Genomic DNA, 126,243 nt, shown 5'->3' on the forward strand with positions numbered 1-126,243 from the left:
TCATAGCAAGGCTTCTTTTCCCTGGACTTTGAAGAGGGCTTCCCTGATATTCTTTCCACACAGGAAAAGGTAAAGAGAACCAAGCAGCAGCAGTGCCCTGTGCTGCAAGGACCACACCCAAGACCAGGGATGAAAATAGCGCTGAAAACTTACTCGCTGATAAAGGAAACTCATTTGACGTATCTCTGCCAGACAGCTCCACTAGGACAGGCACAACCATTGCCAGTAATGATTTGTTCACAGAGAGAACTTCCAGGGATGCCACTTTGGTGCGGATTAGAGACAGAAATAATTCAAAGTGCATCAAGGGGGAAGATGGCGTCAAGCGGGATTCAGGCTTCTGCTCATCTCGTCATAACAGTGGTGACTTCATAGCAGAGTGCACTGACAAGCAGTGCCACAGTACGAGGACAGAACGAGAGAAAATTGATGTGGCTCATTGTGCAGAAGATATAGATTTACAAGAAACTTTAACACCAAAATGCAAACCTGGCCCTACTGGGGAAAGTCAAAATGATATTTGGAGAGCACAATCCACTCTGCCCAATCCACTCTACGAAACTGAAGGGAGTCATGTCTTCAAAGGCAGCACTCGCTCTTCCAAATCGGAGAACTTCCTCTCCGCAGTATCTGACAATCCAAAGCTGTCCATCAACTCACCGGTCTTTAAAGTGAATGAATATGTCATTCTTGAATCACGAAAATCCAATCATGGAGACTCATCACATGATCTATTTGAAAGAGCTAAAACAGGGAGTGCATTTGTAGACTCAGATTCCATACCTACGGTGTCATCTTTTGATGAGAGAGGCAGTTTGGTGGACAGCTCAGAACTCTCCCAGAATTCACTTGCATTTGAAGTCAACAAATATGGTGTGCTGGAACTCAAGAATCAAGCACAGAAAGGCTCCTCAAAAGATCTGTGTAGGTTAGGAAGTACTTCATACTACTGCCAAGACATCTATGATGACCAAAGCTCAATGCCCAAGGCACTATCCTATGTCAGCCGGGAAGATGAGACAAAAGACAACTCACAGCTGTCCCCGAGCTCCCTTGCCTTTGAAGTAAATGAACAGGGTGCGCTGGGATTGAAGAAATCAGCATCTACGAACAGACTTGGTGGTGAGTCAGAGAGCTCGGAGCTCACCATAAACTCCCTTGCCTTTGAGGTAAATGAATATGGTGTTCTGAGACTTAAGAAGTCTGCAGGGACAGAATCCTCAAATGTTTTGTATAGACCAGACAGCATTACCCAACAAAGTGATGATTATGAAGACTCAAAATTCATGCCAAAAGAATGGTCTTCTGTGGATCAGGAGAGTGTTCCAGAAAATTCAGAGCTTAACATGAACTCACTTGCCTTTGAAGTAAATGAATATGGTGTGCTGGAACTCAAAAAGTCAGCAGAGAAAGAATCTCTAAAAGTCTTTCGCAACCCAAGCAGTGCAACGTACCATCAGGGCAAATGTGATCAAAAGCCCAAGGCATCTTTCAGTGCCAACAAGGAATTTGGGGTAACAGGCAACTCAGAGCTTACCATGAACTCGCTCGCCTTTGAAGTAAATGAGTATGGTGTTCTAAAGCTAAAAAAATCAGCAGGGGAATGCGCAGAAACTTTTCGTAAGCTCAACAGAGAATACAAGGACTCCAGTCCCATGCCAGAAGTGCCACCTTCCAGGGATTTTGAGGACACTCCTGATATTCCAGATCACTCTGTGAACTCACTTGCCTTTGAAGTGAATGAATACGGCATCCTAGCACTCAAGAAATCTGCAAAGAGAGAATCGTCCAAAGTTCTGCATAGTTCAGGAAGAACTGCCAACCAACAGAACAAAAATGATGACCAAAATTCATTGCCGACAGCATCATCTTCTTTACAACAAGGATTTGCGGTAACTGATAACTCACAGTTTTCCTTGGACTCAGTTTCCTTTGAGGTTAATGAATATGGCGTCCTGGAACTCAAGAAATCAACAGAGAAAGATCTACATGGGGCCAGAAGTGTTTCCATCCAGCAGAGCAAAATGAATGACTCCCTTGCCTATGAGATGAACAAGTTTGATGCTATGAAAGCGAAGGAAAGTTTGGCAAAAGTTTCGAGTATGCCCGGCGGTGAAACCTACGGGAGTAGTGAAAGTGAGGATACCACTTTCACGCTCAAAACACAGGCTTCTTTTGAACAGGCACACGATAAGCTATCCGACAACTCTGAGCATTCCGTGAACTCGCTGGCCTTTGAAGTAAATGAGTATGGCATTCTGGAACTCAGGAAACCAGCAGAGCAAGGCTTTCGGTCTGCTCTTCATAGGCAAGGCAGTCCTGTGCACCAAAGCAAACAATGTCATGACATGTATTCAACGTCAAAGATGCAACCCTCTGCAGGTCGCCCAGGCAGTACACCGGACGACTCCGAATTCACTTCGAACTCGCTTTCCTTTGAAGTGAACGAATATGGTGTTCTGTCACTGAAGAGATTGGGGAAAGAAGGCCCGTCTCTGCGGGAAAGGAAGGAGGATGGCTCTTGGCAGAGTTCAGTTGGTGCAATTCAGGATTATCCTGTGGATTCTGGCTCACGAAGGAGTGGCTCTTTAAGTGAAGGAGAAGAGGGTGATGATTTTTTAGAATCCCAGATATATTAATTCCACAGTATTGACTTATACAGTATACACATTTACGTCATATTGATGTGACATGCAGGAGGTTTTCACTTATTTTTCTTCAAGACATGATGTGAATGATTGTAAGAGATCCTGTACACCAGAAGACATTCATGGTTGCACCAATGCACAAAAATTTTATGACCTTAAAGGTTTGGGTAATCTTCATCTCACTATCTCTGAAAATCATGCCTTGGTTTTATTCAAACCAAGTGCATGCGTCTTAAACATTGACATTAGCATGTGTTCGTGTTAGTGCATAAGACACTTAAAAATAGTTTGGGGTGTGGTCAAATGCTGTTCACATTTGAAATGAGTGTTATACAAACTATTGGCATCTATTGGTTTGCAGAATTGTGAAAATAGAATGAACAGGTGAAACAGTGTTGGAGGGGAGATGAGTGTTGCAAGATGTCATCGGCACTGCATATCCCCCTCATTTTTACTCTCAACATTTATTTTGTAACCTTGTGGTCAGTAGGCAAGGTCCTTTAGATGTGAGAGTGTGAGGAACTTCTGTAATACGGACGTGGGGCACTGTGAATAGTTTGACATTGGAGGGAGATGCAAGCAGGCCTGGATGTGCATACGTGGCATGTAATTCTTGATGCCTGCGAGTCCTTTGTGATGCCGTGAGAACACAGGTGTTAGTGCTGTCCGGTTACTGTATGTGCTGCAGGCTGCTTCCATGGATGCAGCCCACACACACAAAGAAATATGTTGATGCATTTCAAACATACATTAGGTCAGTACAGCTCTACTTCGCGGTATAAGTCGTGGAGGTAAAGGGTAAAATATCCCAAAATTTATTCACTCGGAATGTATTTTCCAATTGTCAGGGGTTTAGCAGACCACATGGAAGAACTAAAGGCAATAATTGTCATTTTTCATGAGGAGGATAAAAGTCAAACTCATCAACACTTTGTTGCAGGGTCTTGAGCCTACCATAGGAGCACTTGATCGGAAATGTGTTATGCATCCCTGAATACGGTGATTGTGTGTCAAGAAGAAATGTACACTGTGACCAAGGAGTTTCTAGAGAATGGAGTCACAACCGTCTTATTTCCTTTGCTAGATGTTCGAAGCCGCCGCTCAAAAATATTTGAAGCATGTGGCGAACTGGATCTGCCGCTCAGATAGGAAGACAATTGACTTGTGTCTCATTGCATAATCACCAGCCACTTGCAAAGGAAGATATGTCTTTGTGATGGTAATTACTTTTCGCTATCCCTTCTTATAAAAGGTAGGTGGTACAGACACGAGGATGCGCGCATAGAAATTGAGCAAAAAATGCTGAAATAAAGATGAAAATTACTCGACTGGGCATACCCGGGCACTAATCTGATACATGCGTGTATATCTTTCAATAAAGAATTATACTTGAAGATTATTCCATATTAGTTTCATTTGTGGAAATTAAGCAGAAAAGTGAAAAAAGCAGCTTTCCAGGATGGTACAGTTTTAAACATTTTCACATGATACAGCTCTGATTTACACTTTTGCGCAAATTTCTGGACGGAATTGACTTTTGTTTTACATGCTTTATCATTACGTAAAATTTCATTTCATTTAATAAATAAATAAGCAAAATATGGCCAACATTATGATAACGTTCAAAATGAATCTTCAGATTGCTCAGCAAGACGGCGGCTTGGAACATCGATCATCAAAGGCACAAGTGCACCTGTGAAATTCTTTTGTACATCAATAGGAATCTGACAACTGTTTGAATAATTGCAGCCAGTTGGAACTCCAATGTATTAAACCTCCTTGCTGTGACAATGATACTTCCTTTATACTGTATAATCATCATACAACTGTATTTTCTCAAAACACTCATAGAAGAAGAAACTCAGATACCTTGTAGACTTGGTGGGATGAATTACTCTTTGTTGTATGAAGATCTTCATCAATAAAGATTTTGTCTTCCGGAATGTGATAAGTTTTTTCTTTTTTTATTCATGAACGAATGAATTTAAAGTGTGACATAAAAATGTCAGTACAAATAATAATATGTTTTTTATGGCTCTCTTAACTCTTTTTGTGCCATGGTGTAAACCCCCCGGTGTGCCGCTTTATCCCGAGACACCATCATAGTCCTGTTTTGGGAAAATATACTGTTTTTCAAATCCATATAACTTTAGCAGATTTTTTTTTTTTTTTTTTTTTTTTTTTTTTACCGTGGACATGTTATGAGCAAAGTTGTACAGAAAATGTCTGGCTTTACTTTGATGTAAATTGCATTGACAAATCTATGATTATTTTCTTTCAAAAGAACAGTAGCTGCATTGCTGTAAAGGCATGACTTTTGCACACAAAACATTGACATAAACTAGGAATTTACTTTCAATTCCAGTAAGGAACACCAGTTGATATTCAATTCCTACGTAAAATGCAAGCTATGTGGGACAGGAACTGACCCGCTAGAAACACTTTCATTGTACTGTGACATTTGGCGATTTATTGATCGGTTTTGGCGGGTTTGTGCATTTGAGCAGAATATGCGAAGTTGGCACGCCGACGACTGAGTCGGGCGTGCGAACATGGCACATGAAGAGTTAATAAAAGAAGAGAGGTCAAAGAGGCTCATTGCCAGAGCTGTCAAGTCTTCCTGATTCTTCTGGAGGATCTGAGAAAAGTTTAATGTCTCTTCACGTCCCGACAAGAGAGAATTTGAAGAGTCTCCCCACATGATTTTGTAACTTACATTTTCCTATTAAGATGCAAGTGACACACAGGTATCTTCCTGGTTACTTCTTGGAATTTCCTTGATTCTAGGTTTTGATGTGTGTATGTTGGCAGTCCTGCACTGGCATAGTCACTAATTTTCTATAGGCTGTTGTGTTTAAAAATGCAGGCACCACGTGGATTGCGCTTAAAGGAAGAAGTTGAATGATTTTTATATGTACACACAAATGTACCAGGTGATTTGGTGGAATTTAACATAATATTGTTGATTGCAGAGAGACATACATTTTGTATGTAGCTACATGTGTGAATTCTTTAATTAATACAAACTTCACAACAAAGTTTCAATGATTTTACGGAAGTTAATTGGTCACTCCCTTCTCTATACAGTCAAGCTCAAGGTAATGAGTATGTAACTACATGTATTAAGTACAAAAAGTGGTAATTGCTGCAAGTTTGCTCAGGTCGGAAATATGTGGACTTTATTTTGTACACACGGTTGTTGATTGCGCAATCTACATGTATGATACAACATAAACGCTTTGTCCGGTAGATAAACTCAGGAAATCACATTCATCTGCAGAGTGCAGTGAAAGTTGCTCTCATGAGTGTCTGTCGTGGAATGGAAATTCAGTTCTAAGTGCCAAGAATATCATTTCTATGTATTTGTATGCATACTTCTGCAAAAACCAAAGAAAGAATACAATGACTGAAGAAATGTAAAAACAAAGGACTTGTCAATGTCTCCTTTTGTATAATAGGATTTATTTGATGATCAATGAAGTGTATTGCTTAGGAGTGTAGCTTTGAGAAGATTTCATTTTTAAAGATAATTGCCAATATCAGGGTGGTCCACGAGGGGTTTTAGCATGTCGCTGCAACATGCTAAAATTCTTGTGCAACATCCTAAAAAGCCAGCAACATGCTATGCAACATCCTCAAGAATTTGCAACAAGCTCAAAGTAAAAGTATTCAAAAATGTACAAAACATGTGCATAACATAAGAAACATCAAACTACCAGGTACTTTAGATATTTGTGTGCAAAACATGAGAGAGAACATTGAATGTAAGCAGCACAAAGAGAGATAAGCAGCAAAATATTGCGTACTATGTACTCATCGTGTGCGCTCCGCGCATATTCAATTTCTGCAATATTTTTCAGATTCTGAGCTTGCAACATGCTAAAATTTAAAGTTGTGGACCACCCTGCAATATGTTGATGTAGATCCTTTTAACAAAGATTGGCAGATTAAAGGGACTGTACAGTATTGGTTGAGGTGGGAATTCATGTTTTGAACATTCCTAAGTGAGATAATGAGAAACTTCTTATGAAATATGAAATAGCATGTAAATTTAAGGATTCAACGTTTATTTGATGAAAATTGGTTTTCAAATGGCTGAGATACCCAAAAAAGTGATACAGTGCACTCCCGTTATAACGAAATGCTCGGGACCGGCGGTTTTCTTTCGTTATAACGAAATTTCGTTATAACCGAACAAATACAATATATAATGAAAACAAGGAAACCACGCATATATATCATAATGTTTGCTGAATACTCATCATACACTGGAAAGCTATGTGAAATGTGATGGGATAACTGTATTACAATAATAAACGCAAGTTCCACTCAGAAAGTGTGTGTGGCACAAGGAGCGAACACACAGTGGTGTGAAGCATTCACCCATGCAGAGACGCTATAAATGCCTGTTCCGCTACGTATTTTCGAAAGCAATTCGCATTTCGTTATAACGGAACACATTTCTTTTGTTTTTCTTTGTCTGTGGCGCTCGGAAAAGACTTCGTTATAACGGAAATTTCGCTATAACCGTGTTCGTTATAAGCGAATTTGTGCCATAGACTTTAATGGTGATAATTTTGGGACCAGAAGATTTACTCCGTTGTAACGAAATTTCGTTATAACAGTGTTCGTTGTAACGGGAGTGCACTGTAATAATAAAAGGCGACAGGCCACGCTTTTATTAGGATCTCTTTGTTTCACCTTGTTTTTGGATATCTCGGCCATTTCAAAACCAAATTTCATCAAATAAACTTTTGATACCCCTTAGAATTGCATGCTCTTTGACATCTCATAGAGTGGTTTCTGAATATCTCGCAAAACGTTAAGAGCTAAATCCTCACCTCAACCAAAACTGTACACACCCTTTAAAGCTGGCTTCAATAAACAGAGTAGAATCAAACACTTAGAATAATATGGTTTTCATCAAACTCACACCAAAGATAGGACAATTATGGAATTTTAAGGTTTCATACCTTGTCATGCATTTGTAATATCAGAATCATGCACGCGTGCAAAATAGATGAGGTACAGTAGGAGCGTGGTCGCACCGCACAAGTTTTCCTTTGACCTGTATACAAATTTTCCTTTTTGACATGCTATCATATGGGAAAAATGTGTATTGTTGCATTATTCATCAAGTTACACAAGCCTTTTAGGGGAATAGGGTCGTAGTTATTTAAATATTAACCAAAAATATGACATTCATATCAGTGTATGTGTGTGTGTGTGTGTTGGTGGGTGTAATGGAAATCAATGCTTTAATTCAAACCATATTATGCTACAGGATCCATGTGTTTAATTTCACAGATTAATTGATTCTCTTTCACAAATGAATCAAACACATGCCCAAAATGGACACAAGCAATACAGTGTACACCACCAATTCATGTCCCTGCATTCATAGTGTGTCACACACACAGAGGAATAAATACAGAGACCAAAAGGCCAGCTGGAACATACATAGCCTATAATCTAGGTGGAGAATGCAGCTATTGCCTCTGCTGTAATGCTATTTAAACGCCTGATGCAGTGAGATTATTGTCTTTGCTATAGCGATACGTCTGATACTGTAAGACTACGAACGGTGGAAGCATCCACTGCCTAATATCCACTTGTCTTGCTGTAGTCATTTCCTAATTATAGATTATGAATTGGCAGTTTTTTGTTTGAAAACTGCAACCTATTCAAAATAAATAAAAAAACGACTACAGCAAGAAGAGTGGATATAGGTGGTGGATGCTTTGTGCGCATCCGCTGTTCATATGTAGTCTCTCCGCATCAGACGTTTTGCGTAAGAGCAAAGACAATAGCTGCATCCTCCGCCTAGATTATAGGCTAGAACATACATTTTTAAAAATAAAATGCACAATTTCTAAATTACACATGTACATATATATCCTTGCCCTAATACCAGGTTGCAAATATGTACCTAATCTTTATTTTGCATGAATTTTTGGCCAAGCAGTCAGTACATGTATAAGAGAAAAAGAGCAATAATCTGATGAAACATTTCCAGAAATGAGATAGGGACCAAAGGCAATAGGAGATGTGAGTTTTTGTTTTCAAATTTTGTTTTAAACTACCCTGCATTAGTTCATCAAGTTTTCATCATGTTTATCAGAGTATTACAAAAGTTCTCTACAGTGATGCTTATATTACACAATGACAACAAACCAGAAAACAACAAAAACAAAAGTTAAACTTGTATTTCAGTTCAAAAGATCTATTGCTCCATTGCACAATGCACTTTTCACAAAAAGGAAAAAAAATATCCATCAAAATAAATGGCAAGTTCATATCCACCATTTTCACAGCACTGGAGCTCTCATCATCCACTCATACATGTACTATCATTTCCGACGTCATCACTTGCAATGTCCCTTCGTTTCCTTTTGTTTTTACAATGCCTCTGCAAGCGAATCTGGTCATTTTTGCCCTTGCTTGACACGATTTCAAGAAGAAATTTTGCCTGTCATATCCAGCTTTGTAAATTGAGAGGATAACAGTTGATTAAGAAAGGACAAAAGCCAAAATCTCATAATGTTTTTATGAAAAAAGCAATTGGAGAGTTGCGAGATAGCATCATCTTGCCCGATCTTTTAAGCATTTTTGTGATTGTGACCTAAATCAATGTTTCCCATAAACATGACAGACTTTTAATTACCACGATGAAACTTTACAGCTGTGTCTGTATGACTTTACTCCTGTTAAATATGGCTTAAACACAGAGTGAAATTTCCTTCAAATAGCAAACTATTGAATGGATACCGATTGCAGAATTTAGATGAACAAATGCATACAGCTGTATTTCATGAGTAAACACTTATAACTGTTATCAATGTGCAAGTGACTCCCGTCATAATGAAGTCCTCGGGACTGGCAGTTTTCTTTGTTTATATTGAAACTTTATTAACAGAGTAGTAAATATATATATATAGATAACAACTTTGAGGCCTATACTTTTTACAATGAAATTTTATTAGAACCGTGTTCATTGTAAAGAATGTAGGCCTGCTGGTAAACTTTAATTTTCCCTATGCTATTGTCATGATGCACAAATAGACAGTATACAGGGTACATACTGGACAGGCAATTACTACATACATCGTAGTACATGTAATCAATCTGTGATGCTTTCTCACAAGTCACAGTGCATGGACTATCATAACTTCAGTCTGCACGTTTTTCTCTTGCTTGGTCACCAAGTGATCATGTGGGCCTGTTCTGTACAGAGGCAAGCAAGAGATGATGTGGCTGTCGGATGCCAGTAAGGACACTCCACCTTGAGGTCCTTAGTTTCAAGTCCCCTGGCAGCAGCCGGTGATACAAGGTACCTTTAGGCAAAGCACTTTTTAATATCCACCTTGGTTGATCCTTGAGAGGTGACTCCAAACCACTGGTCCCATTGTTGTTGATCTGTTTAAACACTTGATTGCTTCATCACTGACTACAAAGAAGTATACATAGTGAAACCTTGCTATTATAACAAGGTTGGATATAGCAACAAGATAACTTTGAAAGCTTCATTCCTTTTATATTCTGATGTTTCTAGCCCTGATATAACAAAGAAATTTCATGCCTTGCGAGCAGCTTACTATAAAGGTTTCCTTATACCTAAATTCAACAAATCAATAACACTAGAAAACAACTGGAAATTCTCACAGCTGAAAGGTGGTGGTCTTGAAGTTGCCATGGCAACCAGTGCTATATGAAACAGGTCAGGATATCTCGGTTATTTCTTTCTTTCCAGCTGACTCAGATTCACCAACATACACTGATGTCATATGCTACTAAATACTGTACTCTATAAGGGAAGTGATACTGGCTTGGCTAATGAAACAGTTTATCATTGCATACATGTATTGCATTCCATACATTCCTACTGGCCTACACTTCCAGCAAAGTTCTACCAGGAACATACTGCTTTTTTGGGGGGGAGGGGGTCTTCTGATTAAGAAATAACACTACGCATCAACTTTTGTTTCCCCTTACTTCATCTTTTATCTGGAAAATGTTTCGAGTAAACCTGCAGAATATTTTGTTTAAAATACTGCCCCAATAACCTCGATTGGCAGTGGCACTGAAGGGAAAGAATGGTTTTACATGACTCATATCTGTTGGTTTCTTAAATGCCTTTGAAATCTTACAGATGCAAAACCAGTGCAAAACAAGGGCATTCCAACAATCCTACAAATTCATGTCCATTAACACACCGTTGGTTATTCCTTGAAAAAAGGTGAGCATGACATCCATCAAAAATGTATATTTGTCCTTGCATACTTGAGAAGTTCATATTCACCTTGATGGCATAGTGAGTCTTGCACACACTTCATCAGTGATGAGGCAATAGCTAAAAAGGCAGCAAAGTGCATCTTTCCATATTTTTTCATCCATCATGATGTCTAGTTTGATATTCGTTGGAAAAAAAAATGCAGCATGCCGCTATGAGGTGAAATATGTCCAGATGACAGTCTCTTTTTATTATGTCTGGTCCTGTTGTCATGGTAACGTCAGACATCTTGCGGTTTCCCCCTCCAGTTGTGCCACTTCTGCAGGTACCTCTCTCGCCCATCCCACATCATCTCGTGGCCGTGCTTCACGTAATAGCTGGGGAAAAAAAGAAAGAAATGAAATGCAGGGACAAAAGATGACATTAAATGCACAGGACATATCTGACACATTCTACTTGATTTATGTGCAGTTTTATTCAACTGTAACAGAAGGGCACATTATGCACATGCAGTGAATATAGTATACAGATATTGACTGCTCATGAGGATGATGGTGGAAATTATCATTCTCGAGGTGCTTTTCATACCGACCCTTCTATCACCCCGAGGCGTTAGCCGAGGGGTGATGGAAGGTTCGGTATGAAAAGCACCGAGGGAGTGATAATTTCCTCCACCATCCGAATACAGAGCAGTTAATATTTGTTTTATATACCTCATTGTTTAAGACTTAACCAAGATCTAGGGCTAGACAAATACGAAGTAAATTCTAACTGTTAGGCCTAAATGTTAGCCCTAAAATCAGGTCACAGCCTACGCTTGCTTGCATGGTTTTCGTGCATTTCGTAGACTACCCAGTACGCACGGTACATTGTACTCACTCACACGGCCTTCGGCGAGCTCCTGCATAAAATCATGGCAGTAGATTACAGTATACATCCAGTTTCCCTTCGCTCGTGTTTTAATTTGATATTTCCAACATGCTGAGATTTGTCTCTGCTTTGGGATCCTAAGAAATCCTAATTGCAAAGTGTACGATCTTTGATCCAGCTCACTTGAAATCACAGAGGAGCACTCGATCACCATGCCACGTTGAAACATGCCTGCTTTGCGCTAGCGCTAGTGCGATGATTTTGCATGTGTTTATACGATGCGCGTAGTGCACGTCTTTGGGTGGAGGGGTTGCGGACACCGCGCGCGAAGTCTAGTGTACTTATGTGTACAAAAGTCGCGGAGGGTTTACGAATTCCATCACGAGGGTTTTGCCTTTCTATCACGAGGGTTTTGCCTTTCTATCACGAGGGTTTTGCCTTTCTATCACGAGGGTTTTGCCTCTCTATCACTTACATGAAAACCCCAGGGCAAGATAGACGGGACTACACCTTGTCACGTGATACACTTTTGACCAATCAGTGATACGAATCTCACTTATGAGGTATATAACATAGAATAGTACATTGCAGACAACGCTCCAGTCATTATTGTACATAAAACATGTTTCTTTGAGCACTGATTCTCCCTACAAGAATTCACATTGCACTTGTACACTGTCAAACAGTGCTGTGAAATCCAGAAATACCTAGGCACTTACCAACCAAACAGCAGGCCTGCAAGATGCGCCGCATGGTCGAAAACTTGCCAACCGAGAATGACGCCCATGGATTCTAGGCCTATTAGCGCTGTCAGGGCCTGGAAAACAAATGAGGAAAAAAAAGATGATCACACTCCTCTGACACTTGGGTTTCTTTGATGATGCAGCTTTTGCTCACTATAGAATTTTACATTCCTCAAGGCAAAAGCAAGCCTACACACATCGTGACAGGTTGTGGAGTGCATTTCCTGCAATTTTTAACTGCCTTACATTTACAGTGAGGCTGTCATGCGTGTAGAATAGCAAAATGTTGGTACAGTCTGTATTCATGATTGCTAACCATTGCCTTGGTTAATGGAATACATGTATCAGTAAGTTGTGCCAAACTTATGTTCATCTTGTAACATGGTCAGTTGCGTTGATGTATGATTATACAAATATTAATTATAAATCAAATGTCATCTCACACCATATAAGATGCATAAAAACAGTAGACCCCTTTTTTCCGTAACAGAGACATAACAGCTTAACACATCACGACAACACTGTTTAAATTACCGAAAGGACTTTGTTCAGAAGCAGTGTAAATGTGAGATATTTTTCAACCAGCCCTGAAAAAGATTTTCTTTCTTTTGTGCTGGTTCTTAAAAGAATTGATCTAAGTTTCAAGGAGCATGCCAAGGGCTCAACCATTGACCACAAAAAAGGGTAGCCATCTCAAGAGTTGTCAAACATCAATGAGAAATCTCTAAAACTAGTGCTCAACCAGGGATATCACTCCCATGGGGCTAATGAAAATCTTGGCCTAAATTTACAATGGTAGGTTACTGTAAAAGTGGAAATGTTTGCGGCATTGAAATTTTTGCACAAAAGCTAGCGTGAAAATAAAAGCATGCGGATATTTTTGCATGCCATTTGTTTCTGTGGTCGATGTCTGATTCCGTGGAATTAAAAACAAGCATGTTTCTGCGGTCGAAGTCTTGATTCTACTGAATTAAAAACAAGCAAAACTCATCTTATCCAGCCGAGCGTGAAGAATTATTCACACAAAAATAACCACTTTTACAGTCCCTCAAATCCAGGGTTCAAATTTAGTCCATGGACTCAAAGCAAGCATTTAATAGGCACTCACTGCACATGGACTGGTCAACTTGTGTTCATAAAAGATGTGTCTTGACACACATGATATGTTTTGTGCATTTGATTTTGTATAATTTAGTGTAGATTCAAACTTCACTGTTTAATTCCTACTGGAGACTTACTGTGCTGGCAGAGAAAGTAACGAAAGGCAGGAAGATAATGGCAAGCCTGGCGTCTGGGAACTGGATACACACAGATCCAAGCACAGCCATGATTGCACCAGACTAGGCAGGGGAAGACATAGAGAAATATAAGAATCAACAAATTTGTAAATCAATGAATTAATTAATCAGTGGATTAGTAAACAAATACATTCATAAAGATATAAATTAATAAAAACAAATAAATGCACACAAACACACAAAGACATATATTACAGTAGACTCCCGTTATAACGAAGTCCTCGGGACTGGCAGTTTTGTTTCGCTTTGTCAACATTTTGTTACAACTGAACGAACAAACAATTATAAAATACATTGTGAATAATGTTGCTGCCTGAATTATCACTTCATTGTAACCAGAATTTCGTTATAATCGTGTTTGTTATAATGGGGTGCACTGTATATACCAGATGTATAAAGACAACCGCAACTGCTAAATTGGCACTAGGATGGATAAGAACCTCTCTTCAACAGAATGATTTTATATTTATCTGCTTAACATACCATGTGCCATGTTTGCACGGCCGACTCAGTCTTCAGACATTCATAGCAATTACAAAATCAGTATGAGATTTATTCTTTCTGAGAAGGAAGAAAATTCTAAAGATTTTTGACAAAAAGTGTCTCAAATAACCATTCAATGTAAAAGTTTTGGTATGGAATAATACTCACAGCACCCAGTGAAGGGTTAAATCTTGATGTGGCAATCTTGAGAGCGTAACTTGCAAACGATGCCCACACACCTGCATGTGCAGAAATGAACACATTTTTACAAGCAAACCCATAAAAGACATACCAGTACTCATGTCAACAAAAGAAAAGAGAATGTTTTTGTAATCGCTAATATATTTCTTGAATATGTTTAAATCTGAAACTCTGTCCTTGACATCTTTAGAATATCTCCTACTTTCTACTCAAGGAATACATGCTTGTTCAGAAGCCCCTTACTTCCTTTTTTTTTTAATTAATGTAAATGTGCAGCAAAAAAAAGCTGCTGAAAACTGCTTGTCCAATAGTGTCGAGCCAAAGGAGTAAAATGGAGTCAAAAGGAGCCTGAGATTTCGATCCTAGCAGAATCTTCGTCAGAGGCTAAATGACAAACAGGCAGGGAAAGCAATCACATATAAGGACTTCACACAACAAGAACAGTCAAGGACAGGCTAGGGACACAGAACAAAGAAAACAAAAGGAGAGGGTAGGAGGTCATGGGCAAGGAGCCCAAAAGGTAAAGGGAGGGGGGATTTAAGCAGGAGGGTGGACAGACAAAAGGCACAGAAGGGTCAGTAATGATCCCAAGGACCAAGGGGGCAAACCATTGAAGGAAAAGGACGAATAGGGAGGCAACATCGAACAAGATAAAGGAAGAACAGATAGCACATTTGACGCATATGTGTAGGTCTGCTGCATCACAAGACATCCTACCATATAAAATGTTCACAATAAAGCCTAAAATATATGGAGATATCAGTATTTTACACAGTAAACCATAACTGGAGACTGGAGTCTGGAAACATTCTTATTGTAACCATTGTTCACATTTTGTGTATTGAACAATACTTAACATCGACTATGCGTATTCAATTTTTACAGTACTTGTTTCTATCCCTAAGTCACATTTAAGAACTATTTAAAAGCACTAATACTGGGTTTTTGTTTAATCTGCAAATGGTAAATTATGCCTTAACACACCCCCCCCCCCCTCCATCAAGAGCAAAACACATATGATAATACATTATATATCTCTTTGCTTTGCTAATGAGTGATTTTGACTGAGATCAACTGATCAACTGAGGACACTTATGACTCACCAGCAGACAGGTACATGGCTAGGAACTGCTCTTTCCCAAGTATACTCCCTATACTTGAAGAGAAGCTCCATAGAACATACATGTTGATTCCTAAATGCCAGAGGGAGTAGTGGCTGAAGACGGAAAGGATCATTGGAAGACATGTTGCACCTGCAGTGTAGAACAACACATTTCAAAACATACATACAACTGTATACTGTTTAACCTGTTGAGGATGGGCTGATTTTGCTACAACACACATTTCCCATAGACACCTGCCCGAGTATACTCGGGACTCGTCTTCAACAGGTTAAACTAGTTATCTAACACATCTTCATTAAAACGGGCAATATGAAGCTTCTGAATGCATCAACATTCACTTAACAGTCTATCAAAATGGATATAATACAAAAACTTTTAGTAACTTTTAGTTTTACATACATATGTGACCATGCATCACAAAACAAACAAAAAGTCGCACCCCTTGATTTTACGTATGAACTCAAGAAAGGTTATAATGGGACAATCGAGTCAATTTTGAGTTTTCCACATTTTCTGAAATAGCTATTCTTCTTCTACATCATTCTCGAGTTTGGGATCATAAACTGAATGGGAAAGTGGGTTTTCAGCAGTTTTCCTACAACCCCTTTTTTGATAGAGTATTGTGATCAGGTTTTTCTTAGAGGCCCCTTTTATTTCTTGAAAATCCTTTGCACACTCTTCACTTTCAACTCTAATAACTTTTGAAAGGATGATGCTACTTCTCTGAATGTTAACATTTATCATGGTCAGAATGTGGTAATAGACCATGCTCACTTTCAGCTTACTCTGATAATCCCTTAATTGTTGGTGCTACAGTGTTTAACATCACGTTTTTGTCCCATTCATGGCACAGGTAGCACAGCTTAGTAAAGATTAAGCACTTGAATAGACCCTGTACTTCAGAGCCTCTTTTCTCAGTTCACACTTTCCAGAGTGTGTGGGAAAGTGCTTTCCTTCCAACATTTATATAGGTTAGGAGAATCCATTTTGAATTGAGTTATACATCATTTTAAAGCTTAGAGTCTGCTCTTTCAGAATCTGCCCTTAACTAAAAATCCAGGTCTGGTGACTTTTTGTTTGTTTTGTGGTGCAGGGTCACATATAATAATCATACATATCTATATTTTTTGGGCATATATTTAAAATTGCTTATCATGCAGGCTTTAGATAAACAAAGTAATAGCCGAGTCACCAAAGCCATGATCGCATGCATCAAATGACACTAAAAATGAGGGGATAGGTTAACCTTTGCAACTGAAGCTTAATGTACAAATTTGGTTGATGTAAACGAGTCTCTCATTCACACAAGACTGTCTAATTTCCCCAAAACATTTACACCATCACCAATGGGGACTCACTTGCGGCCGGGTTGGCGCTGAACCAGTGGATCATGAAGTGCTGCATGGCTGGTATCCTCCAGAATGCAAAGACAGCAATGTTCGTCACCACGATGCCAAGGACCACCTTTTGTGTTCCGGTCAGCTGGCTGTACCACTGGTTCAACTGATGGAGAATACAAATATCAAATGACAATATTATAGAAACAAAGCTGCCATCGACTGTGGGTGGCCCCAAAAGACCACACTTTTCTGCGGATGATACAGTCACGGCACATCAACCAGGAGTACCTAATCCAATAGTCTTGATTTGCACAGTCTTTACATCTTCACAACACACAACCACATAAGTCCACAAAAGGACACTCACTGGTCAAAGATCAGAAGGAAACTCAGGATCTATCAGAAAAAATAGGAGCACTAACATTTGGTTTAGGAAAGTACTTCACATCAGTCTGATTATAGTAGCTTGACAGGGGGTCGTCTAAATCCAAGACACCTTTACAAATGATAAACTAACGAGGGAACAAGTTCATCTCAACTCTGAAAAGTGCTGATATTCCAGTTTTTCTGTTTCATTTGGGAGTTAATGGCGACTTTATCTCTTTTTATATGCACAGAGGCATGGAATAACTTGAGATATATCTGAACTCAAATTACAAATACATGATAGATCACGAATGTTAAATATATCCATCTAATCAAAATACTTACTATTTCAAACAATCCTGTTGATGCATTTTTCTCATTGCTCTCCAAGAAAATATACTGTGAAAATGAAACATTTGTGACAAACACATTGTCATCACTTATCCTCACCACATCTCTGAGCTCCCCTCGCTTGTGCTCCCTTGCCTCGAAGAAACCCGAGTAGCGCTGCCTAAGCCTAGAGAGGGCCCTGGTCCTTGCCCCTTCGTACTGCCAGATCGCTGACCCCGCAAAGGCACAACCTGTGAACTGTACAAAAAGCTAATATGAAACCAGAACGTTTTTCCACCCCAGTAGTGGTGCTTGAGGTGGGGTTGGATCTTAATATTCAGTAATGTACATGTATGTATATTTTCAGTCTGGAGAAAGAGGTGAAAATATATCTCAATGGACAAAAAATTTTGCCAAAAACCTTCAGATATTGTAGTAGTCAACACATATGGGTATGCCCTTCAGTAAAAGGTTTTTGTGTGCAGTATATGAATTTTCATTCCTTGGTACATCCATGAGGTAAATCCTCTTCATGTTTGCACACCTTTGATGCTACAAATTTGATGGCATAATATTCAGCATATTGAGTATAATTACATATGATATTATAATACCATATTTTACTAACTCTTTTTTTTTTTCATTTTTAACAAAGGAAACTAGTACCAAATTCTGATGATTAGATATCCAACACATGACGTAATCAGTCTCCCATGAGATCTGTGCAAGTATCTTTTGAGTAAAAAACATATTCAGTTTCATCTTGTTTTAAGTTTACTTGACATCAGAAATATTGAATACATTTGATATCATGTTACCAACCATGGCACTCAGAACAAATTCAGCCAACTTGTATCAAATGAATATTTTGTCATCAAAGCTACAGTACTTGGGCTTTAAAATCTACAGATGTAAAAATAAGTCCGCTGACAGCATACCGCGCAGGCAAAGACAAATGGCCTTCCAAGTCTGCTGAAGGGTAACTTCTGAGGAGTGTCCTCGTAGACAACATTGAACTGTTCCACCTGCCCCTTGTCAAACTTGGCGTTGATGATGTTCTTTTTCCCTCGCTTGCCTGAGAGTGCAGTCCTTGTGTTACCTGAACCTGAGGGAGCTTTCTTGAATGACCTGAGCTGCATAAGTCTGACATCACTGATGAAGAAATTCTGTGACCTATATAGAAGATATGAATTAGGCAAACCTGAATGTATTGACTGTGGTAAATAAGAAAAGCCAACCCATTCAGTCCATTCTAGAGCTAAACGTCTTAAGCTGGCTGTAGTATAACATAAATGCATGTATTAAGAAATAAATGGTACCGGTAATAGAAACTAGGTCTAGTTGTCATTCTTACACTGTAATTCATCATAAAATCAATGTATTCTGTGTGCTTAAATGCCCATGCTGAAGCTGCAGGGCAATGTGTGGTGATTATGTGAGAAGCAGAACATGCAAAACATGTGATATTTTCCAGTCGGAGTCCATATTTGTACAAGAAATGGAAAAAGAAAAGGGGTAAAGCAGAATATGCTAAAGAAAGTGTGTAAAGTCAACTACAGAAGACAAGAAAAAAACCTGATAAAAAAAATGCCCATTTAACATTCTGAGTTAACTCCTACTGCACTGGCACTGCATCAATTTTTCAAAACTAGAATAGTAGGATTTGATTAGTAGGAAAATGAAATATTATTAATGTTTAGCTTTAGGATTACTCAGCTCAGCTCTGTTATCAATTCACACAAACACAGTGTCAAAAGTAAAGTTTACAAAGAGTTTGATTTTGATCAGAATACTTTCAGTTTCACCTTTGTTAAAAATGAAAGTACTGTATACCGTAGTTATGGGTAAAGTCGGCCACCAGCGCACGCAGTACAACTACTTGTACTGCGCGCGCTGGGGGCCGACTTTACCCACTAGGCCGAGTTTACCCATAACTACGGTACGCCATATATTTTGCGAGTCTAAATTTTCGCGAGTCGGGAATTCCTGACGATTTCGCGAGTGGTTAAATTCACAATCGTGGAGTCCTGTACCAAACGGAGAAGAGTACACGTGTACGTCACATTAAGATCGGGATCAGAGTCAATATTTTCGCGTGTCTTTAATTTCGCGAATAGCACCTGACTCGCGAAAATAAAAACCTCGCGAAATATTTGGCGTATACAGTATCTTATTTTAAACATCCTAAAGCCAAAAGGAAACTTTATTACTAAAATAATAGTACTTAACGTCACACAGCTCCAGCCAGTGCCTCCCGGATTCTAAGAACATAACTAATTTAACCAGTTAAGTTTTAACAAGCCTGAGGCGAGGGCGAGGCTGAAGTCAGTGAAGAAGCTGAAGCAGCTAGCAGTTCACGAGAAATCAAAATCAAAATAAAAATTAAATCTTTCGAGTGCTGCTACTAGTTTGAACACACGCTCAAGCACTTAATAGTTTCGGTTACGGCTAACTGCATTAAAATAATAGAAGTCTAGTGCATATCCCTGACAAGGCAATGCTGACGCAATCAATGACAATCTTCTCAGTAGTGGGTACAGCAAACTTTGCTATGGATGGGACTGTACGTAAAGATCTTTACGTACTAACAGGTAATCGTGTGTTTTTGAGCTTACCTCGATAGAGCATTCTGATTGAAAACACTGAAAATGCCTCTTGCAAACATTATGACAGTCATCACCTACTTTCATCGGGAAGACATAAGAACAATCAGAAAACTGATTAGGCGTAGAGTAAAGTGAAGTCCAGAGCAGGGGGTTCTTCGGATGCCCGTCGATTTTTGCTTTATTTTCGGATTGCTGGGTGGTATACTGTATGAATACACCGTATGTTTTGAGTGGAGGGTCAGGGGTGGGGGGGGGGGGGGGGGGAGGGGGGAGGGGGAGGGGAGGGGGAGGGGGAGGGGAGGGGGAGGGGGAGGGGGCAACGGAAGCCCCATAGACAGCAAGGACTGTTTTTATGGCATGATGAATGCGGTACTGAAATTTTCAGTGAAAATCAATGATGATGATGATAATGATGATACTAATAATAATAATGAAAATAATGATAATAATAATGATGATAATAATAATAATAATAACAATAACAACAACAATATAAAACAATAGAAATAATTATAATCATGATTACAATTACAATTTAAAAAAATATAGGCCTAGGCCTAAAGAACAATAATTATCTCATGTTACTGTTATTCACTAATTACTGTTTTATTTCCGTTGACGAATATCCAAATAAATTAATAAATAGATAAATAAATAAATCCTCAACAAACCATTATCAATTCAATAAATGATTACACGTTAGGAAATATGTTGACATAAACAGGGTGATTTTTGGGAAATGAATCAGATAAAGGCAATTATTATATATCAAGAAGAATAAATTTACCTCGTTGATCAAAATTGTTCCAGGAATGTTTTATGTTATTCGTGAAAGGCGATCTCAGTAGGCCTAAATCAGGGCTCGACACTAACGGTGGCCCGGTGGCCAGGGGCCACCAAAAACGCACGTCGGACCACCCAAATTTCAGAAATGGAGATTTTGCTGGCCCGATCGGGCCACCAAAAAAAGTCGGATGTTTTCCTTTACTTTTGGAAATGGACAGCGGTAACAATCGGCTTCGTAAGATGCTAAAATAAATGTCAGATGTTTGCTTTTAATTTTGGAAATGAATAACGGAAATATTCGACTCCGTATGGTACTAAAATAAATGTCGGATGTTTGCTTATACTTTTGGAAATGAATAACGTTAAGATTCAGCTCCGTACGGTGCTGAAATTAATGTCAGATATTTGATTTTGCGTTCGGAAATGAATAAGGAAAACATTCGGCTCCGGAAGATGCTGAAATAAATGTCGAATGTTTGCTTTGACGTTCGGAAATGAATACTAATAATATTCAACTCCGTACGATGATAAAATAAATGCTGGATGTTTGCTTTTACGTTCCAAAGTAAATACAATAACATTCTGCTCCGGAAGATGCTAAAGTAAATGTCGAATGATCCCTTTGACGTCGGGAAATGAATAACAATAATATTCAACTGAGTACGATGATAAAATAAATGTCTGATGTTTGCTTTTATGTTCGAATGTATATAGCAACAACATTCAGCTCCGGAAGATGCTAAAATAAAATAATGTCGGATATTTGCTTTGATGTTCAGAAATTAATAACATTCAACTCCGTACGATGATAGAATAAATGCCGGATGTTCGCTTTCACGTTCGAAGGTAAATAGCAATAACATTCAGCTCCGGAAGATGCTACGATAAATGTCGAATGATCCCTTTGACGTTCGGAAATGAATAACAATGATATTCAACTCCTTACGATGATTTAAAAATGTCGGATGTTTGCTTTACTTTCGAAAGTAAATAGCAATAACATTCGGCTCCGGAAGATGCTAAAATAAATGTCAGATGATTGCTCTTACGTTCGGAAGTGAATAGCAGTAATATTCTGCTCCATACGATGCTAAAATAAATGTCGGATATTTGCTATTACATTTTGAAATGAATAACAGTAACATTCAGCTGCGTTTCATGGTAAAGTAAATGTCTGATGTCTGCCTTGACGTTCAAAAATGAAAAACAGTAACATTCGGCTCCGTGCGATGCTAAATAATTGTCAGATGATTCATTTCACTTTCGGAAGTGGACAGCAATAACATTCGGCTCCGTACGAAAATGAAATAAATGTCGGATGTTTGCTTTTAAATTTGGAAATGAATAACGGTAACATTCTGCTCCGTACGATGCTAAAATAAATAACAGATTGTTGCTTTTACATTTGGAAGTGATTAACGGTATCAATCGGCTCAGTTAGATGATAAAATAAATAGCGGATATTTGCTTTCACGTTCGGAAATGAATTAGGATAACATTCAGCTCCGTAAGATGCTAAAACGAATGTCAGTTGTTTGCTTTTACATTTGAAAATGATTAACGGTAACATTCGGCTCCGTAAGGTGTTAAAGTACTAGTAAATGTTGGATAATTGCTTTAACAATCAGAAATGAATAACGGTAACTTTCGGCTCTTTACAATGCCAAAACAAATGTCGGATGTTTTTAAATGTCTGCAAATGCTCCCACTTTATCATTTCAAACGTAAGTTTTGACCACCTAAATAGGCATCAACTTTTATAATAATCTATAAGCCTATATTTGCTAAATCTTAGAACTCAGAATAACGGTAAGATGATTGAATTTTCTATTCATGTATTTTAGACATGGGTACCTGCATCACTTCAGTTATGCTCAACGTAATTTATAGTAGGATCGATTTAGTTTTTCTGATGTTTTTCTTGATTTTTTTTTTCGGGTCACCAGATTTTACTTTCGGGCCACCAAAAAATAAAAATCAATGATTTTGGTGGCCCGATCGGGCCACCAGAAATAAAAGTTAGTGTGGAGCCCTGCCTAAATCATGACTCCTCCCAAATGTAAAAAGGATCACATTTCTTGGTACAGGTAAATATGTTCCTATCACATTTTCTTATAAACATCTCGCGAAAATGTCTCTCCCCTTTCGCGAAAATATCTGTAAGCGAAGATAACAGCGTTGGGTCTATACAGTATACAGAGATGGTATACGGTCTGTGATCAAAGTCTAGCACGCTGTGAAAAGTACTGACCAATGATAGAGCGACGTTTTATCACGTGACAGTCACCATGACCAGCGGTGCAAACAGTGTATTCGCGAGAAAGACCGCGATCCTGCATTCTCCACTGCCCCTAGCTTCTGGCGTCGCGTTTCAAGAATTTCCGTACGAGGGCTTCGCTGCAGTGTGCAGTCCCATCCGTATACATGTAACACGATTTCGAGAACGCAACGCCAACGTACGCTAAGGGCGGACGCGACTGATCGATCATCTGATACGAGTGTAAATAATGATGGCAATTCAGGGCACAGAATCATCAGAAAAGGCTGCAAAATTCGTGGACATCTGAGAGTGGAGAGTGAGTACGGGTATTTGAATAGGCTAACTGAATGAGATCGCTAGATATTACTTCACATCACAGCCATGTCACTCATGACGCTCATCATGATCTAACCAGCTATTCGGGGCTTTTATCTGCCATCTGGCCGGACTCTGTATCAGTGTATGGCTGTGTAAGCATGTACTGTCGAGTTGTAGCTCCATGGTTTAGTGTAGACTAGTGTAGTGAATCCTGAATGTAATGCATGTGTCATGATGTAGCGGCCGGTATATGGCAAGCAAGACCAAGGCCCCGTTTCATAAACTTGTTAAATGATTTCACTAACACTATCAGTGACAAGTTGTGATATTTGTTACGTTTCTTAAAAGCTATTGAAATCTTTGCATCTGATTCAGTGATTGGCAGAGAGCAGATTTGTCATAGAAATATATATGGCAGTTGTCACTGGTATTGATAACAAATTAATTTTAACCTGTGTTGTGATATGCCGATGTGAAAATATAGGATGTAGGAGTCTGGTGGATACAATGTAGACTCTACAATGTACAGTAGATCTTTCAACCATCAAAAGCTATGGAACGTACTTGTAAGTAAAAACTCAAGACAGTTTATTTATTGGACAGGTAACCATGGCACAGACTCAAGTGCACAGGACTGAGGCGCACGTCTAACGTTACACACACACAAAAAAAAATGAACTAACTTGGGACGATACAACGACTTCATGCAACTGTGAATTGTTAGTTTTGAAAGATCGAGTTCAGCAAGCAATGACTGCGACCAGCCCGGCTATGACTGTACAACGGAGCATACTATGTAGAATCTAAGTTCTCTACCAGAGTTTCTAACTTTCTTTATACTAATTATTTTTTGTTTTTGTTTTTTTGTGGAGTTCTAAATACAACGTTATTGGAGTCTATCTGAGACAAAAACACTATACTGGTATTCTTACCAGTACCATGTCCACTGCACTGTGAGCTGGAAAACTGTCTAAAGCTAGCTTCACATAGCTAGACGGTTTTCCTTTGTCAGCATTTAATTTTTTTTTCTTCTGTTTCACTTTCAGATTCATAACATAGGATGCAGTCACAACAAATGAAAACCATAAGGTCTAGCTGATCAGTAAATCGACTTTGAATTTCCACTTGGAATAGAGCACTGGAGCCAAACAAGATGGACCAGAGTGAAATAGATAAAGTCATGGCAGAAGTCATCATGGAGGAAGCCGAAGATCTTTCCCTCGTGCCCTCGGACTCCGAGGTTGACGGCGTCTCTGTGTCCGCCAGTCAAGTCGGGCCATCAGATGTCATGCCGCACAGAACTAATTCCCGAGCGCAGCGGCCCAGCTCGGCACTGACCGTGGAAAATCTACGCATCCACGAGAAGAGCGTGGCGCAAGAAGAAACGTCCCTGACGAGGCTTGGCAGCGGCCACTCTTCGCAGAGACCTCAGTCCCGGGGGTCCCTCGGTCCCGTCCGGACACCGGGCAGCGGGACACCGGTCAGGCTGTGCTCGGGCAAATCGGGATTAGGGAACATGACAGATGGAACCAGCCCAAGTCCTGATGCGATAAGGGCAGGGAGTGGAAAGCGAGACCCATTGCCTCCGATTGGTACTGAGATGAACCCATCACAACAAGCTGGTAATGAAGTCTGCAGATTTCTATAGATCACATCATCTACCATTACCTGCAGTAGTAGTACTATGATACCATCTACATTGTAACCAGAATAAGTTGCCATATGAGAGATATCAGAGAATGGCTGTAAGAGAGTAAAAGCAAATTATCTGTGTCACTTTCCCTAGACCTTGATGAGGTTATCTGTCGCTAGTTATTAAGATACCAAGGTACTCTTTTACCAGCTGGGAACATAAATTACTGAAGGCACTGCAAGAAAGTAAATGTAAGTCATATTGTGTCCTCTCTCCTAGACATGGATGAGGTTTAATGGCTTCTAAGGGTACAAAGATGCTCTATCCAGAATAAATATGAGATAAAGAGTTTCAGAAAGTGCAAGAAAGCAAAGAGGAAAAATGTTTTGTGTCATTTCTCCCAGCACTGGATGAGGTTAATGGTTTCAAAGGATCCCTGGATGCTCAGAATAAACATGAGATAAAGGATTTTGGAGACTTCAAGGAAGTAAAAATGAAAAAAAAAAATGTATTGTATCATCTTTTCCAAACTATAAGCAGTTAACAGCCTCTGAGGATAGCAAGATGCTCTGACCAGAATGAGATTTTAAAAGGTGTTAGAAACTGCAAGAAAGTAAAAATAAAGAATGAAAACTATTGTGTCATCTCTTTCAGTCCTGATGTGTTTAATGGCCTCTAAGAATACCAAAATTCTCTGAACCGAGTAGATATGGCATAATGTGTTTCAGAGATTGCAAGGAAGTGATTAAAAAAACAAAATGTGTCATGCCATCTCTTTCAGACCTGGTGAGGTTATCAGTCTCCAGGGAAGACGGAGAGACAGTCCTCAGCACTGCCAGGATGTCTGCCCGCTCGGAGCGATCTGTATCGTTCCAGGAGAATGCCGAAGGGTAACCATACACATGTTTTACCATTCAAGTTCACGAACAACAGTACTTATCGTATCAGAGTAGTAACAGATTTTAACTGAATAGTAGAAGTTCCATTAAATAGTAGAGCAAGAAAGTTGTTGAACATTCAAAATTTTACTCATTTTCACCAAATCACAAACTTGAAGAGATGGTGATGTCATCCCCTCACAACCCTTCAATTTCTTGGAACACACACACACACACACACACTCACAAATATGTTATGAAACTCATGTTTTGGTCAATGATTTTAATAACAACTGCAACTCCTTCCCTCTAAAAGTCAATATTTGTAGTAACAGGAGACAGCAAGCTCAGGTGATTTGCCCTGTGAAATTGCATAATTTTACCCAAACATTGTCAATTCAAAACAACAGGATACATTGCAAATTCAAAGTTAGTGGCAGCTTTGAAGCTGGCTTGCGTAATTAGTGAGTTTTGAAATGATGATGGTATGTGATAAAGGTGTAATGTGAATGGTTTCTTCATAATTTTTATTTCATATCTTCAAAGCAACAAAAGGGTTACAATCTTGTAACCATTTCACTGACATGGACACAAAAAGTCCCATATCACTCAATGAAAAAGTGAATTCTAGAGCAGGTCTCTTTATATGCTATTATTGTCCATGATGTACTCAATACAATGCATAGTGTCCTTGGATGTGCATGTATCAAGTGGAAGTTTTTGATCAACATCTAAACAAAGTGGAGCAAAATCAAGATGTGTATACATTTCTATCATACATTTCAGACAAAAAAGGAAAATGGACTTGACAAAACCTCTTCTTTTCACTATTCAGGGGCCAGCAGCAATCGCTGAAGAGAGAAAAGAAGAGTTATCCGTCTCCAGCCGTCCGGGAGGTCCACAGGACCAAGCAGAGCAATGGGATGGAGAGAGTGACCATCTCCTGCCCGACAGAAACAGAATGGAGCTGGCTCGAGATGGTCAAGTTCCTTGGAAAGACAGAAGAGGAGCTGACCGCCATATCAGGCAAGCCTTGATGTTTTCATATCAATCGATTTATTGCCACTTGGTCTACTATCAGACGGTCTACTTCCCAGTTTGTCTAACACCACTACAGCTAAACTCATTTGGTCTACTATCAATTTTGTCTAATTCTCACTTGTTCTAAATGACCAGATGGTCTAATTGCAATTTTCTCTCCTTGGACTCTTTCCCGTTTTGTCTAATAAACTGTGGGTATTAGATGAAATGGGCATAGCCCATCTGAAAGTAGACCAACTGGTAATGAACCTAAGTGGCAATTGGTCTAAATGGTCATTAGACGAACTGGTTGTAGATGAAACGGGATTAGACCATGTGGGTGGAGACTAAATGGGTATTGGACAAAGTGGGAGTAGACCAAGTGATAGATCACTGCCAATGGGACGGTAAATTTAGCGGCCATGGTCTAAGGGTTGACAATTGTGTGGACAGACATGTGTGTAAATAAATGATAAAATCAAGTAGCAGTGACAAACTACAGGGAAAAAGGACAAGGTGTGTAGGACCCTTCTACAGGTAGTAGGATGTCAATGCAAATGCCACCCCATGATGCGTGTTTGAGAATCTTATAGCTGCTTTCTACAGTAGGACAGCCCCCACCCTGCCTGTGCTTCAAAGAGTAGGGCTACCACATTCTCTATCACAGTTTAGACATCGTACATCAGTCAAAGTTTTCACTGTGTTTTAACAACTTGTGCATGTACATTTTTGCTTCCCTATGTGTAACCAAACAAAAGCAAAAAGAAAAATCAGGAAGAAGAAAAGAACGCCAGGATGATTGACTAATCGCTTGTATCACTTTACCTGTCGATAACAGGAAAGCTCAGGCCGCAAACACCCGCAGACAGGCCCATCAAGTCGGCACTCTCCACCGGCAGCAAGGCATCATGCCCAGAAGACGTGCCGCTTCTGCAGGCCAGGGAGGGCAGCAGAGACCAGGGCGGGGCGGACAGAGAAAACGGCAACAGAAGTGAGGAGGAGGAGATGAATGAGGAAGATAACGTCCCGCCCTTGGAACTAGACTCTGATTCGGACGTAAGTAATTTCTAGTCGCCGCAGAGCTCCCAAAGAATTATGTTTGCTCCACAGGAAATGCTTGAAATCAGTTTTCATATCATCTAGAGTGCTCAACCCTAACTTTTTTCTTTGGTGACCCATATTCCGGCCACTGAAATCTGTAAATCTGAAATTTTGATGGTGCGAAAGGAAAGAGATATGTAGTGGCTCAAAATAAAAGCAAACGTAACAATCGAGCCGATTCATCAGGCCACCAAAAGATAACTTTTTTTAAAATTTAGTAGCCCTGTATTAACTTTTACTGGCCCAGGGTCATCGCTTATTTTGAGCCCTGATCTACATATCGTCGCTGGGATGATAAGACCTTGTATCTGCAATTTTGGTGAAAATGAGTTTTTTGGATTAATGGTCAAATAATGGGTTAAGTGATGTCCTGTCCAAATCCCAACTGTCTTACTCCAAAAATGAAGCCACCACGGCATGTCAAAGGAAAGACTATCCCATTCGCCACAGTGCTTTGGCCACTATGTTTTTTGGCTCTCCTGAACATTTGACATTTTGTAGATACGAGGTCTTATCGCCCCAGCGACGATATTCATCTTTCAGGGTCAATAACCTTTTATTTTCAAAGTATGAAAACCTCTTTTTTTTTATCAGCTTGCTAGCAATATCTGTTGATGATGTGACAGTGAACCTCTTTTCCCTGACATTAGAGAGGGGAGGAAATTGGTAGTCAAATGACACAGTGACACATTTCTTCTTGTGTGGGTTTTCATTGGTTTTCTGCTGGATTGATGCCTCTGAATCAAGAGGGTAGAGGGATCAAGTGTTTCCTGATGAAATTGTAATTGAATGCTGGTCTGTGACATTTGTTTACTGTTACAGAAGTGTCAGAAAATTGTTGTCATTTTCCATGTGGTAGTTTATTTGCAGTGCATTCATCACAATACCATTCAGTAACACTTTCATTTTGGACTGTCACTTTCATCAAGCAGTTTTCTGACGATGAAGGAGTCAAGAAATCAAGCTCAGACCAGGGCATTCCGAAGATAGGCCCACCAAGAATCATCAAGTACCAGCGGGAGTCTGAGCAGGTGCCCATCTCGAAGAAGTACAAGGACGCGGCCGACGTGATCGGGCAGAAACTCGACATCGACTTCAACGACTTCAACTCGGACGTTTTGAGTGAAGTCGAGGACAAGGAATTGGAAGCCAGGATCAAAGGTGAGACACCAACGGTTTCTCTGCCACCTCCATCCTTTGAGGGGTGTTTGTGTTAGACATGTTTAGTAGTCTAACCCGTTGAGGACGGGCTGATTTTGTTACAACACACATTTTCCATAGACACTTGCCCGAGTATACTCGGGACTCGTCTTCAGCAGGTTAATGGTACCTGCAATTCACGTAGTTTGTCATATGCCAAGTGTAAATTGTATCTGTAGGCATCAATATTTGGTCTTCATTTACTTGTGGACATGTCATTATTTTTTTTTTGAAAACCATTGGATTGTTTTGTGCAGTATTTCATAATTGATAAAATTTAGTCAAAATTGCCATGGTTAGCTCGGTGTGGTTGAGATAATTAGCTGCGTCAACAGTTTGAGTTTTATTTGATTGTTTACCTGCTATAACAGGCCCACTTCAAAAGGAACATTTACCTGCTTTTAACGGTTGCAAGGGTGCTCTTTCAGCTTTCCAGTGGGCTTGCTGTGACATATCAGTCTGTATTTAGCAAGAGTGAACCAGAAAGATAAATTTGTATGTTTCTGTGCCATATATTCAATTGAGTCTTGATCAAAATGTCTTTGTCAGGTCATAATTCTGTTTGAAAATCATTTGTCAATCTAGGCCGCAGTAAGATGCAAGCCGAGGACGAGTACGATTACGACTACGACTACGAACCGCAGGAAATACCCGTCGCCAAGGCCAGCCGCAGCAATCAGAGCCTGGCTGTGAGCGAGGCCAACGGAGGCGCCCTGACGCCGGGGCTCTCGACCGTCGGAGAGGTGAGCGAGGTGTGCGAGTTCTGCGGGAAGGAGCCGAAGCCGTTTCCAACGCTTGAGATGCAGAAGCTGAAAGACCCATCAGAGGTAATAATTGGCAGGCAAAACATTGTAGCAAATAAAGTCTCTGAAATCTAACAGGAATAGGGATTCGTTTAAACTGTATAGTATTGTTTGTGCTCTCTAATATCTTCATCACAAAACATGTTGGGTTCATAAGGGCAGGAAAGGATTTCCTTTATTTTTGTAGGATAAATCATTACATGAGCAAAATCAATGCCGTCTGCTCGTGCTCATATCATTGAATACACTTAAGATGACAAATCTCTTACGAAATATGAAAGAAATGGTTTCTAAGTATCTCGGAAAAAGTTTAAAGCTGAATCTTCACCTTAACCAATACTATACCATCCCTTTAAAGTCTATTGATGGTGGTTATTCATTGGACGTTATGTTAAAACTTACGTATTAAGTCATTCTGATACATATTTTGCCATCTGCATATTAGATGCATGAGACAAAGCAGAAATGTTCCATTCAAGTTTACAAAAAATGTACATAATTATGGGATTGAATAAACTAGAACTGTGGTGGTAATTACACCCTTTTCCACTGTGTTATGATGACTGCAAATCTATTTCATTTTTGTGTGCTGAAAAGTGACATCTCACTTGGATAATACACAGGATTAGAAGGTTAGAAAGAGAAGAAGGAAGAGATGTTCCTATGCCACACTGATTGATAGCGTGTGATTTTTCCCTACCGTCCGGATAATAGTTATACTGCTGCAAGGGCTATCAGGAACTAGTGGAGTACACCATGGAAAACACGCCGCTATCGCAGCACCCGTCGGACGAGATGATCGACATCGCGCCGCACGCCCCCTACGGCAGCAAGCAGGCCCGGCGGGCGGCCAAGGAGCGTGCTGCAGAGAGGATGCGAGAGCGTGAGATGGCCCGGCAGAGAGCGGCGGGCGCAAACCAGGCAAACTTCTACGCATGTAAGTTTACCTTTCCCCCTTTTACCCTTTCATTTCTTTTGTTTTGACAATTGTGCAAACGTGTGTGTGTATGTGTGTGTGTGTGTTTCATGTGGGATGAGATTTGAGATGACGTTAGCCTCAAGGGCAATCGATGGCATGTTCAGGATTTAAAGAGTAGCTGCTTTCCAACACATGATTTCTTGTTTATCTAATAATGGAGAAATTATAGATACAATTGTAGATAGATAGATCAGGTATGAAAGAAACCACAAGGTCTTGTATTTATTTGCTACTGTTAGATTTTGATCTGTGACACCCATGAATATTATATCAATGAGAATTTTAAATGAAATTCCATCACTCTTTTCTACCGACATCTCATACTCAAAGATTAACATGCAAGAGTTCATGATTAAACGAAATGACATGTGTTAATCTTTCTGTGTTATAATTCAAATTAATAAGTTAAATAAAAGTTTGATGCCTGTAAGTGAGAATGAAGGAAATAATTAAATTCATATGGACTTGGTTTAATAGAAACAGAGAGAATACAGAAGAGCTATGTAAATTGTGTGATTAGATGTGTAGTACATGTGTGTGTCCTATATATACATATCATATATATGTGTGTGTCACTAACATGGGATGTGTATATGCATAAATTATTTTTGCTGTTTCCTTTATAGCTCTTTGCTGTCACATATTTTATAGGATTTGTACCCACCATTGGAACTGTCTGCTTATTAATGCTCAGTCATCATATATGCAGTGAAGTTGGAGTGAGGGAGGCATATTATATACAAACAGCTTGTGGTCATTGTCACACCTGTAATGTCCTTATAAATAACCTGTGTTTGCTTTTGCTCAAATGCCGTAGGTACTCCCTTGATTTATTCCTAAGTTTAAAGCTTGTGCTCATTGCCATGGTAGTGGAAAATACTTGAACGGTCATTTAATGAAATTCTGCCTTGTGATATTACACCTTAACCAGACAGGCATCTTATTATTGACAAATCTACAGATTCCTTGTCCTGAAGATATTACAGTCAAGTTTGGTTAACCTAGATGTGAATGCCTTTTAGAGAGACCAGATTGATACTATAAAACCACAACCAAATTTTCTTGTGAGATAGAACCTGTAGTTAGTTGTTTTTAATTTTCCAAAATCAAATTGCAGGAAGATTGATGACACCGGCAACGTTTTATTCCACTGGCCTGCAGAAAAATTTGAATACTTATTAGATATATTGTGCTTGATGATATGATCTTTCTATCTCATCTCATCTCTTCAAATGTTTGTGCACAAATGCAATCAACTACCTTTGGTCATTGCTAACAACAAACAACAACAAAAAATGCTTCTTCAACCATCTGCCATCGCTTGCAACGTGATGCGTGGCTGCCATGTTGTGACTGCCACGACTTTGTTACGCCACCAACCGGATGGTTTGCTTTCCCCGAAATGTAGTGCAAGGTAGGTTTGGCGCCGGCAGAAAACAGTGACAAGTTGTGGGTTTTTAATTTTGTTTGCTCCCTCTTTTTCTTTCTGTTTGTTTGTCTGTCTGTCTGTCTGTCTCTCTCTCTCTTTTCTTACTTCACAGGTAATATAGAAAGTAGAAGGCAAAATCAGTATGAGTTTTTGGGGGGTTTTTTCCCTGCATTGCGCATAAATCCAATCCATTGCTTTTGTAAGGATTTGATATACCATATATATTAAGTGTATGGGAATGACCCTTTCTGGACAGTAACAGATAAAGAATGAAATGGTGGAATGCACGAAAGTTGTGGCAGATACTACAACTGCCTGCAACATAAATGGATAATTCAAATCCAAACAAAATAGCCAGTGTCAAGAGCAGTTTATACAAAGTCCTCACTTTCATCAACACTTGAGTGTGTAAATGGAGGAACAAACCTCGCCATCAAATAAACACAATATTTGACATAAAACTGCAAAACTGAACTTACAGACATGAATAAAAATAGAAATTGGATTTTACTTTCCAATTGACCTGTAACAAATGTTCACAATGCAAGGTCATGCAAAATGTACAATTTGCAGCAGTAGCTGTAAATGTCTTGAAAACTTTGTTTTTTTAATGATTTAAGGGTTTGTTGCTTAGTCCCAAAATTGTGCAAATGCAGTGAGGAAATTAAAGGGGAAAGAAAAGAAGCTCATTTGTGATGATTATGCCTTCTAGTTTCTTGGTTTCTAAGCTGTGCACTGTATTTACTGATGACTAGTGCTGTCAGGTTAAGTGAGTATTATTTGATTTATGTGTGTAACAAACTCAATGCAGCCATTGAGGTGATGTGAAGAGAGACATTGTTTTAGAAATATGATATTTTGACTTTTACCTCAATTGATATTAATGCTGTCTATAAAGTATGTGAAATCATGAAAAATATGTTACATTTTTTTACCATGCCCTCAGTCAAACAGATCCTATTCACTTAACAAATTCATTTGGAAAAGTCGTTGTGGCTCAGTGTTAAAGACCATGGGCTATCTATCACAAGATCCTGGTTCAAGTCCCAAGGCAGCATCAATGCCTGTAGGCATGGGACTTTATTGTCATTACCTAGCCCCTCTAAGGGGGCTTAAAGCCACCAGTCCTGTGATTGCCTGTTTACAAGCATTCATTGCTTTCTTAGGGGCCATGAAAAAGGAAAAGGGAGAAAAAAACAACAACTACAATTCAAATCAGTCAATTAAAGCTCACTTAACTATTTCTGCACTAGTCCTCAGTGAATACAGTGATAGTAGTGGTGACAGAATGTGGTTATGGGAAACTGGACTTTCTTCCCTCATTGAATACTAAATTTGAAAATATTCTCTTTTGTCTCACATTGAATTTTTAATGTATTGTTCTTTCTCCTATATTTCTGTCTCCTTATCCACCCCATCCTCCCCTCTTTCCCTTTCCGTTTTATATTCTAAATTTCCCGATATACCCAGCTCACCGGATTGAGTTTATGGACGGAGGTCAGATAATAAATTACACTGTTGTATATTTCTCAAGTTTGGTCAGCACAGCATCACACAACATCACTTGCAAATTAAAAAGATGTCTGATTTTGTCTGCATAAGTCGTAGCATTCCATACACTTGCAACGTCATCACATGCACAGTATGATAAAAACATTCTAATGATTAGCTCTTTACATGAATATGTCTTCTTTTATTTTCTATCTATTATTATTATTTTTTTTTTATAATGGGGGCAAGATAAAATGTAAAATATCATGAAAGTTGTGATTTTGTAAAGGGCCAATAGGATACTGTGGGGGGGGGGGGGAGGGGGGGATGAGAAACTGATTTTTTTCTTTTCTTTTTTTGTTGCAAATGTCTGTCCGTGTGCTGTACAGCAGCTGATATGAGTAATAGCAGTGATATTTTTTTTTCTTTAAACCACAAATATGCAATCTTCTCTTTTGCACAGACTACAAAAAGGGACATTTAAACAAAAAGAAAAAAAAGCAGCCTAAAAGCCAAAAACTGAAAAAAAAATGGTTTCAGTGACCATTTCAAATTGGCTTAACCTGCAACTTTCATGAGTATCCTGCTTTAATCTCATGCATTAACTACATATAACCTTTGACCCCTGCCCCCAGACTGACCCCCACCTCCATCTCACCATACTTAACCTCCTGTTAACATTCTTAATAGCAATGCCATCTGTAAGTAAGTGTATGAATCAAGATTATTGCAGCTGCTACCACCTGTTGAACAAATTAGGAAAAGTGTTTGAATTATAACCAGCAGCACAGATACAACATCTACAGCAAAATAAAGCAAATTGCTAATAATTTGTAGCCATCTGATTCTCATATTTTTCAATTTGGCATCCTATGGGGAACTTTATATAGTTGATGCGATCATTTGCCTTTATCACAGAAATTCTTGATTTCTGTATATACCAACAAAAAAAGGAAAAAAAGAAATAAGACACCCCCCAAAAAAAACAACAACAAACAAACAAACAAACAAACAAAAAAACACTTCACTTGCCTTGGATATTGTTCATTTGACTTCACAGTAGAGGATCGAGAAGTACCAACGGTAAGAATGTAGGACCCATAATGCAACTTCGAAGGGTAGTCAGTGTTTGATTTTGAGAAATGTAGGCTTTATGAGAACAGTATAAAAGAGTAAGAGCATAATGCAAGCACCATCACAATCGCATGGCCAATAGAGCATCGTTACCATGCCCATCTAGGATGTCATCTTAGATACACCTCCAGTATTCAGATGGCTACAACCTTCTCGTGTTTCATTTTACTCATAAATATCATAAGGAGTGCTTGCATGAAAATAGCAAGCCCTTTTGATGCTGTCCTCTTCATATTTTCTTGTTGTAAAAGCAAATAAGGATATCAGTTTCTTTATTTCTTCTGAATTAGATTAATCCCTGCAACAGCAATCCGCAGCAAGATGTTCAATGCAGCTATCATAGTGTTCATATGAAATTAGAAGATATATGCACCTGAAGTGATAATAGAATGTCTCTGTGGTATCTTTTTCTATCATATTCTATTCATCTTCTATCATATCAAGTCAATGCTTCCATATTGTCTGCTACACATGAAGCAATGTATGCCTTCATAATTTTTGATGTGTTTTAGGATTGCTGTTTCTTCAGAACTTACCTACATATGTATCATATTAATTAATATTCTCACATTTTCATATAATAATATATTCACATGTTTTCACCTTTTTATGTTCCCTGTCTATTCATGTGTACCTAATTTGTGCATTGTTACCCAATGTGCTATTTATGTTAAAAGACTTGCTATAGAATTTATTATAATTTATGTGTTCATTTCATAATTTTGTTGAATGTTGTATTACTGCTTTGTGTAAAAAAAAAAATAGTGAGGAAATTCTAATATTGTTTGTTTGTTTGTTTGTTTGTTTGCTGGTCTCGAGTTAACTAACTGAGCTAATAGATCTGATGGAACTCCTGTGTGTGAATGTATATAATTATACACACACACACACATATGCATTTATTGTTATGCTTGTCACTACTGAAAAATACTCAAGTTTTTATTTCAAACTTACAATTGTCAAAATGAAATTTGTCCTTTTTAAAATCTCTTCAGAAGTGCAATACTGAAAATGTGATATTTCAGTAATTGTGTGTTTTTGAAAAGCTGTGGTTGACAAAAATCTTTGTCGCTTTTCCTTTCTGATACGCTTTCTGTAATTTAGCTATGTACATATGTTTCTTTTGATCATCACAAGTGTCTGTAGTATCAAAGAAAAAGCATTGATTTTTTTTTATTTTATAAGCTGAAGTTACTATCAATTCTGTCACATAAAACTATCATGGGCAATGTCTTCCCTCCATTTTTAAATCATTTTTGTTGATGCTCTTTTAGTTTGTTTGTATCTCTAAAAATTTTCTGTCAAATTTTCATAAATTGCTTATTATAAGCCAATTTATTGCTGAAGTTTTCTGATTTAGTCAGATTCAAAGTGTTGCTTTTTTATCCTTGTCATTGATTCTTTGTGATTTTGTATTGCATGTAGGATTTCAAGGCTTTGGTATTAATTTTGGTCTTCAGATTTTTTAGTGGATACATGTATTCTTTAAATTAGCTTTATTTTTTCTTGTAGTTTCTGAGAGCTTATGATTCTATTTCTAACTTTCAATACTGGCTTGTTTCTCCTAATTGTACTTATTGGTGTAAACTTTTTTTTTCTTCACTTTTAGATATCATGAGATTCTTTACTCTTCCTTCTGTTTTATATTTCCTTTGCATTTTGGGATTTGGGGCATTTTTTGTATTTTTTTTTTGTGTGTGTGTAGATGGGAATTCTTTGTAGGACTCATGAAGTGACAATATTTGTCTCCAAACTGTTGGAAGGCTGGGGATACAATTATCTTTCATATAAGCATTAATTTGACTCTTAATTTGTATTATCTGATGACTTATGATGTCTTATTTCTCGTAGTTGTGCTTGTTGGTGTACACTCATTGTTATATTTTTTTTTTGCTTTAGTCTATCTTTTTCTTATTTTGGGGTACTTCTTGGTTTTCTTAAAAATGATGACCAGTAGTAATGTCAATGTATCTGCATTACTTTTCGGTCAGCCTAACCAATTGGATTCTTCCTGACCATTTTGCTGCTTCCCTTTGGACCTAAGTCTTGTTACATTTTTTTTTGGTTATATTTATATGATTATATGCATGTAATTACACTTGTGTAGATACACATATCTTACACATTACATTTGATTATAATGTTTGCTTTTGTTGAAGCTAGATGATCTTGAAAAATTGGCTCAGATTGAAATTGAATTAATTTTTTGTTGTTTGTTAAAATCTACCAAATACAGTGCATGCAGAATGTAGAATTCTAAAATCCCAGATTTATTCGCTTGTAGATATATTCTACATAGAAGTTTTGGAAGTGTCGGTATCAGACAAAGCAAGTGAAAACAAGCAGTCTTGTTTCTGTGGCTCAAAATTCAAACATTCTCTAGTACATAATCATATCTAATGAGAACTCATTTTGTTTTTGTATTCTTTTTTAGTAATTTGCCCAGGTAGTTTCTCATTTCTTGACAGTGTAGTCATGATTTTGTCCCCTCAAAAGTTTCCTAAACTTTGTTCTAATTGTAGCAGACAAATTACTTCTGTATTGAAGGTTTTCTGCTGTAATAAGAAGCCACTTCAAGATTCTGCAGGGCATTTTAAGGGTTTATACAGAGTATTCTATAACAGATTATAGCACAATATTTTAATTATGATCTATTTTACTATCAAAGCACTCCTGATTTCATTTTGTCTCTTTGAGAATGTAGATTGTTTTAGTACACAACGTAAAGTGATTATATTTATTGAGAATCTTTCTCATTTCACATAAAATATATCTGCTTCAGAGTAAATCTGGTCAAGTTGGCCACATCTATGATTACTTCTGTTGAGACAAAATTGCATGAAAATGTTGACAATATTTTGCATTAACAGCAAATCATCTCACTTATGTTGTGAAATTTTAGCAAGTCCTCCTACGATATTGTTTTTGTTATTCATATTTGGCACAAAGTGCATGTAGTTTTTTTTCAGAAATCAATTTACTTTTTTTTTTTTTTCTTTTGCTTTCTGTGATTTTGATGAATTGTTTTAGAATTTAATTACAATTTAAGTTTGTGGATTTGGTTCACATTGTTGACCTATAAAACTGAACTCTGTTCATGTGACGTCATAATATCAGATGATGGCCAGCTCAACGTCAAAGGGATGGAGGCATATCGTAAGTTTGCTTCTATTGCAGGCCGATGACTTCAGTTTGTTTATGTGTTCGATACATAACTGTGATTTAGGGTAATCTTGTTTCATAGGTGATGTAAAATTGGGTACTGTTGGGATTGTGTAACTGGGATGGGTTTTCTACTTTAATAAGAAGCCACCTCAGGATTCTGCAGGACATTTTAAGGGTTTCTATGGAGAATTCTGTAACAGATTATAGTATACAAATGGTGAATGGTCACGAGTGCAATGGTACAAGATTTCGCACGAGGTGAAAGATAGAGGCGCTCTATTCAACGAGGCGAAGTTGAATAGTGCGCCTCATCTTTCACCGAGTGCAAAATCTTGTTCCATTGCACGAGTAAAGACCATACACTATTTGTTTTATACAACGTCCAAGTAGATCTTTATTTGGTTGGAGGATTGTTGGGTAGGTCTAAGTAGGCCTAGAAGTCTATATATGTATGAAAGATATAGCCATACTTACATGTGGATCCACTGCGATTCTCTTTCTGGCTTGTGCAATCAGTGTAGATACAGGTCACAGCTATCGCTCATACACGTACACTAGCGCTACGTAGGCCTACATACGCGCATGCATGTACCGCACACGTACACTACGCTAGCTGCATGCGAGTGCGCGATCCTCAATATGCAACACACACAGTATACATGCAGTACCGTACAATTTCTCGAACCGTGGAATAGAACGAAAAAATCGAACCAAGTTGCACGCAAAAATAGAACCAAAATTGCACGGCTCGTTGAATGGAGTACTTATTGAATATCACGTCACCAACAATCCTCCAATCAAATTACAAGGATCTACTTGGACGTTGTATAACATATTTTAATTATGATCTATTTTACGATAAGAGCTCTCCTGATTTCATTTTCTCTCCTTGAGAATGTAGATTGTTTTAGTCATATTTTTCTCCTAACGTGTTGAGAATCTTTCTCATTTCACATAAAATATATCTGCTTCAGAGAAAGTCTGTTTAAGTTGGCCACATCTATTTCTGTTGAGACAAAACTGCATGAAAATGTTGACAAATTTGCATTAACACCAAATCATCTCACATATGTCACACAATTTTAGCAAGTCTTCCTACAACATTGTTTCTGTTATTGGCACAAAGTGCATGTAGTTTTTTTTTTTCAGAAATCAATTTACTTTTTTTTTTCTTTTGCTTTCCGTGATTTTGATGAAGTGTTTTAAAATTCAATTAAAATTCACATTTGTGGATTTGGTTCACATTGTTGAACCTATAAAACTGAACTCTGTTCATGTGACGTCATAATATCAGATGATGGCCAGCTCAACGTCAAAGGGATGGAGGCATATCGTAAGTTTGCTTCTATTGCAGGCCGATGACTTCAGTTTGTTTATGCGTTGGATACATAACTGTGATTTAGGGTAGTCTTGTTTCATAGGTGATATAAAATTTGGGTACTGTTGGGATGGTGTAACTGGGATGGGTTTTCTACTTTAATAAGAAGCCACCTCAGGATTCTGCAGGAAATTTTAAGGGTTTCTATGGAGAATTCTGTAACAGATTATAGCATTATGATCTATTTTACAAGGAGCTCTCCTGATTTCATTTTGTCTCTGAGAATGTAGATTGTTTTTAGTGATACTGATAGTTTTCTCTCAATGTAAAAGTAGTATTTATTGAGAATCTTTTTCATCTCTCAATGTAAAAGTAGTATTTATTGAGAATCTTTTTCATCTCACATAAAATATATCTACTTCAAAGTAAGTTGGCCACATCTATGATTATTTCTGTTGAGACAAAACTGCATGAAAATGTTGACAATTTTGCATCAACACCAACACCAACACTTATGTTGTGAAAGTTTTAATAGTAAGTCTTCGTACAAGATTCTTTTTGTTATTGGCACAAAGTGCATGTAGTTTCTTTCAGAAATCAATTTACTTTTTTTTTTCTTCTGCTTTCCATGATTTTGATGAAGTGTTTTAAGATTCAATTAAAATTCACATTTGTGGATTTGGTTCACATTGTTGACCCTATAAAACTGAACTCTGTTCATGTGACGTCATAATATCAGATGATGGCCAGCTCAACGTCAAAGGGATGGAGGCATATCGTAAGTTTGCTTCTATTGCAGGCCGATGACTTCAGTTTGTTTATATGCGTTGGATACATAACAGTGATTTAGGGTAATCTTGTTTCATAGGTGATGTAAAATTTGGGTACCGTTGGGATGGTGTAACTGGGATGGGTTTTCCACTTTAATAAGAAGCCACATCAGGATTCTGCAGGACATTTTAAGGGTTTCTATGGAGAATTCTGTAACAGATTATAGCATTATGATCTATTTTACAAGGAACTCTCCTGATTTCATTTTGTCTCTTTGAGAATGTAGATTGTTTTAGTGATATTTTTCTCCTAATGTGTTGAGAATCTTTCTCATTTCACATGAAATATATCTGCTTCAGAGTAAATCTGTTTAAGTTGGCCACATCTATTTCTGTTGAGACAAAACTGCATGAAAATGTTGACAATTTTGCATTAATACCAAATCAACTCACGTTTTATGATTAGCAAGTCTTCCTTTATTGGCACAAAGTGCATGTAGTTTCTTTCAGAAATCAATTTAGAATTTTTTCCCTTTTGCTTCCCATGATTTTGATGAAGTGTTTTAAAATTCAATTAAAATTCAAGTTTGTGGATTTGGTTCACATTGTTGACCTATAAAACTAAACTCTGTTCATGTGACGTCATGATATCAGATGATGGCCAGCTCACCGTCAAAGGGATGGAGGCATATCGTAAGTTTGCTTCTATTGCAGGCCGATGACTTCAGTTTGTTTATATGTTCAATACATAACAGTGATTTAGGGTATTCTTGTTATACAAGTGATGTGAAATTTGGGTACCGTGGGGATGGTGTAACTGGGATGGTGTAACTGGTATGTTGGTCATTTTATGGGGAAAGGGTTTTGTGTATGTTTTCTACATTCTGTGGTTTTGTAAAGTAAGTTTGAAATTTATCAAAGTTATCACTTACGCAGCTGGTTGGTCCATGGTTTGGAAGTTATTAAACATGCAAGGGTACTCTTAGAGAGGAGGTTGTAAGGTTTCTGTGAGGGGATTTTAAGGTGATTTTTATTGGTTTTACAAGGACTCTGGTATTAGGGGATATGGTTTGGTAAATTTTTGTGGCCACTCACATGTTCAAGTTGAGATTAATTCTCTGTCTGTATGTCTGTCTCTGTCTGTCTCTCTGTTTATCTATCTATCTGTCTATCTATCTATCTATATCTATCTATCTATATCTATCTATCTATTTATTTATCTATCTATCTATCTATCTATCTATCTATCTGTCTGTCTATCTATCTCTATCTATCCATCTATCTATCTATATATATATCTATCTATCCATCTATCTATCTATCTATCTATCTATCTATCTATCTATCTGTCTGTCTATCTATCTCTATCTATCCATCTATCTATCTATCTATATATCTATCTATCCATCTATCTATCTATCTATCTATCTATCTATCTATCTATCTATCTATCTATATATCTATCTATCTATCTATATATCTATCTATCTATCTATCTATATATCTATGTATGTATCTCTCTATCTATCTGTCTATCTATCTATCTATCTATCTATTTATCTATCTATATATCTATCTATTTATCTACATAAGTATGTTGTCTTTCCCTTCTCCTTTGGCAATTTTCTTGTAAATGCTATGGTACAACTTAGTACATTATATAATTGATGGCTGGTATTGGATGGGAACATACAGAATGAATGATCCAAAGGGTTTGAAATGATATATATTTAGGGACTTATAAACTCCCCGAAATAGCACTTCAAACCCAAAGGTGAGAACATTTTGTTATATTCCTGACAACAGAAGACCGTCACCTGCCACACGATATGGGTTAGTCAAAACGCTCTGCGGGAAATGTGAACCTTTGACTTGATTTTGTTGTGGTAGCCACTCTTCCAGCATTATCAACAACCTCACAGCCACCGTGATAGCTAGAAACGCTCAAGTGTACAAAGCTTCAATGTCTTAGTGTATCATGCGTATTTTTACAGTGTGCAAACAAATTGGGTTGCTTCATGCTGCTTCTTTCTGTTGCTATTTGTTATACCTGAAAATGCTCTCCCCTATGGGAAATCATTCCCAAGAATGCTTGCCCTTTGCTAAGAAGGTCGGCTGTCGCGTGATCATGTTTATCAAATGGCTGACTAAGTATTTGACTAACCCATCTGATATAGTTAACGGCTACTTTGATCTCTTTGGTATGCAAAGAAATGTAAAGTAGCAAAGGAGACCAACAAAACAAACAACAGCTTGTGGAATATCTGGGTAGAAAACAAGGAAGCAAGCAAGCAAACAAACAAACTAATATTTGCTTAACACTACTAGTTAACTAGTGTGCAGTCTCGACATACGTGTGTTCGCTAACTGGTAATGTAGATAGTGACATGTGTCCAGAAAGAAATGTACTTCAGAGAGAACGTGTAAGCAGTGTGAACTGGTTCTCAAAGCAAGGGCTCACTTTCTCTTTTGTCCGAGAAGTCCCATGTTGAACAGCCTGTCACAAAGCATTGAGTCAACAATCTTTTTTCTAAGACAGCAAATCCATCACGACGTTTCTATTTTGACTATTCGTTTATTTGCTATTTTGGTTTTGCAACATGTCAAAAAAAAAAAAAGAGTTTGAATGTAAAATGCAGGTTGTCATTAGAGCATGCGAATAAAGGCAAAATGTTTGAATACATTACATTAAAGTAAAAAAGAACCAAAACAAGGCGTGTAATCATTCAAATTTCAAATCTTGCCGGTTTCAAGCAACAGAACAATTGTGTTAAATTGAACCCACACAAAGATGTTAAAATTGTACAAAAGAATTTTGGCCTTGATCCATGTTTTGGCATTTTTATGTGGAGCACAGTGCAGTCAGCAAAAAGCATTTGAAGTGCAATCAAGTAATTCAAATGAAAATGAAAGTGATGGCAAAATGGTGGAGGAGAACCGTAATGCCACAAGATCTTAAGTAGAAACAACATTTCAGTTGACAGTGCCCTGGAAATTTCCAGGGTGAGTGCTTTGCTTTGAGAACTATGCATACACTCTTGCAAGCTCATGCTTCTAACACACGACACATTTGTTAAAAGGACTCTGCCCTGCATGTAATATTGGCTGGCGAAGCTAACCTCTTCTGCTTGCCCGATTTCCACACAACAGTCGCCAGGCAGATGAAGACCATCAACTACTCCCTGGCCTCGCAGAAGTGTCTGGACGAGGGCTGGACGGTGCGGCCGCCCTCCCCCGAAGAGGAAGACGGCAACAACAAGCTGGTCTTTGTTCCTGAGCCCACCACACCTCAACTCCCCATTGTGTTCAAGTCTAAGGTAGAAATAATTCCAAAGTGATGTGCCATGCAACAATCCCATTGGTCCCTTCTCTTCTCTCCTCCTGATCTGCGGGGTCGACCTCCCTCGCCCTCCCATCTGCAGGCCCTCCCACCCCCAGCACACACGCAATAGTAATGTGTACTTCCACACATGCATTTTATTTTTATTTTTTATTCAAATTCCATTCAATGATATAGAAATTGCAGTCACAAAGAAACAAAAAGACAAATTAAAGGGAGACAAGAACAGCTAGTATTCCACTCATGCTGCTTGATCACACCAAATGCTTGAATGCAACATGTAAGCATACATTACACTGAATACAAAGAACAACAAAGTGTGCAAACATCAGAATATATAACAGAGCTACACACATGCATACACACCTATATTACTATCATTATATTACTTTTTTTTTTGTACACAGACAAAGAGAGAGGGAGAGAGTGGGACCTTCAAAACTCCTTATCATATGGTATCATATTCTTTGTGGAGACATTGATCCTTGGTCTTGGATATTGATCATTTGTTGTAATATAATCATAAATCTTATTTCTACCAGCTGTTTCTGCAACAAGCAGGTCTATTTCTAATGCAAGTCTCTATTCATTTCCAGTTTCTTCATTCTGTTAATGTTTTTTTTTTTTTTTTTGTTCTACTTATTATTTTTTGTTCTTCTCAGAAGAGGCAAGGCAAAGAGACCCCCATTGTCATGAAACGCTACCGGAGTGGCCAGCTCTTTCTGATTCAGTTTGAGGACGGCACCGGAGCCGTTTAGTATCCTCTATTAAACTCCACTAAGGATTTTTTTGCCAGCATTGGTTTGTTTGTCTGTCTGTCTGTTTGCAAAATAACTAAAAAAGTTGTGAACGGATTTGGATGAAATTTACAAAAAAAAGTTGGTAATGACACAAGAAACAGGTGATTAAATTGTGTTAGTGATCTTAATAATAACTGTCTGGATCCAGGATATTTCAAAAAATCTTTTTTAAAGGATTATCATTGGCAAAGAGGGCCAACAAAGAAGTGAGTTCAAGTTGCGCATGTTTGAGGTGTGGGTATATGCTCACAGATAGGCACACACTCAAGGCGCAGGGCAGCGTGCACTAAGCTGCTTATGCGGTAGACTGCACTCTGAGACACAACAGAAAGGCTTTTCTTTCATTGGGAAATACATGTAAGGGCAATTTTCAGTATCGGTGAGAATGAGCTGCTTAAGTTTTCATTTTGTTTTGTGCATCTCTAAGTTGGGCAGTTTGCATCCTAAGTTTGCTATTTTCATTCTCAATTTCTGTTGAAAGTCTTCACCACCATGAGTTAAAAGTGTTATGTCATGATCACTTACAGCCATCCAATACTGCTGCCGAGCTGTGCTTGAGTTTGAGTAAGAACCTGGAAATATGGCATACTGGGGTATTTGAGCTATGGAGAAAATTTGTTTAGCTTTTGGAAACATTTCACTTAGACACAGAGCGAGATTGCTATTTCATAATCCAAAAAATGTGACATAAGATACAGGGTTGTAAGTGCATTGTGAGTGATGTTTGTTTCATGTTGCCATAAGAATTATGACATGAAGTTTTGTGTGGTAGGTTCGTGTGTGGTAGATAGTGATTTCATATATTGTCAAAAGATATATCATGTGTTAAATTCGTTGCTGCCAAATAGTTTGATTGTGTTTGATATCTGCCATGTTTTTCTTCAGCAAAAGTAACACACTATGTTTTTTGAAGGAAAGAGTTTTTTTTTTTTTTTTTTTTTTTTTTTTAAAGTTGCTATAGTACTGTATGTGCACACTGCATTTTTTAACCAAAATAGAATTTTTGCACTGAAAATATGGTTGCTACCGGTACTGTACATCAGAATGTGTTTTGATATGCAGAGGTTGACAACCCTGTGCGCTGTGTGAACTCTTCGGGGAAACATTACTTCCACAGCACTCTAAGAAAAGGTGTATAATACTCTATAGTATGCGTATCGTTAAGCAACCCTTGACCTTAGTCATCCTGTCAGTTATCCGTCCGGAGCCCTGGCCATCCTGATCACAGCCGTTGAGAAGAATCAGTTCGCGTACTACGTCCAGTCGGACGGCAAGCCAGAGGAGGTCAAGCTACTGGCCGTCTTTGAGCCCAACGGAAACGGCACCTGTTACCATAGCAACGGAAATATCAGGTAAGTGACCTCTTGTTTGAATGTTGCTATTTGACCATTATTTTTGTATCTTTGTATATATCTAAGGACCAAAGCTGTCAATACCGTGTGTGCACTGTACAGGGAGTTTTTGCTTTATGGACGTGTCATGTCTTAGTGGATTGTGCGTTTTAAATTATTAAATTGGCAACTCAGAAGTTTACTGTGTACCTTATATTAGACCAGGGAGGTGGGAAGAGACACCTCCCTGATTGGACAGAAGTTAGATGAAACAATTTAATTCAATAAATCTGCACGTAATCAGAAAGAAAATTTAAAAAAAGAAAATCCATTTTAGCCAGAAACATTAACTTTGATTTAATTGACTGTAAAAGATCTTTTATAAAATCTGTGATATTAATTAGGCTTTTCACAATTTTCAAACCAAAACAAACATTGGCTGAAGTGAAAGCAAACTTTATATTCCATCTCATGAAATACTAAGAATGAACAGAAGTGGGGAAAAAATATACGAAGATGCAGCACCAAACCTCAGGAATGTTGTTTCTTGAATTTGATATCTTAAAATAAAATGCACTCTTCTGATTCCCTCATATTTTTGTTTTGCTTGTGGATGTATTTGCGTGCGTGCTCCATTTTCTGAACACAGTCGTATTCTGTATCATGTTCTTTGCTTATTGCCACCACCCCCAGGCTGAACCTGAACCAGTTTGGGGGCACCTTCGCCGACCAGTCGGGCACCCTGAAGAAGCGCTGGTCGTGGAAGGATGAGGAGAACCTGTCCAAGACCCCGCCCTTCCAACCCATCTGCTTCTCCATCAACCCGCAGCTCAGCGTCCGCTGCATGACCCAGGACCAGATTTTCGTCAGCTTCAACTGCGACCTGCAGACCTGCCGCTTCAACGTCGGCTCCAAGTTAAAGGTGGGGCCCTGGCAATAAGAAAACTTTGTAAACAAAAATCAAACAAACCAAAAAAAATCTAGAAACTTATGACGTGGAACAGGAAAATATGTGAGATTCTTGCATTGTTTACGTAGTATGTTGGGGAGGGGGTTTATAAACAAAAGCGGGGTCTTGCAACAAAAAAAAAATAAAACTTTCTCCCAAAAGACGATCCTAGAGTCTTGTGATTTAGAGGAGGAAAATGTCTTAGATTCTTACAACAGTGAGCTTGTGGTATGTATGGCTGTCTTATTTTATCAACATTAGTATATATGAGAAGTATTTGTTGAGGGTATGCATCATTTGAAATGTATTTTAGTTCATGTAGCTTATGTCTGTTGAGCTAGTGGCAGGTATTTTAATTTTTATGTGTCCACACTTTGAAAATTCCATAGCTAATTTCAGATTCATTAACTTCATCAGACGTGGGAGTTAAGAAAATCACAGATATTTATGCCCATCTACATGGGATGAATGTCTTTTTTTCATTGATGTTTTGGTCATCGTTCATCATCCTTGTATCTCATCTCTGCCAATCATTTTTCTCAGCTGGTGGCACCAGACCACGTCCCACCCAAAGAGATTGACAGGGATATGCTCTACATCTCGGAGATCAAGACTTATGTCCAGTAAGTATAGAAAAATCAGAGCTCTAAAAGTTTAAGCTCTTAAGGAAAAGACCTGTCATGCGGTGTCATATTGCAACATTTTAAAGACTGAGAGATGAAAGTTGACCTTATAGGGTCAGAGAGATAAGAAGTTTCCTACCATTTTCGTTGAATGATTGAGAAACCCCAATCTCAGTATTCAAGGGATATAAATGCACTCAAGAGATCTAGGGCTTGTGTAAAACCTTTTACTTGAGAAAACTCTGAGTATGTGTACTTCGTAACAGTCTTTTCCGAGTTAAAATCAGTGGTAGAATCATACTAAACCCGAGTTTTAAGTCCTTACCAGAATTTTTGTCAGGTAAAAAGTTAGATTTGATATACAACAAGCCCCTGGACTTGAAAATATCTACTTTTCTCTTGGTGCTATTGTATGATTATGAACATGGCTAGCCAAAGCTTGTACATTGCGTGTGAAATTACGCTGCAGACATCTACATTACAGAGAGAAATGGCATATTCCTTTACTTCAGAGTGCAATGTCCAGGGCACCTTTTAAACAGAATTTGTTTGACAGTAACAGTATGTGTAACAATGTGTGTCAGTGTGAACGCCTCCACGTTCTTTATCTCGCCCTCTTTTCAACCAGAATGGTACTTGATCACATCTTCAACAAGAAGAACTTCTCCAAGTCGCCCAAGCTGGACAACCTGCGGCCCTCGCTCCCCCTCCAGAACAGGGTGAGGAGGAACGAGCGCCTCAAACAGAAGATCGTCGAGCGCAAGGCTGCCAAGAAGACCGGCGCCGTGGTCACCGTCAATTAAACACCCCCACCACTCTTCTGAAATATGGACAGCACAAGCGCCGTATCTCATTATTTTGCTATCATGATAATTACAGGTGTGAATCGGTACCCTCAGCAAGATGCCTCTACCTATAAAGGGGTCTCCACTCAACACGCTTGGTCTGTTCACACTGACTAAATCACATGCGCTCATCTTCAGTTACCAAATTTTATCTGTCAGCCTACGTTGATAGATTACACTGACCACATCAGCCAAAGATGAAAGTTTGCGACCAAAGTGATCATGCCAACAATATTTTTGTGATGTTGTACACTTATTTTAAAAAAAAAGGGTATTTCATCTTTTTTATGTTTGAAAAAAATATAACCTAAAAAAAATTGTCAAAAGTCTGGAAACAAGTTACAGGAGAGAGCAAAGAAGTGGAACATCCTGTCCTTTCATTTATGTGCTTTGCAACATATCATTTTGATACAATGGCAGTGTTGTAGGGCTAATGAGCAAAATATTAGATCTGCTATTAAATGTGCTTTCCATATGATGTGCATGTAATGCATGATCTGCGTCGTCATCATCTGTTGTATCGCTGTGAAGTATCCTAACGCAAATAATGTTTTCGTTCGTAGAAAACAGAATTAGTCATTTATGATCACTTCTCCTGATCTGCATAGCTAATGCAACCTGAAAAAATGAAATGGACTCTGGAAGATGGCCAGAGTTGGAGAAGGTTAACCTAATGGTATGTTTGACCTCTTTCAATCCAGTCAGCTGTGTGTTGATATGCAAGGTCAATAGCTTTTTAGAACGATAGTTCAGAAAGGGTAAGAGAATACCATACAACTAAGAAGATATGAAATAATGTTTACTTTACTTTCCAAAGTTCCTACACAATTTTGCGCGTTCTCTCGCACTGGATTTTGGATTACAAGACAGAAACAGGTGACAATTTAACCCGGTAACTCCTGCATTGACTTTAATATAAAGCGGTTTGTAGAAGAACCTGCCAGTGCTCATTTCGTGCTGGCAACCTATTCAGCATGTCAATGGCATCATGTATTTCACTGTCGATATCAAAGAGAGAAAAAGTCTTCCTGCTTGACGTTCCCAAAATGAGTACCAGCTCTTGACATTTTCGTGCATTGTAACTGGGTGAGATATCACTGCTACAAGAAATGAAAGTTGTACCTTCAGTAGATTTTCGAATGAAGACAAGGCTCCATTATATTTCATACATTTGTTTTGAGTACTTTGTGCAATATGTACATATTTTTGTTTTTCATTGTTTTTTAAACAGAAGATAATTTTTTTTTTGTTGAACAGCAAAATAAACAGGTATCTTATGTGTGACATCGTTGTAATCTGTGAAGTACCAGATTGACAGAATTGCTGAGCTCGTATTACAAGAAGTTTTTGTTTTTCTTTTTATTATTACTTATAGGTCGTATATCCTTTTTGCAAACATCACAAAATTTTGCATGGTTGAAGGATAGTGGCTCCCAACATCATGTTTCAAATTTTACGATAATATACCTCAAGAATTTTCTAAAAAGAAATGAAAAACTAACCCCATGCCACCTGAGAATGTGCTCCCCTTTTGTACCGAAAATAACAGTTGGAATTTTTGGGAGGTCTGAATACATTCACTGGAAATCTATAATATTGTTACCCCTCCATTATAACAAAGTTTCCATTTTTATTCTTCTAAGGAATTGGCTTAATTACGTACCTCTACAATATATCAGCTTATGAAAGGAACCTATTTTCAGGGTTGTGAAAGGGACACACAAACTTTTAAAGTTTACAGAAAAGAGGAGTATGACTATATTATACAGGCTACTACCACTAACTACAGTTAAGTCCTCAGGACAGGCAATTTTCTTTCATTATATCAAAGTTTTATAACTGAATCAATGAAATATATAAAGATAATGCATTATATAGATAATAATCTTGGGACCTGAATTCTTACTTTGTTGTAATGAAATTTTGTAATAACTTGTTCATTAGAACAGGAAAGCACTGTGCTCCAAATGATGCATATTCACTACATACAATGTATTTGCCACTCACTTGAGTATGCTCCACGTATTGCATTCAGGAGCTACAAAACATTTTATTCAGCATTGAAAAGTTAAGTTTGGATTTACTTTGCGCCGTCGTGAAGGGATCAATTAAATCTTTAGGAGCTAGCAGCACCAAGCATCAGGACTGACGGCTGTAAGACTAGGCAATTAGGATAAAGTGCTTTATTGCCTTCACTGGACTACCATCACTGGCTAGGAGATTTGAACTAGGGACCTCAAGACTGAGAGTCTATGCCTTTTTTTTTTTCTACGGGGGCTCCTCAGAAATCATGGAATCTACTGCAAGAGCCACCAGCTCTCGTGCATAGGTAGTGCAACATTTCAACAGGAAAATTTGAATTAAACAAAAATGAAGTTGTATACTTGATATTTTGATTTATTCCAAAGGTTTTACTATGATTATTAATTTTTTTTTTTTACTTCTTACGCAGGATATGGTGTGTAACAAATGAGTGATGTTTTATTGAATTATTGCAGTCAAGAGTAAACTTGCCATATGATCGCATTAATTTTGTATCTCAACATTGAAATGATTTATTCAATGTATGTTGGGGTTTAACACAACTTTCCAAACGCTGTATACAAACTCTGTAGTTCTGCCAGTAATCAAAACGGAATTGCATGGTTTGTATTTGCACTTGTAGATATCAAATTATAATGAATTACCGTATTTGGGCAGAAATTTTGTGTTTGGTCATCGAATTGCATGAATAGTCACGTACAGAGTGTTGGTAGTTGTACAATGTGCCTAATTTGTTCTTGGCTTTTTAAATGACTGCTTTGATGGTGTGATGTCAGTAATGCAAGCGTTTGGAAAGAGATGTTGTACTTCAAAGAGCTACATTTCCTTTATGCATGCAAGGTGCCCTTCCAACAGACTTTCTGTATCATGCACTTTCATGATCATGCACGAATCCGTCCAATATTCACCTTGAATATTTACCAAATTCATGCTCAATTCCTTGCATCTAGTCTTTCGAATCACCATCTTCCATGACGTGCTGGTGTTCATGTTTGCCAATAACCTCATTTACAATCATTCCAAAGATGATAAAATGTTATACATGTTGGCATTGAAGCGTGTACTTTCTTTGGTCAGTTTGTAAAACCTACAGCTTATTTTTGTTGTGGTAAAGACTCTTTAATGCATTCATTTTTAAGTGTATCCAAGCCGTGCTGCTCGTCTTTAATCCACATTTAGTCACTTCAAAGCTTTCATCGCATTGTACAGATCTTGAGATTGTTTGATATTGAATCATATAATGTATGATCCGAGAAAGAACGAATTAAAGTGACAAACTTTAAAAACCAATACACATGTCTCGTATCTCAGTACTTTTCAAGTCATTTCTTCATGTATTTATTCATTATTTCTCTCTCAACGACGGCAACAATGACAAAAAATACAAGATATAATGAATTGCTTATTCTCTCCTAATATTGTTATTAAAATGATAGACATAGAGCTCCCCATGCGGGTTTAATCTCGCCAACATTGATCATTACGAGCAATATAAGCCCAAATATCACACTGATGCAGAAACAATATACTGATATACAGTTGTATGCATCTCTAATAGACAAATTGATAAGGCAGTCAAATTAAACACATATTAGTGCGCCTCCTTGGGGGCATTTCATGAAGGAACTTGTCGGATAAAATGTCCAACAAGTCAATTATATCCGACAAGTTCAGAGAAATCAGCCAATCAGACTAAAGAATTTCTCAAAACTTGTCGGATATAATTGACTTGTCAGATATTTTATCCGACAAGTTCCTTCATGAAATGCCCCCCTGCACATCTCATCCAGGACCCAGAAAATAAATCACATACTTCAGCTCAACTTTTCGCGTTGATGCAGATCATGGCTGGAGCATTTATGACACTATTGGTTTGGCCAGGCTCATTGACTTACGGGAGAAGTAGACTCGACTCGCTACAAAAGGTTGCATTGTGGCTGTAAAATACTACAGGCAATAGGAAACAAAAATGGGGTCTGCCTTACAGAAATACAGAGATTTGAATATGCTCATGGAGAGAAAACAAAATAAGGTCATTTTGAAAATCTTTGCACAAGAGGGAAAAAAGACTTACATGAGATGATGACTTTTGCTCTGGTAAAGTCAATGGACTCTCCTTGGTCCCTGTGAACTGAATGTGAGCAAGAATTGTATAATATGTATTTCCATACAAAATCTTTATGGACTTTAACACCTGATGTACAAATACAATGTACATGGCCTCAACCGTGGGTCAAGATCTAAGAATTTTTATGAATAAGGCATGACCTTGTGTATGTTACATGTACTTTGGACATGACTGTGATCATTATAAACAGCATTAACAGAAGCCCTGTACATGTACAACGTAATTCATGAATTGTGACGTTTGACTTGTATGCTTTGAACAATCTTGGACTCGCTTGAACCATCCAAACAAATCTTTATTCAGTTTCATATAGCTGTAAAAACTAGCTTGATGAGTTCATGGACTGAATGCTGTTTACAGCTACATGTACATGTGTGATATAATACAACCTGTGTATGCCAAATAGATTGTATCATCATAAAGTGGAGTTCTTCAAAAGCGAAATAAGTTACAGTGACTTCAAGCTAGACAACATGGTTACAGTTGTGTCTACACAAAACAAAGATAACAAATAGATAAGAAACTTCAACACATCATCAACCTCTGCCTCAAATAAGATTTTTCCTTTTCCAATTCACATCATGGCTTCTACATCTATGTAGCAGTCTTTTGCAAAGCGGCTACAGCAAATGTAGCGAAGTTAGTTTCAAGGACTCCAATAACACATGTCCCAACATTATTGAGCTACATCTGTACCTCCATTCTAATCATCCATGACTTGATTTTATTTTTACTAGGTTTGCATCCATATTAAAAGAAATTGCCAGAAATTTGATTTCTTGTCTGTCTTCCGTATTTATCCATTCTGAGTACAGTGTATATCATTTGCCAGGAAGTAGTAGCATTATGAACTAGAAATGTCGCTATGGCGACTGGTATGCCTCCGCCATAATGTATGATTCTCCTAATAGGTCTAGATAGTACATGTGGACAATGTGTGATTACATTTTCACAAAACTGGCAAAATATTGAAATGACAAGTTTGTCAGAAATGTGTTGAATGTTCACCTTCCTTGAACTTGGTTTAATTGGATGAATAGGAGAGCATGTATTTGGGGATTTAAGGACTTTAACTTGACTTTGACCCATTCATACATTTATGCATTGAGTAATTTTCATGGTACCGGTACGGAGAAAAAGTGCAATTTCTGTACTGAATAGTAAATTGTTACCATGTTCATCTGGCCTTAGACCCTAAAATTCATAAGATAATCACTTTCAGGTAGAACATGCATAGATATGCAGTAAGTTTCACGATAAATTGAGCCACTTCCGAGATATGGAGGAAAAAGTTAGTTCAGCACTTTCACTTGATCTTTGACCTTTTGACCTTTGAGGCAATTAAAAAAAGAAAAAGAAAAAAAAACTCTCAAGAGAATTTCTATTAGGTTACACATGCATACACCAAGTGTAAAAAAAAAATACTAATCCTGCTGGCATTGCATGAACATGAGGGAAATAGTAAAATTTTGAAGTGTTGCACTTGACCTTTGACCCCTGACCTTTGACCCCATGAACCCTACACTCTCTAGATAATTACTGCCAGTCAGTACATGTATATATACTATGTTCCATGAAGATACCTTGAACAATTTTCCAATTTACAGAGAAAAAAAAGAAGTTTTAATACTTTTACTCGACCTTTTGACCTTTGACCTTTGACCTAATGACCCAAACTTTCACCAGAGAATCTAAATTGGGTAATACATGTATACACTAAGTTTCAAGAAAATATCTTCAGGCATTGCATAGATATGGTGGAAATAGTGAAATTTTATGTATTTGACCTTGACCTTTTGACCTTTGACCTTGAGCACGTGCACCCAAAAGTTGATAGGCACAACTTCACCCCCTAATACACATACATGCCAAGTTTCATTAGGATACCTCAACAGCTTTTGATAGTTACCTTGTCCACAAAATTCATTACGGACGGACGGAAGGACGGACGGACGGATGGACGGACGGACGGACGGACAACCCGAAAACATAATGCCTCCGGCACCACTTCGTGGCGGAGGCATAAAAAAATAAATGTATGTTCTGGGTACTGAATCCATTAATTTATGGCACACTGATGAACATTATAACTATGGAAAAATAAGTCCTCTTGGACATACACAGCATGAATGTGATTTCTCATGGGAGAGGATGTAGCACAGAGGAATGGTCCAAGCCCCTATATAAACTTTTTAACCCAATCATTTGAATGTAGCTACCATCTGTTCGGAGTAGCCACTGACAAGCTACCCCCATCATACAAAGAAATGAAATGCAGCGTTGCGTACATCAAGTACGGCAGCCACTTGTCAACATGGCCATGGACTTACGAATTTTTGTGACCTTTGCAGTAAGATACCATGGTCTTGGTACATTGGAACTTTCTTATAATGAGCTTCTTTGGACCATTGAAATTTCCATGTCATATCAGGTACATCGTTATATTAGGGATTCGCTCGAATGCATTCTTCTGACGAAGTGTGGGCTAAATTTCTACTTTAAACATCCATATTTTCGCTAGAGTAATTTTTCGTGCTGAGCGGCTCAAATACATATTCGCGGGTTCTTGAATTTGCGCTGCACAATTGCCAACCCATTCAAAATGTGAAAAAAAAAAATAGTGAAGATAATTTTGCAGGTAGTAGAATTTGTGCTACCTAAAAGTAGCACGGAAATTTGTGCGTTTACAGTATTTCATCAAATTGACATGGATAAATGATTGCCATGTTGGTCATCAGGTGACCTCATGCACGAGCTACACCTTCACAATGGCCGTCACCCTGTCCACAGTGGTCGCTGTCACTTTTCTACTAGCATGGCAGCTATACAGCATCTACATGACATCCAGTTGTGAGCTAATAATGAGTAATCCCCATGTTTACAGTGGACAAAAATTAACAAATTTGATGAAAGCAGGGCTTCACAGCCTGTTCAGGCTAAGGACCTCCCCCTCCCCCCCCCCCCCCCCCCCCCCGAAAAAGAAGTACAAAATACAAAGCAAAACAAGATACAGAAAACAACAAAAAGGTAAACAGTTGAATAGATGTAACTAAGACATCCATTCTGGGTGTGGACAATTCATCAATATTGCCTTCATGTCTGACAACATAGCTATATTTCAATACATTGGTATGGGAAGATAGAATGCATTTGATTAGAAAATATACAGCAAATATACACTATTACAACAAAAACTGAAACTTGGTTTCATCTTATAATTTTTTGAAAAGAAAAGAAAAATTCTCTATACAACCTGTCCTTTGTAACTCTACAAAACAAAATTGCAGTACAAAAATATACATTAAGCATTATTCGGGATTATAGGAGAAAGAGGAGAAAATATGATAAATTGATCAGGAATGGTTCTGATTTTTTGTTCAGGAGAAATGCTTTATACATGGTATGTGTTAAGTTCTTATGTCTTCATAATAGATAACAATTTCTGGGTAAAAATGACAATTGCAGATTGCCAATGTCATTAGTCAAGGTACGTTCTTTTCTTGAATAACTGTTGGTCTACTTTAAATACTCTATTGTGTACATAAATCTGTAGCATTTCTATTTAAGAAAAAGAAAAACAGGATAGATTTACATTTATTCAAAGACATTTCTATGAATAAACATCTTATATTACACAAACACTTTCATGGCAGACACTTAACACCATGTGGTACATGATTGACCGAAAAAGAAATCAACGACAAAATTCTTAGACTATCTATTTCTCCAAAATTTACACACTGATAATTATTTCATGACTCTTTAGGCCAGTTTTAGATTACATAATCATGACCCCCTAAAAAAAAAAGAAAAAAGAAAAAAAATGAAATAAAGGTAAAAAATGGTAAGCATGAAAAAAAAAAGGTTTAGGGTCTTATTATTGCTTCTTCAGGGAGATGGTGAAATGTTCAATATTTCATGAAGAAGGAAACTAGGAACAAATATTTTGGACAAGTTTGCTAAGTTTGAGAGGAATACAATAACGATTGCTGCAATACCAGGGACATTCTTCCCACTGATCCTAGGGTTCCACCACTACTCTGGGCTCAAAAAATCCTAAAGGCTCCACAAATCTTCAAGTTTTGACCAATCCTTAACCCGTTGAGGACGAGTCCCGAGTGTACTCGAGAAAGTGTCTATGGGAAATGGGTGTTATGGTAGCAAAATCAGCCTGTCCTCAACGGGTTTAGGTTCCACCAACCCTCAAGGTTCCACCGATCCTAGGTTCCACAAATCTTCAAGGTTCCATCAATCCCCCTGGTTCCATCCATCCTGCTGGCGCTACTAAATCCTCCTGGATCCACCAGTTATCCAGATTCTACCAATGCTCAGGTGACTGCCTCATCCTTTTCTGGCCCCACAAATCTTCCCAGGTTCCACCGAACTTCCCAGGTTCCACCAATCCTCCAAGTTCCACCTATTCCCCAAGTTCTACCGATCTTCAGGTTCCACTGATCCTCCCGGTTCCACAATTGATCTTTCCGCCTCATCAATCCTCCGGTTCCACCTATACTCACGGTTCCACCTATCCTCCAGGTTCTACCAATCCCTAGGTTCTATATTAAACCAATCTTGCTGGTTTCCATGATTCCGCCTAGTTCCTCTGATGCTCAATATAGGAGGATGTCCTCACACAATAACGTTCCAAAGTTGCTCTCCTGCACAGTGACCCCCGTAGACAGTGATCCTCACAGGTTCAGGGAAAGTATTGCTGGATTCCGTAGGCTGAAGTCTTCATGGTGATGCAGCTAGAAGTAGATTAACCTGAAGGACAAATGAAATGACAATGAGAAACACATAAATTGATGAGATTTAGAAGAAAAATATGAATATGACACTAAAGAGATACATGTACAAGGTTTGGACACAGCAGAGGTTTACCATGTAAAGTTCTGTTCACTAAATTTGTCTTTGTTTTGTTTTCTCGCATTAATGCAAACCAGAATTTGACTTGGGTAATTTCCCAACCCTTTCAAATGATCATTAGTTGTCTTAAATAGCTGTAAAAAAAAGTTTCAGTGGTATTAGTTTGATGCAATGGCAAACAAAGCCTTTAGTGAGCTGATCAATCTGCTGTCCCGGAGCCACTGGACAGTAACTTGTAGCATTATGCAGGTGGCCGCTGGAGCGGGTTTGATCGTACATAAATTTTTATAAAGGTACACAGGAAGGTGTTTAAATTAATATAGAAAATCCGCAACTCTTCGTACTCCGTGCAAACACATGTTTGGGTTCTGAAGCATTACAATGGGATGTCTGATAAATACTTCTCTAAACTTTGAAGCCATGATCGGTGCTACTCTTTTGTCTTGACAAAATTTGGAGATGAAAGAATTTCTCATTTCATTATTAACATTGCAAGCTGTCTTTCAACTTAAAATTTTGAAACACATACTAGAATTTGTTTGGGAACAGAACAGGAAAGATAAAAGTTAGAAATATGCATAATCTCCTCGTAATGGGGCATTCGAAATAAAATGATAATTGGGTCCTCTGAATAAAAAGTTCATATTTTTCAATGATCTTTCATATAAAGTATTGGACTTCAGTGTGTTTCAGCGTGCTTTCCTACTTTTTGCACTTAAAACTGTACTAATTTTTACAATGCATTCGGATTTACTGCTCCAATTCAAAGCACACACATTGATTGTTGCCAGCACAAAAACAGAGAGCAACTGCAGCAGGGGAAATCTCTTCCACTGTGAGAGCACTAGCCATGATTACTAATGCACTTTTTTTTTTCTTTCTTTCTTTTTTTTTTTGTCAAAGCACCTGTGTGCCACTTGTGGTTAAGTGCATAACTTCTTGGAGAAGTTGCACATGACTTGAAAGGAGAGCATTTATTTCTTTCTTTCTTTTTTGTTCCATCTATAACAACTCGTTGGTATTGTATTGCAAAGTCTTGAAAAACAACCCCCCATTGTTAGTGTTGTTTTAGTTGTTGGGTATGCACCCTTTCATGAATGGGCCGACCCAATCGAAAGTTGACAGCCATTGGTAACTGCCTTTGTGGCATCAGATCAATTTATGGTAGCTGATAGATGGGAGCACTGAAAACATTCTGATTGTCATTACTTCTTTTCTGTTTTACAACATTCCTCTTTCCGATTGAACCCCTGGTATATGCTATGAATGAAAAACAAAACAACTTTACATCTACTAAGGATTAGAGGCATATTGTATCATTACAACATACAAAACCATTCAAGCCTGTGCTAAACATTTCACAGGCACACCATCTTCAGTGAAATGTCAAAACTGTTGAATTGCCACCTTCTAATAGGCTGTCCACACAAAGTTTGGATGATTTATCTGGTTTTCCAGATCACCATTGAAATCTGGTCACAAATAAATCTAATTCAACAAAAGGATACCATATTAATCCTGTTCCACCAGAGATTTCTTTGATATGCTTCATCTGAAGTTGATTCATTTTAATCCCCTTTGATACAGACTACTGGTGAAAAGCTTTCAACCCTTGATGTGCCCAGCCACTCAGCTTAACTACCGAGCTTTTTAATCAGCATTCAGTAAAACCATCCTGACTTGACCTACAATGTAGCTCTGTAAAGTTAGCAAGCCACCAATGTGTGATAATGTGCCTCAGTCCAACAGAAAAGCCATGATGACATTATGGGATTAAGAGAAATTACTTAATTTCCATCAATTGACGATTAATATCCAGACATCCGTGCAAAAGGGCTAGTGTGCCAACTGGCCAACAAAGCAAAGTGATCCTACATCATAAACACATCTACTTTGATCATCTTCCACAACAAGTTCATGCTATGAGTACTATGGAACAATAGACAAGGTTATGGGCTCAATAACGGGGGATCCCACATTCAAACCCTGGCATGACTGAGGGGTTAAAATGCATAACTGGCAATGCTTGGAGAGTGATTATGGCAGTCCCAAGTGTTGGAGAGTGATTATGGCAGTCCTAAGTGTTGGAGAATGATGCTACTGCCCGACTGCCCTAGGGGAATATTACCCAGTGGATTTAAGTCTTATCATTATCATCAGACTGACCCTTCTCTTTCTTGTGTCCACACTAAATCGGCAAATTTCAAGTAGGCAGAACAGACGACTCAGTTATTTGATCCAGATGGGACACCCAAGGATATTGAAATGATCGACATTGGTCTGTTACGGGTCAGTGAGTGTCTCAGTTTTCGGCCATCCCGGATGAACCAATTGCTGAATATCTTGCGGAACTCGCGATTCCAGTAGGCGTACACCAGGGGATTAAACCAGGAGTTGCTAATGGCAAGGAGGAAGAGGTAGGTGTGGACAATCAGCCGAATTCTAGCAGTGCCCGTGATTAGGTGGGTGAACAGAGTCACGAAAAACGGCGCCCATGTCAGGAAGAAGCAGCCGACGATCAGCGTCAGGGTGATCAGGGCGCGGTGGTGGGAGTGACGGCGCGGCGACGACTGCACGCTTTCGGCGAGGTCCGCGATCTGATTTGCTTGGTGGAACGACACGCTGAGCATGCTGCCGTACAGGTAGAGAATAATGAGCATGGGAAGGACAAACTGCGTGGCGAAGAGTGTGATGACGAAGCTCTTCGGCAGAACGTTGACAAACCAGCAATGTCTGCACGGAGTGAAGTTATGGATCCGCCAGCCGAAGAGTGGCAGGCAGCCGTAGAGCAAGCTGAAGGACCATATGAGCGCCACCACCACCTTGGCGTAGCCCGTCTGCAACCGTATGCGCGTGCTGTACAGGATGGGCCTCGTGACGGCCAAGTAGCGGTCGAACGCGATGCAGATGATGCTGGAAATACTCATGTTGCAGGATGCAATGTACATCATGGTTTCCCAGAGGCACCACGTGACGGACGTGACTTTCGCGAAATACATCGCCACGTGGAGGAGACACATGATCCCGACAAAAATATCGGAAACAGCCAGGTTCAACGTGTAGACGTAGCTGGTGAACTGCAGCACCCGGCTGCGGAAGATCACAACAATGACGACAACGTTGGTGGTGAAGATTAGGATCATGATGACCAGCACGATTCCGGCGACCACGTTGGCCTCCTCGTCCGACACGCAGTGTGAAAACGACAGTGGTGAATGCGTGGAATTGGCGACTGAAGTCACCCCATCTCCGTTGATGGATTCCATATCTGGTGAAAAGTGAGTTGTGACTGCATGCATTGCCACATTCCCATCACCGTCATGAAACAAGTCCATCATCAGCATATTGCATCTAATTTCTCCTATCAGCACCAGAATGAACACTCACGAGACATGCTGTATTTCATGCTAGCTTCTTCATGACTTGGAAATTCAAAGGAAAAGAGTTTTGAGGCTGACCACAAAAACGCAATCAATAGTTCATGAGTCAAGCCTGCCTCTTTGACCTGGGCAAGAACATTTTCTTCTTTTAATAAGTACCTCTTTTAAAGCAGTTCCTGGCAATCCAGTGAGTTACCATAGTGCTCAAGATTAAAGTAATACAGTCTCAGACAGCAAAGGCACACTCCAAGATAAATCCTGATGCCACGCAGGTATCAATCTTCCGTAATCCATCTAAGAGTTTTGAGGCAGATGATGATAAAATTTCCTACTCCACACGGATGTAGAGTTACCGTTTGCATGAGCGTGACACGTGCACATTAATTCCAAGATTTCTCACGTACTTGTGATGCTCCATCTACAAATCTCCACCCCAACAAATGGCCCAGGGAAAATCATGACTGCAAAATCAAACTTTCAGGGGCTCGTGAGAAGGTGACGGCAACGTCAATGTCAAAACAAAGCATTTGCCTCCCATGATCTGCATCGTCAAAGTACCAGAATTCCTAAAGAAAAGAAGCTATCCACCACCACGACAAACAGCGACAGATCTTACAAGTCCCATGGACAACTCGAAAAAAAGAAGGGTCATCCCATAATTGGCATCAGAGATAATGATTGTAACTGGGCTCATCATGTCTCACAGGTGCGATAACGGGTCTAATGAATTGGGCCCACTTCACATTATAAACTTCGGGAGAGTCCCATCAGTTATTCAGCTGAAAGATTCAATAACCATTCATGCACGCAAATAATAACCTTTTTTCTCATTTACAAGCTCTGTTGTAATCTCCACTGTTTGATATTATTATACATGTTATTTAAGTACTGTTAGGCCCTACTGATTTTATGATGTTGCCTTGTTGCACAAGTATGATAGCCTACAGTCACTACTAATAGGAACGAGTGATAATGACAACAGGGTGAGTTCGTGCATTATCTGATAATTGTGTAATAAAAATATCTGTAAAACAGAATAAATTCTTGAATAGTCACTCAGTGAAATTTGTATTATCATTGTGATTAGATTACACAAGTCAACATGGAAAGAAGATCGGCACTGGGATCATTATCGCTGTGCCGATTTATGCCGGCGCTGGTGATGAGAAAATAGTTGCTTTGACAACATTGTGCAACTGTATGATAATGGACGCTACACAATGCTATACCTTGGGTCACGGTGGTACCCTGGGGTACGGCACGCCGAATTATGTATAAATTCCTAGTAAAATAAGTTTAGAAATAACATAACTACAGAACACAAGCCAACAAAGTAAAAACACAATGAAGTCAATATCTTCCTGCAATTATGACCCTTTTTTCCTCACTCTGAAAGAAGTTATTAAGCCAGGACTAAGATTCAAATGTGAACCGCCCCTGGCCAGTCCATTATCTCTCTCACAGGGAGCCGGTCACTTTTACGACTTACTTCGTCCACTTCAAATATCTGGCATTCCAAGACAGATCCTGAAGGACCACGATATAATTAATCAACATGTCTCCCTCCTTCACTCGAGAAAAAAAGAAATGAAGGTCGTTGGTGGCACAGAAAGGTCGTAAATGCTCCAGGACAACCCTGCCCTTGTTTATGACCTAATTTCTCCGAAGATGACTTCACTGGGTCCTGATTAATGATTAACAGCTCAAGAATAAACGGAGGATTTATTTTTAGCATCCAGCTCAGACTTGGGTACCTTCTTCACACCTACGTGAGACATGAGCTTTCTCTCATACTGACTCAATCCATTCTGGGTTTGGGGTTTTTTTTCTCTCTTTCCCCTTATGTTGCTTTGTTTGCCAACAGAGAACAAAAGTGACGATCGCATAGTCTTTTGTTATAGCTTCGAGTTGGAACATGGTTGGAACCAGGTGCTAGCATGGTTTCATAGCAACAATAGTGTTCAAAGACTGAGCAAGGTGAAGTTGTGTCAAACTGGTTTCCATGGAAATGAATGGCTATACCATGAGCTATCATGACTCTAGTGGCATGCATGATGGAGTGCTCTCTTCACTGATTAGTGCAGATGTCTGGAAGCTAATTGTCAGTGAAAAGAGATTACCTAATCCCCCTTAATCCCTCACCGTGCCACAGCAGCCTTTCTGTTGGACATAGACACACTGCCATACCCGAGTGGGCTTTCTAAATTTATAGCTAGATCAAGTTTGGAGTTATTACTGAATACTACTAAAAATGCTTGGCAACTTAATTTGCTGAGGACAAGTCCTGAGTATACTCGGGTATTAAAGTGTCTACAGGAAATGCCTGTGGTAGCAAAATCAGCCCGTCCTCAATGATTTCAGCTGAGTGCCTGGGCACAATAAAGGGTTAAGCATCTCTGAGAATCACAAATCAAATTGTCATTGATACGATGTACAAAGAATTTCACAACTAGAAAAGCACTCTGAGAGCGCAGACCTCCACCAAGCAGCTACTTTCCACCAATGATCTTGCTCTTCTCAAAGAGATTTTTCTCCTCTCCACCACTGGGGAAAAGCTCTTTGGGCTCTTCCATAGAGATCAGTGATTTCCACCCACAGGTATACATGCTGAAAAATTGCCAGATTTCCCAATAATGGCAATATAGAAGCCTTTGTTACGTCATAAACCCTCAGCTGCGCAGCACGCCTCGCCCTAGCAGAAACTAGAGCATGCACTTTAGTGCGCGTTTGAAAACCTCAAAAATGCACAGCTTGAACTCCCAAGTTCATTGACCCTACCTGTCAAAATATTTAAATCCTTCATAAATTCCCCCAAAATTCTTGGATCGCCACCAAAATTAAATCATTTGTTACTTGTGTCATTCTCAACCTTTCCTGTAAGTTTCATCCAAATTCGTTGACAACTTTTTGAGTTATTTTGCACACGGACGGACAAACAAACAAACAAACAAACAAATGGTAACGAAAACATAATCCCTTGGTAATGATGCTATAAGACTGAGTCTGCATGAGTAAGACAGAGAACTACACAGTCAGCCTTAGGATATCCATTTCTTTATGCACTCAATCATCAGATAATTTGCTTCATACATGACCCATCAAAAGTTGCAGACATTCAACCAACAAATATGACAATAAAGTGTTTTGGCTGCAAAACCTCAAATTTGACTTTCATTCATGAAATAAAAAATGTTGGAAACATTTTCTAACCAAGTTTTACATTCTTAGAATGTTCTGTAATTAGAAACTTTAATTCTTTTAATGAAGCACATTACTATAGTGCTAGAATTAAGCTATTGTGTATCAATGCACAGTCTCTTGATAGCCCAAATGTGGGTAAACTTCACAGCCACTTTCTCATAACTCTGCTTTACTTGATTAGTGACTTTCTTTTATCGTTTCTGCGGTAGAGTTGTGGATATAAGGTGGGACAAATTTATACACAACTGAAAAGAGTCTGGGAATTTTAATAATGCCAAGGTTTGAGTTCAGCATTCCCTGACATCTTCTGGCTTTCATAGTAACAGGCAACATACTCTGTAACAAGCACATAACTGCATGCGTATGTATGCAATTCAAATGTGAAACACAGTTTTCCTATATTATATACATCTAAAATTGGCTAGCAGCCAAGATGCATGCGGTATTTTTAATCACAAACAATCATCACCTTTCCATCCATTGGACAAATGTTGGGTAGCCATCACGGGCGGAGGGGAACAAATTTGATGTTGCTTGCATCAAACATAACCCCTCTCTGCCGAAACCCTTGCAGCACATGACTACACATGTGCACACAACAGGCATGCCATAAAATACCCCCCCACAAGGTCGCCAGTCACATTGCACTCTGGGTGGACAGCACTACTGCATAGACTACGCAGCTATTCTTATTTCTTAATGACACTATTAAACTGCTGCTACCCTATGTATGTCTCTGACGAGTTTCTCCAAAAATACATACCAGGTGCTACAAACTGCTCTGCTCTTTTTTTCCCCTTTAATTTCCCTTTTCACCATCATTCATCATCATCATCATCACTACCTCTAATTTATGGCGAAGGGACAAATGTTCTAATATCAGATCCCAGAAAATGAACTCAGAAACAAGACATGAAAGTAATATCACCTACTATTAAAACATTTTATATCAAGTCAGCTGTGATGAGATTATTACTGCTCTCAAGTTCCAGGTTTTTTTTTTCAGCTTTCATTCTGCGCTCATCACTCAGAATCTTCGATGACAACTCTTCTGTCAAATTTTCTGTTGGCAATTGATATGAGCATCCCCATGAAAGTCTAAAAGAGATCTAGAATGCCATCACCAAACAACAGCCATACATCATTCATTACTTTTTTCACTTCTGTGCAAAGCTCACTCACTTTTTTTTTCAATTAACGACAAGCAAGGTGGCACATCGACACACAAATCTGCAGAAACATCTAACAATACAAGTACATCCAGGGGAAATATATCCCAGGGATGATTTAGGGTTCGAAATTGGCGATGGTCCGCTGGCCATTGGCCACCCAAAATCATGTCGGACTAGCTAAAAATCATAAAATTCTGAAGTAACTAGTCCGTCTGGCTAGCCAAAATATTGCTTCAGTGTCAAAATTGATTCTAAGTAGTCCGCCTGGCTAGTTAAAAAAAAAGTTAAGTGCGACCCCTGTTTACGGAACTCACACCCAGCAAACTGAACAGTTCCTTTAACCGCCCTGACAGAGGTGAACCATAATGGAGCTACAACATGTAGCTCCATGGGTGAACTTTGTGAGCTGCAGTCTTACAGCAGGTATATGATTTAAAGGCTACCACATGTATGACGCTCCAAGAGATGTCCTTGATGAGTTGCAATTACATGTAAGTTACGATATTATGAGTTACGATTAATCTACAATTAAGAGGGGTGTGTATTCTCAAAAGCTTTAACAAAGCACAAGACAACAATGTAAATATATTCATGCATAACCAAAAGACAAAACTCCTTTGGGTACTGACCTGTCTGATGTGTGTTTGTTTGTTTGTTTGTTTGTTTGTTTGTTTTTTCCACAATACAGTATTTTACCCCGAGGCAAAATATTTTATGAGAAACGACTGACTGGATAAGCTCACAACAAAAGTCATGTTTGTACTGAGCAACTCAATCAACACTGAAGTCACTGACCAAGTTTCACTGCATTTATTCAGCAATAGAGGAAGTTTTATCAATCCATTCATTCATATTCTATCTTTTCATTTTTTCTTTCTTCAAACAGAGCATACTGTATGTATCCACGTTTTGTAATAGGCATGTGTTCCTGGCATGGTGTATTTTCAAAGGAATCCACATCTGCACAAATCTACGCACAGACACAGGCACAGACACACAGAAACACACACACACATACATGCACATACTGTACAGAATACTCTACAGGGCCATCTACGTCTGAGATCAAATTCTTGTACAGGTTGCTTTTTAAACACAACAACAAGCAATCGGAATACATTCAAGGGATACTACACATACACAATAGTTCATAATATGCATTTGCATACAAGTCTGTGTGGCAACACAAGAATGGTGTCCTTTCTTCCACTAACCTGTTCCTTTGTTGGACATGCTATGATCTGCCGGTCTTCGTCTGAGTAGTTGTTATTTACCAGCTCCTCCACCTGCTGATATGCCTGTTGCACTCCAGTCTGTTGTTGGGAGATCACAAATTTGTTCAGATAATCACCAAATTTTTAACTAGTATTCAATTTATCAACCATTCCTCACTAATTCATCAAATCAATTCAAAGAATCCCAATAGAGAGAGGGGATGATTGTTTGACTGCTTTATGCAAGACCAAGAGTAAACCCAATGCTAGATAAGAAGCATCATGGTACAGTGTATTCTCATTATTATGAACATGGTTTTAATAAAATTCTCCTTACGACAGAGTGAAAATTCAGGTCCCAAGATTATCATCTATGTTTTATATCTTATGCACTTTACCGTTGTATGGCTATAGCAAAATTTCGATATAATGAAAGAATACTGCCGGTCCCAAAGAGTTCGTTATAACATAAGTCGCCTGTATCAAAATGAAACTGGGACGTGGTAGATGCGGATGTTTACCTTGATGGGCCGGAAGAGAATGTATTCGGTGTCCTTGTTGGCAAGGTAGAGGGCCATGCTCTGAAAGACTTTGGGAAGCTGGCTCTTGATCTGCTTGTACGACGCTCCGACCACCTCGTGGACACGCTCTGTGGAGACGGAAGTTTGGATTTGGACTGTTCTGATAAGTTTTCCTCCCGAAACTTCATGCTTCTTGATCAAGATGGATCAAATATTCATTTTCTAATCTAAATCTAAATCTAAAAATGAGAGTGAAATAAATGAAATGAAAATGTATTTTCTATACCTATTCTCATTTCCCTGTCAATCTAATCTTTGTGTTAATATCAGTCTAGTAATATTTTGTCATATTCATCAAATCTTGCAATCAAAGCAACTGTCATGGCAAAAACCTCAGCTTTCAGAATTTCCTGATGCCGGCAACATCACTGAACAATAATTCAGCTTTCAATTCCTGTTTGCCCACACAAAGGCAACAAACATTACACTGTCAGTTACTGCAGTAAAACGTCTGTGCGCAAGCATACAACAAAGCGTATTGTACAATTTAGTGCCATTTCATCAACCAAACAAATAAAAAAATCTGGTTTTGTTGCATCATCACTTTCTTATCTTAATCATGCTGTCTTAGAAACTTCAAGAGTTACTAGTTTTGTTTTCAAATAGTTAATCTGTCTCCTACAGCAGGGACTACACACCTAACTTCAGTTCTGATAATGCAAGTAACTCAAACTCCAATGTAATTGCCCTATAGATATTCCAAAAGAAATTGAGGTTTTAGTTTAGAGGCATTCCTGGGGCCCCATTTCATGAAAAGTTGCTATGATAGCAACTCTTGTTGCAATGTCAATTGTCATGGTAATGACAAGAATCCAGCTTCCTGATTGGCTGTTGCTACAAAAAGTTGCTACTCTAGCAAGAGTTGCTATCCTAACATCTTTAATGAAATGGGACACAGATCACTGTATCATCCTCCCAAGTAAAGACTTCATCTTCTGACATACCTGGGCTTGCAAAAGGCTGTGATCTCAAAGTGACCTTTGTCCCTCCTTCCTCTTGGTTGAGATCTACAATGACTTGAGCCTGAAATAGAGAATAGTTGGCGAAACAAGGGGCTAAGTTTGTTTGCGACAACACTCAGTGGATACTCAAAATGCCATTGAAAGGAAATACTTTTCATATAGCCTCGATTAATTGTCCTTTACAGACTTTATATTTCAAATCGCATGTCAGTAATTTGTCTGAGTTGGCAGTCTTCTGCATCTCGTATGATGAGGCAAATACAATCACATCATTATCTTAATTTGTCAACATATCATGAAACTAGTTGCCTTTTGAACTAGAGAAGCATTTGGAGAGCACAGACCTCCACCAAGCAGCTCATTTCCATCCATACACACATGCTGAAAATGGCTCTATTTCCCAATGAGAAACAATTCTTCCTAGAGTCTCTACCTTTAGCTTCCTGCTCATGTGCTCAGTGTGCATATGGGCATCTCCAATTTCCTCATTTGTTGGCCCTACAATGTATTTGCCACTAATATTCAAAACAATCCTTCGCAAAATTCAAACAAATTCCTGGAACCAGATGGTTATCCACATCACTACCAAAATGTAATCATCTGTTCCCTATGTCATTATCAACTTTTCTTGTAAATTTCATCCAAATTCACTGCAACTTTTGGAGTTATTTTGTAAACAGTCAGACAGACAGACAAACAAACATATGCCGATAAAAACATAACCTCCTTGGCAGAGGTATTAAGCACTGTTACTGCAAGAAACTAATTTAGATAATCTTATTCTGGCATATTTTTTTCCCCACACTACCACTACTTCTTTTCAACACTGAGGTACTTGTAGATGCAGAATAGGAGAAAGGACGAAAAGTGCATATTGGAATCCCAGCGTGAAATTCTCACCTTCTTCAGGAATGCCTGGAGCTCAGACGCGAGCGTGTCTGTGACATGCCGGATGAACACCTCGCATGTGCACTTTAGCTGGTTGTCAACATCCTTCTTGGAGTCAACGTAGTGCTCTGTGACCTGTGGTGCTCCCTAAAGAAGTAAAATACAAAAATAAAAGAGAAATTATGGCAAATGATTCAATTCAATTCAAGTTGATTCAAAATTTATTTGATTTCTATCAACACAATGCAAATCAAGAAAATACGCAAATGAGATAACGATACAGTGAAATAAACTGGCAATTATTATTTCTTCAAAAGAGATATGCTTGCCATGTACATGTAATAATAAAATTTAAGTTTCAAACATGTTGGGCGAAATATGGAGGGACCCACTAACCGACATGCAGAGCTTGTTATGAGCAGGTTCCTAAAAGAAAATCCAAATAAATGGATGAAGAATGAATTTACAAATAGATAAAGCCTACAGCTAAGGAAAACAAATTTGGGACAGGACAAGGGACAATATAATAATGTGACATACATGTAAACAGTGACGGGAAAATAAGGCAATGGAAAGAGAAAAAGGACAACATTTAATGCCAACAAGAGCGGACAGTATGAAGGTTTAAAGAGGGATCTCACAGAGATCTGAAACATGTCATGCTATATCTTCTTGAAGTTTCATGATACGGTTACGATAGTTTTATAGATCTAGATGTGTCCAGGGAGGAATGTATCTGACCGGCAAAGTTTATTCACTACTTGCCCATTGAATTAAAGGCAATGTTTAAAAATTTTTTCCAGTTAAAAAAAAGAAAAATCAAGCTTACATGGTCTCTGATATTACATAAAAATGAATATATGAAGCAAAGAAATTTGGTTAAAAATAATCACCAAACACCTATGCAAAAAGTGAACATCTACAAGCGAACTGATATACTGTACACACACATACAAAAAAAAAAAATCCATATCTTATGGCTGGAAATCTGCAATAGAAAACTGATGCATACAATAATGACCACAACAGTCCAATCAATTATTATTCAATATTCAACAGTCCATTAAGTACATTATGTATCCATTTCTATCATGGGGAAATAGCCTAGCAATTAATAAAGAATGACCATTCTGAACTTGAAGCTTATAAACCAGGCAATGGAACCTTACCTCAAAGAGGAACTCCAGGAATGCATTATTACTGCTGAGTGTGAAAAGGCTCCGCCGCTTCTTGAGAAGTCCAAAGGCAGCCACTAAAAAAAAAAACACACCAAAACAAACAACAATCATTCTTTCATTTGTTTGAGTACATTTCATGGAACTGGCATTGCGTGACCGAGAAACACACATGAGGTATTCCGATGGAATAGAATTTTGGCTACATACACTGTCTGTTGTTTCTTTGGGATAGTGGACCGCACTCTGGATTTGGAAACAGAAGGTCTGGGGTTCAAATCCTGCCAGTAGTGTTCATCCTTGTATAAGCACTAATTTTTACCATGCCGAGAGCTATCAAGTGCATAATTATTTACACATGCAATACAAAATTGAAACATAACAAAACAAAACAAAAATAAGACATTGAGACATTGTTATACATTTCCCCTATCAAAATGTCATTCCTGAGAATGACACAGTGCTAAGCATGGGACACATGATCAGATAGATGACTCCAAATATGAATTTGTTTTTGCCCTGATACAACAGAAGACAAAAAGGGCATATATTACAGTTGTACACGTATGTGTGGGTTCTTTTTTTGTGTGACAAAATGCTCAGATGAGGTGATCAGTGTACCCCACACATGTGCAAAAATACTTTATGTGCCCTGAGTGAGTACACTGTACGTGCTCATAGACGGTGTCACATATACCTTTCTTCCTCTTGTTCTCTCCACATTTATCTATTAATCTATTTACCTATCTAATTGTTTATCTATCTATCTATTCATCTTTCTATCTGTCTGTTCATCCATCTACCTATTAATCTATCTACCCATCCATCCATCCATCTATCCATCCATCTATCTACACCTCAAAGACAGTGCAGGGAATTGCTTGCAGCTGCACACAAAACCATGAATCTCCCCCAGCAACTACTCCCCCCCCCCCCCCCCCCCCCAATGTTCCAATCTCCAGAACCAGGGGCCCGTTGCATTAAAGTTACAATTATGGTAACTTTGCCATCCAGTGGTAACTTCCATGGAATTCTTGATTTTGCTTGGCTGATGAGTACTGTTGCCATGGTAGTTACCACTAGATGGCAAAGTTACCATAATTGTAACTTTTATGCAACGGGCCCCGGGAGTTCAACCTGCATCACATTGAATAGCCAAATGACATTATTCAATAAATTTCAGGAGAGAGATAAATGATTAAAAAGCATCATAGCGCAAGAAAACATATCAGATTCAAACTTGGAAACTCCCCTCTCAGAATACCTCTCACTCCACATGCAAGGTACCTTTGCATCGAAGAGATGAGGCAACAACAACAACAACGACAAAGGACAGACACTAGTTAATCTCAGGGATTTTTGCATTGGTAATATCATGCATTATTTTCCAATCAAGACAGAACTTCAAAAACATTGAATCCAGCTGGTAATGTGGAAAGTGGAATGAAGCATTGGCCACTGGTGCAGCAACGTTTAGTGTTGTTGTTGTCTTTTTAAATCAAACACGTGCTGTACGTGATTCTGTTTTACAATCTGTTTTTGCTGAACTATTTTCATTGTGAGGCAACATCCACAGACATTAACAAGCACCTTTGGTATGATGCATCCAGTCTTGTATGGAAAAAGGAAAAGCCAGAGGCATGATGCAAAATGAAGAAATTGCAGATTTTGAAATCATAAGGTGTCTTGAATATGGTTGTCATCAATTAAAAGATAACATAGGCCAATGAGAAATGACTATACTGACAGGGACAGATGTTACACAAAACGTATAATCACATAAGTGAGTACGATCTAAGAAACGTGTCCTTATAACGCCTCAGTGACTTTGATACTGGGTGAATGTACCACCCCCGATGAATAGGCCTACGTGACCACCAGAATGTCTTTAATATAATGGAATGTGCCAAGACCCAACTGCCCACAACCGTATAAAGCTAGCCTGTTCCACCCCAACACTACTCAAAGTTTCATGAACTTTTGACACTATTACTTCAAGACCAAAGTAACACACTCTTGGTGATATTTCAGGGGCTAAGTAGGAAATAATGGTAAACGTTTGTTGTACGAAGGGAAATCTGTTTACAGTACATGGGTAAATTCCAGAAATGATATTTGCATGACCTACAAAAATCAATCAAATGAACACAAAAATCACACATCTACACTAAAAATTGCATGTCAATTCACAGAAATACGTGGGAGATTTTGTTTTCACAGCTCATTCCATCCTACCCACAAACTAAAACCAAAATTATTGAAATAATTTTATTTCGGGGTGGTTTTTTTGTGTGCATATGCTAGGCATTTTATGATTTAATTAAAATGAATTGACTGTTTTTTGTCCCATATGTACATTGGCAAAGTTTGCAGAGGGTGCAAGTAAAGCTAAAATGATAGAGCTGCCAAACTCTTTTAAAAAAAGGAACCATGAAATGATAAGAATTGCACGATGGTAATGATAAAAACTACACTTTAGTAATGAGCAAAAAATTTAAAAAAAGCATAAGGGAAACAAAAATCTGAGGGAGAAAAGCACGTTGAGTCCAGAAATGGGGAAATTGCACAACTATGTAAAGAGAGCTAGCCCCCACCTCTCATGGAGCTGAAATCCAGCGCGGTTTCCTTAATGGAGAATTCCACCTGGAACGGTGCGATCTGCTCTCTCAGGATCAGCAGGTGCTTGATGAGGAACAACTGACCATCAAGTTGTGTCTGAAACAGTGATAAAGAGATATATCTCTCATAAAGAGAAATGGTACCAGGCCGTTTAAAGGTCCAGTTTACCTTTGGGAACAGTGATTTAAAAAATTTTCAAGATATGACATTTAATGCATATGTGTAGGTCTGTTGTACCACACAACATCCTATCATATGAAATATGAGATATAAGGAGATATCTGTATTTTTCTCAATAAACTGTAACTGTAGACGGTTTAGTCTGGAAAATTTTTTATTATAACTACTGTTCACATTTCGTATATTTAACAATACTTACATCGATTTTACCAATTCAAATTTTACAGTGGTTGTTTCGATCCCTAACTCACATTTGAAAATTATTTCAAAGCACTAATGCTGGGTTTCTGTTTCATCGGCAAAAGGTAAATTATGCCTTTAACCTCCAATAGGTGCAATTCTTCAAACCAAAGGAGTTTTCATGTGTACTTATGGAATTGACATTTTGGTATTTCTGATTTTTCTGGTTTCCTTTACCCCTTTGGAAATACAAATGATGTGCATTTAGGGATAAGATTGGGACAAAACTGTAAAATATTTCCAGAGAAATAATGGGTTGTTTACATCTACATTGTAGGTCCATGGGACTTTGAATCCAACCAATCCTTCATTGTACTATAATCATGACTGTGAAATTTCCGTTTCCTTGGGGCTGAGTGGAATGTGTAAGAACACAACACATCCATTCTACTCATTAGCTTGAGAAGGTTGCAGATTTTTATGCATGCCCATGATTTAATTTGTATCAATGGAAGAAAATAAACCTCCATGAGGATTCTTTACTCATAAACTGACTTTGACAGTAATGACAGTAGTTCATGCTAACTGCACGAACTCGAGTAAAACGATTTTAAGAGTCGTCATTTATTTGATCACAGTGTGAAGGAATCTAAGTTTACATAGCAGATGTTAATGCAAATCCTGTCGCTATGGCGACTCCTCCGTACCTTCCGCTTGATGATGCCCTGGCAGGCCACAGTCAGGGAATGGATGCAGGACTGTAAGATTTCTTGCGATAGACCTTGGAAGATGGATTTCTGTCGTGGGAAAAAAACAAACAAAAAGAAAGGAAGAATTGATTAATTCAATATTCTTGTTAAAAATTTCACAGCTAGAGCACTGACAGAGTACTGCTTGATTGGATTTGATGATTCCATCAATTACTTTTCAACAGAAATCCACATGCTTTCTAACAGGTTTCTCCAATTTGTGTTAGAATTATACCTAGAAGGTTCAGGCTCGATGGACTGCAATGCACAGGCATCACCCTACTGGGACTAAATGATCAAGTGAGCACCCTAGAGGCTCCAGAGCCACGATCATGAATCATCCTCGTGATGATGCTTTTTGCTATGAATGATTACATATTAGCTACACCCATATAATTGAATCCTGGTGACAAATGTGATGCATCATCACAATCCCAACCTCCATCAGTTGCACCCCTGAATCTTGGGAGAAATGCAAACGAGCATCAACTTCAAACACTGCACATGTCACACAGTTTCAACTAGAAAAGCACTCCGAGAGCACAGATCTCCGCCAAGCAGTTCCTTTCCACTAATGATCTTGCTCTTCCATAGTGATATGTGATTTTCACCCACTGAAAAATCGCCCGATTTCCCAATATAGAAGCCCTTGTTACGTCATAAACCCTCAGATGCGCGGCGCGCCTCTCCCCAGCAGAAACTAGAGCACGCACTTTAGTGCGCGCACGCAAACCTCAAATACGCGCAGTCTGAACTCCCAAGTTCATTGACCCTACCTGCCAAAATATTAAAAATCCTTCATAAATTCCCCAAAAATTCTCGGATCACTGCCAAAAGTTAATCGTTTGTTACTTGTGTCATTCTAAACCTTTCCTGCAAGTTTCATCTCAATCCGTTCACTACTTTTTGAGTTATTTTGCACACGGACAAACGAACGAACGAACGAACGAACGAACTAACTAACTAACAAACAAACCAACGGTAACGAAAACATAACCTCCCCCCTTGGCGGAGGTAATATGTTCTCTTGTGACAGGTGAGAGAATAAGAAGGTAAAATACCCACAAATGTGACACTTTTTATTATGGATTGAGCAGACGAAAAAGAGAGAGGGAAGGTAATATTCACAGGAGTTCGATGTGCTCATGGCTCAGTGCATTGCAAAAACACAATCAACTGAGAACTGTTTGAATCGTAGGAGATACAAATTGTTATCATTTTCTAATAATGCTTCGGGCACCTTGGGGGCAGAGGCATAATCATGTTATCAATTGCACATCATAAATTATCATCATTATTATCAGTAGTAGTATTACTATCATTATCTGTTTGGCCACACATACATGATTGCGATATATAACATAGTCATACAGACAATTTACCCATACATTTACACAAATAAGATACAAGGGAGTGGCATGTGGGCCAGGTCTCACAAAAGTAAAATTCCTTATAATTACTCAGAGGCAACTCGTGTGTCACTCCCTGACACATAATAAAGGTGTTGATATGAACAAAGCCAAAATCATTAAAATAATGGATAGATAATCATTTGAATGGAGATATTGTCTTACATCGATGCAGCGGTAGAGCTTTGACAGGCAGACCAGTGTTCTCCTGACGGTGGGGTACCACATGCCATGGAGGTCAGCCGGTGAGAGGGAAGCATTAATGTGGAGGGTTGCGGTCCCGGCACCAGTTCCTGCATGATTATGGGACAAACAACAAACAAACAAACAAACAAACACATTTCAGTGGTAGTCTCATCTTACTATCACCCATTTTGGTGATTCCTTATTCATTCATCATTTTCTAATTGGTTACTTCTTTCTAATTTATACCATGACTCAACAAAATGTACCGTTGGATAGAAGGCACTGCAATATGAATTTACCACACTTGGCACAACGTCAGTGTGGTTCTCAATCACGAATTCAACCATTCTAAATTCTAAACTCTACATTCTAAACAACTCCCAAACCGTAAAATATCATACTCACAAGATCCATGGCATAAACAGTATACTAGAAAGGGATACTTCATGGGTGTCCATATATGAGAGCATCCATTCCAACATGCAATGTCCATCTGAACCAATAATTTAATGCCATCACTATACATGCACTTTCGGGCTGAAACGAGCACACGGCGCCTCATAAACTAACAAGACCCCTAGGTTTAGACAGAGGAGTAGCGTGTGTATAATTCGCAAAGGCAGCCTCACCGATGGGGGTCATGACAGTGCTGTTCATCCTCCCAGGGGGCGTGCTCTGGCCGCTCATGATGGCAGACGACGACTGGTTGATGGCAGCCACCTCCCCACTCGTCCCCGATCCCACGGAATCCACGGAGCTCCGCCGCGAGTCCGTCTTCAGCTGCTTTTCGCGCAGGCTCTCTGCGATGCTCTGAGCAGGCGGGAATGAAACCACACTGGTTTTAATGACTCGCTTTCCTCATTTTTGAATAGTCATGTCAGGAATCATTTTCACCAAAAGATCAACAGAGATTTAACCCATAAAGTACCAGAAACGACATGTCTGAGGTCTGGATGTGCATTTCTTTATCGTAATCTTTACCATCCATTGTAAGTGTTTTTGGTTGCAGAACTTTCAAAAGCCTCTAAATTCCAAACACGATTCCTATATTGGCAACACAATTTAGAAGATTTAAGTTCCCATTTCTCTCTCAAAATGTCAAGATTTTGCAAATTCTTTTCCGATTTTGTGCTGATTCAATTAAATTCAAATGGATTAATTGATTACAGGTAGTTGTAAGATCACTTAAAATGTAAATAAATTTTCATTTGTTCGCACATTTCAGTGAGCGTTATGAGCTGAAGAAATATCGGAGATCATGGTACTTTCTAAAATTCTGCACAGCGTAAAAAGGACACTTGCTCGAATGAGTTTGGCAGCATTGAATTACAATGAAACAACAACAGCAAAAGCAAATGCAACACCACAAGCAACAGCAGCAACAAAAACAACAGCAAAATGAACAACAGCAACAGCAGGAACATCAACAACAACAACAAAAGAAACAAAACAACAGCAAAAGCACCTGATGTAGCAACAATAGCGGCAACACCAATAGCAGTAGCAATGAAAGCAATGCAGCAAATAATGATTTAAAAAAAAAGTGAAAATAGCAATAACAGCAGACACAATCGCAACAACGGCAGCATCAACACTGATAACCTCTTCATCAGCCACACTCCCCCTCACCTCCATCATCTCAAGCTTCTCCGGGTAGGCCAGATCCCCGGAGGCCGGGTTGTAGTTGAGGATGTCGGACTTGACGTAGACGCTCGTCCGGTACACCAGTCTCTCCTGCACGTCTTCCAACATCTGATTAGCCACGACTGCGAAAGCCGCCAGATCAGTTGCTGCCACATTTCAAACAACCACACAAAAAAAGTAGAGGATTACAGAGATTCCCAGAATAGGAAATACACAACCTCACACTACAAGGGTGAAACTACAGTGTTGAAATATGAAAGACACCCAATTTGAACTTCACACTTCAAACAAGGAAGCTTGGTATCATTAGGAGTCGCATTTGAACCGAACCAAACCAATTCATGCTGTACCATACCATACCATGCCAGATTGGGAGCGTTCAAGTACTCTGTGGGTATAGCGTATCTCAGAGTATTTTTGGACTTGAGTTAGTGGGGTCACAAGTATTGTAGCAACAGGGTCATGCACCTGATGTGCTTATGATACATACAGGTGTCTAAACAAAGAGAATCAAGTCTCTGCATCATGACATAGTGCATATTACGCACATTCTTCTCTTAACGACAGGTGGTACAATACGCTTTTGGACCACTTTGCAATCAAATGCATGCCGGCATGGTATGGTTCAATATGGTACACTTTGGAACACATCGAGAAGTGGTCCACTTTTGGCTTAGTATGACACATTACGGTACACTTTGGGAGAGTGCTTAAATGCACCCTTTGTTGAAAGAGGTGTCGGGGTAACGGGAGGCTACAAAGTTTATATGCAAAGTACCTACAAGTGTGGAGAGGAAAGAGATGACGAATGAAAACAGAAAGTAATGAACAACATGACAAATGAAAAATAGGGTTAAGACGAAGAAATGAAACTGATGAGGAGGAGGAAAGAGAGAAGAGGGGAGGAAGAGGAGGAAGGAGAAAGTGTAGGAGAAAGGAGGAAGAAGATAGAAGATCAATAGGGATAAGATACAAACCGTAGCTCGGGAGTGACAGGAGAGGAGACCAAGAAGAACATATATGAATTTCCCTGACTCCACTCATGATTTGAATGGGCAGGATTACAATTGTATGTCACCTCTCATAGAAGACCATTCCTCCAGAAGAAAACAAAAAAGAATCCCTCACCGAAGATGAAGTGAATACTACATGAAATTTCACGACAATCCACTACTTGTAAAAGCTGTTCTTTTCACGTACAGATATCTTCACGAATGAGGAGGTCACAGACATTTTTGCAAGACAATTGTTTCGGCTATCGTAAGTGTCCTAATGCCTGTTTGTTCACCCCGCTAGTGCATCAGGTGGCGATATTTTTGCGTGTCGTTAAATTTGCGGCCCAATAGTGATTTGCGAAATACGTAAATATCAAACCCTTGCAAAAATATCAACTTTCACAGTACTTCTCAGCGGGTCCACTCACGATTTGCCTGGACGTGGTCCTGCAGCATCTCCGTCTTCAGGATTCCGCACAGCTCAGCCAGGGTCTCCAGGTGGTTGACGTGGATGATGAGGGGGCGGAGGACATCGTACAGACTCATACACAGTGTCTCCAGCATCGCGCTGCACGGTGGATCAAAAAAAGGAACCAAATACAAATATATATATTTTTTGTTCTTGCACTTAGAGACATTTATTAAGACATTAAGACATTAAGACATTAAGATTGATCACCCGCACAAAGAAGAATTCTCACATAACCCCCATTTTGAAACAGCTCCATTGGCTTCCTGTTCAGTCACGTATAGTTTTCAAGATACTGTTACTGACTTATCAGTGCCGCCATTCAATGGCACCAGAATATCTCAGTAAGTTCTTGGTCAGGTACGCTCCCTCTCGTAATTTAAGATCAACTCAGAAAAATTTTCTCCAATGTCCTATTATCACAACAAAGTTTTATGGTGAGCGATCTTTTGCCCATGCTGCTCCCACACTGTGGAACGCTGTTCCGTGTTATATAAAAGAAGCTCCCACAGTGTTAAAGTTTAAAACTGCTCTCAAGACATTTCTGTTCAAAAAGTATTATGAATGAGTTTGGTTCTGCATTTATGGTACACATATTGTACACTGCATTTCTTTTTTCTACTTCATCCCTCTCCTTAAAGCGCATAGAGACACCACGGTAGTGATATGCGCTATATAAGCACTGTGTTATATATATATATATATTTATAAATGTGATACTGTAAAACACAATATATTCGCGGCATGAAAATTTTGCGAATTGGAGCCGACGGCCTTTCTCGAAGTATGAAATTTTCGCGAATTGCCACTGTTATCCAATGCATATTGTGTAGGTGAGAACATTCGAGTGCATTTAAATTTCGAGAATGTTGGCGCTCGCAAAATTCGCAAAATTAAAATGCACGCGAACATTCCTCGTTTTACAGTAATGCGCTATACAAGTATTGTCAATTATTATGATTATTCTATAAAGATATGTATGAACGTACTGTCATAGTTACATAATTGAAGAGCAAATTACATCAGTCCTTGACAAAAAAAGAAGAGATGTCTGATTTAAAGACAACGGTTTTCTTCAAAATATAGCCACAAAATTCATATTTGGCACTTCATACTTCTTGGCCCATGGCTGTCTTGACAAGTAGATGATACACAAATACTGGAATGGTATATAAGTGTGACTAACTGTTCTTTATTACTATCATCTATGGAGCCGAAATCACTTACTCCAGTTTCTCTGTCTGCTTGGAGAAGAAGTGGTAGAAAAGCTGGCATTCATCTTCACATACGTGGGCCATGAAAGCACATCCACTTCTCACCTGGTGGCGGAAATAACAGACAATCATGTTTAAATACAGATGAATACATTGCAATTATTCAACACTATTAAAGAATTTTAAAAGGAATTAAAAAAAATGCTTAATTGCTGGTTTAGCCCAGCATCTGTGATCACAATCATCTCCACTTGGAGCATCAACATCGTTATTGCTTTTATTATCATTGACATTGTCATCTGCACCCCTTCAACTACCTTCTTGCTCCTAATCCTCCTGCTCCTTAATTTCTTCCTCCTCCTCTTTCTCCTCCATATTACCCCTCCTTTTTCCTTCTTCTCTTTTCCTCTCCCCACTCTTTCTACTCCTCCACCTCATTCTCACCATCCCCATCATCATCATCATCATCACCACCAATATCATCAATCATCACAATTATCATAATCGAGACCACTATGATCACGATCATAATCAAAATTATTGTTTTTCTTGTTATCATTATCTGGTATCAACATCAAAACATTCGCTTTCACCATCACTATCAGCATCATCTTCATCATCGAGAGGGACTCTCACCAAGGCGCAGTGGTCCCTTGAGTACTTGTTGGCGAGTTCGGTGACCGCTAGCCTGATGCTAGGTTCCAGGAGCTGCTGCCTCTTGCTGAAGTAGCACTGTAGGCAGTCATCCAGGAGGGTGTTGTACCTGATGGAAGTGATAGTTTGGGATTTCATTTAGGTCTGAGGAAGCAACTGGATGTTTGTATGTTTGTGTGTTTGTGTTCAATTCATTCGACATGGCTACTAAGAAAGCACATAAATGCGCATGTGTGGGCAATCCCCAGAACGACTGGTTTTTATGACCCAGTTTCACTCTACATGAAAAACATATGTCCTCCAGGATTAAGCCATGAAGGAAAAGGGCAAGTTGATGAAGTGGAGCATGTTTCTTTACATTTGCTTGCGAGTATGCGCAAGAAAAATGACTGTATTGATTGTACATGCCGACAGTAATGCTAAATCACAGTGAAAAACTTTGCTATCACTCTGCCAGCGTTAAGACACAAAATTTCACTTGAGAATCCCACTCCCACCCTTACCCCCCACCGACATCTTACTCTGGAGTTTTGTCCAGTCTCTGCTCCACTTGCTCCATCAACGCTTTGATCTTTGGCGCGTTGCTGCGAAACTTCCCGTAGAAGAGTGTGAACGCATTCTCTGAAGTGTTGGTCACATCCTAGGCAAAGACCAAAAGAGAGAGAAAAAACCAAACAAAATTGTTAGGTCAAAAGGTCCTCTAATCTCAGAAGAAAAGGGGAGTGGTGGTGGAAGCCTTGGTAGTGGTAATGGTAGAGGTGGTGGTAGAGGTGGTGGTAGTGGTAGTAGTAGTGGTAGTGGTAGTGGGGGTGGTGGTGATATTGGTAGTGGTAGTGGTAGTGGTCGTGGTAGTGGTAGTGGTAGTGGTAGAGGTGGTGGTAGAGGTGGTGGTAGTGGTAGTAGTAGTGGTAGTGGTAGTGGGGTTGGTGGTGATATTGGTATTGGTAGTGGTAGTGGTCGTGGTAGTGGTAGTGGTAGAGGTGGTGGTAGAGGTGGTTGGTAGTGGTAGTAGTAGTGGTAGTGGTAGTGGGGGTGGTGGTGATATTGGTAGTGGTAGTGGTAGTGGTCGTGGTAGTGGTAGTGGTAGTGGTAGTGGTAGTGGTAGAGGTGGTGGTAGAGGTGGTGGTAGTGGTAGTAGTAGTGGTAGTGGTAGTGGGGTTGGTGGTGATATTGGTATTGGTGGTGATATTGGTCGTGGTAGTGGTAGTGGTAGTGGTAGAGGTGGTGGTAGTGGTGGTTGGTAGTGGTAGCAGTAGTGGTAGAGGCAGTGGGGGTGGTGGTGATATTGGTATTGGTAGTGGTAGTGGTCGTGGTAGCGGGGCTAGTGGTGGTAGTGGCTGTTATTGTGCTTGCAAATGTGGTAGTGGTAGCAGCTATTGTTGTTTTTGTTTTTTATTTTTGTTGTTATTGTTGGTGTACAGAGAAAGATCGTCTTACATGTTTTGTCCAACAAAACCTTCCTGACAATACATGTATCTTTTTCACAACTAATTGCATGACAGACAACTTTGAATCCATCGGCCAGACACTCAGCCATCAATCTCACTCATCTTCTAAATTACCGTGGTATGTTTCATGTGCCAAATCCTGAATATTTCATAGAAAACTTGAAAATCTTGGTTTGATTAGTCCATGTACAAGCATGTACATAAGTTTGAAACAAGGTTCAAGTGAATAATTTCAATCAATGCATGAAATTTCTGTGTGCTACTGCTTACACATCATTACAAGAAGTTTTTTTTTTTTTTTTGGGGGGGGGGGAGGGGGGTTCTTCTGTATAGGAGCTGGAGTATGAAAAAAAAAGTTTTCATAAAGAGTCAAACTTGGACTGAATTATTCCTCATACTAGTCATTTTTAATACTCAACTGCTTATTGAAACTAAGAATATGCCAACAAGGACAACATCATAGGAACATTAAAAAAAAAACAAATGAAGAAACACACAAACAACTATCATCTTCTTTTGGACTACATATGGATCTTGAATGGGTACATGTAGAGCTTTGGAAAATTCAACAGCTTCTGCATTAAAAAAACAACAAACAAACAAATGAAAACATAGATAACCAGAAAAGCACTCTGAGAGCGCAGACCTCCGCCAAGCAGCTAATTTCCACCACTGATCTTGCTCTTGCATAGAGATTAGTGATTTCCACCCATACGTATGCATGCTGAAAATCACCCAATTTCCCAATATAGAAGCCTTTGGTATGTCATAAACCCTCAGCTGCACGGCGCGTGTCGCTCCAGCACAAACTCGAGCACACACTTTAGTGCGCGTATGAAAACCAAAATGCACAGCTTGAACTCCCAAGTTCATTGACCCTACATGCCAAAATATCAAAAAATCCTTCATAAAATCCACAAAAATTTCCGGATCACAACCAAAATTTAATCATCTATTCCTTTTGTAATTCTCAACCTTTCCTGCAAGTTTCATCCAAATCCGAGCACAACATTTTGAGTTATTTTGCACACGGACAAACAAACCAATGGTAATGAAAACAAAACCTCCTCCCTTGGCGGAGGTAAATATAAATAATTGCAAGTAATCTGAGACTTGGGACCAGCAGGCTATATTGAAAAGAGAGCAGGAGGGGGAGGGCGGGGAGGGGAACGGGAGGGGGAAGCAGCTTTACCTTGGGGACTACCTGCTGGGTTGCACCATTCAGGATGGTGAAGACAGCTGCCTTGATGAGGGTCAGCGCCTTGCCCAGACACTGCTTGAACCTGGCCTGGAACAACTCGGACTCCTTGTACTGGGGCTACAAGGGAAAAAGAAGGAAGGTGGACAATGTTACGGAGAGTAAAGTAATTTGAATTTTTTTTTTTAGGTACAAGCAAGGCAAACTGGTTGAACGGTTTTCTGTATCTTCTCTGCCTTCATTTTGGCTATTGAAAGGAACATCTGTACTAACCCTTACTGTGCTGTGTTCTTCAATTGGCACACAGGCTAGGGTGCTTTCTTCAATTACTGGTACTGACTGGGGTGTGAGAGTACTTGCAGAAAAACGTCTAAGAAAATCTGACACTTATGAAAACAAGTTTCAAAAGCGGGTTTCAGGCAGAGTAAAAAAATCTTTAATCAGATTAAACTCTGAACTCTCACATCCCTGCACAAAAGTCTGGAAACTAATTGTTAATGGATAAAGATAATCCAATCCCCCTAATTCAAAGAAAGAACCAAATACACATTAAACCAACAGTATTCATTACAAAATAAGATCCCCCCTCCCCCATGACTGATTTAGATTTGCAACACGTCTATTTCTGATGCACATAATACAAAAATCTCACTTCACATAGTATGTTGAAAGAAACCGACAGCTAAGTAGCATCATTAATTCACAATGTCACCTCCAACAGCAAGCACCCTAATCCCTGATTCTGCCAACACAAATTTGGCCCACAGAACACTCCTAATGACTCTGAGTGATGGGCAAGCATCTACTCACGTTCCCAATGATGTACGCGATGCACTCGTCCAACTTGGACAGCAGGGGCACGAAGGACTCGTTGGTGACGGAGAAGGTCGGCGAACTCAGTTTCTGACAGGATGAAAACAGGTGCTCTGACAAATCACTCATCAAGAATGATAATGATAATAATAATTTGCATTAATGTAATCATAATCATTATACATGTGATAATCTACAAGACTCTCTTCAAGCTTACAAGACTCTCTACAAGCTTACAAGACTTCCTGTGCATTAGAAAAAAGACAAGTTTTCAAGAATTTCACAAATTGCTTAGTGTCTATCTCAGCTCTCTTTCAATATAGTAGTACATCCTCACATCATCTCTAATAATGCCATTGAAGCTTGTTCAATATGTACAACATATGTCAAGTATATACTGTTCATTGAACAATTTCTGGTATACTACATAATGTATTATGTATTGAGCCGTACCAACAAGAGATTTTACCTGCACAAGTGATCACATCAAGATAAAAAGATGATTAGTAGTAGGTGCATCAATATATTTGACAAAAACAGAATATCATCATAAATTGGGTTGATAGCTTCATAGAGTTGACATTTAAAATGAAGTCCTATGTACATGTATCTGTTCTCTCTGTTATCACCATCATTACAGAGTGATATATCCAATCTATGTTAGCATATTCCTGTCTGATCAAAACTACATTTGGGCCAATGTTGGGATAGGACAAACCACATTTTACCTTACTTTTTACATCTCATCTGCTCTTTCCACAATGTTCAATACACTTTGGTAGCCAATCTCAAAATATAAAATCATCCTAAATTGGGGGGGGGGGGGGGGGGAGGTAGAAACTGATAGGTCTTGGACAGAGAAATACAATCCCCCAAACTGAGCATATCAATGGTAATAATGATGCTTCTAATAATGAAAAGGAATGAAGGCAATTGATATATTGACTGAGACAATCCATGTACATACACCATGTCTCATCAAAAAACAATTTAGGGGTAAGATGTTAAAAAAATTAAGGATTTTTTTTTTAATATGAGGAGGCTTGGGGAAATTATGACAAGGGAAATACAAGCCATGATAATGGCATACAAAAGCCATCAAGACAGTCATCTGATATGACATTAAAAAAAGGGGGATGTGAATCGATTCTTCCAGTGCAATCAGCACTCACTGCTAGAAGCAGGGTTTAAATGTATTTGCACTGCAGTGCTAAAGGCACCCTGCTGCACACAAGCAACATTCCTCACTGAGTTTTAAATGGTTTGTGGCACAAAACTGCACAAACCAAACTCAGTAATGCTCTGATAATATCCTTTCATTTCAGTCACATTGCAAACAGCTGCAACTGTCTGCCAAAGGTATTGATTTGTATAAAGAAAAAAATATGTAAACAATGGGATTGGACTTTGTGACTGCTGCCAAATGGCTCGGTGTAATACCTGATTGATTCGTTCGAGTTCGTTGAAGTATGACAGCTTGCAACTGATAGCCTCCGCCTTATTCACCAGCATTGTCTGCAATGGAATTGACATAAAAAACAATTACAAAAAGAAGATATTATGCGTTCCTCCTAATTTTTACTTGTATGTGAGCAATAATAATATAATAATAATAATTGATATGATTTATATAGCGCCAAATCCACTCTGCAGAGTGCTCTACGCGCGGAAGGAAGAGAAAGTGACGAAGTAAAAGACATACAAATATCAAGTACATGTAATGAGTAATCAAATTGAGGCTTTAAACAAGTGAGTTTTTAGACTGCTTTTAAAGGAGTCTGATGAAGAACAATTTTTAACGGCTGAAGGTAAGTTATTCCATAAGGTGGGAGCAGCATGGCCAAAGGCACGTGTGCCCCATATTGTAGTGAATCTTGGAATTATCAGAGAACCGGAGTTGGATGAGCGTAAAGATCTAGCAGGGATGTAATTATGGAGTAAGTCAATGTTATACTGAGGAGCAGCGCCCTGAATGCAATGAAAAGTCAAAAGTAAAATCTTAAAAATAATGCGATCTTTGACTGGTAACCAATGAAGTGATCTCAAAATAGGGGTGATGTGAGTGTGCTTCTTGGATAGTGTGATGATGCGTGCTGCCGCATTTTGAAGCCTCTGTAGCATGGAGAGCTGAGTTTGTGGTAAGTTAAATAAGACAGAGTTTCCAAAATCGAGCCTAGAGGATATCAAGGCATGGACTAATTTTTCGGTAGAAGAGCGGTTCAAATATTTTCTAATGAAGCCGATATTACGAAGTTGGTATCTTACAGATCTACAAATGCTAGAAACTTGATGAGACATAGTCATATTACAATCTAGCATTACACCCAGGTTACGACAGGTTTGGGACACACTAATTGACATGCCGGAAAAAGAGATGAAATTAATGTCAAGTTTACCTAATTGTGTCTTCGAACCAAACATTAAAAACTCAGATTTATCCGTATTCAATTTCAAAGAATGTGAGTTCAGCCATGAATAAACATCGTTCATTGCATTCTCAAGCTGACTCAAAGCATGTAAGGCATCGGCCTGGTTAGGTTTGAAAGACAAATACAATTGAATGTCATCAGCGTATATGTGATAATTAATTTTGTGCTGGCGCAATATGTGTCCCAGGCTAATAAGATAGATGGAAAACAAGGTGGGCCTGCCCACAGAGCCCTGTGGAACACCGCATTTGAGAGGCATAGCATTTGATTTACAGCTGTTGACATACACTGCCTGTGAATGGCATGAAAGGTAAGATTTAAACCATTCGTATGCCTGACCTTTTACACCAAGACACCAATGACATCTTCTGCTGTGGAAGACACTACAGGTTTGCGAAGGACTTGAGACAAATCCGTCAATCAATTTCTCTGATGTCTTTTACATCAGGTCTCAAAATCCCAGGTACTGAAATTTAGTATACTAATATTCTCATGATGCTGGATAGCTGTATGATATTGCGTGAGTAATCTATATATATATATATATATATATATATATTTGTGTGTGTGTGTGTGTATATAATTTTCAGATTAACAACATCAATGGCAACCACATTCTACTACGTGTATTGGGAAAAGTGAAGTTCAGGGCCCCGTTTCATATAACTTTTTATCAGCGATAAGTTGTCATAGTTATCATAAGCTACTAAAATCACTGCGGATGATTGGCTAAGAGCAAATTTGTCACAGAAATTTGGCAACCGTCACTGACAACAAGTTTAACGAAACGGAACACTGGATAAAAAGGCTCCAGCTCACCTGATCCTCCATGGACTGCTCGCACGCCTCATGGAGGGCATTCGTCTTGGTGGACACCAGCACATACTGGCGCTTGAGGTCATTCAGCTGGTCAAGGGCCGTGGACACTTCCTCCATCACAAGGTCACACTGCTCCTTGTAGTGACGCAGCTGCTCGCAGTAGGATCTGTACATTGAGGGCAGAGGTCAGACAAAAAGGTCAGAGGTCAGACAAACAAGGTCAGAGGCTGAAAGTGGTGTATCCTTGGGACAAACTTGCAAGGTCTAACTCGTAGTATTGCTAAAAGTGTTTACAGATGCCATTTCCAAAACTGCTCCTCTAATTTAGGATTCCACATCTATGCAAGCCAGCCATCTAAAGACTCGTAGAACCTGTTAACCCTAAAAAGACTGGGCTATTTTGGTAACTCGAAAGACTGGGGGGGGGGGGGGGGCCTAAAGGGCCCCCCCTTAAGATCTCGGCCGTGGATCGCGCGATCGCCGCGGAAATTTGCAGAATGGTAGTGTGCGATGTAATCTACAAGATCGTATATCTAAATTTTACAAAATAGTCTTCTTTTATTTTATTTTGATTAATTATGCTAATTTATGCAAGAAATCAGACTCTTTGATCTAAATCAGTAAATAAAGCTCCAAAAGTGCTAATTTTTGGTCTAATTATTCTTTGTGGCATTCTTTGCAAATGTACTTAAAAAAATTCGGTATCAAAATTAATTTCTTATTTATTTTATTGTTTTATGAATTTCTTATGTATTTCTTTGTTTTATCGACCTTTTGTTTTTGTTGTTTTTATTAACAAAATTTGTGGCAGACACTTTTTGAAGCATAATACTCCTAAAACAAATTAATTTTAGCCATTGAGAGTAAAAATAAGCATATTTATATGAACCATGTGAAAAAACTCAATTTGCATTGACTTTGTACACAAAATCACATTTTTGAGCCATTTTCGGCCTCACGTGCATGTACAAAAAGTTATGTAACTTCAGAACCGTAACCCCGGGCGTCACAAATTTGGTGTCAAAATGTGTGGGAAACTCGAAAGAAAAAAGTCATAGAACATCGCGGCGAGAGCATCGCGTGTCGCAGAGTAATCGCGCGAAATGTCAAGGGGGGGGGGGCCTTTTAGGCCCCCCCCCCAGTCTTTTTAGGGTTAAACAATGGTACCAAGTTGTTGCGTCATACACATGCACACACATACACACAATAGAGAAAAAACAATGGATTTTTTTTTAACTTTGCTCATTTGAGAACCACTTGAGACTACTGAGCAGGCTAATGAAATGAAAATAAGATGACTAAAAAAAAAAGAGGAAAATCCTGTCTACCAATATTTTCATGACAAATCTTCAAAATGTCCATGTACACTAGCTCTTGCCCAAGAGGATCTATTCGAACATGAATGCTTTTCAAAAAGATACTGACCACGCATGGATACACTTACAAAAGATCGAAAAGCTTAAGATTGCGATCTTTATGATCTTGAAGTTTTGCCAGTGTGACCGCAAACTTCCCACTCCAACTGGAGATATTTCCCCAATCCGCCAAACTTCTCGATCTTTAGCCAATCTGACCATGCCCACTGTTTGACTTTTGCCCTTTGCACTGACCTGTAACACAGTTCCTCCTCTTGCTCCATCTGGCTCTCCACTTTGTTGAACCAGTCAAAGAACTACAATGATAAAATCATAAACATTTATCATAATCATGTTATCTATTTTTTTCAGTTCAGTTCAATTACATTTATTTCCAGCAAACAATGTACTTAAGTACAAATACAATATGACAATTTTGAACATGCTGGTAGCGCATCTTTAGAAGTAATTAAAGTAACAATGATGACAATATTTGATAACGATGAAGATAACTATCATTGTCGCAGGAAGAAGAAAAAAAAAAAGAATTGAAGAAGGGTGACATACTGCAGTATTCGAAAAAGAAGGGAGCCCTAAAATCAAATCAACAGACAAGGCTTGCAATGTACTTGTGGTGGCTCAAAATGGTAACCTCTTCTGTCAATGTACAACATACAAGGAACAGGGTTCAACGCATGTGGCGCACTACCCTTCCAGATCATACTGTTAAGTTCAGCTTGTTGACGGCTAACTATAGTCCTATCATCGATGATAAGCATTGTGTGAATATACAACTCGTCCTCGGGAGCTATTTAGCTTATTATCAATGATGAGGTGACCATGCAAACATGGCTATTGTTAAACATCATAAGTGATAAAGCTTCTAAAAATTGTCATGAGTCCCAATTAGTGTTTCAGTTTCAGTTTCAGTAAGTTTTAATTCTCCACTTGTATAGCACAAAAATAAGTATGACAATATAAAACATATTTGCAAATCATGGACATATAAACAGGAGTTCTCAGCACATAATCACGTAAATAATACATATATTTCATGACGACAAATCTTTAAGTATACAGGTGGAGGAGACCATTTGTCAATAAGCAAATCGCTTGACTTGGACAACGGCCTCTGAGCATTACGGCTTGGAACAATTCTTTTTTATTTTTTAACTGAAGGAACAGAACACATAGTTACACAAATCAAATAAATAACGTAAAACTTTCAGGTATTTTGAATGTCATTTGACCGAAAAGGACAACACAAGGTGGAATAATAAGAGACAAAAATAAGAGGGTACCCGAATAGGAAAAGTACAGAGAAGAGAAGAGAAGTGAAGGGAAGAAAAGTGATTATGAGCAGAACTGTGAAACTTGCGTCGTTGCGGCACCTGTCTGTCATGCTACTGTAGTTACTAACCTGTTGTGCATTTTCAATCTTCTCATCCTTCATTCCCAAGGAGGCAAAGCCCTCTGCCAGTGAGTCGCCGCTGTGTGAGAGTTGGGGCGTAGGCGCTAGAGAAAGCTGCTGAGAAAAACTGCCTGGCTCTTCCAGTGGCAACTAGAATTTTGAGAGGGAAATCAATGTCCATTATACATAATAAGATAACCTGACAAAATGTCAAGTAACCATCTGTCTTCTTATTTAAATCATACATGTACTTCCTCATTGTCTAATAGGCTCATGAATAACAAAAACAAAGATTGAAACTTAATGGAAGGTTAAAAAAACAATCAGTTTCCATAGCATATACATTGTACATATAAATGGAGACAGAATAAAAAAGAAAGATGAGTATGAATGTTGTTTATATAAGGATTGTGTGTGATCTACTGTACATTATGTCTCAGACTGTCAGAGTTCATTACCCAGCATGCATACTATAGGCCATGGGCACAGTACACGGTAATGCACTTGTCAATGTAATGACGCACCCCACTACCCCCGGACATGGGTGCGTCATGGTCATTTTTTGACTGACCACACAGGGTTTTTGACGGACATCACAGTCACTTTTTTGACGGACATAACGCTGCAAGTGACGAACACCACAGTCACTTTTTTGACGGACAACACGTTGAAAGTGACGCACACCTCGGTCACTTTTTTGACGGACATCCTCGGTACATTTGACGCACCCCCGTAAATACTGAAACGATTTTTGCATACGTTTTATTCAAGCAATTTCATTTTCTTTTGGTTCGTACACATAATTTGTAAAAGTTTCGGCAAGTTTCCCTTACCATGTAAGCACCGTATTGTCATTCACCGTACATCACGCTGCTGCTACGATATTCCGTACAGTAGTATGTTCATGTATTCTGTGCATGCAATCCATACATGACAATCACATGTGTGCAGAATGCGATATGTGTGCGCGGCCATTGCTAGTGCGGTGGATGCATACTGCTGCAGCGCAGGTAGGTACACACCACGCCACGGCATTCATATTCCCGCTCGAGTACTGCGTAACTACAGCCTAGTCGCGGAACGTAGAGATTCACACAGCTAACAGCGTCGCGCGCGCGTCTGGCCAGCTGGTCGGGCTATCCCGCGAGCAGAAAATGGCATGCGGCAGGCAGTTCTTCTGCTGCCGTTTCGACAGGAAAGATTGAACTAAGTTGTTACATCGCTGAACAGTCCCTGGTTTGAGATTGAGTATGCATGATTTCATGGGTTTGTTGGAGGGAAAATGTAAGGAGAAAGGGTGGCTTTTAAATTCTTTGCTTGCCAGATTCTGGCAAGCATTTTTTCCTCTTATTCCAAAACGCTTCCCGACTTTGATTTTCACTTGCCGCGGGAAAGCGCTCACTGTAATTTCACTCGCGGTACGTGTATCCGGGACCGGTAGCGTGCAAAAATGTGTGCAGTTTTCCATAGCCAAGTAACGTACCATGACACACCCCTCGGTTCAAAATAATGCGTGTTATTTTCCATAGCCAAGTGACGTACCATGACGCACCCCTCGGTCAAAATTTTGACCGACAATGATGGGATTTTGACGCACCCCTCGGTCAAAAATTTGACGGACAAAGCTGGTAAAATGACGAACACCTGGGTCACAAATTTGACGGACCAAACGAGGAAATGACGCACCCATGTCCGGGGGTAGTGGGGTGAGTCATTACATTGACAAGTGCATAACTATAAGGTTCATAAAATGCACTTAGCCACTAGCTCAGCCTCAGCCTCACTCCTCAGGGCTATGTGTATGGCAAGGTAAACAGTACCACGGTAACTGGTTAGATAGAAAAATCTGTCTATTAGCGTCTGTCCGGAGGAATTTTTTTTAAAATGATTTTTTGACATTTACGGCTCTCCTCCATGTGAAAGGGGATTTGTGAAGCAAGATGCAACAGTCTCCGCAGAACATATCCCCGACAAGATACAAACCGATCTTTCGGTCAAGGTAAGCAGCTAATTGTTGCAAATATACGCAATGATTGATAGATGAGCAGCACCCATCCAGATGACATCTTCCACCTCCAGTCGGGCAGTATTTCGTCTACCACTTTCTTTAAATTCTTTTTGGCGTCAAAAAAAGGTGTTTGTGTTTTTTTTTACGTATTGTATGTGTAGTACGAAACTGTAAAAGAACGTGACTAACTGTCTTTGTGCAACTCTTTAACTTAATTTCCACTGAAGTGAAAACTATTAATGACTTGCTGCATGACATGCCATGCCAGGCCATCCATGTATTACAATCATAATGCCTAGCAAACAGGAAAATATACGAGTGGGACAATGCAATTCACACCGGACAGTCAGTCGCTTGTTTTCATGTCTCGTGAAAACTCCCACTTACCTCGATCGGAAGAGGTCTATTTGCTGCATGGGTCGTTAGTTCCATGTAACTATCTTTTTGCTTTTCAGTGAGCGGGGCCTTTGGAGTTGTTCTTTGGTCCCACAGGCTCAGTTTCTCCCGCAACATTTTCAATTTCTGCGGCTCAGCCATTTTGGTGTATACGTGGTCGCCAGTTTATCCAAAGACTTCACGGTCGTACGATTGACGTCTACTCGCGTCTACGACTGCGACTCGACGCGACTCGACTACGACTGTACAGATGCCATGTCGTGCGATGCATGCCACACGTGTGAAGTCACCCGAGCGAGGTTGTGCTGCTGATTCGCAGAGAGAGCTGCAGATAGACACTCGAGGAAATATGGCTTCTTCTCAAAGTGTTCCTTGCCCCCAACTTGCCGGTTTGTATGATTTGCCCAGTATACTTTGAAATTGAAATTTTAAATACTGTAAATACATTTACTTTCCAGACAGAATCTGTATCTCGGGCATTCTCGGCCAGCCAGCTCCTTAGCTGTAGAATAGTCTAACAATGTTAATAGTCCCATTAACTTAAAATGAAGTCGGCAGTGTATAGACATGTGTCAGACTCGACTCAGCTCAAGAGTCAAAGTGAAACACTGCACTGAATTGTGTAAATTACTGTAAAAGTGGAAATTTTCGCGATGTTGAAGTTTTCGCGCAACCAGAAACTAGCGTGAAAATAATGCATGCAAATATTTTTGACTGCCTTACGGGTAACGTTCCTGTGCGTGATGTCTTGATTCCGCGGAATTAAAAACACGCGAAACTCTTTTGACCTGGCCAAGCGCAAAAAATTAGTCGCGCGAAAATATCCACTTTTACAGTAAATTACTGTAAAACGTGATACAAAATTCGCGGCATGAATTTTTTGCGAATTGGAGCCGACAGCCTTTTTTGCGGCATGAAATTTTCGCGAACTGCTAGTAGATCTACTGGCATTCAATGCATAAAGGGTCTAGTGTAGACAAGAACTTTCGCGTACATTTTAATTTTGCGAATCTTGGCGCTCGCGAAATACGCAAAATTAAAATGCAAGCGAACATTCCTCGTTTGACAGAGTAACTAGTAGATATAACTGTTAGTAGGAGACAGAGCTAGTGGATGGTATCATTGGACGCATTTTTTTTTTCGTGGCTCTGAATTCCGTACTCAGAGGATGATATTTCGAACAAAAATAGCATCAGTTATTCACAAAGTCCTGGAAATTAAGAATTTGGCAAAATTATGAAAATTATTCACTCCGATTTGTGGAAAATAGACTTCAAATACACCCCTCTCCAAAATGTTGTCTTTCAGCGTGGTGTAAAATCACATTATAATTCTGGACATGATTTTCGTAATGGAATAATTGACGTCTTTCGCATCTTGTCCTTGCATCATTCCTACCGAATGAATGACAAAGAAAAAATTGGCAAATGAGGCTCAAATTTCCTATTTTACGGTAAAATGTCTAACATGAACATTTCAAACATTTCACGTGATAAAATCTTGTGAAAAAAATTGACATCTTCTTCTAAACTAGCGTTTTTTTACATTTTTGTGGCGCATTTTTTGCAATTTCGGTCTATACAACCCTCTGTAAGGCTAGTCTACGAAGCCCTGCGCGTACGCGCATATCAATGTCATTAATAGTACGCAAAAATGTGCATGCCCGGAATTACCATGCTGTCCGGTAATACCATACCTGTAGACGAATCGTAAGACCTAATCAGTGAATCACAAAGTAGAATTTAGTAAATTTTAATGACTAGAGAAGATGGTAAACTCATATCAATTATATAATGCAGATGCTCCTGTTTAAAAGAAGACAGCCTTCACAAAAAGAATTGTTTAAAAATGAAAAGCAGATAGTGAGCACTGGTGGGTAAAGTGACCATGGCACGGTGACCTGGAGACAAGTCTTATATCTTGCACTGTATGTTGATGAGATTCTGTGAGTCCACAGTACTAAGAGTCCTCCAAAACTCTCATGCACTTTTTAACAAACAGGCTTCACCCCCTGCCCTGGTGCTTTTTAAGTTTTGAAAGACCCAGTTGTAGGCAGTAGCACTGTAGCATGGCCATGGGGATAGATACCATGAAATGCCGAATGGTAAGGCTGGCCCGGCTTTGATACATTTCTGAATACCCGAAACAAACTGTGTACAGCTTTAAATCACTGATCTCTATGCAAGTTCACACACATTCAAAGAATCTGTACTGTAGTCAACCGTCGAGCGGTGGGCAGCAAATGAATCAGGCCATCCATAAATTCCCACACTGCTGGGTCTTTAACCTTGATGCTATCTAGTATTCATGCACCATTCTTTAAAGAGTTGCCTATGAAAGACAATTTTAGTTCATACACTTAATACATGGCATCACTGGAGAATATTGAGCTCTAATGATCCTACTTTAATTAACTCTCAAAGTCACAAATTTATATATAATGTTTCGATCTCTTTGTGTGCCAATGTGTTTCTTTGCCTTTAATGTATCTGGTCATCTCTTTGTCTTTCTTTGTTTCTTTGCAGTGAGGGGAACAGAAGGTGTCTTCATGATAGAAGGCCCTCCATCGTTTGCCTTCAATGAAACATTTGGAAGGTGAGTAGAACATCGTAATCATGCACACTTGGTAAATAGCACCCTCAATGGGTGACCTTTAGAAATTTCATATGTTGGGTCATAATGAGTATGAGCATATCTGAAAAGAATCTTTTAGAAGAAATTGTTTACATTTTTAGTGGCGAGCACAACATACTGTACATTTGGAAATTTCACACAGATAAGTTTTCATGTTGTTTTGAGTCAGACAAGTTTGACATGGTTTTACTTTTGCTGACTTTTGAATTGTTATTTGTAATATCTGGTACAGTATAAATTGTGGCAAAATGCCGTAATCAAAATATCTGTTCTTTTTATATTCACCCACATATCTTAAGATGAAAAGTTTACAACATAATATGCTATTTCATGCTTACAGAACATTGATTAGCAAAATATCATGCTTAATCTGTATATCATGACCTGATTTAAGCAAAAAATAATTGTCAAGTTCTATGTTATGATTTTATTCTACCTAATATTTCCATACTTGAAATGATAAGAAATTTGCAACATGACGTCAATATCGTACCGAAGATACTGGAAGATTGCTGTGTAGCAGCAGTCCAGCTTCCAGGTGTATCCTCATATATCATCAGCCCACTTATTGGTGGGTGGTTTCTTGTCCAGTTCAAAAGAAGTCAAGGCAGACAGGCTGTTAGTAATTACTGCTCATCACACATCAGAGTTGACTATTCTTGTAAAACACACTTCTTCCTTTAAAGACACTCAGTCGTGGCGAGTGGTTTGTGCGGCACGGAGACGAACGGAACACGCTGCCTCCCCCATTCTGTATCAAATGTAGTGACCCCCGAATGACAATAGCGCTGGCTCAATGGGTCAGCGAAAATACGGTAGGCTACAAGAGAGCTCCCTGTGCTTATCTCCTAACCCACAATGGCTGTTCCAGCGAGCCACGAGAGCTTCCAAATGGACGCACACTCTCAGTGTGCATGCGCATGAAGAGAGGCCAAAAGAGCCACGCGTCTTCTGGCCTCTCTCCTCCAATCACCGCAGCTCGCGGTGACAATGTTTGTGTATGATGCGTACACACACACGCACACATACACACTTGTCTCAGTGGTAGCATTGTCCCACACGTTTATGGATATAGCACCGATCTGGCATTGCGCAATTGCATGCACAAATTTCGGTCGTTCGGAGTTTACGTACCATTAGGGATGGCGATCGGCTGCCTTTAAAGGAATATTATTCTGGGAACATCAAAGTGATCAGAAAATGGAAGCAAAAGTGTGACTTCTGAGTTATCATTGTTACATTCTGTTGTTATTGTTGCTTTTGTCAAATACCTTTGACTTTTTATTTCACTCTTCTGTTGCAGGGATGCCAAATGTAATGTAATGGTCTTCGGCCCAAAGGGCAGGCAGTTTGCATACTGCAATGGTCAAAGGTATGTTACCTCTGCTACTGTCTTTCCTGACCTTGACTAACTTATCAACATCATCTTCCATATTTATTATTTTTTTTATTATTATGCTTCTTTCTGTTCATATCCAAGGGAAGAGAATTGAACAGTAATTTTTGTGTTTCACAGATATTAATGTGACATGTGCAGAGAATAAATCTGTCAAGATAACATATCTGTGCTTAGTAAAGAGCATTCATGTTCAGACCACTGATAAGTGATCCAAGCAAAACAAGCAAATTCAATAATATTGCAGACATGCTGATGCTCAGTCATGTATTGGAAAAAAGAATATGTATAGATGTATATGAATGTACTGCAGCTCTAGTTTAATGATTTGTATGAAGTTGCTGAATCTTTTTTTAAATGTTTAATTTCATAAACTTCATTGGTAGCACTTCATTTCTCATTCCATATCAAATTGTCAAACTATATTACTGGGAACCTTTACAATAGTAACCAGACCATGGCCTGTATTGTGTTTTCTGCAGCACTACAATAAAATTTGGACCCATGAAGAAAATTAATCATGAATTCAATTTATTACCAGTTTGACATTTTACAGCCAATGATGTGGGAGTGTAAATGTGGGAGTGTAAATGATTTCGGTAATCTTTGTAATATCCATTTATCTATCTCTATCTATATATCTATCTATCTATCTATCTATCTATCTATCTATCTATCTATCTATCTACCTATCTATCTGTCTATCTCTTTTTCAGTGTATTTGTGATGCAGCTCCCAAACTGTGAAACCTTACTGCAGGTGGATCGCCCCAAGACGTCATCACTGGCATTTTCCCCAAAAGGCAAATATTTAGCTACATGGGAGGTCTACTATGGTGAGTGCAGATATTTCCTTTAATTCATCCATCTTATTTTGTTTTGTTTGTTTTTGTTTGTTTTTGTTCTTTTTTTGTTCATTTTCAGTTCAAGTCAATTTCAAGTGTTTCCTTCCAGATATCACTTGCCGATTGTTTTAAAGGATATCCCTTTGCTTTAAGATAACAAATACTGGAGTTAAGAGATGAGGTACATGACTTTTGTCTGAATTTCATATTATTATGTGTAATACAAATTGATGATAATCTATTTTATTCCAATTATTAAACCACTGAAAATTCAGATGACAGCCATGAAACTGCATACACACGTGTAGCGATGAACGATTCATCCGGGTACCTTTTCCAGAGACGTATCCCACTTAGTAATGGCATACCTTGCTCCGCGAGTTCACAGAGCAATTGTACAGGGCATATCGCGAGTCACCACTCTAGTGCTAGCAGTATGTAACCTCTTTGTGCATGGCACAGAAATACAAGTCTCAACCACCTATGCAAATTAGGTGACTTGATGATGTCATCGCCTCACAAGTTTCCCGCTGACCTGCACACAAATCATCACATCATTTCTCTGTTTGACTTGATGCCCAAAAACGAAGCCTTGTATCCTTCACCGAGAAAAGTTTTGTCACGTTTTGATGACCTTGTAATGGTGGCTTTTTATAGGGAAAGGGTTGTAAATAGTGTAGTTGCCGAATGCACATTTAATTAAAGATGTATTATGATATTTTTTGTGCATTAACACTGTAAGAGTTGTGAGTTGATGACATCTTTTCCTGAACTAATTTGTGAATATGGTTATGATCAATGTCACTAGTCATAGACAACTTGTAAATTCTGAAATTCTATAACTCTCTTATTTTTTGTACCAAATTTGATGAAACTTTGAACCATTCTTTTAGTGTTAATCAACTCCTGTTATGTTAAAATCAACTTGAACATGATGGAGAATAATGTGTCACTCTAAATCTGTCCCTAGTGTAGAATTACACATTAAACCTGTCCTCAGTAGTGTAAAATTACACCATAAACCTGCCCTTAGTGTAGAAGTACAGATGTACATTTTAATCTGTCCTTTAATAGTATAGATTACCTCTTTAAACCCTGTCCTTGGTGTCAAATTACACTTTAAACTTGTCCTTAGTGTCATGTCAGATGCTGTTCAGTGTTCGGAAATCTTGAGAGCCATATTATAGCATTCATGTCATTCCGATAATATTCCTTCAAGTTCATCTCAATGTTTGTCACACATTTTGAATATACAGTCACGCCTGAGATGACTGGACCGAATCCCAACGTGAATGTTTGGGACATCGCAACTGGAAGATGCGTGAAGTCATATATTCTACGTCAACATGATGCATGGTAAGCTTCTTGATTCCCATATGCAGTGAGCCTTGAGCCCAAAGTGTGGTACGTGTACATTACACTTTGCGCACTGGGATGTGTTACATTGATTGACTCCGTTCTGGTGTTCTCATTAGTCCCTGCGATATGGGGAAAGTCCCGCCCTTTGGGACTTTCTCCTCAAAAATCATAATGTGAATGTTGGATGGGACTTGTCCCCCTGTTCCCGCGAAGCAAGTGGAGTCCAGGGACAAGATTTGAAGGGGAGAGTGATCCTATGTGCATGATTGATAGCATCCAGCAGTATTCATCAAATGTGCACATGCGCAAATGTCTGGCTTCAAATGGCAGAGCTTGCCCCAAGCCCCATTGTCCCCGCAGCTCGGGGACAGTTGAGATAAGCGGACAGTCAGTCATAAAACGGATGAGATCTCTGGCGACTGTCCCTGCAACGCAGGGTCTAATGGGAATGTGGGGTCTGTTGTAAGGCTAAACTTGTGGCACAATGGTATCCACATCATATTTGATCAGTTCTATGGTACCGAATAAGATTTTTGAAAGATGAATGTCGTGAAAGATGAAATATGTGGATATAATGTAGTGCAGTGGCTGAGTGCTGTGAATGTTCAAGACATTGGAGTATATTTCAGTTTCATTCCTGTCGGGCATGTTCATCTTCAGATGTGGTATTTTACCCACAGTGACTCTCCTGACCCAGTTCAAGGTTTAGTTTCCTGGCAGTGTAAGGGTTAAAGTGATGGTGATGTCCTCAGAAAGAGCAATAATTACTTTGATGGCATGACCCTAGCTAAATGAGATTTGAACTCATCAAGGCCTGGGGCTAGTTTGCTGCAAAAATTGTGAAATTGATACCAATGAATTACACCACATAAAAAAAGATCAAATATAAAATGGCTGGACTCTATAAATCTACTCAAAATAAGAAACACTTTATAAAGATTTGTTCATTCTAAGCATGAACATTTTGTTTGGTACTTGTAAATATGGTAAGAAATTTGATTATTCTGATGCTGAAATGAACAGTAGAATTTTTTCTAACATATTGATATTTATAGTAATAATGGTAATAATGAAATGCTATTAAGATTAACCTGCTGTTCCCGTAGGCAGCCGCAGTGGACTAACGATGAAAGGATATGTGCTGTCCAGGCCAACAGCGAGATTCACTTCTTTGAAAACAGAGACTATGGTGAGCTTTCTCTATGTTCCACATCAGTATTTGTTGCCACTATTCTCACAAAGGAAGCACAGAGTGATGAAATGTTTGAATTTTGCGGAAACCGAATGTCATCTTTTAAATTTTTCATATGGACTTTATTTCAAACTCCCTCCTCTCTCTCACCTTCCACATTTACGTTGTGACCTCATGAAGTGCTTTAATGTTTCATTTTTTCAATGAAAAAAAAAAGTTTGTTTGAAAATCTCAGTCATCTCTTTCATGTGATAGAAAAGAAGTCTCATGTTTAATTCTTATTTCGATTTGCAGCTACAAAATCATCAAATATTTGTGTATTATATATACCAACGATCAAATTATTATTTGAGAGTGTTGATGGTGTCTTCATGGCATACATCATGTCAGTTGTCAGAAGTTTGAATCTGATATTAAAGCTGTTTTGACCATCATGCCAAAAGAAGACATACTATATTCAGGTACATCTTTCAGCTAAAAACAAAACAAAGCAGAAAAAACAAAAAAAATGTCTGTACTACCACTGTTCTGTAGAGTATAATTCAAGCCGGATTTCCATTCATCTCTTACTCCTTCGATCCGTCAGGAAAAATCGTCAACAGGTTACACCTGCCCAAAGTCATGTGCCAGATGTCCAAGGCTGGATCACCCCCTCACGTGGCGGCCCATATACCAGGCAATAAGGTGAGAGGTCGTGGAAGTCCTCTGACTTCGGGAAGCTAAGAGGGGAATACCATCCTGATATTAGCATTGTGTTATATAAAAACAGAAAAATCAGAAAAGTGTAGTAGATCAGAGAAAATTTTTGGGGAAAATTAGACACACACAGAAAAAGAAGAAGATAGAAACTGATAAAGTTTGAGAGTCAGACAAATTGGCAATTATGTATGAGGAAGGTTTTGAGCAGTTTTCCATTTCATTTGTACACAAAAAGTCACACATTTTAATTTTTCTCCTGGTACAGTGTATATAGTAAGAGTAATACATATTTTGTGTGTCCTAAATGGATAAGTTCTGTCTCTGCCCAAATTTTTTGCGAAAAAAGAGAGTTAATGAAATTTCGTGTATAAAGCTTAGTTTACTGTGTGACTATCTGTCATTAATGATTATTGTCCCCGCCGAACGAGTTCGAGCAGGGGACTATGAAACGGGCTCCGTACGTGTGTGTGTCCGTGTGTCTGTCCGTCCGTCCGTCCGTGTGTCCGTCCGTCCGTCCGTCCGTGTGTCCGTGTGTGCGTCCGTGTGTGATCAAAATCTTCAATTTGCTACTTCTCTGTCATTTATGAGCCAATTTTGATTCTGTTTGCTTTATATGATAGCACTACATGGGAGCTTTGAAACTTCTACACAGAATTTCAGTCGTGACCTTTGACCTTGACCTTTGACCTATATTGTACATTTTGCTACAAAATGCTACTCCTTCGCCATTTCTAACCCGATTTCGATTCCGTTTGCTTCATGTGATGGCACTAGGTGAGGGCTTCAAAACTTCTACACAGAATTTTGACCTTTGACTTCTTTGACCTTTGACCTTGATTTTTGACCTGTATTGTACATTTTGCTACAAAATGCTACTCCTTCGCCATTTCTAACCCGATTTCGATTCCGTTTGCTTTATGTGATGGCACTAGGTGAGGGCTTCAAAACTTCTACACAGAATTTTGACCTTTGACTTCTTTGACCTTTGACCTTGATTTTTTGACCTATATTGTACATTTTGCTACAAAATGCTACTCCTTCGCCATTTCTAACCCGATTTCGATTCCGTTTGCTTTATGTGATGGCACTAGGTGAGGGCTTCAAAGCTTCTACACAGAATTTTGACCTTTGACTTCTTTGACCTTTGACCTTGATTTTTGACCTATATTGTACATTTTGCTACGAAATGCTACTCCTTCGCCATTTTTAACCCGATTTCGATTCCGTTTGCTTTATATGATGGCACTAGTTGAGGGCTTCAAAACTTCTACACAGAATTTTGACCTTTGACTTCTTTGACCTTTGACCTTGATTTTTGACCTATATTGTGCATTTTGCTACAGAATGCTACTCCTTCGCCATTTCTAACCCGATTTCGATTCCGTTTGCTTTATGTGATAGCACTAGGTGAGGGCTTCAAAACATCTACACAGAATTTTGACCTTTGTCTTCTTTGACCTTTGACCTTGATTTTTGACCTATATTGTACATTGGCTACAAAATGCTACTCCTTCGCCATTTTTAACCCAATTTCGATTCCATTTGCTTTATGTGATGGCACTAGGTGAGGGCTTCAAAACTTCTACACAGAATTTTGACCTTTGACTTCTTTGACCTTTGACCTTGATTTTTTACCTATATTGCACATTTTGTTACAAAATGCTACTTCCGGCGGGGACATATGTTACGCACCGCGTAATTTCTACTTTTCCTTGTTATATTTATGATGATGATAGTGGTAATTATGATAAAAACATGAACACATGTATTGTTACTATTTCTGTTACAATGACATTAACAGGAATAACAATCTAAAAAATTATATGATTGATTGTATTATTATTATTTTGGCTATCATCTTTCTTGTAAGATTATTACAGGGTTGTCTAGTCTTCACATGATCCTAGAAGAGATAAAGCGTACTTGAGACATTTACATGCAAAACGCATGGATTCGGGAGCATTCATTAAACATGCAGATGTCAAATCTTCGATGAATGTGATGCTCCATGCATTTGTTCTGTCTGTCAGGGAGCACCGCATGCTGTCCGTCTGTTCCAATATCCCAAATTCGATGGTCCGGGGTCCATGTTGGCCAACAAGAGTTTCTACAAGGCAGACAAGGTGGAGATGCTGTGGAACCGCAAAGGTATTAACGGAGTGACCTTGAAGTGACCCACATACTTATCCCAACTGTGTATTAAACTGTGTGCCCAAATAAACATGCCTCTAATACAAAATTCATCGGTACAGTGTAGGTCAAAACTTAGGTTCTAGATCTGAACTCTGGTGACTTTCCAGAGTACAGGGGAATGGGCTTCCATCTTCCCCAAATTTAATGTGTCTGGTTATCCCATTTAAGAATTTTTTTTTTTCCTTTATGCCCTTTGCTCCATTTTAGACCAATCTTTACAACCGTATTTATGACACACACACAAATGAAATGCTGCAAAATTTTCCATTTGCCTGTATAAATTATATGGAAAAAGACTTGTTGTAACCCCAACCCCCCCCCCCCCCCCCCCCCCCGAGATATCCGCTATGGAACTCGTGACAGCCATGAAATTTTTTACCCATCTTTCATGGGATGCAATCTACAAGACTATAATTGGCCCTCCTAAATCCTTTCATTCTTAATCAATAATTAAGTGATTATGCAAATTTATGTACAAAATTAAGATTTGGCCTAGAATGCTCATGTACGTGTAAGCCATGGGAATTATGTTGTTTTTTTAGTGGAAAAACGTACTACAGCAAGGTTTGGAAAAGATTGCAAAACAAAACAAAACAAAGGCTTTTTGGGGTTAAGCACCATAACCAGGCAAAACTCTGATTAAGTTCCAGGAATCACTTCCCATCAATATCCCATCCGCATTTGCATCTCTCTCATCCCAGGATCGGCGGTCTTGGTGGTAGCGACGCAGGAGGTGGATTCCACGGGCAGTTCGTACTACGGCGAAACGTCGCTGCACTTCCTCTCCGTGACGGGAGACAGCTCCAACGTCTCCTTCGGTGAGTGAAACCGCTAGAAGTCGGCTTGCGTGGGGAAAGGTGTGAACGAGAATTCCGATATTCCTTTGTTGCCCAGCCCAGATCTTGTTAGAACCAGTTTCATTGTTGTTTTTATGTTTTGGTTACTTTTTTTTTCAGATGGATTATCATTTCCATAGGAATGAAATACCATCAAATGTTACCGTCTTTGGTCATCATTACATTTCAGACATTATGAAAATGAGTATACTGGGTTATATATATGTTATGATACAAAATATTTCAACACGTATGCCCCCTTTACTACTGCTTATTTCTGTGTATTTTTGTTAATGCGCATGCGCAATTGTTTGTTGTTGTCATAGAAGAAATCATAACAAAAGAACGCTTTCATCCACTGAGCTGATCCGAGTCCAACGTTACCGGACACCCCGCACTCTCGCTTGTTTTGTGGATAATTTATCCACATTTAACACCAGTTAATATCGGTGGCTGAGGCATACTCTCTCCATCACGGAGTTTGTCAGGACTTTGTTGTCTGTCTCCTGTTTTAACGCCTGAGTTGATCACGATGAAGATGGTGTAGCTCTTATGGTTTAGCTCTTCACCTTGAACACAGTGTTGCGTTGTTTTAGGTTTACATTTTAATTTCATTCTTTGTATTCTTGTATTCCAAAATATATTGTTTTGTAATTGTTATTCAGATCTAAAAAATGAATAAATAAATAAATGTACTATTCAATTTAAAAGAATTGCTAATAGTGCGTCGTTCTTTCTCCCCCAGTCTTCTTATTTGAACAACAGATTTAGAAAATTGCTCTCCCACTTTGATATTTATATTTCTTTTGTATTTACTTAAATACCGAGTGGACGCCTATTTGTCCCGTCGGTGACATAATTTTTTGGTGCCGAAACCCGGGAAGATTGAATGAAAGAACAATCACCGCAATTTGTGTTTTAGCGATATTATAACTAAATTCATAAAGATTTAAACAAAACCAACGCAACACTGTGGACTGTGGACCGAGGACTACCTGACCACGATGGATACACCAGGACCACCGCATCTGTCTCCCATCACGCCGAATGGATCACCATGTGACACCCCCGTTTCTCAACGTACACCCAGCATGACGACAGCAAGGCTATCACCCCTACAGCTGGCCGGATTCGACCCGATGCCTGCCCCAGAAGTTCATCATGGACGCTACTCCAGCTCTACCCCGACGCTCCTTGTATCACAGCAGTTGAAAAGTGTTAATGTGTTCACAGGTAAAGGGGGTATGAGTGTTGATGACTGGGTGCGTGACATGCGTTACCTCCTTGATTCTAGAGGAAACATTTCTTCCCGCGCGAGTTTTAACGAAGTCGTCAGACACACGGGTGGTAGGGCTCGTGACCTGGTCCTGAATCTAGAGCTTCAGGGAGGAGAACTGTCGGCCGAGAGGGCATTCAGAGAACTGCTCGATGAGTATGGGGATAGTGATGTCACATCATCACCCATGGCAAACTTCTACTCACGCACGCAACAAGCCAATGAGACGCCGTCGGAGTATGCAGTAGCTTTAGAGGCTAAACTAAGGACTGCACGAGATCGTGGTGACCAGGCAGCCCTCTGTGGAGAGTCGGTCCGTGACGCTATGCTGACCACACAGTTCATGTACGGCTTACGCGATCAGAAGGTGAGAGCCCGTCTGGCACCAATGAGGCCAAGAGACATGTCATTCCGGGAGCTTCGGAAAGAATTACGGGTCATCGGTGCGGAAGAGAAACATGCCTCTGCCCAAGTGTACAGACAGCAGACCAGGCCGAAGGAAGGGAAAGAAGGAAACACCCAAGATCTGGATACAGTTATGAAGATGGTGAACGAGCTGGCCGTTACTCAGGAGAGACAGATGGACCTGTTCCATCAAACGATAGAGGAACAGCACCGTCACATCAAGAGTCTTGAACAGCGGCTTCAAGAAAAGGAACAAGTTAACAAAGGAGAAAGACAGACCCGCCGACAACTGTTGATCTGTTACCGATGCAGACAACCTGGGCACATCGCCAGCTCCTGCCCAACCCTTCGTACGCAGTCAAACTAGGACGACCCGCAGATGAAGGGCAATCTGTGGGTGTAGGAGTATATGAGCAACGCAGCCCTAAACGAGGAGAGGTGAAGCATGGCCATGGTGAATCGTTAATAGGACCAGTGAACAGCACTACGGTGATGATTTGTGGTCAACCGTGTATGGCTATCTTAGACACTGGTTCTCAGGTAACGACGATCACAAAAGACTTTGTCTTAAGCAACCCCCACCTCCAGAAGCAAAAAATTCAGTTAAGTCCTGTAAGAATAGAAGGAGCCGGAGGTCAAGACATTCCTCATGACGGTATCATCCTATTAGACATTCAAATGCTCGGGACTGAAGTGAAATCGGTGCCGGCTTTGATAGTCCCAGGAATTGGACAGGATGGACAAGTATCTTGCTTGTTAGGCACCAATGCTCTACGTGCATCCCGTGACAGAATTCACACGATGTACGGAAAGGACTTCATGGGAAAAGTAAAGGAGATGTCGACTCCCTACTTCTTGGCGTTCCAGGTATTGAACTGTGATGGCCTTGATCTTGCTGACGAGACTGGATACGTTGGAGATATACGGTTTGAGGGAAAGAAACCGCTAACAATAAATCCAGGACAGCGCATGGAAATCAGGGCCAGTACTCCAGAGTGCACACGTGGGCGCAGTTTTATGGCTCTGGTCGAAGGCTATGATTCGCACGATATCAAAGTAGATGCTACATTCTCTCCTGTCGAAAACGAGAAGGTGACGGTAACAGTGTCTAACATGTCTGCAAACACAATGACTTTGAACAGAAATACACCACTTGGGAAGTTAGAAATTGTAACTCAAATGCCGGAGATCCAAAATGAAGCTGATGGCAAAGAAATTGAGTTGGAAGACTATGCCTCCCCTCAAGAGATATTGGTGAATATTTTCAGTCAAGATGTCAAGACACAGATTCCTGATTTGAACCTACCGACTGGTGAGCTGACGCCTCCCGAAATGAAGGCACTGGAGGAACTGTTGCAGAGAAACGAAGATGTCTTTTCCAAGGGCCCGGAAGACTTTGGATGTACTGACACAATAGTCCATGACATCCCTCTTATTGACCCGACCCCCTTTCGTATGCCTTACAGACGAATTTCCCCATCTGACTTCAGTGAAGTGAAGGACCATTTGAAGGAGCTTCAAGCAGCCGGGATCATCAAACCAAGTAAAAGTCCCTTTGCATCGCCGATCGTTATCGTCAGGAAGAAAGACGGTAGAATTCGGCTCTGTGTGGATTACAGGAAGTTGAATACCCGTACAGTTCGCGATGCCTTTCCCCTCCCCAGAATTGATGAATCTCTGGATGCGCTGCACAAAGCTAAATACTTCACAAGCCTTGATCTGATGTCAGGATATCTCCAAGTCCAAGTGGCACAAAAGGACCGGCAGAAGACGGCCTTTACTACTCCAATGGGACTGTATGAATACACAAGAATGCCTTTTGGACTGATGAACGCCCCAGCGACTTTTCAGCGCTTGATGAATACGGTATTCGGTGACATGCATCTCAGCGAGTTATTGATCTACCTAGATGATGTAATCATCTTTAGTTCTACTCTGGAGGAACATTTGAAAAGACTGGAGCACGTCTTCACCCGGTTGCGGCAGCATGGCCTCAAACTGAAACCAAGTAAATGTCACTTTCTAAGGAAAGAAGTGAAGTACCTCGGGCATGTCGTTTCAGAGGAAGGCGTAGCTACCGACCCGGAAAAGATCGCAGCCGTGAAAGACTGGCCTATTCCCAAGACGAAGAAGGAAGTCAGAAGTTTCCTCGGCTTTACAGGATACTATAGACGCTTCATTCGAGACTATGCTAAGAAGGCTAATCCATTGTTCGCTCTGGTTGGAAGCAAGGTGAAACCAGGCAAACGATCAGCCGTAGCTGATGTCTGGACACCGCAATGTCAAGAAGCGTTTCAATGTCTGAAGGAGACTTTGATATCGGCTCCAATTCTTGCATATCCTGACTTTGAACTGCCGTTTATTCTACAGACTGATGCATCCATATCTGGTCTAGGAGCAGTCTTAGCTCAGGAACAGGACGGGAAGGAGCGAGTGATTGCTTACGCCAGCAGAAGCTTATCACCCGGAGAGGCAAGGTATCCAGCACACAAGCTGGAATTCAAAGCGCTACATTGGGCGGCAACCGTGAAGTTTCGAGACTACGTTCTTGGTAGGAAGGTGACTGCAGTGACAGACAATAATCCTCTAACGTATGTGCTCGGAAAGGCACGCCTCGATGCGCACGGTCAACGCTGGGTGAATGATCTGGCTCAATGTAACCTCGATATCAAGTACCGACCAGGAAAGTCAAATGATAATGCTGACAGTCTTTCAAGACTCTCGTCAGAGGATGTTAGAAGGACGCTGGATCTCTCTTGTTCAGGAACCACTCGCACAGAAGAGGACCCGTCGCCAGTAAAAGTTGTTCAAGTCAATGCCATGGAAGTGCGTGATGCAGAGGAAGAGGCTTCAACGGTGGTTCCAGGCATGTCCCTCTGTGAAATCGCCCAATGTCAAAGACAAGATACGACTATACAGCGCGTCATTGAGCTGCTTCAGACGCGCAACAAACCCAAATCACGGGAACTGAAGGAGGAAAAGGTCCCTGTGAGGATGCTGGTTCGTCATTGGAATCGTCTAGAGATTTGTGAAGAGGGAGTTCTATGGTATGTCAGGCCGGATGACCACAAGCTGTTGGTTCTGCCGAAGGGCATGAGGAAGAAGACACTGCATAGAGCACACCGAGATATGGGCCACCTTGGTGTTGAGCGGACACTGGCTCTCATGCAAGACAGATTCTTCTATCCAGGTATGAAATCTGTTGTCCAACAATATATCTCACGATGTCGACGATGCACTGTCAGGAAGACTAAGGAATGCAAATCGAGAGCCCCACTGATGCCGATCAAGAGTACAAGACCACTTGAACTGGTTTGCCTTGATTTCCTAAGCGTGGAGTCGTCAAGAGGTGGACTAGAAAACATCTTGGTGATAACTGATCACTTCACCCGACACGCACAAGCCTTCCCCACCAGGGATCAGACGGCATCAACTGTTGCAAAGACACTTTGGAGTAGATACATTGTACATTATGGCATACCAGAACGCATTCACAGCGACCAGGGCAGGTGTTTCGAGGCAGCTGTAATTAAGGAACTTTGCGAAGTCCTTGGCATGGAGAAGAGCAGAACCACTCCATATCATCCCCAGGGGAATGGAATGACTGAGAGGTTCAACGGAACTCTCCTAAACATGCTTGGAACACTAGAACCTTCACAGAAGCCTAACTGGAAAGAATATGTGGAGTCAATGACACATGCCTACAATTCCACAAGGCATTCATGTACCGGTTACTCGCCATTCTTCCTGATGTTTGGGCGTGAGCCTCGCATTCCTCTCGATCTCATGGCTGGAAACGACGATGTTGATGAAGACGAGCCCCAGGAAGTATCAGCCTATGTTGGCGATCTACACAACACGCTACGGGAAGCTTATCGCACTGCCGAGAAACAAGCGGACACTGCCCGCAAGAAAATGAAAGGGATCTACGACACTGCAGCGAGAGAAGCACCGTTTTGCAAAGGCGACAGAGTTTTATTAGCCAATAAAGCCATTATTGGTAGGCAGAAACTCGCAGACAGGTGGCTGGCAACTCCATGGACTGTAGAAAGTAGAATGCCACAACAGGACGTTTATGTCATACATAACGACGAAGGCAATTGCAAAACGGTCCATCGAAATCTACTTACTGCCTGCACGTTCTCAAGTGATGACGAGGAAGAGGAACTTGTGGTCAAGGAAGCGGCGCAGACTCTAGAAAAATGTCGAGGCTCAACAAGAACGAGGAGGAAACCACAACGCTATGGAAGCGAGCACTCCACCTCAGTGTCTAATGCAGGCTAGTATGTTTGTCACATTAATGTAATAACTTTGTTCATCTAATTTATATTAGTCTAATTTCACTTATTGTTGAGGACAACAATAATTTTAAAGCGCGGGTGAGTGTTATGATACAAAATATTTCAACACGTATGCCCCCTTTACTACTGCTTATTTCTGTGTATTTTTGTTAATGCGCATGCGCAATTGTTTGTTGTTGTCATAGAAGAAATCATAACAAAAGAACGCTTTCATCCACTGAGCTGATCCGAGTCCAACGTTACCGGACACCCCGCACTCTCGCTTGTTTTGTGGATAATTTATCCACATTTAACACCAGTTAATATCGGTGGCTGAGGCATACTCTCTCCATCACGGAGTTTGTCAGGACTTTGTTGTCTGTCTCCTGTTTTAACGCCTGAGTTGATCACGATGAAGATGGTGTAGCTCTTATGGTTTAGCTCTTCACCTTGAACACAGTGTTGCGTTGTTTTAGGTTTACATTTTAATTTCATTCTTTGTATTCTTGTATTCCAAAATATATTGTTTTGTAATTGTTATTCAGATCTAAAAAATGAATAAATAAATAAATGTACTATTCAATTTAAAAGAATTGCTAATAGTGCGTCGTTCTTTCTCCCCCAGTCTTCTTATTTGAACAACAGATTTAGAAAATTGCTCTCCCACTTTGATATTTATATTTCTTTTGTATTTACTTAAATACCGAGTGGACGCCTATTTGTCCCGTCGGTGACATATATATATATTTTTTTTTTTTTTTCTAATCATGGCTACTACCAAAACACTGATCAATTCAGTGCTTATTTACGTCGATGTAGGGCAATTTGTCAATCAGTTGCAATGAAAACATCTTGACGGAAGAATTTCATGAATTTGAACAGTGCACTCCTGTTATAACAAACATGGTTATAACGAAATTCTCTTTAGAATGAAATAGATATTCAGGTTCCAAAATTATTATCTATATTTCTTTACATACTTGACTGTTTGGCTATAATGAGATTTTGATATATTGAAAGAAAACTGCTGGTCTGGAGGATTTTGTTATAACGGGAGTCACCTGCGTATGTCTGCACTCTGTGTGAGAACCTTTTTCACTGTGTAGACCAGTGGGGGGGGGGGGGGGGGGAGAAAAATTGGACGTTTCCATGTATCAGCATAGATATGACTTTGCGACACTTTGGCTTTTTTTTGATTTATGGTTAAATTTCCTCATCTTTCTCCAGCTGTCTGATATATTGTTACCAATTTCAATCCTTGGTCCTTTACAGGTCAAAAAGCATTGAGAAATATCTAATTTTACGTGGAATTGTGTGACCATTGCAGCAATGTATCCAGGACTTGCTCTTTTTGCTTTTCTGGCATGCCAGAAGTAGGAACAAGGTTCTAGCATGTTTCACGTTTTGCTCTGTACTTTGCAGGCAAGAAGGGGCCGATATACAGCGTCGACTGGAATCCAAACTCCACAGAATTCTGTGTCGTCTATGGCTGTATCCTTTATTTGATCAGCAAGTTTGAAACTGATATACCAGGTGTAACATGCATTCACATGCATCAGTAGCAGCTACTGTTTTGATTGATTGATTGGTTGATGATAGATTGATTGATTTGAATTTATTTCCACTTTGTGTTTGCATAAACGTAAACACATATATAACTACAATAAAATTATTACTGCATTACAATAAGATGTTGTTTTTTTTCATGACGTAAATGAAAGTCAAAATGTATACTTTAGCAACAAAAGCTAATACAAAACAGAGGCTAGGACAAGACAAAAGTGGACGGGCCTTAATAGAAAGCATGGCTTGTATCACTTTAACCCTCCAAAAATTTGATATTTCACAAAGCATGTACAAAAAAGGGTTTAAGTGAAAAAAAATGTAGCTCCACTTATGAGAAAGATAAATAAAGAATGAGTAAGAAAGAAAAGGAGTAGACAGATTATGCACCAAGAAGTCTTGCATGATCACTGATTACAGGTTGTTGACATGATTAACTATTCCATTATAAACTGATTTTTTTTTTCATTGCCAGGTTTCACAGAAGACAATACTTTTAGTGTTAGGAGAGTAAATGATTAAGTGAATGTGCAGTATGTACCAATGCGTGAACCAGTTGAAACAAGTTTTGTGACCAAAAAAACAGGGAGAAAAAAGATCACCACTCCAAGTATGTTATTGCAGTGAAAACCAATGCATAAATACGGTCTAAACTTTACGTGACAATGCATGTCCTAAAAATTATGCATTTCAAGAACTACCTGATATGATTCGTAAATTTGACATGACCAAAATTTGACTAAGGGGACTACTTAGCAGGCAATTGCATGCCATAATGCAGGGCAGTGCAGAAACCAAATTTATGCAAGTGTCAGGATGGCTTGTGTGATCCAACCACAGTGTCACTGAGTGTAGACAGCCAAGTGAAATACATAGAATTGTCTTCTTCAAAGGTAATGAAATACACTTGTAAGAATTGCTTTTTCTGGATGCAAAAGGAATTGGCAGGGTGTCAAGCGGCAGGAGTTGTTGTACATGTTTCATGATGAATAATCCTCCCCATTGCACATTGTACTCACTTAAACATCACAGCATTCTTACTGATTATTTGCACATGCTGGTATGATTAGATCAGTCATTCAATGTACAAAATATCGTACATGCATATATCAGTACTGTATACGCTGTTATTTTCACGTACAGACATTTTAGCGAATGTAGAGGTCACAGACATTTTCGCGAGATGTTGTTTTCGCGAATTGACACAGGGACCTTCATAAGTGCACTATTACGCATGGTGACATTTTCACGTGTTGTTGAATTCGCGGTCCAACCGTGATTCACAAAATTCGCGAAAATTAAACCCTCGTGAAGACAACTGTATCGAAGGGCAGCTCTGATCCGAAAGCTTGGATTGTGCTATTCTGCAGAGAATTGTATGATCGTACCTCATTTTCCTTAAGGGAATATCGCAATTCAGTCATGCCCGCGAAGGCAACACTGTTTAACCTCAAGTGTGAGCCTGTCTACGACTTTGGCACGGGACCTCGGAACTGTGTCTACTTCAACCCGCAAGGAACCAATATCCTTTTTCATTGTTTCTGCCCTTTGAACTCATCAGTATTGATTCATGCTGAAGTTTCAGGAATGGACGTGGCACTGCCATAGTTTGTGCATGTGTAATTACATGTCAGTGTTTGAATAATATCATACTTACTGCCCCATCCACTTTTTATGCCTTGGCCCCAAGATGGATACACGCGGTTACCCTTGTTACATGTTTGGATTGCCAATGCATTTCTACAGCCATTACTTGAGCTAAGAATGTCCAGTGGCAATGTAATGTTGACAGGAAGGAGGGAGAGGGGAATTATGTACAGATACTCTATGTACCATTCTTTTCAGGAGTATGATAGTGGTGGAAGGTAAAGTTTAAAGGTCACCAAATACAAAACAAATTTTATTCAGAGAAGAATGAGCCTTGTGGAAAACCGTATAAAGAATAGGCCAACCAAATCAACAACAATGAATGTGGTGAGAAAGGTCCATTGAGTGTGGCCATTTTGTTTATTAACTCCCCACCCCCCCCCCCCAAGATATCTGAGAAAATTGCGTATATAACCTTAACTGCACAACACTGCTTGCTCTTGGAGGATTCGCCAATCTCAGGGGTCATATAGTGAGTAGAGCATTATTTCTTGGTTCTCTTCTGGATAGGCCCTACATGTCGTTAATCACCTCCAAAAGAGATGTGGTTGGTCGAGATATATCATGATTGATGCCGTAGAATTTGCAACTGTATGAAAATTTGCACATCAGGACAGGAGAGGGAATTGTTCTACGTCTTAAGTTGCCATGGTTACTTAGTGTCAGGTACATAAGACGGGAGACCCATCGGTTGCAATACACCTTAAAGCTTTGCTGTGTGTGCCAATTATCACTCGTAGTCTTCTCATTCAGCGATGGTGCCACCAAGACTCTAAAAATTCATAATTATTGAATGGATTGTCCTATTTTCTTCAAGCTTCACCAATGTGTTCTAGTAATATGGCAGCATTCGTTGGTCCACGTATGTATATTTGGGGAAACTTTCCCCTTAACCTACTGGAGATTAACGCTTCACAGTGCCATAGACTTTAACACTCAGACAGACTAGCTGATAGCATGGACAGGGTTTAATCATGAACTCTTTTCCTCTCGCAGCAAATCTGGGACAGGAAGAGCCTCAAGATGATCTCCCAGAGTCAGGCAGCGGACGCGACAGTGTTTCAGTGGTCACCGGATGGTCAGCATTACGCCACCGCTGTCTGCGCGCCAAGGCTACGTGTCGGGAATGGGTAAGAGGAATTTTGCCACATATTGATGCCTCCTTCTTCAACCACTCGCAAAACTGTCTTAAAAAGACCGAAATTACAAAATGTTGTATTCACTAAATATATGGCACATGATTCTAAGACAATTACCCCTGACCCTTCCCCTGACCCTACCCCTAATCCTAATCCTGAACCTTATCCTGACCCTAACCCAAATTTTAACCCTAAACCTAACTCTAACCCTAGTCTTTACTCTAACCCTATCACTAACCGGTATTTAGCTGGGGGGTAAATGTCCTGGGAGTTTAATTGTCCCGATACAATAGCGCATACAGTAAATGGCAAAACGTGTAGTGCATTGTGCCGAAAGAGTCTCTAATGTGATGCACAGCAGACGTTGAAATCAGTTCCCGATGGCCAAAAACTGCAACACGATTTCAAGCTCTGAACTCTCCCCCCATTTTCTCATGCAACTCTCACCAACAAAGGTACAAGATCTGGCATGTGTCTGGGTCGCTGCTTCACGAGAAAGTGGCACCGGACGACAAGACGTACATCTTCGACATCGTCTGGCAGACGTTGCCTGCAGAGCTCTTCAAGGACGTGGTGATCTCGAAGCCCACCGCGCCGATCATCCAGTCCAGTGAGCCGCAGGCGTCCAAGGAGGTGTACCGGCCGCCAAGCGCCCGGGGGAAACCATCTTCCTTCAAATTGGTGAATATCCCTTTCTGTGCCAGAGACTTTGGGCAGCGTGTACAATTCTATGGGGATTTCTGTGACAATTGGCACTCATAACACACATAAGCTTATGGACCATCCCCCCCCCCCCCCACTCCCAGTTATCACCATGAGAGTGCATTCAACTGGCTGTCTCTGCTGAGTGATCAGTTCAGACCAATATGTGCTTTGGAAGTATTTATCTAGACATCTAAAGGTATTTGTACTTCCCCTGACAAAAAATTGTAAAACTTGTTCAAATCTCCATAGCAACCATGATAACAAAGTGTAATTCGACAGCATTTCTGAAGTACGCAGATGCATACTGTTTTGTTTTCTTTTTTCAATATTCAGTAACATGCATGTGATCATGTTTCAGTTCAATCTAGTTGGTTTTGTTTCATATGCTTGAATATTTGATTGTATCCGTATGGATATTTTTTTTCCAACCCAAGATGAATGTTTGGTCATGGGGTGCAAATCAAAGATTGGTCTACTGGGTCATTTTTATGCCTTGCAGAATTGAAAAAGTGGACGTTAAATCGTCATTCCGCTAATACTAGATCGATTGCCAATCAGTCTGTAAAGCAATGGGTGATTTGTGTGGATTACTATGACATGAATGTCTCTTGAGGTTACCATGATACCAATCTGCAAAGGTGAATCCTTCAGCACGGCTCTCATATTCTTTGCATGGAGGGGGTGGGGATGCAGAATTCCAGGTTTGACTGGGAATCTACTACTTGAAAACATGAGAGTCCACTCCTTTCACATATACAAATTGTAGCTGAAAAATTATTTGTGAAAAATGTCTGGTGGCATTTTATTGTTTTTCTTCTATTCTTTCTTTTTTGACAGATATGCATTCACAATTGATCTTCCAATTGCTCTATGGGTATACAATGTAGATGTGGTATAAATTCAACATTCCTCAAATAACCCACCACAAAATATACAAATGGTGTCCTAAGATTCAAGTTTAGTGTAGTTGTGTTCATTTCTGTGCTTTCCCCTTTTTTGCTTTATCTCCATAAACAGAATGAAGATGAGCCACCACAGGCCTTGCAACAGGCTCAGAGTAAGTGGGATATGGATTAGCCAGATTAGGACAAGTTTAATCCTAGGATTAGCCTGGAACATCAACATTATATAACTATAACTGTGAAGTGCACATTTGCTATATTGTTTGTTTGTTTTTTTAAAGTATGCTTTCATCATCATTATCGTCATAATCATAACATTTACGTCATCATCAGCGTCACTGGTTACGTTCAGACAGTGATCCTTAACCTCGAGGATGGCTATCTTCAAGGATAAGCTCGTTGTTAAGCACTATGTAGAAACACTCATTGATAGCTAATTTGAAATTAACTTGAAAATATCTATCGACGTGATATCACAGGGCTAGTGTTCTATCAACAAGCCGCGAGGGATCCCCACTCGTAGTTAAGCATGAGACAGAACTTGTTCATAGAAACTTGTAGATAAGTGTAGTTGCAGGAGGGCAGCGAGCCTATCCCCGAGGATAGCTACCTTCGAGGATAAGCTTCATTGTGTGAATGGGCATCGTAGATAGGGGGCCAGAGCTTATCCGCAAAGATAGCTTTTCTTGAGGTTAAGGATCACCGTCTGAACGTAACTATTGTTAGTACTAGCATTCATTATCATAACAACCATTGCAGTTTTCATCCTGTTATCATTTTCATTGTTCATGTTATCACCATCAATGGAATCATATCTGTCATTATCATCATCATCATCATCATCATCACCATCATCATCATCATCATTATCATCATCATCATCATCATCATCATCATCATCATCATAATCATCCTCTCTTCCATCATTTTAAATTTCAGCATCATGATTAACCTATCCTTTGCCGACTTCATCACAGTACCATCCTCAGCATAGGCAACACAATACTTGTTTACACCATATATTGCGCTAATTAGGACCCATAAAACAATTTTGCGAGTGGTTTATCAGTGGTTTTCAGGAGAAAAGGTGGTAAAACCCTCATTATCACAATTTCTCTTTTGTGTTTAGTTCAAGTTCCATTTCAGTGGCGTAAACATACTTTTCTTTTATGTTGCTATTTTTTTTTTTGGGGGGGGGGGAGGGGGAAGAAGGCAAAGTGCAAAATTTCTTGAGTTTATTAAATGGTGTACAAAGAAGACAACCTGCTCTGTGCTCAAGGCAGATAAATGATTTTGACATCTTGCCTGGAATGTTGCTATTGTAGACCAGAATCTGTCCAAGTCGGCTCTGAAGAACAAGAAGAAACGGGAGGCCAAGGCCAAGGCGAAGCAGGATACTGCTAACATGGTGAGATGCTGCTTTACATGTTGTGTTTGTTCTTTCTTTCATTCTTTCCTTCGTTCTGCCTTTCATTTTTTTTTTCCTTCTTAACATATATTTATCTAATGATAACAGCAGACTAGATTGATTTTGTAAACTGAATGAAATGGAATGAAATTTTACCTGGTCAATCACAACGACATGAGTCATTTCATACATCAAGCGCTGCTGTAGACATTTGCGTTGCAATCGCAGAGGACAAGGGTCACTCCCCTCGCTATGGAAGTAAAGCATTTGCAATACAAGTGCACTGGTACATTAATGTTCTACAGACTTAAAGAACCCACCAACAATTTAACGTACAACATATGTACCACATACATACCACATACACTGTATGTGCTGGAAGAGGGCCTTATTGTACTTTGGGACTGTTAGGTACTGTGTTACACTTTGGGTCCTGTGGAGCAGAAGACAATTGTAGCATTTATGCCCCTCGACTTTTAGCCAATCAGAATCAAGGATTCATCAAATGAGGTAGATGAAATGTGATATTTATTCACTCGCCCTCCAACCACAGGACACGCGATCCGCGGAGCAGCGAGCTGCTCTGGCAACGGCCAACTTCATCCTGTCGGACCCGGCCCCAGCTCCGGCAGTCGGTGCCGACGTTGAGGCAGAGAAGAAACTCAAGAATCTCAGAAAGGTGAGATGAGTCTCGACTCTGTGAGTGCGCATATGAGTGGATGTGGTTCTCTCCAAGCCTTCATGGCAGAAACTATAAAGTGCTCGTAATGCACTGATTTCTAGACATTTGGCCAGGGTGAAGACAAGGTCTGCCAGAATGAGTATCAGATGACTTTAACTTTTTCATCATTATTTCTTTTTTTTTTTAAGGAAACCAAAACCCACAGAGAAATATGAATTGAGTGAAAGTACAATAGCAACATTAGTAGAACACATGAGTAAAAGTTTGAGGAAAATTGGACAATCGATGCAAGAGTTAAGAATTTTTAAAGTTTTGATGTTGGAACTGATGGATGAGGAGACTACTAGAGGTTATGACGTCATGTGTGGACAACAATATGAAGAAAAAATAAAGAAAATTCAACGTGCTTTCACTTTCTTACAGAAGGAAAGATGTTGTTCTTGCGAACTGACGTCAATGCTGTCTTATATGCACCTTTACCCTAGCACCTGGCGACATTTTCCCGTGTTGTTGAATTCGCGATCCAACTGTGATTTGCGAAATTCACAAAATTTAAACCCAGCCGAAAATAACATCTACAGTATAGTGATTCTAGCCTGTGACCCACATGTGATAACCTGCGTCTCTGCATTTTTCTTTTTCTTTTTGTATTTTCCTCTTCGGTTGCCGCCCCCAGAAACTGAAGCAGATTGAGAAGCTGAAGGAGCAGCAGGCGAGTGGGAAGGAGCTCGAGAAAAATCAGCTGGAAAAACTGACCCAGGAAGAGCAACTGCTGGCTGAGATCGCCAAGCTGGAGCTTCAATGACCCCGTGACCCTCGCAAGCTTGACCTCTCCAAAATTCGGAGTCCAGACACAAGCCACAGCTGCAGAACTTTACCTCACCTCCTTGTGAATCAGATCATGAGGCATCAACCGTATTAAGTGAAAAAAAAAGAAAGGAATAAAACGAGGTAAGGTCTGTGCTCTGATTCATGGGTAGGCATTTGATGCGAGCAATACACGCATTAGAAATATTGGAAGCTTTTCTGCAGTCTCGAAGGGTTTGGACCGAGGCGAGCTCGACGGCCTTTGTGAGTCAGACGAACGAGGTAAGGTGACCCCTGTGACACTCGTAACTTGACGTGAGTAAGCCCGCCAGCTGCCCAAACGTGACTGCTCAAGAGAGAGCTCTGTGGAATCTGTAAAGGAAATCTGTGACTTGAAAATCTGCTGGAGCCATCCAGGGCAAAAGAAAGTTGAGGAACATTGCTTCCCACCCCCACCCCACCCAATCATTCGTGTATATGATGGTGTCCTTGAAGCCAGAAGAAGCGGTGGTGAAAGATGTGAAATCAGTTGATCTTTTAATTGCCCATTGAATCTTTATTCTGGCCAGTAAGCAATATATAGCCTTTAAAATGCATCTGTTTTGTGACAAAGTTTACATATACGTTTTTTTTATGCCTCCGCCAACGAAGTGGCCAGAGGCATTATGTTTTCGGGTTGTCCGTCCGTCCGTACGTCCGTACGTACGTCTGTACGTCCGTCCCGTTTTGTTTTTGTCGATATCTTAAGAACCATGTGGTGGTTTTACATCAAACTTGGTATGAGGGTATATCCTGGGGGGATAATACTTTGTTTGGATTTTAGGGTCACGGGGTCGAAGGTCACAGGTCACAGGTTATTTTGTGAAAAAAAAGGTTGAAAATTCATGTTTTTCTCCATATCTCGCAAATGGTTCAAGGTATCTTCATTGAACTTAGTATATATGCTTGTTCCAATGGGCAGTGATTATCTAGGGAAGTTGGGGGTCATGGTTCAAAGGTCAGGGGGTCAAAGGTCAAGGTCAACTCCTCAAAATATCACTACTTTCCTTATATTTATGCAATGCCTGAAGGTTTTTTTTTTTTTACTTGATGTATACATGTATTACCCAATATATATTCTGTGGGAAGTTTCTTGCCTAAAGGTCAAAGGTCAAAGGTCAAGTGAAAGTGCTGAATTGCACTTTTTCCTCCATATCTCAAAACTAACTCAAGGTATCATCATGAAACTTACATATTTATGCATGTTCAACCTAACAGTGATTCTCTTTGGAACTGTGAGGTCAAAGGTCAAAGGCCAGGTTTAGATAATGCTATTTTCCCATTTGATACTGAAATTATACTTTTTCTCAATACCTTGAAAATTACTCAATGCATAAACTTATAAAAGGGTCAAAAGTCAAGTAAAAATCATCAGTTCCCAAAATACCTGCACTCTGACATTTTAATCATTCATCCAATTGAACCTAGCTCTAGGAAAGTGAACATTCAGCACATTTGTGTCAAACCTGTCATTTTGATATTTTGCCAATTGTGTGAAACTGTCATCACACATTGTCAAGACATTGTACTATAGACCTATTAGGAGAACCATGCATTATGGCGGAGGCATATCAGTCGCCGTAGCGATATATCTAGTTTTTCTTAGACATCCTTTCTTTATATCCACAAGGATTTATTATAATTTTTTGTGTGTGTGTGCAAGTGCACATTATATTGGACATACTTGCAGTCCCCACAAAAGGCATATTTGATTTTTTCTTTTGTTTTCTGTCTTATAATAAGTAAACCACTTCATTTCCACATACTATGTTGTGTTCTAAAAAGAGAATATTGCTTTCCTCTATGCTATTATATAAAACACATAGTTCAGGGATGGAAGCAGTAATGCTGACCTTTTCACGGAGACTAGACTGTGTGATGTTCCTCTCGTCTGTAAGGTGTGTCCAAAAACTGTTAGCAAAATAAGATATTAGACAATCCCTCTAATATGTGTTGTATCGTAATCCCTGATGCTACGCTACAGCAGAGTTGTCACATAAAACTTGCAGCCAAGTCTTTTATTAAAGGCATACCGTAATTTACCATTTGCAGATGAAACAAAAACCCAGCTTGAGTGCTTCAAAATAGTTCTAAAATGTGAGTTAGGGTTAGAGACAACCAATGTAGAAATTTGAATCAGTATAATCAATGCTACATGTAAGTATTGTTAAATATACAAAATGTGAACAATAATATAACAAAAATGTTTCCAGAATAAACCGTATACAGTTATGGTTTATTGAGAAAAATAGTGATATCTCTTTATATTTTAGGCTGTATTGCAAAATTTTTGCATGGTAGGATGTTTTGTGATACAACTGACCTACACATATGCATCAAATTTGATATCTCGAGCATTTTTGAAATCACTGCTCCCAAAGGGAAACTGTACCTTTAATGTTTATGAGGGGAGGGATTTTGTGTCTTGGGGATGTGGTACGTAATGTTTTGAGAATGCAGCAGCTGTCGGAGTTCAGATAAATCAGAGGAATTCAAGTAAAATTCCATGCCATTTCTTTGTTGATCTTACCAAGTCCTGTAAAAATCACGCAGACAGAATGGCAGAGGCTTTTTTTCTCGAGAAATCCGACTTGGTTTCAATAGACAGAAACGAAAAAGATGGAGAAGAAAGGTGGTAGAATTTTGCGTAGTTCCACAAAACAGTGGTACAAAGACTCCAACTCACCCGCTTTCAACGTGAGATCTCCCGCGGAAAGCCCATTTTTGCAAAATCTCCCGTTCTCCCGCTTGAGATTGAATTTCTCCCGCCCTGGCTTTGTGTCTCCCGCTAGAAATGATTTCGTACTTAGTGTCATCATATGTTGAAAAATAAGCCTTAGATAGCACGAGAGAGCATGTAGAACCCTTGAGCTTCAAGGGCCGTTAGGACCCTGGCCGCAAGGAATTTCAGGCTTCGCGCACATCAAGTTGGAGTCTCCCGTTTGCTAGGGGTTTCAGGCGGGAGAATCTCCAGATCAGAAGGTGCTTGGGGTTGGAGTCTCTGGTGGTATCAGTAGTAAGCACCATTATGAATCATATAATGATGAATCGTATCGTAATAGTTTGATGACAGGATGCCGATATGAAGTGGTTCATCTAAATCCAGTCCGACTTTGCATAGGCCAGGAGGAGGCTAGGGCTTAACGAAACAGGCCTCCCTGTGACAGATGTGATATTTTCACTTCATTTCACTTATTTTTCATTTGCAAGAAATTCATATACAATCATAAACACAACTTGATTGTATGACAAAATGATATTTCAAATATTTGCATCTACAAAATGAATTGTTATATGCTGAATGTTTGTAAAAATGTAAGTTGCAGTAAAACCAGAAATATTCCAGCGTGAATATTTTCGACTTGAAACTGACGTCCTTTTTCACAGCATGAAGTTTTCACCACTTGCCCCTGGCATTCAGTCCATTATAGTGTAGACAAGAACTTTGCATGAATTTTAATTTCGCAAATCTTGGCTCCGCGCAAAATCCGAAAAAAATTTCATGCATTTGAAAATTTGTTGTTTTACGGTAAGTCATGTGGAATTGATTTATGTAAGTAATTTAGGTAAAGAGTGATTTTGACCTCTTTCCCCCCACCCCCTTCAAAGAGAGTTATTCAATCCTCAAGATGCACAAAGAATTGCTTGCAATACTTTAGATAATTTTTAGATGGAGAGAAAATTAAGATAAGTTGTGTGTTCTCACCTTGTGGCCAAGAGAGGGCGCTACCTCACCTCTGTAACATTGTTTTCACTTATCATATTTGGATATCAAGTATAAGCTTACTCATATAAGCTGACTTGCACATGGTATGGAATTTTCACCATCATACTGGGGAAATATAATTTAGTAAAAAAAAACAGAGATTGCCAAAAAGTGTAGCATGTCATTTGTTTTTTCTTTGCTGTTTTTTTTTTTTCTTCTTTTTTTGGACAGTTAGCGCTTGGTTGAGTGCTATTTTCTCTGTTCAGGATCAATTTTTTTTTTTTTTTTTTTTTTGGGGGGGGGGGGGAGGGGGGGGAGAATTTCCCCGAGTTGTACTGGGTTTATTTTGATGTTGATGTTTTTGATGATAAAACCAGGCTGTCTACATGTTTGAGAATTTACTGTTCTTACATGGACAGATGCTTGTAAAGCAATTCCATTATGTGACTACAGCTGCATCAAATTGCAATTCATCTCCAATATTTTGTGAAAGTAAGGGAATTGTTGGAACAGCAATTAAACATTTGTAAGACAATGAAATAACATATAATCTTTTTCCTTATATTTGTAACTGCTTGTGTTTTTACATTCAATCTGTCATTTCAGAGAATGACGTAAAAACAAAGAGTGAAGTATGGAGAAGCTATGAGCTTAGGGCTGTGTGAAGAAAACAAGAGTTTGCTATGAATGTATGTTCTTGATCAACCCATTTGAAACCCTATATGTTACTCCAGCAATATAGAAAATATATATGTATATATACACTTGTATTCATATATAATGCTATTTTTGGGCATAAGGAGAATTACATAATTTGTAATTAGGGAGAATTTTATTAAAAAGACAAAAACAAACACTTTAATGAAACAATTGATCCCATATTTGATCTAAACTTTACTGTATAACAAAAGGATTATCATTTCATTTGTTTTATATGTTTGCTAGTGCATCTGCCCTTAGTGCATTAAAATGCGCTAAAGTGAATTATATGACAAATCCATGTGGTAAAATATAGGATGCATTTGGAGAACTCTCCTATATATATATATATATATATATATATATATATATATGTATGTATGTATATATATATATATATATATATATATATATATATATATATATATATATATATATATATATATATATCTAACGAGAGTAAAGAAGAGGCAGTAGACGTAGCTTTTGAATCCTCACAATTTGATTTTACTTCTCGAACTTTCGGGCCCTTCCCTAAAGTAAAATCAAATTGAAAGGATTCAAAAGCTACGTCTACCGCCTCTTCCTTACTCTCGTTATACACACTACTAAGATGCGACGGCCCAGGGGTTTAGCAGCTGAAGACACACATTTCATGCTATATATAAATACACACACATATATATGTATATACATATATTCTCCTTCCTTTCTCATATCTCATATGTGTATATACGTATATTAATATATATATATATATATATATATATATATATATATGTATATACATGTATATATATATATATATATATATATATATCAGATGAAGAAGTGGAGTGGTAATGCATTTTGTCAGTCCAACAGTGCTATTTATTTGGTCTGACTAAATAGCACTGTTGGACTGTCAAAATGCATTACCACTCTACTTCTTCATCTGTTCTATACTGGTACCAACACGCGGACTACAAATATCATATATATATATATACATACATACATACATACATACATATACATATTTTCATATTGCTGGGGTTATGTAGATAGATGAATAGATATTGAGAGAGATACTGTAGAGAGGTAGACAAAGATATAAATAGACATATTATGACAAACAAAATAGACAATGGCAGATAATGACAGGAATATAATGTGTATCCATTAATTTATTACCCCTACTTAGGCAAAACTAATACATGTATAGTGAGTTTAACCCATTGAGGACGAGTCCCGAGTATACTCGGGCAGGTGTCTATGGGAAATGCATGTTGTAGCATAATCAGTCCGTCCTCGACGGGTTCAGATCATACAAAATACCAAGTACAATATCCTTTCGTAAGTGCACAATAGTTGTACTGTGAGATTACAATGAAATGATGTTTTTCTTAAATATAATCATATCAATGACTGAAGGTTGGACAGGAAGAACTGAGTGAACGGATCACCGCATTGACAAGTTTGTTTCAATTCTTTTGGTTTTTCCCATAATAATCGTTTATTCACAGTGAACTTGCAGTAGCTGAAACTTCTCACTAGTAAAACATATCAATGAAATTCATGGTACATATTCTTTGTATTGTCTGCTAGATAATTTTGCTTGCTATGAAAGTGACATTAAAAGCTTATGTACAGTGGAACAGGCTCAAGGTGCTCTTAACACATTACAACACATCTTAAAAATACGTCATCGGATAAATTGAATAACTCTTCTACTGGTTAGTGGTTAGTGGGGGGGTTTTTTTTGTTTTTTTGTTTTGGAAATTTCAGTGCTGTTGTGTGCTTTTACCTAGTATAAGCAGCTAGTAAACAAGTTCATAATATTTTCATTCCCATGTAATTACAATATTCATGCTCGTTTGATTGCTGTAAATTGATGCCTGACATTTCAAACACTGACGCATTTCGTTTGATACGCCCAAGTATTGTTTTAATTTTTTTATTTATTTATTTCTAATCTTTTGTCAGGGTAGTCCATTCACCAATAAATAGTGGTCTTCCATGGAGCCCTGAATAATATTGATGAACATATGTACATTAAATAGCAAAACGTATATACAGAAGATGACATAATACAGTGTAGATACATACCAGCATACTGTACATTGCAAAGTAACATAAAAAGTACATGCCACAGCAAGAGTTCACCAGAATGCCGAAATACCAATTAAAAACGCTATTATACAGGAATGATAAAGCCCAGAATGAATTTCGTGTGTTACTTACAAATAGCAAATTTGCTTAAACAATCTCTTAAATGAATATATGGAAGAAGCTGATCTAATTGAATGATCTAGCCTGTTCCATTAAGTACAGAGGATACGATTGGGCTGCACTTGTGACAATCAGAGCGAAATCTTGGCACACATAGATTTCCACTGTCTATTAGCCTTGTATGATGTTCATGTACATCACTAGGCTTAACTAAGTGCACCTGAAGGTACGAAGGTGCTAAGTTATGGACGCATTTATATATCATCATAACGCGGCTGAAATCAAAACGTTTGTCTAGTGTCATCCATTTAAGACTTTTGAATAAATCAGCCGACGGTGTGTCATATGTTTTGTCCAAAATTATTCTTGCTGCCCTCTTTTGAATTTTTTCTAGCTTAGTTGTATGGTATTGAAATCTGTTTGACCAAACAACAGAACAGTAATCAAATTGTGGTAACACTAGACAATTATAAAGTAATTTTAGGGATTATTGTCATAAATCAAGCAGGGAGAAGGATTAAACGGCTAAAAATGATGCGCACTTTGGACTTGGAATATCTGACAGTAAGCATAATCTATGGAATGCCAAATACGTAATACTTGCATTACATCTTTTTCTATGTCAATGACTGCTTTGTCACACCTCCACCTGTTGTATGTCTATCTGGACACTGTCATTTGACGGGAGAACAGAATTTCAGAAATAGTGCCCTCGTCAGTCTGATATTGCTACACAAGGTATTTTTCCAATTCCATATTTTTTTTCTTTTCTCATTTCAAGGTTTCAACATATTGGTGGATGTTACATCCTACATACATTAACGTCTTACACAGACAGTTTTTATAAAAATAATGTTTTGCCAATATTACTAGTTAGTAGAGTAGGTGTAACCAAACTGGCCTACATAACGATCAACCTATCTCCTTTAATCTAGTACTTACAGGCACAAAGTTGCCATGTTTTTACAGGGGCTGCTAAATTGGGGGGGGGGGGGGGCTGACCCTTGAATCAACCAGCCACAAGCACTACTCCCCCACCCCTCAAACACACCCACACACACACACACACACACATAAACTCAATTGTAAATAAATGTTCAGCGGCCCCTGTCTAATTGGGATTTATAAAATCTGGGTACCCAAATTTACTGTGCTAGGGGGGTTTCTCTACACCCTATTGTCACGAAAAACGAAAACAAAAAACCTCTACTGCTGGAACCTCTCCACTCAAACGCCTTGTTAGACTGCCGGAGTAGGCCCTACCTCCATTTGTTTACTGGTTATGGTTGGTGTCACAGAGGGGGTAAAAATCTTTACAAACACTCCATATATCCCCCTAAGAATTTCTCGCAGATGGGAATTACATGTACATATGATTTGCTTAGTCTAAACTGTACACTATTTACAAGAAATGATGGCGTTA

At 39.2% G+C, this 126,243-nt stretch overlaps 5 protein-coding genes across 5 annotated transcripts; 2 read left to right on the top strand and 3 right to left on the bottom strand.

Moving 5' to 3' along the window:
• Positions 1-11,158: 11,158 nt before the first annotated feature.
• On the bottom strand, positions 11,159-20,395 carry LOC139742071 (presenilin-associated rhomboid-like protein, mitochondrial). The gene is made up of 9 exons (XM_071652631.1): positions 20,249-20,395; positions 18,572-18,806; positions 17,754-17,891; positions 16,956-17,100; positions 15,577-15,726; positions 14,441-14,511; positions 13,730-13,831; positions 12,468-12,565; positions 11,159-11,255 (listed from the first exon to the last, which is right to left on the bottom strand). Exons 1-9 carry the CDS (start codon positions 20,308-20,310, stop codon positions 11,159-11,161), a joined length of 1,098 nt encoding a protein of 365 aa, XP_071508732.1. The 5' UTR covers positions 20,311-20,395.
• A 3,113-nt stretch (positions 20,396-23,508) lies between these two features.
• Positions 23,509-48,370, top strand: LOC139742064 (uncharacterized). The gene is made up of 16 exons (XM_071652625.1): positions 23,509-23,601; positions 24,650-25,225; positions 26,018-26,126; positions 26,950-27,140; positions 27,973-28,190; positions 29,168-29,396; positions 30,021-30,262; positions 30,953-31,175; positions 32,626-32,631; positions 34,117-34,143; positions 43,675-43,841; positions 44,527-44,621; positions 45,858-46,016; positions 46,689-46,917; positions 47,488-47,567; positions 48,196-48,370. Exons 2-16 carry the CDS (start codon positions 24,757-24,759, stop codon positions 48,368-48,370), a joined length of 2,619 nt encoding a protein of 872 aa, XP_071508726.1. The 5' UTR covers positions 23,509-23,601; positions 24,650-24,756.
• Positions 48,371-56,578: 8,208 nt separating this feature from the next.
• On the bottom strand, positions 56,579-92,348 carry LOC139742072 (conserved oligomeric Golgi complex subunit 3-like). The gene is made up of 22 exons (XM_071652632.1): positions 92,190-92,348; positions 89,804-89,944; positions 88,639-88,700; positions 87,029-87,194; positions 85,221-85,295; positions 83,778-83,870; positions 82,962-83,087; positions 80,843-80,961; positions 80,304-80,430; positions 79,681-79,772; positions 78,413-78,552; positions 76,975-77,135; positions 75,975-76,155; positions 75,325-75,452; positions 73,709-73,798; positions 72,617-72,737; positions 70,017-70,099; positions 68,860-68,994; positions 67,942-68,020; positions 66,938-67,065; positions 66,417-66,515; positions 56,579-57,347 (listed from the first exon to the last, which is right to left on the bottom strand). Exons 1-22 carry the CDS (start codon positions 92,337-92,339, stop codon positions 57,318-57,320), a joined length of 2,526 nt encoding a protein of 841 aa, XP_071508733.1. The 5' UTR covers positions 92,340-92,348; the 3' UTR covers positions 56,579-57,317.
• On the bottom strand, positions 59,675-60,715 carry LOC139742060 (glucose-dependent insulinotropic receptor-like). Its single transcript, XM_071652621.1, has one exon. The coding sequence runs from the start codon at positions 60,713-60,715 to the stop codon at positions 59,675-59,677; it is 1,041 nt and encodes a 346-aa protein (XP_071508722.1).
• A 125-nt stretch (positions 92,349-92,473) lies between the features above and the next one.
• Positions 92,474-118,252, top strand: LOC139742073 (eukaryotic translation initiation factor 2A-like). The gene is made up of 18 exons (XM_071652633.1): positions 92,474-92,587; positions 94,724-94,793; positions 96,136-96,204; positions 96,945-97,063; positions 98,329-98,428; positions 99,538-99,620; positions 100,210-100,307; positions 102,353-102,470; positions 103,217-103,333; positions 110,735-110,803; positions 112,296-112,397; positions 112,954-112,994; positions 113,519-113,652; positions 114,117-114,342; positions 115,384-115,423; positions 116,594-116,676; positions 117,230-117,355; positions 118,035-118,252. The coding sequence occupies exons 1-18, from the start codon at positions 92,548-92,550 to the stop codon at positions 118,161-118,163; spliced, it is 1,764 nt and encodes a 587-aa protein (XP_071508734.1). The 5' UTR covers positions 92,474-92,547; the 3' UTR covers positions 118,164-118,252.
• Positions 118,253-126,243: the final 7,991 nt, after the last annotated feature.

Source organism: Diadema antillarum, unplaced genomic scaffold (genome assembly GCF_040938485.1).
Source record: "Diadema antillarum isolate AM-2024a unplaced genomic scaffold, OU_Dant_1.0 seq00000978_RagTag, whole genome shotgun sequence".
In the NCBI taxonomy this organism is placed as follows: domain Eukaryota; kingdom Metazoa; phylum Echinodermata; class Echinoidea; order Diadematoida; family Diadematidae; genus Diadema; species Diadema antillarum.

Bases quoted from the DNA above. Each gene is read 5' to 3' on its own strand.
- LOC139742071 (XM_071652631.1), bottom strand. From the start codon at position 20,310: ATGACTGTCATAATGTTTGCAAGAGGCATTTTCAGTGTTTTCAATCAG. The intron at 18,807-20,248 runs GTAAGCTCAAAA...TCTTCTATATAG, and splicing joins AATCAGAATGCTCTATCGAG to GTCACAGAATTTCTTCATCA. The intron at 12,566-13,729 runs GTAAGTCTCCAG...TTTGTTTTCCAG, and splicing joins TTACTTTCTCTGCCAGCACA to GCCCTGACAGCGCTAATAGG.
- LOC139742064 (XM_071652625.1), top strand. From the start codon at position 24,757: ATGGACCAGAGTGAAATAGATAAAGTCATGGCAGAAGTCATCATGGAG. The intron at 34,144-43,674 runs GTCAGATAATAA...TCCACACAACAG, and splicing joins GATTGAGTTTATGGACGGAG to TCGCCAGGCAGATGAAGACC. The intron at 46,017-46,688 runs GTAAGTGACCTC...CACCACCCCCAG, and splicing joins CATAGCAACGGAAATATCAG to GCTGAACCTGAACCAGTTTG.
- LOC139742060 (XM_071652621.1), bottom strand. From the start codon at position 60,715: ATGGAATCCATCAACGGAGATGGGGTGACTTCAGTCGCCAATTCCACG.
- LOC139742072 (XM_071652632.1), bottom strand. From the start codon at position 92,339: ATGGCTGAGCCGCAGAAATTGAAAATGTTGCGGGAGAAACTGAGCCTG. The intron at 77,136-78,412 runs GTGAGTGGACCC...GAAATGTGGCAG, and splicing joins GGACCACGTCCAGGCAAATC to CAACTGATCTGGCGGCTTTC. The intron at 75,453-75,974 runs GTGAGGCTGCCT...ATAATCATGCAG, and splicing joins CACTGTCATGACCCCCATCG to GAACTGGTGCCGGGACCGCA.
- LOC139742073 (XM_071652633.1), top strand. From the start codon at position 92,548: ATGGCTTCTTCTCAAAGTGTTCCTTGCCCCCAACTTGCCG. The intron at 99,621-100,209 runs GTGAGCTTTCTC...TCGATCCGTCAG, and splicing joins CTTTGAAAACAGAGACTATG to GAAAAATCGTCAACAGGTTA. The intron at 117,356-118,034 runs GTGAGATGAGTC...TGCCGCCCCCAG, and splicing joins AACTCAAGAATCTCAGAAAG to AAACTGAAGCAGATTGAGAA.